The sequence below is a fragment of the Enhydra lutris genome, unplaced genomic scaffold, assembly GCF_002288905.1.
Source record: "Enhydra lutris kenyoni isolate GAN:26980312 unplaced genomic scaffold, ASM228890v2 scaffoldscaffold63, whole genome shotgun sequence".
Classification (NCBI taxonomy): Eukaryota; Metazoa; Chordata; class Mammalia; order Carnivora; family Mustelidae; genus Enhydra; species Enhydra lutris.
In genome coordinates this window covers 4,733,717-4,848,233 of record NW_019154147.1, presented here as the reverse complement: position 1 = coordinate 4,848,233, position 114,517 = coordinate 4,733,717, and the positions used below count along the sequence as shown (strand labels likewise).

Genomic DNA, 114,517 nt, shown 5'->3' with positions numbered 1-114,517 from the left:
TCATGTCTTCTGCCCATTTCTTGATTGGATTATTTGTTCTTTGGGTGTTGAGTTTGCTAAGTTCTTTATAGATCTTGGGCACTAGCCCTTTATCTGATATGTCGTTTGCAAATATCTTCTCCTATTCTGTCAGTTGTCTTTTGGTTTTGTTAACTGTTTCCTTTGCTGTGCAAAAGCTTTTGATCTTGATGAAATCCCAATAGTTCATTTTTGCCCTCACTTCCCTTGCCTTTGGCAATGTTCCTAGGAAGATGTTGCTGCAGCTGAGGTCGAAGAGGTTGCTGCCTGTGTTCTCTTCAAGGATTTTGATGGATTCCTTTCTCACATTGAGGTCCTTCATCCACTTTGAGTCTATTTTCGTGTATGGTGTAAGGAAATGAGACCAGCTTTTTTTGATGACCAAGAATAATCTTTAAATTATGTATGACCACAGAGGGAAGGAAGTCTGCCAGGAGAAACTGTCAGATACTGAAAGGGACGAAAGAGATTATTGGGTGTCCTTGCAGTAGAATGCTAAGCCTTGTCCAGCGGACCCTCCAGGGATTATCTCATCCTCTCGGGATGTGGCCTTTGATTGTCTTTGACCAGGCTTTTTTACAACTCTGTCCAAGTAGACATCAACATGTTGTGAGATGATAGTAATGTATCTTTTCTGTCCATAGCTTTGCAAAGTATTCCTTTTGTTCAGTACAGAATATAAATCAAATCCTCATATGAACTAGTTGTAACATCTTACTAGTCCTCTTGCTAATTAATGAGTTAAATAAAAACTTTGACATGTGTTCATTTTTATAGTTAGGTGAGAGTTATGATTAGATCTTCTTATATAAATTATCCTTTAACAACAGTCAATAAACAGATGTGGAAGATAATTCAGTATATAGAAATAAGGGCAGAATATGTGATGTCTCCAGAAGTCAACACAAGCCAAGCATGATTAGATACTCAATTGTATCTCAGTGACTTGCTGACCTGAAGAATCAAAGTGGCAAAAGGAAAAGATCCTGGGGCTGAGTATACAAAAATCTCTTAGGCCAAGAAGGCATTGAGGGGTCCATTGAAGGCTCTTTGGTGCTCATGTTGTAATATTGGAAAATGTAGTTCTTTCTAGTTTGGAGGACCCTGGACATAACCAAAGAGGGTAAATCCAGATGGCTTCAAATACCCATTTCTCACCTTCTCTCAGTAGTTTAGCAGAGAGCCGGCTCAACAGGTCTGAGTCTAGCTCAATGCAAGGACAGGCTGATGCTAGATGCCCAGCCTTCCTAACAAGGCCACTTCTCACACCAGACAGAACCCTATGGGGTGAGGTCCTGTCTTAGAGCCCTTTCTGCATTTGGGCCTGGCCAATCATACCCAGCCCAAGCACCCTTTGTGGGGGAATCATGAGGGCTCAGAAATATTCAGAAAGTATTGTGCCTTCCCTACTTATAAGTGCTCTTACTAATGTCTTCTCCTCACTAACACCATGTGACTCTACTGCGTAGAGTATCCATGCCATTTTTGCAAGATAAAGATATAGGAGGACTTTGTGAAGATGACATGGGGCCTGAGACAACCATCTGGGGCTAGCATCCAGATTCAGGAAGAGAGAGGAGTTGGAAATCATGATCCAAGAATTACTGAGGACCCAGATTGACTTATTCAAGTATGGTATTTCCAGACCAATTTTAAATACCACTGTTTTTTTACCATATTCTCCTTTTCCTTTATTCAGCATACCAGTTTCCTTTATTTCTAACTTTTACTTCCTCTCTCTCTCTCTCTCTTTTTAGATTTATTTATTTATTTGAGAATGAGAGAGTGCACATGCCAGCAGGGGTAGGGGCAGAGGGAGAGAGAGAAACTCAAGCAGACTCCCTCCTGAGCAAAGAGCCTGATGTGGGGCTCAGTCTCACAACCCTGAGATCATGACCTGAGCTGAAATCAAGAGTCAGATGCTCAACCAAATGAGCCACCCAGGCATCCCTCTAACTTCTTTTTTTTTTTTAATTCCTCACTCATCACGGCCTTCTCTATACCAATGCAGGACCTCCAAGGTAATATTTTTTTTTTTTTTTTTAGTGGAGAAAGGATCAGGTAGTAGTTGAGGCTAGGTTGCTTTCTCCTTGCCATTTCTAGGCTTTTCAAGTGTCCCCTTGCCTCCAGCCCTCAGAACAAGCCCAACATTCACTGACCAAGAAGGTCAACTTCAGACACCACATTCCAGGCTGTTCCAAGACAATGGACCTAGGTCTTCATCAATTGTTTTCAAGTTACTTACTCTAGAGCATCCCTAGCTACATGCACCCCAGTCTTGCTCTAGCTTTGAACTCAGGGCCTAAATGTGGTGGTCTGGCATTGGACTGAAACTTGCCAGGTAGGTAATTAGAGATAAGAGAGCAAAGAAAATGAATTGGATGAAACAATGACTGGAAGAGTCATTTTTCAGTTCCTGATGCAGGTACTTATTTACTCACTGTATTGTTTAACCTGCAATTTAAACTGTTGTATAATTGAGACATTCAAAGACCAACAATAAGATAGAATATTGTTTCTTTCTCCATAACAGTTCAGAGGCAAGCAGTCTGGGTTGATGGGCAAGTCTGATCCACACAATGTTTGTTCCATCCTGTTGCCTCTTCTTAGGCTGCATGGTTCATAGGGTCCTTATATGTGTGGTTAAAGCTGGGCTGCCCAGGTCATGGGGAGAGGCAAAGAGAAGAAATGAAAGGCAAGCAATTTCCTTTTAAGAAAGTGACACAAGAGCTGAACTCATCACTTCTATTCACATTCTCCTGGCAAGAAGTCGACCATTTCCCAACTGTGAGGAGTCTGAGAAGGGCACTTTCTTGATGAGTCACCTTATGCCTAGCTAAAACTCCTTCATTATGTAAAAACAGGAGAATACATTTGGGGGAACGATCAGCAGCCTGACAAACTCAAGTTTTTCTCTCTAACCCAGGAGTCACATAGCAGTGTGACTCCCAACTTTTATTCCCATAAACCCACTTTGTTGGGCTCTTTTTCCCCTTGGCCCCTTCACATCTGGAGATAGGTCAGAGCAACCAACTGAAACAAAGAGGGAACAAAATGTCCATCAGACCGTTAATATCAGGCATACCAAGAAGGCTGTGATTTTTACAGCAGGCACCGATAGCCATCACCCCTGTTCTGCATCTGCAATTTTAGTTTAGTCCAATTCCCTGATCTCTAAGTCTTTTTAAGCCCATGCATAATGTAATGTGTCATTTTCCTGTTGAATTACTAATCCATAAGCCAGCTGGTATTGATGTCACACCAAAACCACTTAAATTACTTAAGTATTTAATATGGTGGTTACAAGAGGCTATTTGGAGATTGCCCACCATCTATTTTACAATTTTTGTGATGGAAGGGATGTCTAGATTAGTAAGAAGCCTCAGTTAGGGACACTTGGGTGGCCCTGTCAGTTGGGCACCTGCCTTCGGCTCGGGTCATGATCCCAGGGTCCTGGGATCAAGTCCATGTCGGGCTTCTTGCTTGGCGGGGAGTCTGCTTCTCCCTCTGCTTCTGCCCTCCCCCTGCTTGTGCTCTCTCTCCGACAAATAAATAAATAAAATATTTTTTTAAAAAAGAAGAAGAAGAAGCCTCAGTTAACTGGATTGAGTTTTCCACAATCTAAGTCTTTGGGTCTGAACAAACCCCAATGGCTCCAGCCACAACTACAGTGCCAAGGGTCAACAGACCGTCAGAATATAACCCTTTGATAGCAGAGTCTGAATTTTATCCACACATATTTTTTCCTCATGAGAATCATCACAAGCTTGGTGCCTGACCCTTGATAGAAATCAATAAATATTTACTGCATGAGTAGATGCCTTTGTCTAGATTCACTTTTTGCTTTTCTTTCTTCTCTCTCTGTGTGTGCATCTGTGTGTCTGTGTGTGCATGTGGATACACAGTTGTTCCAGCACCATTTGTTGAAAAAACTATCCTTTCTCCATCAAATGGCTTTTGCTCCTTTGTTGGAAATCAGACAACTATATTTGTACGGGTCTATTTCTGGTCTCTCTATTCTGTTCCATCAATCTGTGGTCTACTCTTTCACAAATACCGTACTGTCATGATTACTGTAACTGTAAGGTAGATCTTGGAGTTGGGTAGAATCAGTCCTCTAACTTTGTTCTTCTTCAATATTTTAATGGCTAGTCAGGATCTTTTGCCTTTCCATATAAACTTTAGAATCACTTTCCTTCTATGGTTTTCTGAAGCACTTTGAATAAAAGCTAAACTCTGTATCCTGGCTTTGAGACTTCTGCCCATATTCCCAAGTTTATTGGGTTACCTTCTCTCACCTCATCATGCTCCAGACGTCATGTTAGATGTGACAGTTTCCTGCTATGATGTTTTATGTGTCATCTTGGAAAGGCCATACAACCCAGTTATTTAAATCACACATTAATCTAGGTCTTGCTGGGAAGGCATTCTGTAGATGATGTTCACATCTACCTTCAGTTGACTGACTTTAAGTAAAGGAGATTACCTTTGATAATGTGGGTGGACCTTATCCAATCAGTTGAAAGAACTTAAAAGAGTAAACCTGAGTTTTCCAGAAGAAATTCTGCCTTGTAACTACAGTATCATCTCCTGCCTGAGAACTCCAGCTTACCGGCTTGCCCTATAAATTCTGGACTTCCTGCTCCAACAATCACATAAACTGATTCCTTGAAATAAATAAAGTAGGAGATAGATTGTTAGATAAATACAGAAATGTAGAAACAGATCTGTATCCTATAGATTCTGTTTCTCCAGAACCTTGGCTGACACACATGGACACCTCAAACAGCCTCGGGGACTGCCTGGAGCTCTGCTGCCATCTTGGCAGGGCTGGCTGGCTCTTCTCATTCTTTAAATCTTAACTGAACATTGCCTTTTCCAAGAAGGCTCCCAACCACCCTACCTAATTAGATTTTGTGTCCTTCCCTTTCTAGCTACTCTGAACACGATTTCTTTTGCTCATCACTTAGAATCTTGCTGGCTCACAGTAGGTGCTCAGTAAATATTTAGTGAATGAATAATGAACCTATTCAATGCCCAATGCTTTTATTTCCTAAGAAAGAAAGTACATAAATACATTGACAATGTTTTCTAGTTTAATTTTGAAGCCTTCCAAAAAATAAGAAACAATTTCAGATGTTCATTAGGGATACATTTTAGGAAAACATTCAAAAATGTTTGAAATGAAAATTATTTTTGATTAGCATTGATTTAGTTTTTTAAACACGATACCATAATTGTCCCAATTTTCTCACCTTGGAAGTTCATCCAAATCCAAACCATCCTGTGTAGCTCATCTTTTTTAAAGATTTATTTATTTATTTATTTGACAGACAGAGATCACAAGTAGGCAGAGAGGCAGGCAGAGAGAGAGGAGGAAGCAGGCTCCCTGCTGAGCGGAGAGCCTGATGCAGGGCTAGATCCCAGGACCCCGAGATCCTGACCTGAGTAGAAGGCAGAGGCTTTAACCTACTGAGCCACCTAGGTGCCCCTGTAGCTCATCTTTTTTATAAAATAACCTCTCATGACCACAGTAGCTCATCTTGAGCTCTCTTTCTCTGTGTACTGATAGCACTTAACTCTGCACCACAAACTTTAGCATTTCGTTATCTGCTACTTAAAATGGTTGGCTACTTGTCTCACATACACTGTGTTAACCTTCTTTCTCTGAGGACAATATAAAATGTCATCAACTGTATCTTATTCATCTTTTTATCACACCAGCACTCAGCACAAGACTTTGTACACTGTTGGTTGAAAAATTACATTCTTTTTTGATTCTTTATTTCTCAAAATTATGGTAAAATAATAAATGTTTCAGGAATGCTTAGACAAATTATCTTGTGATTCTCTGAACAACAATCCCTCAAACACTAGGCCCAAATTCTTGGGACGTTGGACATTTGGTCTCCCTCCTGTGAGGCAACCCCTACTCCCGGCTTTGGCAAGTTCTTTCCAAAAGGAGCCACAAGTGGGTTTTTTAAATGTGATATTTAGTTTAAATTGATTAGAGGTTATAAACATAAATTAGCAACAAAAGGCAGTAAGAAAAACATATATGTAATCCCCCCACCCTTGAAAAAGAGAATGAAGGCAGCAGTAAACATTCCTTTTGTTTGTTTATTTTAACTACATGGTTTGTTATTTTAGATGACTTGAATTTTTCCCTCCATAAGGTGAGAACTTGAATTTTTCCCTCCATAAGTAATGAGAGGAGGACTTACTATATACACAGTATTTCCAACACAGTAATGGACATCTTGGGTGACTCTGGATATTTTCTGACGTGTTGTACTGTAATCTTTCATTTGGAATAATCCCTCTAAGTTGCAGTTCCATCTAGGACTAACAGTAAATAATAGGTATCTGTAAAGTGCTATGTCCATGGAAAGAATAATATCACAGAAATAATTTGCAACAATTCCTCAACAAGCGACCCATGGAAAACCTATAGACAGTTTAAAATAGAAAGTAGTTGAGGCGCCCCTGGGTGGCTCAGTTGGTTAAGCGTCTGACTCTTGATCTCAGATCAGGTCTTGATCTCAGGGTCCTGAGTTCAAGCCCTGTGAAAAGTGGCAAAAATAGTGGCTCTCAAGAAACAGAGTCTTAACTATAGAGAACAAACTGATCATTATCAGAGGGGAGGTGGGTTGGGGGATGGGTGAAATAAGTGAGGAGGGTTGAAGAGGGCACTTATCGTGCTGAGCACTCAGTAATATATGGAAGTGTTGAGTCGCTATATTGTGCACCTGAAATTGACATAACACTGTATATTAAATACAGTGGCATTCTAAAAAATTTTTTTTAAACTAAAAAAAGAAAGCAGTAATATCTCTCAATACTACTTCAACCCACCCAATGGACTGAAGACCACTGGGTGCCCTTGGGGAAAGCAAATGGAGTCCATCAGTCTATAAAGGTACTGTATCTGCAAAAAATAAAGGCTTGACTCAAGCAGGCTTAAAAAGAAACGTATTATCTCACAATAACAAGAAATCCAGGCTCCAGGGTTGTTTGATTTAGTGGTATCATCTGAAACTCAGGTTCTTTTTTTTTTTTTTAAGATTTTATTTATTTATTTATTTGTCAGAGAGAGAGAGAGCGCGAGAGAGCGAGCACACAAGCAGGGAGAGCTGCAGGCAGAGGTAGAGAGACAAGGAGGCTCCCCACTGAACAAGAAGCCCGATGCAGGACTTGATCCCAGCACCCTGGGCTCATGACAGCAAAAGGCAGTGGCTTAACCGACTAGCCACCCAGGTGTCCCTGAAACTTAGGTTCTTAAAGAACAACAACAACAACTCAGGTTCTTTCCTTCCATCATTCTTCCATGTGTTTCCTATTTCCTTTCCCATGGTTGACTACCGCTGCCAACAGTAACACATTTCCTCATTCACATCCAATGGGAGAGAAAGAGAGAAAACCTCTTCCCAGAGTATGGAAGATAAGCTCTTCCCTTCAGTTTGACTGGGCCAACCAAGTAAGGTCGTAAGTCCACCCCTAGACCATTTACCTTCTTCAGGGGAAAGTGTGATCTGAATGACTGAGACAAATCAGAATCCCCCTCTGCACTGGGAACGGGGTAGACACTTGAACAAAACTGGGGCTGTGATTCAGGAAGGAAGAAAACAGGGTGCCAGCTGGCTTAGCCTCCAGTGGTGCCTGCCACAGGTGGGAAGCCTCGGGATGGAATGTACAACCCATATTGGCCACTATTGCCCAAATGCCCTAGTGGCTCCTGTGATCAATAAAATGCAAACCCATTCTGAAAGTGTTTTGGAAGTGCAGCTGAATTCATAAGGGCCTTTAAAGATTTTATTTATTTATTTAAGAGAGAGAGAGAGTGAGAGAGAGCATGAGAGCAGGATGAGGGGCAGAGAAGAAGCAGACTCCCCACTGAGCAGGGGGCTGGATGCGGAGCTCCATCCCGGGACGCTGAAGGCACACGCTTAACCAACTGAGCCACCCAGGCCCTCATAAGGGTCTTGAGCTATATATTTCCTGTTTGTGATGTAAACCTGTGAATTAACATCGCTGGTCCTGTGGGCACTCAGTGCACGCCTATCTCCCTCTGCTGGACTCATGATCAAATTGCTATGGCAACTTCTTATCATTTCCAAGCCTGTTCTTAACTGAAACAAACCGGCTTCTAGGTTCCGATATAACTTAAACACACAAACTCAAAAAGTCCCCTAGTTCTTGTTGATGGAGTTTGATATGCTCATCCCAGCTCTACAGGAGTCATTGTGGAGAAAGAAGGAAATACTGTGATATCAGTCTATGCCTAAAGCCACAGTGACCTCTCAGAGCCCTTCACGGAATGTGCTGGGATGAAAGAGGGCGGTGTTGATGTGGGGGTCCCCTCAGTGGCACTTTGTGGTCTGAGGGCTGAATGCAAAACACAAGGACCTCTTTCATCTGCCCAAAGCCACCCAGCCGCTGGGTAACTCCAGCTTGCAGCTGAACGGTCCTGTGGCATTTACAAAACATTTTACCTCTGTGGTTCCATTTGGCCCCAAGACCCGGCCCCGGAAGTTGGCACAGCAGATTACTACGTCTACTTCATGGATGAGGAAGCTGAGGTTCCAACACATTCAGTTATTTTCCGCAGGACATGTGGTTAATAAACAGGAAAAACTTGAGCTTCTGATCCCAAAGCCTGTGCTTTTCCATTGACTCTAACTCCTCCCTCTGCCTGAAATGGCTGGTGTGTGTGCGAAAAGATTTGTCACACAGTCTTCTCATCTAACATGTTGTCCAAGGCATTTTGAAGACATCTTAGATATTTTAGTTAATTAGTTCCAGATTATTCCTTGCTAATTAGGGGAAATTATCCATTTAAACGAAAGAAGGCTTTTTGGCCATGGTAAGAATGAATTCTTTGAATGAGAAGCCACATTTGGAGCTCTTCAACTCTTGAAGAAAAGAAAGAATGTAATTTAATCTTATAAAATAGTAGGCTGAATTCAGCAGCAGAAAAGAAGGAAATAATAGTTGTGCAATGTAATGTATGACTATTGGACTTTTTTCAGCATGAGACTGTCTTGACTCACAGATTAACTTTGGTTGCATATAATTCCTTAAAATTAAGCTGACACAAATTCCACTCTCTTTGAATCTGTGGAAAAATCAAAACAAAATAGCCAGCCTCACCGTGTATTCCTTTGTCTCCACTTTTTCCAATGACTTGGTTCCTTGCTTTAAGGAGAGAAAAAACACTGGGGATCCTTAAAAGTCAGTGAAATGAATGTTTTTTGTGGATTTGTGTCCACTTTCTGCCCTCTGACTGTCAGGGTTGGCTTTCTTTAGGGCCTTCTTTTTTTTAATTTTTTAATTTTTTTTTTTTTTTTAAGATTTTGTTTGTCAGAGAGAGAATGCACAAGCAGGGGGAACAGCAGTCTCCCCACTGAGCGAGGAGCCCAATGCAGGGACTCAATCCCAGGACACTGGGATCATGACCTGAGCCAAAGGCAGATGCTTAACCGACTGAGCCACCCAGGTGCCCACTTTAGGGGCTTCTGAAATCACCCTGAATCTTGCTCCACACCCTGCTATCCCACCAAGAGAACATCCAGGACAGCTCCAAGATGAATACAAAGGACAGGTTTGTGGAGTATTGTCGTCCCTAACCGTTGGTGACATCTCCTAGAATCATGACCCTACCAGCTGGAGGAAGTGTTAGTGCTCTCCAAGTTAATTTACTTCATTTAGGAACAGAAAACAGGTCCAGATGGGTAATTTGGTTTGGGTCACTTTTCCCAAGTGGCTACAAAGTTGTAGGAGGTTCTTGCTCTCATTAGCTCCATTTCGGTACACCTGGTAATTTCCTGTTTTAGTCAATGCGGAAGATACAGCCAGCCAATCCCTGGTGATGTGGTTTTAGAACCCATGACTCCTGCTTCTAATTATTCTTTAGAAAATGCTAAAGAAAGCAGCACAGGTGGTTTTCTCAGCAGGTTCTTCTAGAGTTGAATGTTCAGTTTCGGGAGTCACTGAGTTAAGCTTCACCCAACTTTAGAACTTCCACAGCTCACACTCCGAAACCTCAGTGTTTGGGACATGTAATATTTTAGACAACCATGATAATTTTGCTTAAAAACTGAACTTTACCTTCGGGTCCATCTGAAGGTATCAGTTAGTATTAATTAGCAATGTTATTGTATTTTATTTATTTTGTTTTATTTTATTTTTAAAGTTTTTATGTATTCATTCATTTAAGTAATCTCTACACCCAACGTAGAGCTCAAACTCAAGACCCTGAGATCAAGGGATCCATGTTCTTCAGACTGAGTCACCTGGGTGTCCCCCGCTTTTTATTTATTTATTTATTTTATTCTTTTTTTTTTTTAAATATTTTATTTATTTATTTGACAGACAGAGATCACAAGTAGGCAGAGAGGCAGGCAGAGAGAGAGAGGAGGAAGCAGGCTCCCCGCCTAGCAGAGAGCCCGATGTGGGGCTCGATCCTAGGACCCTGGGATCATGACCTGAGCCGAAGGCAGAGGCTTTAACCCACTGAGCCACCCAGGTGCCCCTGTCCCCCGCTTTTTAAAGAGTGGTCCCTGGTAATTTCAAAAGAAAAAAGAAAAAGAAATGCTGTGCTGCCCGCCCACGCACCTCCCCATCCCCACCCAGTCATGCAAGGAGCCTTCCAACTCAGTTATCCACAGCCTCAGACAAAAGAGGGTTTAACCTAAGGTGCAAGAGTGGTCTATGAGAAGCAAGGCCAAATGTCCAGGTGAGGACAGAGACATTCCAGTAAGTGACCAAAGGGCCTTGGACACGGGGATGCTTCCTTCTCAGCATTCAGTGCTACCCCGTGCTTCCCAGCTCAGATGTGTCCTGGGAAAGACGGCCTCAAGTAGGAGCTCCCAGGATCTGTTCTGTCCTGCGGGTGGTTCTGATTATCTCATAAATAGAGTATTTGTTTTTTTGTTGTTGTTGGGTTGTTTTTGTTTTTGTTTTTTTAAAGATTTAATTTATTTATTTGACAGAGAGAGAGACAGAGAGATCACAAGCAGGCAGAGAGGTAGGCAGAGAGAGCGAGAGGGGGAAGCAGGCTCCCTGCCAAGCAGAGAGCCTGATGTGGGGCTCTATCCCAGGACTCTGGGATCATGACCTGAGCCAAAGGCAGAGGCTTAACCCACTGAGCCACCCAGGTGCCCCAAATAGAGTATTTGCTGAGAGCATGGCTGACCCGGCAGTCTCCCTGCAAACCTCCAGGAAGACCAAAATGGGAAATCCCTGAGATTTTAGGCAAGCTTTCAGCTTCCTTCTTGTATCTTATAGAGAGCAGGCCAACAAATCTGAATATAGCAACCCTCCCACAAGGAAATAAAGGCTGTGGATGTAGACAATTACTGTAAAGTGAGCTGTAGGGAGGAGGTATAATGACATCTTTTTAGAAAGGCAGATGGTACAATAGTAACAGCTCAGATTCATGCCAGCTCTACGGATTAAAATCCCACGTATGCCATTTATACCCGTGTGGTCTCCACGCCTCAAGCTCTTCATCTGGAAAATGGGAATGATAGCAATAGTATTTACCTCTTAGGAAGGTAAACGAGTTAATAAATTTAAAAAAAATGCATAACACATGTGAAATACTCCACTGCCATCTTTTGAGGGAAACCTGTGTGATTCTGTCACCAACAACACTAGCACTTTGCACTCACACAAAGCTTTGAGCTGATAGATTCTTTGCATGCATTCTCTCATTTGCTTCTCAAAAAAAACAAAAACAAAAAACTTGTGAGGGAGGAACTAGTGTCTCCATTTTACACATAAGAAAACTAAGGGTCCAAGAAATTTCTCCACTGTAAAATGGAGCCATTAATAGCCCATCAGGAGTGACTCGTCTCTAAATTATAAAACGCATTTTCAAGCCAAGCCTACATTCTTCATTTGATGGCAATTGGTATATAACAACTTTTTTAAAGTGTGTGGATTGGTAATGTTTCGCTTTGTCCCACCATCTTCCGTGATCCCTCACTCAATCCCGAATTTACACGAGGCACAGTTCCGGTTGTGACTTTGCTACCTCTGAGCTTAATGGAGTATCTTTGAGGCACATATTTCTGTGATAAGTCAGGCACATACTCACACATCTCTGTCAGCTCCTTTATTTATAAGTTATACATTTATTATTTATGCACTTAGTTAAATTAGTATAACTATTATAAAAAGCTTTACTTCTCCAAACTGGAAATGACCTAAATGTCTATCAACAGGAGAATGGATCCAGAAATCACGGTTTATTCATACCATGGGATACCCCTCAGCAGCAGATAGGACTGAGCGGTCGATATTTGCCACACCATGAAGGAATCTCCAAAATGGCCGCTGAATGGAAAAAGCCAGACACAAAAGACAACATGCTTTACGATTCCATTTACACGAAGTTTTTGAATTGACAAAACAAATCTAATGGTGACAGATCCCAGAACAGTGGTTGTGAGGTCAGGGAAAGGCAGGCGTGAGGGACTGACTGGAAAGAAGGCACCAGAGAACTCTCTGTGAGGTGTCAGAAATGTCTCCTGACAGGAAGTCAGGTTAGAGGGTATATGCGCTTGTTAAAACTCGCTGAACCCTTCTCACCTTAAGATGGGTGCTTTCATACTGCAGTGACCTCAATAAAAGCTGTGGGCCATAGGTAATTTATACAGTTACCTAATAATAAATACTTTATTAAAAGGTAGCTTTTTTAATTAAAATAAAAATTAAACAAACAAATAAACAATAAATAAATAAATAAAAGGTACCTTTTCCAGAAATACAGATACGACTAGCCATGCCCACCATTTAGCTACCCATATCCCTGTGGACTATTGGTTAACATGAAGGAGACAAAAACAGAAGAGTATTGTAGAAAACAAAAGATGCCTTTGTTTTTGGACATTATGACCTCAAGGTAGGCAGTAACTTGAACCACAGGCACACAAATGGTCCAGGTTACTAAACCATTAACTAACAACACATTGCGAATCACATTATGTTGTTTTTAAATGCAGTCTTGTTTCTTTTATTAAGAAAGAGCCTCCAGGGGCTCCTGGGTGGCTCAGTAGGTTAAGTGTCTACCCAGCAGGCATGATCCCAGGGTCCTGGGAGGAGGACCAGCATCATCGGGCTCCCTGCTCAGCAGGGAGCCTGCTTCTCACTCTCCCTCTCCTTCTGCCTGCTGCTCTGCCTACTTGTGCGCTCTCTCGATCTCTCTGTCAAATAAATAAATTCAATTAAAAAAAGAGCCTCCGGAACAATAAGCCCCAGCTCCTCACCTCACTCTGGCATTATTATTAATACATGTATGTCATATTTGCTTATCGACTCAATGTCTAAAGCTATCCCAACTCAGAAGAAGCTCTCCTCTGTGTCCCCTTTACATCCTTTAGGTCAGAGGGAGATCTCAAAACAATGTCCTACTGTTAACTAAGAGGATGGGGGTGACTCATGGCAAACCCTTCATTATTCCTGGGAAAACAACCCCAGAATGAGAATCACCTCAGAGGCTTTGTTTTGTTTTCTTGCCTCTAGTAATCGAGGCCCCCTTAGAGTGTGGGGAGGGCAGGCCAGCACAGCCTCTGGAGAGAGAAGTCACGTGGTGGGGGGTGGGGGGCGGGAATGAGTGGCAGGAGGAGCTTGAGGCTTTTACGATCCAAGGAGAATTACCTTGAACTTGCTGACCCCGTTTGCTTGTCCCTAAAATTGGCAGTTGGGGTAAAGGAAAACTCCTGCCCTCTTTCAAAATAAATGATGGCAGGGACTCAGTGCCCAGGTCCTATTTCTAGGCATAGAAACATTCTAAGACTCTGAGCTCAGTAGTCACAGAAGCTTCTGGCATTAACACAATTCTTTAGAAAGACCCATGGTATCTCTACCCTGCTTCACACTTGAGATAGGAACAAGAGTTATCTGGGTGAGGGGAGAGGGGTGGAGCCAGGCAATGGCTGAACATTTTGTCCTTACTTATGACCTTCCTAACTCTTCTCAGCTGGGGCTTCATGGAAGCAAGTGCGGGTGTTCTTGGGTGGTATGGCAGGAGCTGCTCTTTCCTACACTTTATGTTTTTCCTTTTCTTCCAGAATTCCCTATTTTTAGCTAAGTATATGCCTATTCAGAGTAAATTTCCCAGCATTCTTTGCAGCTAGATGTGGCCATGGGACCAAGTTCTAGCCAAAGGGAAAGTATGTGACAGCCTCCTGGAACTTTCCTTGAAAGATAGGTTTCATTGAAAGGATGCTCCATTTTTCCTTCTTCCTCCCCTTAAGCGTCCTGCTTCTTCAGTTGCAGAAACGACTGCTAGGATTCCTACCACCATCTTGGACCATGAGGTCAAGGGTCAGAGGGTCTCACTAAAAGCAAATGTATTGATCTGGATAATATTCAACAACATCAAGCAATTTTTTTCAAAGGAGCTTTCCCGAGCCCAGAGCTATGCTCTAGGAAGCTCAGTGAAAAGCATGATTCAGTGAATCATGAGACGTGAGACGTGACCCATCTTATCATTCCAACTTCATAGAAAATACATGAAGTCTGGGCATTCATAGGTGTCCCAATGGGTTGGAAGGCTGAGAGGACAGAATCTCTGGCCAAAAGAAGTCTTAACCCAGGTCATATGCTGTTACAAATTCATGTCATTTGATGAATATTAACTAATTTAAATTCTGTACCTGGAAAAGAGAGTATCTGGGTAAACATTTTTCCTCTAAAAACTATCTGTCTGCCATTATGCAAGCTACTCAACCTCCCTGGGTTTGTTCTTTCCGCGGCAAAATGAAGAACGGGTCCTGCTCTTGGAAAGATGGTACCCAAGAGCGCCAACTGGTCCATGACAAAGTTTTCATCTGTCCTTGTGAGGAAAATGTGTGGGTAAAATGCAAACTGGGTTCTCTTGTGAAGAATTTTATATACTCTGAAATCAGGTCAGTGTTAAAATTTTTGTTGTTTTAGAAATTATTGCAATTACAGATGGAAGGGATAGTTTGGGCTGTAGGGCAATTTTAAATGTTTTCTTCCTTCCTCTCCTTTGCCTTCATCACCTTCCTCCTCCTCATGCCCTCTCCTGTTCCTCTCCTTGTCTATCTCTGGGTTGGGCCCTGGGCTGAGGACTTTGAACACATTAACTTACTCTTCATATCCAACCAAAGAGGCCAGAATTACTGTCTTTTTTTTTTTTCCAGATGGAGAAACTAAAGCTCAGAGAGATCAAGTACATTGTTCAATGTCACTCAGCTCACAAAATGCAGTCACTGAATCTCCAGACTCCTGCCTCCATACTGAGCATGAATAAGACATTTCCGTAGCTGACAGGGGATGACATTGTGCAAGAAAAGCAGCCGGCATGACATCAGGCACATAATGGGTACTTAACAAAGAGTAGTTAGTCATTCATTCCTTCCACCAATATTTGCTGAGCATCGACCATGTGCCAAGCACCGTTAAATGCCCTAAGACACAGCAATTAAGAATACAGATGGAAACCCCTGTCTGTTGGAGCTTAATTCTGGGGCTTATTACATGTGTGATTCTGTCCTCTGCTGCGGCTTTCACCCGCACGCACTCTCTCTGCTCACAGGAGGAATGAAAAAGGGCTGTGGCCATGTTGCGCTTTCTAGCCCTATAATGGCAAAGCGGGCATCAGGGGAGAAAGGGGCTATTGTGCCAGCTGCTGTCAGCTTCCAGAGGTGGAGCAGTGGTGTTCTCTTAGGGAAGAGGACAGGTGATGGGGACAGGGAGAAGAGGGTGAAGGCTGGAAGCCAGAAGACCAGGCACAAAGCTGGGCACTTCTTTGGGGACAAATCTGAAGTCAGTTCAGAAGCCCAAAGTTCTGTGGGCCCTTGGTGCCTGCTTGTCCCTCCCAATCTCTAACCTCTTCCACCTGGGCCACAAGGAAGCCAGGTACCTTCTGGATTGATCTGAGCAGTGCTAATGGGAGAAGAATGAGGCTTCCCTGGGGGCCTTTGTGTCTGGGACCCCACAGCTTTCCTGCAGGGAACCATGAAAACTGAAAGGACTTGGGGTCAGTAGTCCTGATTCAGTCCTGGCCCTGTAACTTGCTATCTTTCCCTCTTATCTCCTCTGTGAACCGTACTTCATGGGGTTTTTGGAAGGATTAAAAGACAGAGCACTTGCTCATAGTGGGTTAAGTATTCTTTGTTGGGCTGGTTGGTTTACTCAAGAGCAGGATGAAAAAGTTGTTGGGAAAAGAGGAAAGGTAAGCTTCTCTTCCTTCCTCACTGTCCCCCCATTCTGGCTGGGTCCATTGCCTTGTTCCAGGGGACCATTGCTTGGCCAAAGCTAGGAAAACATGGATTAAAGAGGATAATCACAATGTAAAGGAAATTTCTTAGTGTTCAAATGCCCACAAAATGCTTTGGGAGCACCAGTAACATAGTAATTGATTCTGCTTTGGGAAGGAAGAAGATGTCAGGAAACCAACAGAGGGGAGGTGACATTTAAGCTCAACTTTAAAGGATGAGCAGAGGTCCCTAGGGTTTTGTCGTTTGAAGCGTGGCCTGCCGACCAGCAAAGTGAACATCTGCAAGGTGCTTATTGGGAATGCACAATCCTGGGTGCCCCTCCCCCAACCATGTACTGAACCACAGTGTGCTTGTTCCTGAGACCCCTGGGTTATTCATATGGACAGCAGAGTTTGAGAGGCCTTAGACTAAATGGACAAGGTGGAGAAGAGCATTGTCACCATAAACCTGGTCAGTTTAGATTAAACAATGGTTTTCTACAGCCAAGGTTTATTTTTCAATTTCTCTTTCAAAATAAATCCCAAACCTAATGTTCTCAGTGGCTGACCCAAATGTCATTTCATAATGACATCGGAAGGTCTGAGGGTGAGGATTGAGTGCTTTATCCAATCTGCTAATGGGGAATGTTTTTATACTGCTGGTGCAGATGCTCACCCGTAGCTCTGGGGCTTGGACAGGCTAGGACATAGGACCCTCCTGGCACGGGATTTAGGTCTCTGTGCAAACAGGCCACCGCATCGGCCCTCAGAGGGGTTGCGCACTCAGCCTTCCTTGTAGGAACAATTTTGACTCATGTCACATTTCCTAGTGGTTGGTGTGGGGGTGGAAATGGGGGTTCTAGCTGCTTCCAGTCCCGTGTAAATCCCACAACCACAGGTGTCTGCTCTTTGGCAATGGGAGGAAAAGGGGAAGAACTCTCCAGGGGTTGTGGTGGGGATATGAATTCTCCTGGTCTGTACCTTTTTTATTTTTTAATATTTTTTTAAAGATTTTATTTAAGAGAGAGAGAGAGAGCATGAGAAGTGGGAGGGTCAGAGGGAGAAGCAGACTCCCTGCCGAGCAGAGAGCCCGATGCGGGACTCGATCCCAGGACTCCAGGATCATGACCTGAGCCGAAGGCAGTCACTCAACCAACTGAGCCACCCAGGCGTCCCTGGTCTGTACCTTTTAAACAGGACACACAATCCCCCCAATATAGCTTACTGACTATTTCAAGATTAAGGAATTTGAGAAGCGGTTTGTGCAGGAAGGACATTCCACCATCCCCTGAAGCAGGTCATATTATGAGACACTGTCCTCTCCACACCCAGAGGAAAGGAGCACTCTTATCTCCAAAGATGAAGGGACACAGAGAGAAATCTGAAGAAACAGGCCTTGCTAAGTCCCCCACACCCCCCAATTTACTACACTTACCTCATACCCTTTGTCCTATGACATCTTCCCACCACTCTTCACTCTTCATCAAATCAAGCACAAAAACACTCAGGTTTAACCATTTCTTTGGGTCTTCATGTCTTTACAAAGGTTCGGTGTCACATAAGACTTGTATTAGATATTAGTGGGGATGTAATAGGGGCAATCCTTCCCATGTCAGCGGGGTTTACATGAAAATCATGTTGGGAACCATATATCCTATCCTCACCATGGTGCCAAGCACAAACAATGCACTCAATACTTGGCCCTTTATACAACGAGGTTGCTTTAACATCTGCTCTATCTTCTGCAATAGAGGCAGTAGCCACACTGTCTCCTGGAGGTGTCCACCCCATGCATGCAGGGACAGAGGATGGTACAAGTCCTCAAGGCTGTTCCTTGTCCACAGACCTGGTGACCAGGTTATAAACACTGTTTTTTCAGACCAGTCCCCTAAATTCCAATAGAATAGTTTAGAGAACCTACAACTGAGACCACAACCCTCAACCAGTCACCATGTTATTTTAAAATCCTCCAAGAAAACAAGTCCAGCATATTCTTTCCATCGTAAGTAGTCATAATCCTTGGAGCATTTCCCATTCTATCTACAAAAATCAGGTAAGAGAAGGTACTTACTTACAGGTAAGAGAAGGGTCCCTCTTCTTTAACATCCAGCTGTATGCTTGATCCCACCGAACCTCTGGCCTCCATCTTGCCTTGTCTGTTCAGTCTTTACCCTTCTCAACTGTTATGGTTAATACTGCCCTCAGCTGAACTCTCCTCCATTTGAACATTTCTTCCATTTTCCATGACACAACAGTCTTCTTGTTCTCCTTCTACTTCTCTGATCAGTCCTTCTCTCCCTGCATAAATATATACTCCTAAGGTTTTGTCTGCAGACATCCTCTCTTCTACTTTGCTCCTGGAGTTTCATCCACTTGGATAGTTTCATATTGGAGGACAGTCCCAAATGCTTACCTCCCTCCAGCCCCAGACTAACATTTATAACTTTCATTCACATCTATCTCTACCTGTCTGCAAGTCCCAAACTCCTCACCCTCCCCATGGAATAGCTATTTTCCCCCGGTTTCCCAGGCTCTGTTATGTCAGCACATGGCCTGTAGCTCTCACACATAACTGAATTATCATTCTTTTTCTGCCTTATTGGTTTCCTTAAACTACGCAGCTTTCCATTTTTTGAATTCCCGGTTCTCCCTTCAACAGATGTTTACAAAGAGATGGAACCAAAATCTAATGTCTTTGAAAAGTTCTAACCTTCCATTTTTTTTTTTTAAGATTTTATTTATTTATTTGCCAGAGAGGGCTCGTGCGCACACACACAAGCAGGGAGAGCTGCTGGCAGAGTAGGCAGAGGAGAAGCAGACTCCCTATTGAACAAAGAGCCCGATGCAGGACTCAATCCCAGGACTCTGGGATCATGACCTGAGCCGAAGGCAGATGCTTGATTGACTGAGCCACCCAGGAGTCCCAAGTTCTAACATTCTAAACTTACACAAAACACAGAACTCTCATCATCTTCAACATGTGTGGCTCAGAATGGACCAGACAAATTTCTTCCCTGGGTTTATTCCTCTTTCCCCCACCTTTTAAAAAAGATTTACTTAAGAGAGAAAGAGAGGGGCAGAGGGACAAGGAGAGAAGCTCAAGCAGACTCCGTGCTAAGCACAGAGCCCAAAGTGGGGCTCAACCTCACAACCCTGAGATCACAACCTGAGCTGAAACTAAGAATTGGATGCTCAACCAACTGCATCACCCAGGCGCCCCAACTTTCCCAGGTTTATTCTAAGTGGAATGAACCTAAAAGGACCATTGATTCCAGGGTCAAGAACTAGGAGGATGAGAACATGAGACTTTTGTACGTTTGGTAGGGTATCTGCCCATTGCCTTCTGAACACACCTCAGCTTTCCTTCTGCCATGTTACCATCCCCTCCCCACCTTTTACACTAGTTGAAATTATATCTATCCATTGTTCAGAATTGACCACAAATAGGATCTATTCTTCAAAGCCTATGATCTCTTCCTCCTTTGAAATACACCCACGGTAAGCTTCTTAATCCCTGAAAGGTGTTTCCTTTTTCTCTTTCTTTCTTTCTTTCTTTCTTTCTTTTTAAAAAAGATTTTATTTATTTATTTGAGAGAGATAGCAGAGGGGAGGAGTAGAGGGAGAGGGAGAAGCGGCTCCCCAGTGAGCAGGGAGCCCGACACAGGGACTCTGAGACCCAGAGATCATGACCTTAGCTGAAGGCAGATGCCTAACTGACTAAGCCACCAAGGTGCCCCTCCCATTTATTTCTTTATCTGCCATCACCCCATCCCTGACCTGGACACAAGACCCCAAAGATAAGAGCCTAGTAACTCTTGGCTCCATGGTGTCAAAGAAGTATGTCCAATCACCAGCTTTTGTATAATGCCTATTTCTTTTATTCTAACATGCATAATCTTTCACAATTTAACATTGGTAAAATCAGGACTCATAATCACTGGCATGCTACAATTTACTTAGTAGCATTTTTTCTTAATAATACATAAAATATGGGTGCATCGCACACCGATGGTACCATAGATTCAGTGAAATAAAGTATCATTCCAGCCTCCCTGATTACAATTATGTTTACTCCTGTCTTCCTGCCTCAAATAATTCCTTGTTCTTAACATTTCCTTAGTTCCTTTTTTTGTACTCCTACTATTGTCTCCTCTTTCCCTCCTTTAATTTTCTCCTTTTCTCAAATACAGTCAGACTCTTTTACACTGCAATAAGGCAGTGCTAAATACAGTGGTTTCACTGCATCATGATCCCCCATGAGAAAATGCTGTTTATGATCATGAATATGTTTCCTATACAATTAACTCCAGTTAATTGTATAAGCTAGTTAAAATATATCTTTATTTTTTTGAAGTGTGAATGGGCCACCATATTATACGAGCCTCAATTTATGAAGACAATGTTGCCAGAAGCAGAGTAGTGTTGGAATTAAAGAAGACAACAATAGTAATAGAATATATTTAACGACAACACAATTATCATTCTTTGAGCTCCATTGTGGCCTAAGAGAGTCTATAGAGAATAAAAACTTCTAAACAAGTCCAGATGCCCTGTACCATCCAATAATCTTTGTTTACATAGTTTCATTCTTCTTCTGTGGACAAGGCTGGGAAATCCAGTGGTTTGGGACCAGACAGCTCCATGGAGGGGAAGCTGTCCTCATTGGCACTGGCATTGGGGAACCTGCCATGATATCTAGTGTTGTGGAAAGGGCTAGTCTTTCACTTCCTCTTCCCATAGCCTAGGATCCAGTCAAAACGGGGATGACTTGTCCCACAAACCCTATACTCTGCAACACCAAACTTTCCTGCCTTTCTCACGTCTTTGCTCAGGCCGAACTTTTCATCTACAATGTCACTATCTAATGACAACTGTCTGTGTTTATGGAAATATTCTATGGGTCTGCACTATCCAATACAACAGCCACTAGCCGCATGTGGCTATCGAACAGAGCACTTGAAACATGGCCAGTGCAGTAGCAAGAACTGCACTTTTAATTCTACTTTAAATTTAAATAGCTACATGGCTAGTGGCTACCATATTGGACAGCACAGATCTAGAATGTATTTTTCTTTTTTCTGTCCTTTTTTTTTTTTTTTTTTTTTAGAGAGGTGGGGAGAGAGAGCAGGGATGGGGGATGAGGGAGTGGGGAGGAGCAGAGGATGAGGGAAAGAAAGAATCTCCAGCAGACTCCCTGCTGAGCACAGAGCCTGATGCAGGGCTCCATCTCACCACCCTGAGATCATGATCTGAGCTGAAATGAAAAGTTGGATAGCATGTACTTTTTCAACATGTATGTCTAGCATGTACATCTTCTAGAAATCTCCAGTCTTCAAGGGGTACCTCAGGGGCCGTTTTCTCCACACGATCCTCTCTTCCCAGTGGAAATCGTTCTTTCCCCAGAACTCCCACTACACTTTGAACCACTACAGTAGCGCTTAACACTTTTTACTTTGTAGGTATTTGTATACCCTGTTCTCTACCAGTCCCCTTTCCCACAGCTGGACTATCTCCTATTCTCGATCCAGACATCTGGTGCTGGGATGCTTTAAGATGTTAGTGCATGGATCTATAGTAGCAGCAAAGCAATCAACATCACCAATAAACAATTGTCAATAAACAACTGCTGTGCAGTGAACAATCAACCTTGACTAAAGAAAAGATTCAGGCCATGGCCTCAGCTTCTGGGAGATCATTTCTAAGCCCTTAGAGGAGGCTCTAATAGGAGGGTCTTTGTTTAGCTGGAAGCCTTGGGCCATACCAGATAGTCTATACAGATGATGTGATTTATGGTGGAGGCCTTAGGCTAAGAGTTGTCAGCTCAGCCTCTGGAAGGGCTGGAAACTAAGGCGAGCCAGGCAAGCAGTTAGATGGACCCACGTCCATACCTTGCTGGACGTGGGTATGTTCCCCGGTTGGCAGTACTTGGTGCATATTGTCACACATCACAGCTGGGAGAAAGCAGCACTGACTGCACAGCTGTACTGGATAAGAGTTGAAGTTTAAGTTCTCTACCTGGTTTCTCCCACACCCTGCCGTAAAGGCTGCTTTCCTTTGCTGATTTTAATCTGCATCCTTTCACCATGTTAAACCATAACCTGAGTTTAATGGCTTTTCTGAGTTCTGAGAGTCCTCCCAGTTAATTATTAAAACCTGAGAGTGGTCTTGGGAACTTCCCAAACTGGCCACTGCTGAGATAACTTGTGCCACACTGTTGCCTAGAGCCCGTCCTCCTGAGAGTTGATCTCCTCAAACCCCTGCCCCAATCACACCAGCTCTGGGCTGGTGGGCTGCAGGCCACAGTTCAGATCAGGGCTGGTAGCCAGAGAGGGGAGTCTGGCCCTCCACATGGGTGATGGAGTGGTGAAGCAAGGAGGTGTCTGGGACCAGGATCGCACAAGGTATGGGGGTGTAGGGGTACTGCTGAGAGCAAAGAGTGGAAAAACTGGGATGCATAGGGCACTGGGTGGCAGTTGTGGTGAGCCGGGAGAGGATCAGGCATCTACGGGCCCCTGTCTTGAAACTTCTGGAGCCTCTGGTACCCACCTGTGCTCTAATCCTCAGGAACTAAAAAATCCCTGCCCCCTGGGAGGCAGGAGCTGTGGAGCAGACTGCATGGGCCAGAGCTCACCTGACCTAAGGCAGGGTTATCCTCTCTTTTGCTGCACCATTCGTACACTCGTGACCGAAGAACCAGACATCCAGACCCTGGGCAGGAAGGTGGAAGGGGCAGTAGGTAAGAGGGAAAGAGCAGAACAACTTCTTTTATTAAGCAAGACCTCTGAGCTGGACACCAGAACAGCCCTCTGATTCCAAGTGTTCCAAGTGCTATAACGCAAACCGAAGGCCCCCTTCTCAAAATCATGTTCTTTATCTTTCCATAAATACTACCAATTGGGGGTTCACTTGAGTTAACTAGCAAACACCTAAATTAGGGTTAAGAGAAATGGTCATTCACGACTTACAGTAGATTCAATTAATCAGATTGCTTCCCTAATCTGAGTTTAGCTACATTAGAGGAAAGTCACTACCTTGTGGAAGGGAGAAACCATTCGAGGGTGTGGGGCATTTCTGGTTAGAGAGTTCTGGGGGTGGGGAGCAGGGCTCGGACACAGGGACCATTAAGGACATCTATCTGCTGGGGGAGAAGCTCAGAAAGAGGTAGGATGGCATACAGAACACATTTCAACAGCAGACCCAGGCTCCTTCCTCCCCAAGACGAAGTTCTGTTATCACCAATTCTCAAATCCCTGGCCCTCTCCCCAGCACTGGACTTGTCTTACGTGGAGATTTCAGGAAAGAAGGAGTAAGCGGGCTTCAAAAGGATCTCCTAAGAGACTGGAGGTGCTTTTCTAGACAGACCTAGGGAGTAAAAGCACCAGCAAACAGAATGGATCTGTGGGATCAGTGGGGGTTGAGGGAGAGAGAAGGGTGGAAGTACCCTCTGCCATACACAGAATGAGTGCAGGCTTAGAGAACTTCTCTAAGAAAAGAGACTTCTATTTGTTCATTTCCACAGGACCTGGCACAGGGTGGGTACTCAATATTTAATGAATGGTTGAATGGATTGAAAAATCACAAGAGTTGCCAGACTCACCCAGGTCTCATTTCCTGTCTGGGACCTGAGCATGTTTTCCTTCCTAGGTAGGCACTTAATCTAGTGGTATGGGTTTACAGTTTTTTAAAATTTCCTCTTTTGAATCCTATTTCTCATCTCCTATCCAGAAAACCTCTAAGTTTGCCCTTTATTCTTCCTTGTCCCTTCACAACTGAATTGTAGGCTTCATTAGGGTCTCAGAATATCTAGGAGGCATTTGAGTCATTTTATAGGGGTGGGGGCTCTTATGAACCTGTTTACACACAAGAACAGAAGAAGTCCCAGAGAGGTATGAATTAGGACACAGAACACAGCATTAATGAGGAGCGAACCCACGAGGTCAGGGGAAGGGCAGCTGGAGGGCCCCTCAGGAAGGGGGCGCTGCCGTGATGCCCCAGGAACTACGGCTCCATCTGCTGAGGGGAGCATGGTCAGCGGGTCCATTGCAGACGGCTGGCCAGGCCCTGTAGATATCTATGTCCTTTTCCAGGCAGGGCCTCGGGGCCTCTAGGAAAACACTGACCAATAAATTAAGTTGAAAAATATGTAGGAGGCAGGAAATATTAGCCTGGAGTATTTGTCAATGGCGTGCGTGTTCTGGAAGATGCGAAGACCCACGTGGCCCTTCAGAAACCCCTTCTTCCTGGAGGAGTTGGATTCATTGCTCAGAGCCAGGTGGACCACTATTTTGTCTTGTCTTTCTTCTTCTGTCAGAATATGGCTTCTCGGGTACCCGGCAAGGCTGTTGGCCTCAGACTCACTGTAGCTTCCATCCAGCATCATGGTTCTTGAGGGAAGCATTCCAGACATGCACGGGAACTGTGGGCAAGAAACACAAGGAAGGTGTCAGTCATGGTTAGGCCTTGTGGAGGGGCTGAGGCAGTGGCCTGGGCCCAGATCGAAGCCCTTTGGCTACTCAGATCCATGGAAAGGCAGAACTAGAAGGATCTCCAGAGATCACTCAGTCCAATGATTCTCTGCATATTAGAATCGCCCGGGAGCTCTTTAAAATGGCCACATTGAGACTTCACTCTCAGCTAATCAATTGGAAGTTCCCCAGGTGATTCTACCATTCAGTTGAGGGCCCAGAATGACTGACTTAGTCTAAATGCCCTCAATTGCAGAAGCAAAAACTAAGACCCAGTGAGGCTATACAATTCTCCTGAGATTACACAGCTGGTGTCAGAGTCGAGAATTTAAACCCATGCCTTCTGGGGCACCTGGATGGATCAGTCAGTTGAGCCTCTAACTTGATTTCGGCTCAGGTCATGATCTCAGGGTCGCTGGATTGAGCCCCACATCAGGGTCCACACTCAGCTCAGAGTCTGCTTGAGATTCTTCCTCTTCCTCTCCCTCGGCTCCTTCCCTGCTTGTTCTCTCTTTCTGTCTCTCAAATAAATAAATAAAATCTTTTAAAAATATATTTTAAAAAAATAAGAAACCCATACATTCTGATTCCAGTTGTGGGTCTCCACGTCTTTGTGCATGAATCAAAAGATGACTAGGGAGGAGAGTGTCCTCATTCTAAAGAGTTACAGTCAAGCATTGAAGTTCCCAGTGCCAGCAATGCATTTCTAAATGGTTCAACTGCACGGACAAAAATACATTTATATGGAGAAAGAACTCACAGAAAAAATGGCAAAACGGTAACAAGTGTTGAGGATAAGTGCAGAGTCTATGGATGTGCCTGCTTCTGCAAGTATGAAAATGTTTCTAAAGGGCACCTGGGTGGCTCAGTGGGTTAAAGCCTCTGCCTTCAGCTCAGGTCATGATCCCAGGGTCCTGGGATCGAGCCCCAAATCGGGCTCTCTACTCTGCAGGGAGCCTGCTTCCCCCCACTCTCTCTCTCTGCCTGCCTCTCTGCCTACTTGTGATCTCTGTCTGTCAAATAAATAAATAAATCTTTAAAAAAATGTTTCTAAGAAATTATGAGTTGGGAGGAAGGAAATGGTTTCCCTTCCCCTCACAATCTGAGTCAGCAAAGAGTGGGCTTCCAGCTGGCACCGGCTTACAATTCATGGGCCCATACTTGTGAGGTGAAGGCTTGCTATTTTTCCAACAGCTCTAGATGGGAAAGTTCATTGGCTTATAAATCAAAATTTGTGTTTAAATATAATCCAAAAGTGCTTGACAATGACCAATGTGCAGATTCTTGAAAATCTGAATGAATATTCAAATGCTAAAGTGAAAAAGGTTTGAATAGAATTTATTAAACAAATTCTTAAACAGTCTAGCCTATTTGGAGACCATGTAGAAATATTTAGAATATATGTAGAATATTTAGAAATATATATAGGTTTACTATAATATATTTAGGTATAATATGGGCATTGAAAGACTGATTTTGGAAAGGTAACACATCCTCTTTTCCAAAAATTTAAAGCTCCCTTGTGTTAAGGAGCTACCAGCCACCTAGATGTGCATAAATGGGGGATTTTCATGTCCCCTGATTTTTATAACTTATAGCTAAACACCCATTTTGATTAGCGCAATGGTGACCAATGATTTGGTAACAAGTTGGCATTTTATTTCTTACTGTGAAGAAGAAGAGTCTGAATATGAATGGAACGGACTTTCCCTCCCTGTATCAAAGGCCCACACGCACTGCCCAAATTCCCCATTTGTATTCTCTCGCATAACTACCATAGGTTAATATAGGATAGTGCAGTATGGTATAGGTAGCATAGTATTTCCAAAGATTCTAAAGGCTAAAATTGTATGTGCCTGAGTTTTCACTGGGTCAGAGTACAGATAAATACAGGGGTTCTTAATTCTAGAACTCTCTCCTTGTCCGGTCATAGGATCTGCAGGTACCTTCCCTAAGCATGTCCAATAGTAATAGTGATACCTTATGTCTGTCCAGAACCCCATAGTTCCAGGACAACTTTTGCATACATTACCTCCTGTGACCCTTACAACAACCCTGGGAGGAAGGTGAGCTGAGAGTTCCTCTCTACTTTTTTTTTTTTTTTTTTTTTTTTTGACAGACAGAGATCAGAAGTAGGCCGAGAGGCAGGCAGAGAGAGAGAAGAGGAAGCAGGCTCCCTGCCAAGCAAAGAGCCCGATGTGGGGCTTAATTCCAGGACCCTGGGATCACGACCTGAGCCGAAGGCAGAGGCTTCAACCCACTGAGCCACCCAGGCGCCCCCCACTGAGCCACCCAAGTGCCCCCCTCTCTACCTTTTTTACAGATGAGGAAACAGAGGCCCAGCGGAAGCAGCAGAGTTGGACCTGAGAACCCAAGTCTTCCTATCCCTAGTCTTGGTCTGAAGACTTTTTGCCTTGTGGGATCCTTAGTGGTAGAAGCTAGAACCTAGTCTAACAGAGATCCTCCCCTATTTTGCACAAACATGCCCTGCTCTACACATCCCCCTCCGCCCCCGCCACTCTCGTGGAACCAGCCTGGGCCCCCGCAGGAGGTGAATGAAGCTTGTCTCGCCTTCTCGCGCAGCTTGCGCTCCTTGCGCTCCTGCACCGTGGTCAGGTAGTTGACGGCTGCGTACTCCAGCACCGACAGGAACACGAACACGAAGCTGACCCACAGGTAGATGTCCACCGCCTTGATGTAGGAGACGCGGGGCATGGAGGCGTTCACGCCCGTGATGATGGTGGACATGGTCAGCACGGTGGTGATACCTGCGAACAGGCTGCGTTAGGTCAGCTGCTGACGAGGGTACACACTGTCCCCCACCATGTGTCACGCAGTCACCATTTTACATCCTCCCTGTCTAAAACCCAGCAAGAAATCCCCCGGGGCATGGAAACATCCAGGCTGCAGATCTGCTCCACTAGGGGCAGGCGGCTCCCCTCCTGGCCTGCTCCGGGCTGCTGGTCTCCTTTGCCTGTCAGCCCCCTCGGGGCCTGGGTGTTGGTGGTGTGGCTGATCGGATGAGCAGTGCTTGGCAAAGGACCCCGTCAGATGTGGAATGCGAAACAGTGACTGAAGGACACCTCTGAAGGAAACTGCCCACACCACAGGGAATGACCTCATTCCCTCTCTGAGCCATATTTATTCAGTCTCTGAAGACTGTGGAAATTCCTGGAGTCCTGTCATGCTAGCTGCTTCATTGTGCCTTGCTCGGTTAAAGCCTCACATTTCTCGGAGCCCAGGCTGGTTTCCTCCAAGTTGACAATGACACGCTGTTACCGTTCCCTCTGGAATTTTGGGTCTGCGAGGACTAAAACCACAACTCCAGGGAGTACAGCCCTCTCCCTCCCCTAAATCCCCTAACCCCGCCCTACCTTTAGACTCTCAGTCTGTCCAACCAAGGCCAACAAACACAATTTTTGTATTTACAAAATAAGGTTTTGCCATTTGCAGAATTATCTTATTTATCGAAGTACTGGGCCCTGAGACTGCTGGTGGGGAAGTCCATCCCCCAAACAGGCTTGATTTTTCTAAAGTCACTGGAGCAAAGCTGACATAGTTTTAGCTCCCTGTGGTTTTCATGAAGGAGTCTAGGAAACGGAGAGCAGCGTGCAAATGGTGAAGGCGGCAGGCAGGAGGAACGTTTGCTCCTTCTGGCTCTGGCAGCCCATCAGTTAAGAACTCTGAATGATGATTTTACCTTTTCTCTTTATAGTGACCAGCTGAAGAAAGAAACCACCCTCCCACACCCCAGCACATGCTTTTACCCAGAGAAACTCTGGCGGGCACAGCTCTGCGGTCGATCCAGAAGGACACCCAGGACAGCATGACCATCAGGGTGGCAGGGAAATAGGTCTGGAGCAAGAAGAAGAAGATGTGGCGTCGCAACGTGAAGTTAATGTACAGACGGTTGTACCAGCCTGGGGGACACAGGAAGAAGCCAGTGAGGTTCAGTTCGAGAGGCAAGAACAAACTGTAACTTAGGAGACCACCCCCACCCCCGCCGCCATTGCTCTGATCTTCAGGAGAAAGTTAATGATCCATTGACTTACTCTACTACATCTCCTCTCTAAAATCTAAGCCCTCTCTCCTATCAATAAGGATCTTGCCACTACCTAATGCGTGTTCTGTTTTATTCAACATTACCTAACCTCTCTTCTCTTCCCCTAACATTTTGGGGGAAGGTAGAGAGAGAGCTAGGGTTAGTTGCTTGTTTCATATTTGTTATTTTCCACCCACAACCGTATTTCCTGAGGAGTCACTACTCAGGAGGCTAAGAAGCGGGACTGGTTCCATTTTGTTGAAGCCAATACCACTGGGGCAGGAGCCGGCAGAGCTGCCGTATGACTGTCCCCTTTGTCATATGTTGGGTCAGCTCAGCCTGTCTCCACATGCGTCACCAGATGGATGGTTGTCAACAAGGACTAAAACAGTAAGGCGTCCAATGAGCCACAGAATCGATACCCAACCACTGGGACCAAAGATGGTGTCAAGGGCAGTACAAATGTCAAAATTAGACTACGGCTGTGTGCACACACCCACCCCTCTCCAGGTCAGCGCAGCCTGGGATAATGACTCGGGCTGCCCCCCACAAAAACGCTGCTGAGGGAACAAAGTCTACCTGACTGTCATGGAAGGTTACTACTGAGTCAGGTGAGGGGAGGGTTGGATCCCTAGTGAAAGGCTGGAACGATAGGCTGGGTCCAGACAAGCTTGACACACGGTTACTCTGTAGGTCCCTCGGTGGTTTGAATGAGGTAGGGGCTTTAAGTGGAGTGGGAAAAGAGACAGTGATCTGCAGATATGACAGAAACTCCTAATCATTCATTCATCCCACCACCTTTGCTCTGTCATCTCAGCATTATTTTCCCTACTTAAATTGGCACCCATGAAGCAAATCATATTGTTCCTTAGGTTTGTACAGGGTCTTTCTGGAAAGGCTGAGAGTTGCCTTCATTCTGTTAAGTACTATTCCACTATCCTTTCCTTGTAAGAAAACCAGGGAGAGTTGCCTTGGAAACAGTAAGAGGGAACCAAGAGCTTTAAAAATGTACACTCTGTGTTCCAAACAGAGCACTCTGTGGTGAGATCGCAGCCCCTGGTGGTTGGGGCAGGGGGCGGGGATGATAAAGCTCCTTGTTGGTACATAGTAAATAATGGGAGAGGAAGATGCATTTTAATCTGGACTCCAGAAAGGAGTGGGGACAAGATAAACAAACAAGCCAGCTTCTCTTTCAATACAGAAAACAACTAAGAGGAGAACACAGAGTGACTAAGGCAGATTGGCCACCTGCTGGCTGTGCGACTTCAATAAGCAACTTAATCCTTCTGAGTCTCAGTTTTCTCACCTATAAATCAGGCATAATAATAACTACATCATAGGTTTGTTGGGTAGAAATTATTAATTCATATAAAGCGCTCAAAACAGTGACACATAGTAAAAAGTTATAGAAGACATTCTTAAGAATGGTTTTAGAAAGAGAGTAGGTTTGAACTTGCCAAGAAGAGATGAGAAAAGAAGATTGCGTGACAATAGGCACCAGCGGAGAAGGGAAGAGAGGGACGAGGACGAGCCCTGTGGGCATAAAGTGAAGCCAGATTTCGTGGTTCGGAGACTCACACCACCTTGACTGAGGCTCGATCTTTTTCAGGGTTTGATGTTGGGGGCACAGGGATGTGCGTGGAGGGCAGGGGACCGGGGAGATAGACGGCAGCCGTGCAGGGGCAAAAAAGCTCTGCATGGAAGGGCCTGGGCTTCTCGGTATGCGGACAAGGGGGAATGAAGTGAGACGTCCTTAGAGTCCTGTAGCTACTGCAGGGTTGTCACGGGGTAAACTGTGTCCCTTAGATGTGTTGAAATCCTAACTCCCACTTTCTGTGAATGTGACCTTATTCAGAAATAAGGTCTTTTCCCATGGAGCCAAGATGAGATGAGGGCATATTGGGTTAGGGTGGGCCATAATCCAATGACTGACTGGTAGCCTTACAGAGGAGGGAAATTCCGTGACACAGACACACAGGAACGGCAGCATGTGAAGACACAGAGAGGGACACAGGGAGAATGCCACGTGACGACAGAGGCAGGCATTAGAGCAACACAGCACCACCAGAACCTAGTGAGAGACAAGGAAGGGTTCCTTCCTACAGCCTAAGCGGGGAGCGTGGTCTGCAGCTTCCTGGCCTCCAGAACTGTGGGCAAATACGTTCCTATTGCTTCAGGCCCCCACTTTGTGTTTATTATGACGGACCTTGGAAACAACGGTGGGACTAGAGAACTGACAAGGGCATCTTCTCAAAACTTCAAACACGGCCCAGGGTCCAAGATGAGTTACACTAAACACTAAAAATAAATCTATAGGGGCTCCTGGGTGGCTCAGTCGGTGAAGCGTCCGACACTTGATTTCAGCTCAAGTCACGATCTCAGGGTCGTGAGATGGAACCCCGCATGGGGCTCTGTGCTCAGCGGGGAGTCTGCTTGGGATGCTCTCTCTCCCTCTCTCTCTGCCTCTCCCCCCACTAAAGTTAAGTAAGCAAGTAAATAAATAAATAAGTTGATAGATCTAAAAATAGGTAAGAGATACATTTCCTCAGAAACCTATCATCCTTGTCATTAAGTCAAACAAATCAGACTACAGAGTAGCAGGTAAAACAGGACCCCACTTCTGTACAATTACATCATTAAAATCAAAGTGTTCACAAGGAAGTGTGCTGAATTGTGAGGAGTGGCTGCCTCTGGCCATGGGATTTCAGAGGAGAGCAACTTTTAAAATTTCTGCTTATCAATGTTTCTGCTTGTGTTTTGCAGAATTACGCATTACTTAGGAATACACATTCATTTTCATTGGCATGGGACAGTTCAAGGCTGGAGGGTTCTTTTTTATTTAAATATTTTATTTATTTATTTGACAGAGAGAGACACAGCAAGAGAGGGAACACAAGCAGGAGTGGGAGAGGGAGAAGCAGGCTCCTCGCTGAACAGGGAACCCGATGCGGGGACCCCAGGATCATGACCTGAGCCGTAGGTAGATGCTTAACAACTGAGCCACCCAGGCGTCCCTAGGCTGGAGGGTTCTAATTTTCTTCCACATTTGGATCAGACCATGGCAAATGTTAGCTACCAGTGCTGCTGTAGAAAGCCAGTCTGGAAGTGGTGTGAAATTTCTGAATCAGAAACTGGGACAGGGAGATCTTCTCATCAGTTTTCAGGGATTCATCCCCATTCTTCCAATACAGCATTAGATCTTCATCTGTATACGCATCTTTGGGGAGAGGAAAATAAGTTAATTCGACTCCTTTGCTTTGGAGGTGGCTGAAGCCACGGGGAAATCCTACACCAGCCTTGGAGTAAACAGCCCTTAACATTGGCAGGCAGTACTCGGTCTCACGGTTACAAAAATGGCACAAAGACTGGAGCGGGAACAAGGCGGAGATTTGTCTTCGGGAACACTGGTACTTACAGCTTTCCAGCTCCAAAGAGCAGGTCTGGGAGTCCAGGGGAAAGTGGCTGAAGTCCATGTTGCACATGGCAGTGACCGTAATCCTAGGCAACCCAAACAAGCATGTTGGCTCCTGCAGTGAGTTCTTGGCTCATATGCCTGCCCAGAGCGAGAAGAACACCGACACAACCAAGAGCGGCTGCCTTCCCACAGCTGCTTCAGAAGCTTGGAAACCCCAGTCTCTGCATGGTAAGACCCTAAGTTTTAGAGTCCCGTCTTCCACGGGATGTGTTATCAGCGCTCTACTGCGTCCCCCAGCCACTGAGGGTGTTGGCTGTCGGGGCACACACCTGTACCTTTTCTGCACGTGGCCCTCAGCCCGTGGGCTGCCTCCCCCAGTGTTGCCTGGGAGGTTATCACCCCCCACCCACCACACCAAGGCTATTAGCATCAGGTTCTGGTGAACCCTACCAGCAGGCCAAGATGTAGAATAAACCTGCATCATCTCGTGTTAGCCTGGAAGCTGGCTGCAACAGCACTCAGTCAACAGCTGCTCTTGTCGCCTTTTTAAATCTTTATTACCAATAAAGTAGAATCATAGACTGTCATGACTGGAAGGTGCTTAGAAGGTCATTGGCTCCCTCAACTCACTCAGGCCTACCTAGTCTCCTAACCCGAGCTTAAGCGCCCCAGTGACAGGAAAGTTGCTTGCTACTAGGGCGACCGTTTCATCCTCAGAGAGTTCTAACCGACATCAGGAGGCTCATACCATACAGACACAGGCCCAACCATGGTGACCGACTCTTCGCGGCCAACCAGGCTGACCATACGTATGAGCATGGTACTGGACCAAGAGCCCAGGGACCATGGTCATTGACTCTTCAAGGCCAACCAGGCCAACCAAACGTATGAGCACAGCGCCAGCCAAGAGCCCGGGGACCATGGTGACCGACACTTCACGACCAACCAGGCTGACATACGTATGAGCATGGCGCTGGACCAAGAGCCCAGAGACCATTACCTCATGCTGTACAGCACATGCCCATCTGGAAACACCCGCAGCATGATGTTGTCGGTGGTGGTGTCGTGGATGAACGACCGTTTGGAGTGAACGAAGAAGACGTCGGGGACCCAGATCTTCTTTACCAGCCGGCCATCGAAGGTCATGCTCTTATTGCTGGTGCTGGGAAAGGCCAGCCTCTCGTCCTTCCAGTAATGCCGCAGGTACAGGGTCATGGTGAAGTCCTGTGGAGCCGGAGGTGACACCAGACAGATGTATTTAGCAAGCTGCCTTTCTTACAACCCATCGTCATCAACCAAAGGAACGCACACCAGAGGCTCAGCCGCCAGATGGTGGCTGCCTGCCTCTGCGGTGCCACTAGGGTGGGCAAGAGAAGGACTCATTGTTGTGCAGGCAGGAGGTGGGGTGGGAGCCCAGTACAGAAAGCAGCCCTCCTCCCTCAGGGGCTACGAGTGAAACCTGCAGCTGTGAACCTGCCATGGGGACCACAGAAAGAGATTGCCCCGGCGTCCTGCTCTCTCTCCCCAGACTTGCGCACACGGGGCTCCTTTCCTATTAGCTAAGCTTTCAGTGTCACGTGAGTGGGCACTGGGAGAAGCCCTCACAGCCCAGTGTCCCGTTTAAGAGAGTTTTGCGTGTTGGTCTCGAAGAATCTTTGAAGGCAGAATTGTGTTCTGCGTGTCATTGAGTCCCCAGGTCCTAACTCGGTGCCTGACAAGGCACACAGTAGGTGCTCAATAAATATTTGCAGGATGGAAAAATAGGGGAGTCAACTGACCCCCCCAAAAAATGGGGGGTCAATGAATGGATGAAGGCTTGGGCAGCTGCGTATCTGCTATAATTTTAGCCTGAAAACTCATTCTGTTAAATGGTGTCTCCTCGCCTGCATCGATGAGACCTTGAACCAAGAAGCTGGCCCCTTGTCACAGCCAGTAGACATGAGTGCTAAGGTGCAAGTGTGAGTAAGTAAGGAAGTGCTCCCAAACACCTTCTTCTGGAGCGGAGGCGTTAGGACGCCTGCTGGTGGTGCTGGTCTCAGAGCCTAGGGCCCACTTCTGCTTTACCAGTGCACCTCTACCCCTCCTGGCTGTCCTGCAGGGTCACAGTGGGCGGGAGCACCCCCACCCGCCCAACCCTCCGCCCCCACCCCTTCCTCACTTTGTGCTACGATGTTTTAGTTTGTGCTTCTAGAACTCCTGTTCCTTCTGCCTCCGGGGCCCTTTCCCTGCTCTCCCTGTGGCCCTCTCCACGCTGTCTCCTTATCTGTCCTTTGCATCTCAACTGAAACAAGGCTTCTTCAAAGCCTTCCCTGACTGCCTGATCTTCGCGGACCCTGGCAAGGACTGCGCAGGGGAGGCATGTTCAAGGCAGGCACTGGGCAGCAGTGAACGGCAGAGTTTCTGTCTGAGAAAGTCCCCTCCTGGGCTCCTCCAAGTGAGGTTCATCTGACTGGTCCCATCACATGAGAGCTGTGTCCAAAATGTAAGGGGCTGGGCCTCACCCCCGGAGACTGATTCAGGAAGTCTCTGGTGGGGCACAGAAATCTGCATTTAACCAACTTCCCAAGTTACTTTGACCCATATCATTGAGAACCCCTGTTCTAGTTTCACAGCACCTGATCCAACTTCCAGTCCCCAAGTCTATCCTCTGCAGCCCTGGCTCTGCCCACCCAGACACAGCCTTCCTGCCCCCCTCCACAGCTGCCCCAGCCACAGGCACTCTCAGAACCTTAACCTCAGAAGCTGCCCTGAGGCTGCCCCGCCAGCCGAGGGCGCTGCGTACCATGTCCACCTCCGAGATGCTGTCCAGGCTCTCCACCTGCACGTCCACGCCCACCGGGATAGCGGGGCCTGCAGAAGAGCAAAGCCAAATGGTGAAGGGCCCATTCTATCTACCACTGGGTCAGCAACCCCAGCCCCCTCCTCCTGGGAAAGAGACTGACTGGGGCAGAGTGAAGCAGTAGTCCAAATTCTATGAGGGTTTTCTTGCTATTTCCTGACATGTTGGGTTCCTGAACTTTCTTCCTGAGGTTGGAGACATCATCTGCCTTATGTGTCTTTCCTGGATCAACGTGAATGTTTAATCCATGTTTGTTGCATGAATCAATGAGCTGGGTTACTACTTCCTACATCCCCACACTATCTCTGTAGGGTAGAGAGAATAATGCTCTAGTGTTTCAGTAGGGAACCTGGCCCACTGTCCTGCCTCCTGTGACATCTATAAAGGACAGATGAGCCCTAAGAGCCTCGGACCTGGGCCTGGAACACCTGCATGCCCGGGGCTGGGTTCATTCGGTCACTCAAACTATACCTCCCGAATACCTAACAGATAACTGGAATCCTGCCTTCTAGAAGCCTTCCGTCTGGTGTGAGAGAAGATCTCTGTGCAGTTGGATCACAGCCAAAGACAATACAAGAATTTTAAATCTTTCAGGACATGTCAGAAGAGGAGTAGGAGAGTACATAGCACAAGAGCTTGACACTCAATTCCGCCTGGCCCATGGCAAAATGTCCAAAACTGTGTTTAGCTGTGGATTTAGCTCTGGCATCCTGTTGTATTTCTTGGGCTGGATGATGGTTACATTCATTTTGTGATAACTTAATGGGCTCTCCACTTACAACTTGTATACTTTCTGTGTGTATGTTATACTTCTATAAATTGTTTTTTAGATTTTTTTTAAAGATTTTATTTATTTGACAGAGAACGCAAGTAGGGAGAGCAGCAGACAGAGGGAGAGAGAGAAGCAGGCTCTCCGCTGAGCAGGGTGCCCGATGTGGGGCTCTATCCCAGGACCCTGGTATCATGACCGAAGCTGAAGGCAGAGGCTTAACCCACTGAGCCACCCTGGACCCCCAGTTTTTTAGATTTTATTTTTTTTTTTTAAAAGCTAGAATGGGGAAAACGAAAAACCTGTGTTTTCGAGCATATTAACACATGCTATTATACTCAGAGACAAAAAACTATATCTGAGAGAGTCAGGTGGCAGCAGCGCTGGGTTCCTGGGGTGAAGGCATTGTCTAGAGGCCTTCTCCACTGCACCTTGACCTCTGAATCCCAGCCAGAGAGTGCGGGACCAGACCATGCTGACCCACTGTGGTCTGAGCAGGGAGAATCTTAGCGTAGCCGAGGGAGTCTGGGTCTTAGGAATGAGAAGGTCTGGAACGCACTGAAACTTTGGTCATGGGCAGGGAAGGAGGATCAGGGACCTTAACATGGAGTAAGAACCAGAAGTCTCAGTCCTCAGTTCCAGCCCACACTGGGGGACCAGGGGTCCTCATGGACGCAGCCCAGGACATTGGTGGGCTCACCGACTCCTCCCAAATCTCCCTGTATACCTGCTAATACTTACAATCACACCATTAAAGATTTGGGTTTTTTACTGAGTCCAACAGAATGGAAGGATTTTATTGATTACCAGAGGGATGTAATGGCTATTTTCTGTGTTCTTAAACATCTAAGGAAATGAGTACAATGCTTTTTTTTGTTTTTCACTTTCCCCCTCTCAAATCAGGGTGTAAGCTGATCTTTTTATTTTCCCATGTTTTTCAACTGATGGCTTAGGTCAGGGCCCATGAGAAGTCCCTGTTCTAACAGCTGTGTTCTCTTCTTATTCTAGGCTGCGGGGTGCTTTGAAGGTGCCAGAAGTGGAATGTTCGGTGTGGAGAGGAGTCCCCCTCCTTAGGGCTGACTAGTCTCCCTTTCTCCCCCAGTGGGGCTTGCAACACGAGGGGGGTCTGCAGGCAGCCTGGTCAGGGTTCTCTCCTGGTACCCAGACCCTGCTCCCCTGTCCTGGGGCCACGTGCTCCCAGCACAGTGCTTGGGGAAGTGGGGCTGGTTAATTTCCTCATCCTGTGGACCCTCTGTTAGCCAGAGATGTTACAATGGCCCAGAGTCCGAACTGCTAACTTTGGTAGCCCTGTATTTCACGGGGGTGTGCTGTGCATGATCCACTCTGTTTTCCCCTCCTTTCCTTTCTCTAAAGTGCCACGTGATCTTCCACATCCAGTTGTCCCAAGAGCCAAAGGGGAAAAAAACAATACAACCATCACCTTCTTTGGACCTACCTCCCAGTGGCCTGGTTTTCAGATAATGGGCACAGTGTTTGAATAGGAGCTGGTTTTGGCAAAGGACGTGTTCAAGATAAACTATATCAGCTTGCTTCAAGTCTGAAACTGTGTCTCTCTGTTCTCAGGGCCTGGCCTGCTCTCCACAGCTCCAACTGCCCTTCTAAGAGAAATTTGATAACACCTGTGAGGGTGGCGTCAGTGCTCTGGAGGTCCTGCCCATGTGGGAGGGCAGGTCAATTTCTCCGGAGACCTGGATTGGTGGAGGTAAGCAATCTGTGTGTTCAGGAGGCTCAAGCTGCCTTCTGGGGGACTCACACCTCAAGTTTGAACAGAACCTATGCCCTGTCCTCCTTGGCTGAGTGCAGCGGGGTTGACCTTTGACCTTGACCTGCCCCACTGCCCAGGCTCTCCGGAACTCTTTATTCTGTGGCCTTTCCTAACCTGATTTTTGGGAGAAATTCTACCAAAGAACTGGTCTTTCTCCTTCTTCCCTGAACAATTTTACGTTTTGAGTAGGACTGGGTCCCCTAGGGTGTTAGAAAGAAAACAGTCTTTAACTAGACTAAGCAGGCATTCACGCCTTGGCCTCTTCACACCGCTGTGGGTTTTTCTGCTGTGAGAGAGAGATCTGGTAAACCAAACAGAAGTCACTGGTGGGATTGCAGGCAGTATAGCCAATGAGGTGACAAATTCAAGGCAGCTTAAGGGAAATACATGTGTAGCCAAGGATTTTCTTGGTTCCTAGCCTTTCTGTCATTATTTCTCCTCACAGGGCCCTAAGAAGCACATATTAGGAATTTATCCATTTTTAAAATCAAGATATATGTCATTTCTTCCCCACTGACTCCAAGAATGAATGTGAAACAGAATTTTCAGACAAACTAAAACAGAGAATAGGCCGACATGTGTCCTGCCCTAAATGAAGATGTTTTTCAAGCTGAAAAACAAAGGGAAAGATGGAAATGCAAGAATGAAAAAAGAAAAACAAAAATGACAAACATATGCATAATTCTAAGTAAACATTGGCTATACAAAACAATATTAATAGTGTATTGTGGGGATGAAAAACCTAAACAGAAATATAAGCAAAAATAACATTTAAATGAGGAGGGATATAAGCGGAGTGCAAATGTTATGAGATCTTTGTGTTGTCTTAGAGAACAGTTAAAGTAGCTAATTAACACGCTAGTATGATAAGCCAAGAGTTCATGTTGTTTTCCGGGGAGCCATGGACAAATAGCAAGAATATGTGTGTTCAGACTAAAATTGGAAAGCCTAAATAGGAAAAACAAAAGTAACCAATCCAAAAGAAAAGATGTAAGGAAAGAAAAAAAGAACGACACCGAATTGGTTGGACAATAAAAAAGACAGAGTAGGATGACAGATTTAAAACCAACATGTAAATTATTCCTAAATATAAATGGACCAAATGTTCCATTTAACAAACAAATATTGTTCAATTTGGTAATTCAGAAATGCTAAAAGTTTGTCAGACTGGATCAAGAAACAAACCAACTTTATGCCATTTGTAGAGATGCACTGAAAATATAAGATACAGGAAAGTTGAACATAAAAGGATGCAAATGATATCACATGCCAATACTAACCAAAAGAAAATGGGTATAGTTGTATTATATCAAATAAAGTAGACAAAGAGAGATAAAGAGGCTCATTTCGTAGTAACAAATGACTGAATTCACCAATAAAATATAAATATAAATTTGTGTGCATTTACTGATATAAACTCAAAAGGCAAAAATCAAAAGTGGACAGAATTGAAGGAGAAACAGGCAAATTTACATTCATAGTGGGAGATTTTAATCCTTCTTTCTCAGAATTTATAAAACAGGCCAAAAAATCCTATTAAGAACATATAAGATGAAAAATCAACAAACTTGACATAACAGACATGTTTAGGACAATGAGTGCAAAAATTATATAATAAAAATTCATTTCAAGCCTTTGTTGAACATCTACAAAAAATTTACCATATACAGTGTTAAAGGGCCTTTTTGACAAACTTTAAAGGACTGGAATTGATATAACTATGAATTCAATAAACATTAGAGATAAGCATCAAAACTAAAACTAGAAAATCTCCGTACATTTGGAAATTCAGCAACGTACTTCTGGAAAAACTCATGGGTCAGTGAAGGCATCATAATGAAAATTAGAAAATTCTAACAAAATGACTTAAAAAATAGTACATATCAAAATTCATGGAATGTAGGCCAAGCATTTCTTCTAGAGAAATTTATAACCTTAACCATCATCTCGGAAAGGAAGAAAAGCTTAAATTCAATTTACAAGGTAGGAAAAGAAAAACAAATTAAAGTAGATGGAAAGAAATAATAGAGATAAGTACAGAAAGCATTGATATAGAAAACAAACGTACAACTGAAAGGATAATTAAAGCCAGATATTGGTTCTTTGAAAAGACTGATAGAACCGATGGAACTCTAACAAGATTGATCTGGCAAAAAGGAAAGCAAAAATAACCACTATCAGGAATGAAAAAGCCATCACTGTATATGCTACAAACATAAAAAAATTAAAAGATGTTATTCTTTTTTTATTATTATTAATACATAATGTATTATTTGCCCCACAGATACAGGTCTGTGAATCATCAGGCTTACACAATTCACAGCACCATAGCACATACCCTCCCCAATGTCCATAACCCAGCCACCCCATCCCTACCTCTCTACCCTCTAGCAACCCTCAGTTTTTTTCATGAAATTAAGAGTCTTTTATGGTTTGTCTCCCTCCCGATCCCATCTTGTTCCATTTTTTCCTTCCCGACTCCCCACAACCCCCTACCCTGTCTCCCAAATTCCTCGTATCAGAGAGATCATATGGTAATTGTTAAAAGATGTTATTCTGAACAACTTTTTGCCAATAACCTTTAAAATTTAGATGTCATGAACAAATTCCCAGAGATATACAACGTATCAGTCAACACTGATAAGAGGAGAAATACAAACACCTGAAAAGTACTATAACTATTTTTTAAATGTTGCTTTTTTATTTTAAAAAATTTAATTTAAAAAATCTTTAACTTAAATTTTCCCACAAAGAAAATGATAGGTCCAGATGTCTTCACCAGCAAATTCTAGCAAAGGTTTAGATGGAAATAGTACCAGTCTTACGTAAATTCTTCTAGAGAATATCAAAAGAATATTTTAAAAAATCAAAATACATGTCAAAAGATACCAAGTTATTTTATGAAGTTAGCCTAAGAACTGCACAAGAAAGCAAAATTACAGGTCAATCTCACTCATGAACATAGAATCAACAATCCTAAACAGAATATTAAGCTGGATCCCATCCAGCAATATGTTTTTTTAAAAAAAGGTAAATCACTTCTAAATCAGGTTTATTCCAGGAATGCAAGGTTGTTTTAACAATTGAAAAATCAATCAAGGACTTTCCCGTTGAGTAATTGCAAGCTAAGGAATTCACAGTAATATTTCTACTGAAAACTACAAAGCTAGACAAAATATAAAAATTTCTTTCTGAAAACTTTGAAGTTAACAAGTTAAACCTGGATTAGGATGTAGGAGAGAAACAGAGGCCCAAGGAGACGGGTTCAAAATTTGGATCTACTTTTCTTGGGAGAATTTGCTAACTCGGGAAGCAAATGAGGAGCTGAAGGAAGCTCTTGATGGTTTCGGGAAGCTTCAGGGCTGGGATTAGAGACCAGGGCCCACCAAACAGGCTAACTCTGTATTAGGAAGCCTAAAAGTACACCCTAGCAATGAAGGTAGATAGGCCCTTGCAGGACGTGCAGCTCAACTTCAAATCACATCAGTCTCTACAAGAGGATTAGTTCTCTGGAGTGCTAGTAGCCTCAGGCAGCCCGGGCTATCAGTGCTATCAGGTACCTGGTAGAAATAAACAGAAATCCTCTCTGGAGGAAGATATCACCATGTGAGTTCTCCAGTTACTTCTATTCAAAATATTGTAAATATAATATATAGCTCATAATAAAGAAATAACCAGGCACACAAGAAAGTAAGACATGATAACCAGCAGAAAAAATAGAGAATAGGAACAAGGGGCTTTAGATATTGAAATAGCATAATATCTTAGTGTACTAAGTGCAAAGAGATAGTGAAATATCTTAGTGTACTAAGTGCAAAGAGATAATAAAAATTAAGATTGAGAATTTCTGCATAAAATTCTAAACCATAAAAATAGAATCAGGCACCTGGGTGGCGCAGTTGGTTAGGCTGCCAACTCTTGGTTTCCGCTCAGGTTGTGATCTCAGGGTCATGAGATCGAAATCCACACAAGGCTCATGCTTAACAGAGTCTGTGTAGGTTTCTCTCTTCCTTTCCTTCGGTCCCTGCCCCCCACACTCTCTCTTTCTCTCAAATAAATAAAAAAAATTAAATAAATAAATAAATCTTAAAAATAGAATCAATATAATTTTCCACATTAACAGAAAAAGCCTTTGCTAAAATCAGCGTCCATTTAGGACACTGAGGAATAGAGGGCTAGAAGGGAGCTTACTGAATTTGAAAAGTGATAGCTACCAAAAAATAGCTACAGTAAATATTATACTTATTTGTTTTTAAAGATTTTATTTATTTATTTGTCAGAGAGAGAGAGAGCACAAGCAGGGGGGCAGCAGGCAGAGGGAGAAGCAGGCTCCTTACTGAGCAGGGACCCTGATGAGGGACTCGATCCCAGGATCCTGGGATCATGACCTGAGCTGAAAGGAGATGCTTAACTGACTGAGCCACCTAGACATCCCTTATTTATTTATTTATTCTAGAGAGAAATAGAGACAGCACGAGCAGGGAGAGGAGGAGGGGGAGAGGGAGAAGCCGACCCTGGGCTGAGTGTGTAGCCCTACACAGGGCTCAATCTCACTACCCTGAGAGCATGACCTCAGCCAAAATTGAGTTAGTCGCCTAACCAACTGAGCGTCGGGCACCCAAGTAAATATCATACTTAAAGGTAAAGTGTTGTAAGATTTCTTTTCATATTGAGAATGCCTGTGAATGCCACTTCTATTCAGTATTATTTCGAAAAGTCTAGATAGTACAATAAGGAAGGAAATGAGAAAAATTATGACAACTGGAAAAAAAGAAACAAAAATAAGATTGGGTATATAATTTTTTAATTAGCAGATCAACTACTAGAAATTAATAAGGGATTTTAATAGGACATTGAATACAAAGTCAATATATAAAAATCAAAGTTAGAAAAGGAAATTTTTGCAAAAATGCTTTTAATCATAACATCAAATATGCCTAGGAATAAGTACCTAATATAAATCTAACAAAATATCCGGATGTCCTCTATGAAGTAAACTATGAAATATTACTGAAAGAAATTAAAGACCTACATAAATGGGAAAATAGATCCTGTTCCTGTATTGGGCGATTCAATCTTGTAAAAATCTGAGTGATCCCATATTGGTCTATAGACTCAGTGCAATTCTAATCAAGATCTCATTATTTTCGTATGGAACTTGACAAAATGATCATTAGGAAATTCAAAGCAGTCCATCCTGAAGAAAAACAGGGTGGGAGGATGTGCTTTATCAGATATCAAAATTCATTATAGAACTACAGTAAACAGGAGGTGAGGGACTGGCATAAAAATGGACAAACTGACAAATGGAACAGAGTAGAGAGTCCAGAAACAGACACACATATTTAAGGACATTGACTTATTATAAAGATGTCACTACAGGTCATTGGAGAAGGAATAGTATTTTTAAAAACTAATGCTGGGACAATTGGCAATATATATGCAAACCACACAATATGCAGAATAACTCCAAGTGGATTATAGATATGAAATGTGAGTTTCACAAAGGTGAAAAGCAAAACAATGAGCTCCAGAAGGTAACAGAGGGGAATATAGTCTTACCTCAGGAGAGCAATATTGGGACACAAAAAGCACTAACCATAAGAAAAGATCAATAGATTTACACTGAAATTAAGATTACCTAGCAAAGCGAATTATTTTGTGTTAGAAGTCAGGATAATGGTTGCCCATGATAGAAGAATAATGACAGGGCGAGGAGACTTCTGGAAATAACTGTTTCTTCATCTACATGCTTAGTAATGAAAGTGTTCACTTTTTGAGATTTTACTAAGCTGTACACTTACGATTTGTGTATTTTTTCTGTATACGTGTTACAATTCTATAAAAAACTTTTCACTGAGGGGCACCTGGGTGGCTCAGTCGGTTAACCATCTGCCTTTGGCTCAGGTCATGATCCCAGGGTCCTGGGATGGAGCCCTGCGTTGGGCTCCCTGCTCAGCAGGGTGTCTGCTTCTCTCTCTCCCTCTGCCACTCCTCCTACTTATGTTCTCTCGTTCTCTCTCTCTCTGTCAAATAAATCAACAAAATCTTAAAAAATTTTTTCCAGTGAAGAAATCAAGAATTCCTATTTACAAAAAATACCACAGGCAAAGAGCTCATATGTGGAATATATATATAATTCCTAAGAGTCCCATTAAGAAAACATCATACAACCCGATACAAAAACAGGCAAGAGATTTGAATAAGCATTTCCAAAAAAAGAGGAAATAAACAATAGACATATAAAAGAGACATAACTTCACTTGAAACACAAGATATTACTAGTCCAATTGACCAGAGTCTCCGCTTAAACCCCACCTTTCTTCTAGGAGGATTTCCCCGACCCCCTAAGTGAGGTTGCTGAAACACAGTGTCCTGTTCTTTTCCTACCAGAACACTCATCTACTTTCCCCATCAACCTGTGGAGAGGAGGGTTGTCTTTCTGCTTTGTCAGCTTGAAAATCTGCACTGGAGAAAGCATCTGAAGCCCCCACCACCGCCCTGCCCCCCCCACACACTTTAGAGGAGGGTGGGGTAGTTAGCATGACAATAGACAAGAAGACCTCAGGATAATGGCAGAGGTTCCTCTGAAAATGTGGAAGCAGAGCAAGAGAGTGGGGTGGGGGGTGGGGGGTGATGTTGCCGGCTTTCTGGTCCCACAGGTGGAGAAGAAAGTGGTCATTTACCAACTTGGGTTAAGGAAGCAGGTCCCTGAGTCCCCACTCCCATCTGCTCCAACCAGTGCATCAGTGGGTTGAGAAACCTCTCCTGTAGGAATGACTAAGGTAAGAATGGGGAAGAGAAGCCCAAGAAAGCCACTTGACCCTCCTAAGGGCCAGAAGACAGACCAGGCTCCGGAGCCGGATAGAGGGCCATTTCTCTGTCCCTCTGGTCCCCCACCTGGCCTTGTGTTCCCTCTTTTGCCCTCCCTAGGTATCCTTCATTCCAGCTCCCAGCTGCCCTGGCCTGCTTTGCTCATGTCTGTGCTTTGTTGCTCCCCATTGATGTCATCGGGTGGAGATCATCTGTACAAGGCAGGCAGGGGTAGTTATCCTGAGCTCCATGGGACCTCCAAGGATTCTGCGAACCTCCTGGCGTCACATATAAAAGTGTGTGTGTGTGCACGTGTGTGTTTGTGTGTGTGTGTGTGACAGAGAGATTATCACTATTCTGGCAAAAAAACAGATTTTCAAAGGACTCTGTGATTCCAAAATGTCAAAAATTAAGTCCGTTGTGGTAGATCACCAGGAGCTGAGTTTTGGCTCTATCATTTACTAGCAGTGTCACCTTGGGCATACATAAGTTCTCTGTGCCTCAGTTTCCTTACCTGTAAAATAGGTATAATATATTCCAACCTCATATTGTTGTCATGAGGACTGACTGTGTTAATCTGCGCAAAGCCCCTGTGAGGTTTGGCATATAAGATATTCTATAAAGAGTTATATTATCACTGTCATTATTACAGGGGCTTATCTTACCTAGAAGGTGGAGCCTGAAAGTTACTGGTGGCTATTTCCCTCAGCATTCACAGAACAGAGAGCCTGGCCTGAAGGAGGCTTAATACACATGGGGACAGAAATGACCGCCACGCTCCTAGCACGGGTGTTGTCACTGAGGGGCCATGCCGCAGATCCAGCTCCCCAGGGAAATTACAGGTGCCCTGGGTCCTCCGCCCGCCACACCAGCATAACCACGCACTGTTCCAGGACCCCCGGCGGCCGGACTCGCCTCCTGGACTGTCACCCAGCCTGAGCTACAGGAGAAGCACAGCCTCACTCACCACCAGCAGTGTGAGCGGAAGGTGCCACAGAGTGAAACGGGGAAGCCGGCAACAGAAAAATCTCTGCGGGCCGCACTTGAAGAAGGGCTGGCAATGATTAGCTGTGCGTGCTCCCCGTTCCTAAGGAGTTACGACTTGCCATGCTAAAGGGAGAGAAGAACACCTCAACGTTTGTCCAAAGAGATGTTGTGATCAGTAGTGGATTAATGAGACTTGTCTGGCAGTATCTTTTCAAAAAATTAATTTTAAAATTATGTCCAATATAGTGTTCTATTACTTTCAGGTGTCCAATATAGTCTTTCCACACTTCCGTATGTTACTCAGTGCTCATCATGATAGTGCACTCTGTACCCCTGGTCACCTATTTCACCCACTCCCCCACCCATCGCCCCCATGGTAACCATCCCTTTGTTCTCTAGAGTTAAGAGTGTCTTTTTAAAATTTTTCTCTTTTTTTCCCTTTGTTCATTTGTTTTTTTTTTTAATTTCACATATCAGTAAAGTAATATGGTATTTGTCTTTCTCTGATTTATTTCGCCAAGCATGATATTCTCTAGATCCATCCATGTTGTTGCGAATGGCCAGATTTCATTCTTTTTTATGGCTCAGTAATATTCCATTCCGGCTTCATCCATTCCTCTATCAGTGGACATTTGGGCCGCTTCCATTTTTTGGCTATTGTAAACCAGGCTGCAATAACATAGGGGTGCATATAGCTTTTTGAATTAGTGTTTTCAATTTTGTTAGGTAAATACCCAGTACTGGAATTACTGGATCACATAATAATTCTATTTTTAATTTTTTGAAGAACCTTCATAGTATTTTCCAAAGTTTGCATTCCTACCAACAGTACACAAGGGTCCCTTTTTACCCACATCCTCACCAACACTTGCTTCTTGTGTTGTTGATTTTAGCTGTTCTGACTGGTGTGAGGTAACACTCATAGTGTGATTTGCATTCCCCTGGTGACGAGTGATATTGAGCATCTTTTCGTGTATCTGTTGGCCATCTGTACGTCTTCTTTGTAGAAATATCTGTTCATGTCTTCTGTCATCTGGCAGTATCTTTTCAAAGATACTGTCTTTCCAAAGCCCCTTTTTATAACAAAATTTTCTCAAACTTGTAGTAAAATGAATTGAAACAAAAAACAAGACCTTAATAATGATTCTTCATTATTCTTCTTACTTCGATGTTTCGGGTGTCACAATCTTCCACAGATCCATTGCAGCTTACTCTCAACAAGACCTTCCATGTATGTGAGCTTTCTAAAGTCTCCACACCTTCACCGACTGCCTGTTCATCCTTTCAAACCTGCATTGCCCATTGCACGTCCTTTAGACCGTGCCCTGGGGGGTGCAGTTGGGAGTACGGAGACCAAGAAGACAAAGTGGCTTTCTCCAGGTGACTAAAATCCGCTAAGGGGACAACGTGCTCTGTTTCAGGACACATCACAAAAGTGATATAATAGAAGCATCTGGGAGATACTACAGGAGGAAAGCTCTATTAATTCTAACCAAAGGCACTGTAGAGAATTTTACAGAAGAGACAACTTCTGATTAATTCTGACAGGGGGCACTGGAGAAAGTGTCACCATAGAGACTGTGTTTGGGCTGGGCTTTAAAGCAGTGGTTACTTCTAACAAGTAGCGAAGGGAAGAAGGGCATTTCCGGTTGTATGAACAGTGTCAGGAGGTGTGAGGGGGAGCGAGGTAGATAATTAACCCACCACTTCTCAGATGTGAAAAAAAAAAAAAGGCAGCTTCTCTGATCTTTCTTACAAAAGCTTATGCTTCAAAGTCTGAAAAATTTTCAATTACCAACTAACAGCAGCTGAGTCTAGTCTGATTTTTAAGGTGTTTCTGATTTCCTCTCACCTTGGGTGACCTTGCAGCCTGGAGGAGAAAAGGGCCCTCGCGTCCATGCTGGCTGGCCTCTGCCATGAAGTATGTGGCCTGGACCGACCCGCGGACTGGCGTCTGCTGAGATGGAACAGACTTCACGGGTCTTTTGACAAATCCACAGTCCTGGCTTTTGTCTCCATAGCAAAATCCTCCCACCCGGTGGCCCCTGTGGGCAGACCTGAAGCCTGTGCTGGTCTGCTGGTCACTTCAGCATTCTGAATCAACTCACTAAGACCGCAAACACACACACACACACACACACACACACACACGCATGCACGCATGCACCCTCTCTCATGTTATCCCAGGGCAGTGAGCCATCAGCCTCCCTCCCCTACCACATCCAACATAGTTCTTGGGTTCCCTCAGAAAGACAGACTGGCACTCAGATGATGAAAAAACTCCATGCTGTACAGTTCCAAAGAGGGACCAGGTTATTTCACAGCGTGTCATATGCTGTTGGATTCCATTTATAGGGCACTCAGGAATGAGCAAAACTAATTCATGTGACAGAGGGCAGCATAACAGTTATCCTTGGGAGACACCATCTGGAAGGGGGTATGAGGGAGCCATTTGAGGAGCTGAAAATGTTCTATATCTTGATCTAGGTCATGTTTTTAAGGATAAATATTCACATATGTAAAAATTCTAGCTATATATGAGATTTACGCACTTCACCTTACATACGTTTGGGGTAGGCAGAATAATGCCTCCCCCGGAGATGTTTCTATCCTAACCCACAGAACCTGTGAATTTGTTAGGCACCACATGGCAAAGGGGAATGAAGGCAGCAAATAGAACTTAGGATGCCAATCAGCTGTCCTTAAAACAGGAAAAGCAGCCTTGATTATCCAGGCCGACCCAATGGAATCACAAGTGTCCTTAAATGTGGAAATAAGAGACAGAAGGGATCAGAGTGATGCAATATTTGAGGAACTCCCCCCACTGCTGCTGGCTTTAAAGACAGGGAAAAAGCCAGCAGCCAAGGAATCTGGGCAGCCTCTAGAAGCCAGAAAGGGAGAGAAAACAGATTCTTTCCGGAATTCCAGAAAGGAGCACAGCCCCGCTGACACTGTGAGTTTACCCCAGTAAACAGTTTACCCATTTCGGACTTCTGACCAATAGAACTATAGATAATAGATCTGTGCGGGCTTAAATCTCTAAATGTGTGGTAATCTGTTCAAGACCTACAGAGCACGAACGCAGTGCTCACTTCAAGAAAATATTTTTTTAGCGGCAAAGAGAGAGTGTCCTAGGTGGACAGGGGAGAGTGCAGCTGTCCCTGCGTAAATGGTGAAGAACGTGCCCGTGGGCTACCTCAGTACGTACAAGGTACTTTCCACCGCTGACTCACCGAGGAAACAGCCTCGACCCCCTGTCCTTTGTGGAAATGTTTGCCTGTGAGCAGTCTTGTCCTTTTCCCCAGACTCTCTGCTTAACTGTCTTGGGGAAACTCCTCAGATAATCATCACTGAGAAAGGTCAGAAGGGCCTGTGCAGATGCTGGGTGGGCAGAGACCCCAAGGAAGGAGGTGCTTGCTGTGGACTGAGTGTCTCCTCCCCCACCCCCCGAATTCATATGGTGAAGCCTAGTTAGTTCCCATGTGATGGTGTTAGGAGGTTGGGGCCTTCAGGAGGTGAGTAGGACAACATGCGGTTGTGGAGCCTCCACAAATAGGACTTGTAAGAAGAGACAAGAGAGCTTGCTTCTCTCTCACTTAACCCTGTGAGGATGCAGCGAGGCGGTGGCCATCTGCAAACCAGGAAGAGAACTCTCCCCAGGAACCGCATCGATGGCACCCTGATCTCAGACCTCCAGCCTCCAGGACAGTGAGAAATAATCTTCTGTTGTTTAAGCTGCCCTGTCTATGGTATTTTGTGAAAGCAGGATTTTTGGTGTTAGGACTTTAGGATCTAGGCTGGACTGGGTCAGGACCCTACTACCTCGGCTAGCAGCAACAGCCTCACCAGGCAGATGTTTGCAATACGATTCTAGAGTCCTACCCCGGGGCTCCTGAGCCAGGGGCTCTGGGTTGGGGCCCAGGAGTTTGGGTTTTCATAAGCACTGTGGTAATGCTGACCCACACTCAAGGGTGAGAACCTCCGGATGGCTGACCTGTAAGGAGACTTCCAAAGTGAGATTTTACTATTTCCCATGCCCTAATGGCCACTTTCTTCTTGTTGGCTACCCGTCTCCACCAGCTGTCTCCACCTCCTCCCTGTCCTCCCCTCCTGACCTTGCTGAGTCACTGAGTCTAGGAGTCTTCCTTGGGCCCAGGCCTTCTTGTTGACACCCGTCCCTCTGTAGTCTCTGCCACAAAGCTCCTCCCTGCAGATGCGAGATCTTTCCCTCAACCAACTGTCCCCTGAAACCCCACACCAACTCTCATTGTCCCCCTGAGTCCCATCTCCGACCCAAACTCAAGAGCCTGATTGTTGTCAAAGATTAAAAGAGCCACCAGAGGGTGCCTGGTGGCTCAGTGGGTTAAGCCTCTGCCTTTGGCTTAGGTCATGATCTCAGGGTCCTGGGATCGAGTCCTGCATCGGGCTCTCTGCTCAGCAAGGAGCCTGCTTCCTCCTCTCTCTCTCTGCCTGCCTCTCTGCCTACTAGTGATTTCTGACTGCCAAATAAATAAATAAATAAATTTTTTAAATAAAAAAATAAATAATAAATAAATAAAAGAGCCATCAGAAAGGATGAATATCCAACATGTCTATCAACATGGACGAGACTGGGGGAGATTAAGCTGAGTGAAATAAGTCAAGCAGAGAAAGTCAATTATCATATGGTTTCACTTACTTGTGGAGCATAAGGAATTGCATGGAGGACATTAAGAGAAGGAAGGGAAAAATGAAAGGGGGAAAATCGGAGTGGGAGACAAAAATCATGAAAGTCTGTGGATTCTGAGAAACAAACTGAGGGTTTTAAAGGGAAGGGGAGTTGGGGGATGGGTTGGCCCGATGATGGGTATTAAGGAGGGCACAGATTGCATGGAACACCGAGTGTTATACGCAAACAATGAATCTTGGAACACTACGTCAAAACTAATGATGTACTGTATGGCGACTAACATAACATAACAACAACAACAAAAAAAGATTAAAAGAGGTCTCCACTAGATATCTAACAATTTCTTAAATTTAACATCCCCAGACAGACTCGTTAATGGGGCCCAGCATCCTGTCCTTTTAGAGCTCAGTGACCTTGTTGTTTACCTGGTCTCTCAGGTGGGGTCAAGGGAGGGAAGGAGTGAGATTGGCCCAAGGGGGATTGCAGGGGAGGGGCTCTTTGGGGGAGAGACCAGAAAGGAAAGATTAATTTCAGAGGAAGGAGTGAGTAGGAGCACAGCATGGGTGGCAAGTTAGGGTTTATGCTCCAGAAGGGAAGGGCCAAGAGCACTAAGGAGGGATCAGAGGGGTCTCCTCCAAGGACAATAGCTCCTGGGGAAAAAGCTGCAGGAGCCCCAGGAGCCAGCTTTCTCCCTAGCTTCAGCTCCCCAACCTCAAATGTAACTGTGAAGTGCTAGACCACCCCATGTGGGAAAAGGAGGAGGAAGAGCTTGGGAGATCCAAGAACCACTCAACAGGAGGCCACAGCTTCAAAGAGAGCCAGGACTTTGCCTTACGTTGGCTCCATGGACCTCAGCAGGGTCAGGTGAGTAGCAGTTGAGGCCTTGGTGGCCAGACTCCTGGAGCTTAGAAGTCCAGGGTTGAATCCCTGCTAGAGAGGAGGCCACAGAGCACGTGGAGAGCCCTGGGGCACTCGCAGGTCTGGGCACCCCAAACACAGAGGATGTCTTATATGGGAGTGGTTCTAAAGTATCATCCCAGGTGAAAAGCATCAGAATTACCTTAGAAACTTCCTTGGGGGGTGCCTGGGTGGCTCAGCTGGTTAAGCATCTCTCTTTGGCTAGGGTCATGATGGGATTGAGTCCCATATCAGGCTCCCTGCTCAGCAGGAAGCCTGCTTCTCCCTCTCCTCCCGGCTCATGTTCTCTGTCACTATCTCTGTCTCTCTCAAATAACTAAATTAAAAAAAAAAATCTTAAAAGAAAAGAAAAGAAACTTCCTTAGGAAGGCATCACATTAGAGACTGTCCAACCTGAGAAGTAACCAGGCAGTAACATTGCAAAGTGATGCGGCAATTTTGATATCAAGATATGACAAGAAATACAGATTTGGTCTTCTTCCCCAGTTCCTGGCACAGAACTTTAAAAACCTTTGTAAGTTCCTGAGCGATAGGGGTGAGAAGAGTATCTTTTTTATTCATAACAGACTTCCAGCAAACATTTCTGAGTTTAGGCTAGTGAGGAGATAGCTCAGGATGGGGGCTGCTTATCAGGGGAAGCAACGATGTGATCAGAGGGTTGGAACTTCCAGCTGCTGCCCCATGCCCCAACCTCTGGGGAGAGGGGGGACTGGAGGTTGAGGTGACCACCAATAGCCAAGGATTTCATCAAGTATGCATGTGTAAAGGAACCTCTATAAAATCCTAACGACAGGGTTTGGTGAGCTTCCAGGCTGGCCAACACATCCACGTGCAGGGAAGGTGGGAGACTCCGGCTCCACGAGACAGAGCACCTGTGCTCAGCACGCTTCAGTTCTCGCCCTGCGGACCTCCTCATCTGGCTGCTCACCTGTCTCTTTCATAATACGCTGTATAATAAATCAGTAACAGCAAGCAAGTATTTCCCTGAGTTCTATGCGCCATTATAGCCGATTACTGAACCTGCAGAGGGGGGTGGTGGAAACCCCTGATTTTGTAACCAAGTCAGACTTGCACAGTGACTCGGGAACCCACTACTTGCTTTTGGTGTCTGAAGTGGAGGGGCAGTCTGGCGAGTGAAAGAAGGAATCTGCGATTCTTTCAAAGCAGAAAGAGCTAGCGTTCAAAATAGCTGAGAGATGGCACGTGTTAGAAGAAAGGAATTAAACAGGGTTCTAGATGTGGACAGGCTGTTGATGAAGCAGGACAGCATGGAGCAGGGGCGACGTGGACAGATAGACGCTCACAGGTGGGAACAGGATGTGTCGGGACTGAGAGCCTTCTAGGAGGGAAGAGTCGTGGTTAGGGGTAGGGGGAGACGGGAATGAGCTGGGCTGGACTGTGGAGTCCTCTGGAGCTAACAGGGAGAAGCAGGGGCTGCATTTCCTCTTGAAGAGTATGGGAAGCCTGCCCCTTGTGAGGAACAGCACAGGGAAGAAAGGTTTCCAGAAGGTGAACCTGGCCATGGGGATGGAGAGGGGGTGGGGGAGGCGGCATGAGGTGATGAGTCAGGATTGCACTAGGCAGTGCTTCTAAACTTCTTATCTTTATTGCCCCTAAAGAGAAAATTCTAATGGAATTTAAGGTTATCAGAATTTAAATTTAAATTTAAATGAAATACTAAGAGAAAAGACTTTGTCGGGGAGGACTGAGCTTGGAGGGCCACAAACCACTGTAAGCTGTGTCTTTTTCACCCTCCAAGAGCATGTTGAGAATGTGTGGTGTAAGGGGGTGAGGCCTGGGAAAGTGGGAGCAGATCTGACTGACCATTTGATGGATGAATTGATTCAAGCTGGTTGACTGGGAAGGGGAGGAGAGCAAACTCAGGAAGGGCTCCTGACCTTCCAGCCCAAATCGCCTGAGAAAGAGCTGACAGAAAATAGGCAGGTTCACGAAGTGAAGGCTGGAAGCATTGGGGTTTGCCATTATCACATGAGCCCACGCCGCCTGCCTTCCTTCCCGAATTCAGTCCTTTGCTGTGTGAGATTAGCACTGGAAGGTGTTCTCCTGTGTTCTAGAAGCTGATGTGGGAAAGGTGCTATTGGCCTAGACAGTGCCCCAACCTGCCCTGTCACAGGCTGGGTTCAGTCCCTCAGTCTCTCTGTGTCACTCAATCTCAACCCACCCAACGCTGACCTGTGGGTTTGCCCCTCCAGGCCCACTCTCCTCCCTGCCTGGTGCTGGGGAGCTGACATCTGTGGACAGCAACAGCACTCGCAGGCCCACCTACAGGCAAGAGTACAACCAGAGACCCAGACGCCATATTGCTTGAATATCTGAAGGTTGTAAATCAAGCTAAAGTATGGCACCATGACATAGAGCCTATCCTACCTCGTTGACAAATACACCTTCCCAACAAACCCAAAGGCCAAGTCCAACTTCAGAACTCTTATACTCCTCAGAGTTCCAGGCTTGCACATGGCAGAGCAGGGAGAGGGGGCCTGAGCCTCTGAGCTTTCTTTCCCTCCCCCCTCAGCAGCACCCTGCATGCAGAAGAGCCTCTTTTTTTTTTTTTTCTTTTTTAAATATTTTATTTATTTGACAGGGAGAGAGACAGTTAGAGAGGGAACACAAGCAAGGAGTGCGAGAGGGAGAAGCAAGCTTCTCACTGAGCAGAGAGCCCTATGCAGGGCTCGATCCTAGGACCCTGAGATCATGACATGAGCCTAAGGTAGATGCTTAACAACCGAGCCACCCAGGAGCCCCCAGAAGAGCCTCTCACGCATGCATGTGGACCCCCCACCCACGTGTACTGAGCTCCATCCCACCCCCTTCCAACACGGCTCTGCCACCTCTCAGAAGGGGTTGCACACATGGGTGATGCAGTCCCCTTCAGGGCTTGTTTAGGGAAGAGGCCGACGCAGCTCCTGAAAACAAGGTCAAGGTAGTGTGGACAGGTGAGTCCAAGCTCCTGTGCTCAGATGTGGCCGGGAGGGAGACCCCACGTGAGCACAGCCTCTTGGCCCTACAGCCTGGGGAGGGGTTTGGCCAGAGCAGGGCCCGTTGCCTGGGCCTAAGGCCGCTGCTGACAACAACGGGTCAACTCCTGCCTCCTCTTACCCTTCAGGCCTCAGCCCGGTAATGGCTCCACTCCCAGCACATTACCCTCTCTCCCCTCCCCACTCTGAGCCACCCATCTCTTCCTGGCGGTTACTCTGTCTTCTCCCAATGGCTTTTCCCTGATGCCGCATCTCAGTGAATGGCCTCCCCCCTGGCAGATGCTTAGGTGTCCCTGGTTCCCTGATGGCCTCGGAGACTGGCTCCCTTCTCAGCATCTCTCAGACCCCTCCATTCTCTCCAGGGCCTTAGCTTAATCTCTCATGGGCTCTGTTCTGGACTGGAAGTGGCCCGTCAGTGGACAGTATCCATTTTAACTGTTCCAGCATCCTCCCACAAGCCCTCAGTGAGCCTCCTAAAACACACGTCCTCCCAGAGCTGCCCCTGCCCAGCCAGGCTGATCTCTCTGTGTTCCACCTCTCTCTCTCTCAATCTCTCTCTCTCTCTCTCTCTCTCTCTCACACACACACACACACACACACACACACATACACATGATAGAGTCCAGCCATGAGGAGCTGCTCATATTCCCTGACACACTTCATCTTTACCCAAGAGCACCTTTCTCCCTGGCTTGTCCTTTGTCCTCTTTTTCCCGCCGACTGGGCTCACCCACTAAGCATCTTCCCAGGTTCATGGCAAGCATCGCCACCTGAGGGAAGTCATCTCCAGTCCTCTTTCTCACCGTTCCCTCAGTCCCCCTACTCCATCGGAAGAGACGTCCTACATTGCTCCATCATTTCTCTGTTCCCCAGTAGACTGTTAGCTTCTTGAGAACAATCTATCTTGTCAGGCAAAGTCACAGAATGTAAAGGACTCCAAGAGCGCATGCTTCCCAGGCAAGGGTGGCTCCTTGGTGTTCCTCCTCCCCGGCTCCTCAGGGCAGCAGTTGCCTGGTGCGTGTACCCAGCAGACGCTGCTGTGTGTACCCTGTGGCTCCCGTACTTTCCTTCCCGGCACAACTTGACATCCTGATCAACCCTGGTCTTCCTCACTAGAGCATAAAAACTCTAAGGACTGTGGCTATCTTGCTCACTCTTGGGTCTCCAGATAACACAGACCCCACTGACACATAGTAACAGCTCAAAAAGTACAGGGCTTCTTTTTTTAAATAGGCTCCACACCCAGCATGAGGCTTAAACTCATGACCCTGAGTTCAAGAGTTGCATGGTCTACCGACTGAGCCAGTCAGGGGCCCTGCAGCTCAAGAAGTATGTATATGTCTTATGAACTGAAGTATTTTGGTTGGGGAACCTAAGCTACTTTGTTGCCACCATTCTTCTTGACCAGCCTGACAAAGTCCTTGGAGATAATTCAAGAGTTCCGTGATGACCCTCCCTCCCTCCTGGCCATCCCTGTGTACAGTGTGAATTAAAAATCAGCTTTGTGCAGGTGGGAATGTGAAATGCACAGTTGCCATAGAAGAGAACGTGGAGGGTCCTCAAAAAACTACAGAATTACAGAATGACCCAACGATTCCACTTTGGAATATAGCCCCTAAGAATTAAAAGCAGGGTCCCCGACAGCTATCCGCACACCTGTGTTCATGGCAGCATTATCACAACAGCAGAAAGGTGGAAACAACCCAGTATCTGCTAACAGATGGATGGATAAACAAAAGGGGATCTATACACCCAGTGGAATATTACTTGGCTTTAAAAAGGAAGGACAGGGGCGCCTGGGTGGCTCAGTGGGTTAAAGCCTCTGCCTTCGGCTTGGGTCATGATCCCAGGGTCCTGGGATGGAGCCCCGCGTCAGACTCTGCTCAGCAGGGATCCTGCTTCCCCACCCCCCGCCTACCTCTCTGCCTACTTGTGATCTCTATCTGTCAAATAAGTAAATTTTTTAAAATATTAAAAATAAATAAAATAAAATAAAATAATAAAAAGGAAGTACATTCTGATAACATGGGTGAGCCTTGAGGACATTATGCTAAACGAAATAAGCCAGTCACAAAATTCAGTCGAAAACTGTCTGATTCCACTCACACAAGGTACCTAGAGTAGTCAAATTCATAAAGACAGAAAGTAGAATGGTGGTTGCCAGGGGCTGGGAAAACAGGAAGGAATAGGAATTAAGTGTTTAATGGGTACAGAGTTTCAGTTTGGGAGGATGAAAAAATTCTGGAGATGGGAGGTGGTGGTGGTTGAGGAAAAGGGCCACTGACCTGTACCCTTAGAAATGGTTAAAATGGTAAGAATTTATGTTCTATATATATTACCACAATTAAAAAAAAAAACAAAACAAAACTACAACTAAATTTAAAAAACAAAACTCACACACACAAAAAAACCCCACCAGCATTGCAACCCATCTCCTAACACACAGAGGAGACACCCCCACCCCCCCAGGTCTCTGGAGCTTCCTCTAACCAGGACACATACTGCATCTGCCAGCTGGCAGCTTAGGCAAGGTATTTTCATTTCAACTGATCCCTGGGATTATTAGGAAGCTGCTAGATTTTTAATCTTTTCTCCTTCCGGACTAAAAAGGTCACCCATGGGGTATCTAACCTTAGATAAATTCTTCTCTACTTCAACTACTTTTAAACATCAATCCACAAGGAAGCCCCTCTTAAGGAAATAAACTAGAAAGAGAAGACAGGAGTTAGACATCCCCCACAAAGAGCAACAGACATCTTTGTTCACATGACCCGCTTAGGGTGCGCAGGTGCTAAGGGGAGATGGGGGTCAGGATGGGCCCAGGCTCCGCTTCTCCCCGGGGGCCTGGCACAAGGAAGGAGTGCCTTCTTCACTTGCCCAGAGTCACCTAGGTGCTGTCCGCCAGCCTCCTTCCTTGGAGACCTGCCTGACACGCAGGCAGTGTCCCCCTCCGAAGGATGAGGTGCTGGTGGGCTGGGACCCTCAGGAGCACCCACAGGGAAGGCTTCCTGGCTCTAAACCATCTCCAGATCCTCCACACTCCCGTGATGACCACATCCCACCTGCTTGGCCTGGATTGAAGTCACTGGCCCTCTTATCTGTGGTTGGGTGAGAGTATGCAGCCTTGCCACCTCGCTATGTTCCCCCTGTCCCCCACTCCAGCCAGGTGATATCTGGATACCCAGAAAAGCCCTGCACAGGATAAAAGGTGTCCAGAGGACCAAATGCCCTGGGGAAGGGGATTGGAAAGAGGGGGAAACAGACCCCACCCTGTGCTTTGGGAACTGAGATCTGATGGGTAGGAGCCTCAGGTCAGGGCCTTCCCAGCCTCAGAGGCTAGCTCGGGCAGGGGCAGGGGACCGTCCTGACCCTGCACCCTGCACGGCCCCTTTGGTGGGCCCAGTGGTGGCAGGGATCGGGGCACAGGAAGTCCGACTTGCTACTCAGATGTGGCTGAAGGAAGGGGCACCAGGACTGGGGCTGCAGCCTGCTGGAAGATTCTGCTCTGAGCCAGGTTTTCTGGGAACATGGCACCACCTCACCCTGCCGTTCCTGAGAGCCAGCTCCTGGCTTCCTGTCTTTCTCCTGGAGGAGGGGCCGTTTTTATGAGGCTCTCAGTTCTGCGGCTTATATCGCAGATGAAACCAAAGTTCTGTTCTGGCTGCTCTGTAGCCACCTCCTAAGCCCCCAGGGCCTCAGGCTCTTCTTTTTTACCCCAGGTAATCTGAGGGTTTGGACCAGGTGCCTACCCAGGCTCCTGCCAGCGGCCAACAGCCTCCAGTGGAAAGTTACTGCAAGTGCTTCGGGATAGTACCTGCCCCATACACACACACCTGCCCCACAAAGCCGTGCACAACCCCGAGGCAGGCCACGGCATGACTTTGGGGAACCCTGGGCACTTTTGCTTCATGGGCTCCTTCCTCCATAAAAAAGGTTAAAAAGCATATTTTATTTTTTTTAAAAAGCATATTTTATAACTCTATTGGTATGAGGTGAACATGTAATTACATAATATATAAGATATAGATCCTAAAATATTTTCTCCTACCTAACATTGTATTTTTTCTTCTTCTGATTTTAAAATATATTAAAATATTTCCAGAGGCTTCTAAGAGTATCACTGTGAGCATTTGACACTATGCCTACTTGCCTGCTGGATAGGTCAGCCCTGCGTTGAGGGATGTACAGCCTAACCTCAGCAGGAGTGTGACTGGAGCCAGTCCCTTCACCTCTTGGGCCTCAGTTTCCCCATCTGGGGAAAATAATAATATCTACCTCACGGAGCTGTTGTGAGGACTAAAATAAGATCCTGCATGTTCATTCCTTGACTAGAATGGTGCCTGCCACAGAAAATCACTATAAATGTGTTAGCTGTCATGAATACTGTTGTGTGTTATTGTTCTCACTGCTTAGCCAACCCTCTGTATCTTAACTGAGGCTCTACGAGAAAGGCAACAGGGACCTTCCCGCTGACAGACCTCCTGGAGCAGATATAGCAATTTCTGAGCCGCTCATTCAGGAGAAATTTGTTTTCCTAAAATTCCCTGTCAGCATGACTATGGTGAGCCCCAGGGGTGGGGGGAGGACCAGCAACTGCGAAGGCAGGGCAGAGAGAGGGCAGCCTCCTGACCTGAGCCCGGGGTGAGCAGCACTGGGGCAGGAAGAAGAGGCACTGGGCCGTCATCTGCCTGCTCCTTTCATCCTCCTGCTCAGTAGGTGTGAGAGCTCAGGGATGGAGGGAGAGGCTTTGAGGCCTTTTAAAATGCAAAGGCCTCTGGGATAAACGAATAATCCCTTAATAGGCCCACAGAGGAAGGCCTGACAGCTGGGTTTTTCTAAGGGGACCGTGAACCCTTATGTGTCAAGGGCTTTACATACATTATCTCCTTTAATCCTGACAACCCCCCCCCACACACCCATGACAACGATGATATAGGGATTACTATCCCCATTTTATAAACCAGCAAACAGAGGCTCAGAGAAGGTCTTTGACTTGCCCACCGATCACCCCTATAGCCCCAGGGACTTAAGAGAAGATCTGGAGGGGCGCCTGGATGGCTCAGTAGGTTAAAGCCTCTGCCTTCGGCTCAGGTCATGATCTCAGGGTCCTGGGATGGAGCCCTGCATCGGGCTCTCTCTGCTCAGCGGGGAGCCTGCTTCCCCTCCACCTCTGCCTGCCTCTCTGCCTACTTGTGATCTCTGTCAAATAAATAAAATCTTTTAAAAAATAAAAAAGAGAAGATCTGGAAAGGGAGATAAAGGGAGTGGGAAGCCAAATGACCCAGGCCTGCTTTGGCTGGGGCCCAGTGGCTGAAATGCTCTGGGCCTCAGTTTCCCGAATCCACAAGGTGGGGGCATTGGTCCTCCCAGCTCATGCATTCTGCTCTTCTCAGCCCACTCCCTGCCTGGTCAGAACAGATGGCTTTCCTGTCCTGCCTATGGCATTTCTCCAGTTCCTGGAAGGGACAGCCACCAGCCTCACACGACGCCTCCCTGACTCCAAAGTAGCAACACCCCCCCTTGAGAGCGAGTCTAGGAGAGGACTTGTCATGGGTTAAATTGTTGTTGCTGCAATTCCCAGCTAATCACAGGGAGGCTGAGCAGGGGAGCCATTCTGTGTCCAGACTCTCCAGGCTGGCTTGTAATTGAGGAAAATAGAGTTGACAGCTTAGTGGTCAGCAACACTTCCGTCGGCACCCCTCTCACTCACTTCCTTCCAACTCTCCCCTCCTTGGGAAAATGAGGGACTCTGGAAGCCCAGTTGGGCTTATCTGACTGTGAGTGGGGATCCAGGGGAGGGCTGTGCCTGAGAGAATGGGACAGAGCAGCAGCGGGCAGCCCTAGGGACCAGGCCCCTCGCCGGCCAAGGGAAGCGCTCGGTCCTACCTCCAAAGGCGGGCCTCATGGAGAAATCATGATCCTCCACTCTGAGAAGCGGCTGAGGTTTTCCTTTGTGGATTTTGGTCACGTCAAGGTTCTTCTTATATAGGTGACTGCAAAAACAGGCAAGAGACATTTTTCAACGGCCCACAATGTAGGATTTACTTGTTAGGAAACTTTTCTCCATCGGCTGAAGGCTAGACACACACACACACACACACACACACACACACACCCCTTCCCACCCACCCTGTCCCCCTCAGGTCCTCACAAGCAGGTCCTGAGGACCAGACCCTTCCAGAACCTACCTAAGGTAAGTTACGATTGCATGACAGCCGTTGGGTTGAATGGTGGAGAATTAGAAATTTTTTGCTTTTTAAATGTTTCTCTTATGTTACTATAATATTGGTTTCATAATCAATAAAATTCTGACACAAATATAATGGAAGTTTTAAAATGCTGGTTTTAGCCTCACCAGACCTGACGCTCCTTGTCTCAGTCCAGCTGGCAGCTGGCAGCAGAACCCACGCTCGAGCAGAGCCTCAACCCCAGGGGGAACAGACAAGGCACACTCAGTGGGGATCAAGGCCCCGGTTGGGGACAGAGTTGTTCCAGCCACTCAGCCGGGTGGTGGACACTGGAGCCAGCCAGGACTGCAGACACGGGTTCACTCTCTTTCTTCAACCCAGATGGCAAAGTAGTCATTTTTTAGTCTCTCTCACCCACACTCACTCCTTCCAGATCTTCTTTATTTTTTTTCCCTTCACCACAACCACACATAATCCAAAAACAATAAAATCCAAAATATTCTAAAGCAATATTCTACTGACACGATCATCACTAAACAAAAAACAAGGAAGAGAGGAGGGAGAAGAGTAAGGAGAGAGGGAGGAAGGATGGATTTGTGTCTGACAAGATATGAGATCTAATTCTTTTTTATTTTATTTTATTTTATTTATTTGAGAGAGAAAGAATGAGAGAGAGAGAGAGCATGAGAGGGAGGAGGGTCAGAGGGAGAAACAGACTCCCTGCCGAACAGGGAGCCCAACGCTGGACTCAATCCCAGGACCTGGAGATCATGACCTGACTGAACGTAGACGCTTAACCAACTGAGCCACCCACACACCGGTGAGATCTAATTCTTGACAGAAGAAACAAAACAGCTGAATCAGAAGTCAGTGTTACCGTAAATTTTGTTCTGTACAGGATGTTTAAGGACTCTAGTAAATGAAGAGATTTGGGGTTGAATGTTTGTTGCTCATTTATATATACATCCTTATTTTACTCTCAATGTTCTTATCATGCTTTCATTTTTCTTTTTTTTTTAAAGAAACAGGCATATTTCCTGTTTAAACTCTGTAAGAGGGAAGTAACATGTTTCCTCTCTCAAGGTCCTGTTCTTTGAGACATCTTCCTATGAAGTCTTTCTTAACTTTTATTCTCTGTAAGCTCTGCCCAGGTGGTATAATTTGTTGGGAGGGCTAAAGCCGTGCTGATCAATAAAGTAGCCACTAGCTCCGTGTGGCTGTTGAAGTCAATTTAAATTAAATTAAATTAAATTGAAATTTAATTAATAAAATAAAGTCAATAATAAAATAATATTAATGTTATTTAATTACACTAGCCATACTTATATGCTTAATAGCCACATGAGGCTGGTGGCTACTATGTTGGATAGTGCAGATCTGTAACATTTCCACAGTCTTCAAAAGTTTTATTTACACAGTGCTGGTCTAAAAGTTGGTCTGCCCACCTCCCTTCCCACCAAGAAGCAGAATCCCCTATAAGCTGGGCTTCCCACCTTATAGCCCTACTCTCAGAACCACCTGGAGCTCCAGACCTCCCAACCACTCTCCCTCTTCCTGCGATGGCTTTGGCCCCACCACTTCTCTTCTTATCCATCAACCTTGGGATGTCAGCATCCATAGGGACAGCCATCCTACACTCTGGTTGCACAATTCCTCAATTCCTAGACTCAAATCCACTTGGTAACCACATATCTATGGAGAACTGACTCTGTCCAGATGCGGTACTAGTCATGGGGAGGACATATACTCACTGCCCTCACTGGGCTGATAACCCGGTCGGGGAGACAGACAATAAGCAAGTGGACAGATAAGTAATGTAACTTCAGAAAGTGCTAAGTGCCATAAAAATGTAATCAATCAGGATAAGAAATAAGAGGGAGATGGATTGGGGTGGAAGTGATCAGGGAAACCACCTGAGACCCAGATGGGATGAGGGACAGAGCAAGTCATGAGAAGATGTGAAGAAAGTGTACTCTGAGAGAACAGCAAGTGCAAATGTCCTGAAGTGAGTCTGGCTTGTGTGAGGAGAGCAAGGAGAAACAAAGCAGTAAGAAAGAAGGTGGGAGATAAGGCCAGGGACAAGATCATGAGACCCTCATGAGTATAATACTGACAGGGAAACCCATGAAATTCTGAACAGGAGAGTCACAAGGACTGTTTAGGACCTGAGACAATCTCCTGACCACTGTGTAGAGAAGACCGAAGAGGGCACAGTAGACACAGGAGACCATTAGGAAACTTGCTGAGAACATGGTGCCTGGATCAGGGCTGTAGGGAAGGGAGGTGCAGAGAAGTGATCAGATCTAAGGAAGACAGAAAGGTCTAGCTGATGGATTATATATAGGGTGTGAGGGAAAGACAGGGGCAAGGATGACTCTGGTTTATGACTTGAGCACCTGGGTGAATGGTGGGGGCATTCCCTGAGATGGCAAATGGCACATTTGTGGTGAAGAGGTTGCATTTCATTCTTAGCCATCTTGATTTTGAGGTACCTGTAAGATATCCAGGGAGAAGGTGAAAACAGGGTGGGGGCACGGGCAGTAGGGGTATTTTCACTTCTGTCAACCTTGCAGGTTCTTATTTTCACTGGGGGCTTGGCAGAGGTGCCTGGTTCCCCTCCCAGAGCCCTTGACCTCTGCCCTCAAACATCCTCACTCCAGCTTCATCAGCATCTCCCTTTCCCACAGCTCCTTCTCATCAGCCTTCAAACTGGATTCAAGTCTCTTCTCCCTTGAACCCAAACTAAGCAGAAGGTCTGTCTAGACCACACATCTTCTTCACATAAAATTTATTGAAAAGTGGTAGCATTACAGGTATGGTAGATATATTTGTCTTTAAACTTTCTCTTTAAAAAAAAAAGTCTCCCCCCCTCCTCACAAATCCATAACCCTCCCAGAGACCTGTGCGCCACAAGCTACAGCCGCCTCCTCACCCCCAAGCACTTCCTGCGTCCCTTGTGCGGGCCCCGAGGCCCTGCTGAGTGCTGGCTTCTCTGCCACCTGGAGGACCATGCCTCTCCTGGAAATCTGGTCTTTCAGGACCAAGGACTGGGCTGTCCTCCCAACACCCGAGAGCTCGTTCTCAATTTCCATTGCCGCCTCCCTGCCCTCAGCTCACCCCTTCAACGCTAATATCCCCAGGGTCCTGTCCCACCACCTCCTCTTCTCCTTTTACACCCTCTTTGGCAGGCGAGCCTATGTCTGTGGCTTCAGTTGTCATTAGCCTGTGGATGATTCCGGCTTCTGTACCCCCGGCTCTAGATCTTTTATCCAACTGCCGACCTGATGATCCCCTGGTGGATATCCTATAGCATTTAAACTCAACGCACCTCTAGTTTGAGGTGGTCTAGGCTGTAGGTTGAGAAGGGATTCAATAAAAGGGGAAGGGGAGGAAGAGGTTGCGGGGTACGCGGGGACCGGGCCAGGCAGAGCCTTGAAGACCATGTTGAGACTTCTGTCTTTATCCAAAGGCAATGGGAAAATACTGAAGGTGTTAAGCAAGTTGGAGGAAGAAGTTGGAGTTGCTTTTAGACAAGCCCATTGGAGGGAAGTCTAATGTAACGTCTTCCTCCCAGTGAGCTGGAATATGGAACCCAAGTCTGGGTCCCTTGAAGCGTGGTGGTCACTGTCAGGGTACCTCCACCAAGCTTCCACTGTCATGGTCTCCACCCCAAGCCTGGCTCCAGAAGTCAGGAGGGACCAGGCCCAGTTCCCTGAACAGCAATTGCATGACAGGCCATATTGGACACCCAGCAATGGCACCGTTGAAAGGCGGAGGAAGAGCTCAGCCTAAGGGCTTAGCACATCACAGACATTAAATTGTGAGCGCAGCCAGCGCCCTACCCCTCTGCCTCATGGGGAGCAAATCCCGGCTGGCCAGCAGTGTTCCTCTCCATTTAGAGGGGAGGATTTGGTTGCGGAAGTTGCAGAATTCCAGCCCCACTGCAGGAGAGAAGAGATTGAAATGCCTGTGCCATTCCTGAGGGCCCAGAACTGGGTTTTGTTGTTGTTTTTAAAGGAACCAGTTATTTGATAATTCAGGCCACTAATATCTCCAGCCTTGGGCTTTTTGTGTGAGCCAGATGCCCTCAGTTCGTCCTTCCAGTGCCCGGATGCCTTGGCCCAAAGACCCTAGACTCCAGGGGCCATACTCTGAGTCCCAGCCCAATGCAGGGGAGCCAGAACCTCAACAGCCTTGGGTGGAGAGGGAGGAAAAATTTGCTCATGACTCCTTCGAGAGGCAGGGCTGGTGCCACCATGCTGAGGTTCATTTGGTAGGCATAATAGCGGGCATGACGACCATGCCTGTACGTATCACCCTCCCTCCATGCAGGCCCTGAGCTGTAGTTAACCCTTCATCCCAGGAGAAAAGGTCTCATGAGCACTCTTTTCAGTTGGAGAAACGAGGTTCAGAGAGATTAGGAAACACGGCCATGGCCAGGGAGCCACAGAACCAGGGTCCAAACCTGGTTTCTCTGACTTCCTGGCCCCACCTCCTTCCCCAGGCCACTGGGGAGGGTGAGGATCACTGGGCATCAGGAAAGCAAAGCTGCTCCTGGGCCTGGCACTACGTAAACCACGAGGCAGACCACGAGAAGGCTGGCCACGGGGGCTGCAAATGGGAGAGGAAATCTGGAAGGGGCCCCCAGGCTCTGGGACCAGGAGGAACCAGAGAGTGTTATCTGGTGAGAGCCTGGACCCCCAGAGCCCAGAGCTAGGTTCATTTTCAGATCTCCAGGGAGAAGAGCCTCTCTTGCCAGGTGGGGAGCAATCACGGGGTCCAGAAGCCAACTCACGTAGCGGGCAGGGAGGGACTGGAATAAAGCTGGAGAAAGAAAGGCGGGGAGAAGAGAAGAGAGCAAATCGAATAGTCGGGAGAAAACAGGTTCAGGTGGCAGCAGTTCCATAAAGGGGGACACGAGGGGTGGGAAAACCGGAAGCAGGTCTGGAAAAAGCACCTTCTGAGCAGAATAATTGTTTTGTGAGAGTGCCTTGGGAAGATGATACGGAAAGTACGTAGGTTACAAAAGATCCTAACAGTGTGTGTGTGTGTGTGTGTGTGTGTGTGTGTGTGTGTGCGTGCACGTGCGTGTGCGCGCGTGTGTGTTTGTGTGTGTGTGTGAGTGACTGGGTGAAATCCTGTGTACGGTGTATGGTATGTGTGTTTAAGACGGTATGATGTGGAAGGTGGGGACAGACTTCCAAGGAAAGAAGCTACCTTACAGAGATGAAGTGGTCTAAAAGTCATGTCATTTTGTTCCTCTTTATTCGTACAGCTTAACTCTTGTGTGTCAATGAGGAAAGTAATATTTTAGTCTGACACTTGGCTGAAATTTTTCACAGACAGACAGAGCCTTATGATGGTCTGAGCCTGCACGTGCCCTGGTGGATTTAGAAAGGCCTAGAATCATGTTCCCTAAGGTGACATTTTCTCTATCCTCTCTCCTAGCCTCCCTTCAATAATTATTTTTTACTTCTTGAATGTGTGGGTTCATCTTTTCTTCCACTTTAACACCCCCTGGGATGGATTTCAAGAGACTCTCCTCACGCACAAGGGTCAGAATCAGTCTGTCCCCAGGCTCAAGCCAGCGCCTGGGAATGACTGTAGTCTTCTGAGGAGTGACACAGGTATGACAGCCCAGGCTGCCGAGCAGGATCCCTGAGGACCCCTGAGGGGTTCCTGTTGAACCCCAGAAGTGTTCTCAGGGAATAGATAAGTCCATACAACGCTTTTCCTCCAGGCTGAGAAAATCAAGGAACCTACGTTCTAGCCCAGTGGGGTCACTAAGTAGCTGTATGAATTACTCCTGCCTTCCAACAGACTTCTCAGCATCCATAAAATTGAAACCATGTTTCCCAATATGTGCTCTGTAAAATATGAATCCCACAAGATAGTCCCAAAAAAGCAGGGGGTTTTTTTTGAGAAACTGTATAATTTATTTTCCTCTTCAAGATTCAGAATGTCTATTTGCATAATAAAGGTTCGAGAAGCTGTGCTGTAAAGACAGCTGTTCAAAATGATCTAACCAGAGTTTCCCAAATTTCTTTGAGCCCGAGACCCCCTTTTCACCCAACACCTGTTCACCTTTCACAGTCTTAGGGCTCAGAGGAATTACAGGATCACATGACCCCTGAGTCTCCTTCCAATTCAACAGCCTCGAATTCTGGCAACATCCCCAGGAGGAGACTTGCAGTGAGTGCCTCCTTCCTGTCCTCCTGGACAAGTTTTATCTGTTGCTTTCTGCGTGACTAGGATTAGGTCCTGCAGAGCTTGGACCTCCTGGAGAGCGGCAGTCTCTGAAGCCAGCATATTCCTGGGAGCTTAAGATGGTCTACTGGGATGCAGAAAGTAGAGAATGTAACTCTCACTGATAGTTTTTATCTAAAAATAACGAAGCAATCGAGTTTTACTTTAATATACATATGTGTAATAGTCTATGTATATAACTTATAGGTAGATCTGTTGGAAGTACAATTTCAAAAAATTGTCACCAAGAGCGATGCCTGATTAAAAATAAAAGCCAGTGACTTAGAAAATGTGCCTCCATATATTAGTTTATATTCACAATCTCTAGTTCTCGCAATGCTTAGTAGAATGCGGAACAGATGTGTGACATCTTACACACACCCTCTACCTCTCAGCTGCTTGCTCTTTTCTTCATGCCAAACAGTCGTTGTTTCCATCAGGCCTGTGGTATCAGGCTTTGTCCATCGGTTCAAGCAAACTTACTAAGAAACTTCGATTTGTAATATGATTTTCAATGCACATTCCAGGCCGAACCAGTATCTTGGAAATGTTTCTGTTACATCGTGCAATGGCAGTTGCCTACACCTGTTGCCCACACATGTATTTTGGATAACCTAGCAAATTTCAAATATCTTTTTAAGATTGAAACAGTGAAATGATACCCGATACAGTTAGAAAGCTGTTCCCAGTCCAATAATTTAAAGAGGACAACTCTCAGTTACATTTTTTCTCAATAGTTCAAACTAAATTCCTATCTACCGGGGTCCACCTGCCCCTCCCCGCCCCTCCCCGCTCCTCCAAAATTCTCGAGTGCAATTACTCAGCAGGTCCCTCTGGTCCCTACAGGATGTCATCCTGAGGAACAAAGCAGCACAAGATCAGAAGCATGAGATGTTTTTACCCACGAAATCTTCAACCACCTGCCTGAAATCGAAATGCCTAGACAGAACACTGATGCCAGAACAAACTCCTCAGCCTGGTCTGGCTTTGCTCTCTCACAGCTTGTGACCCTAGAGAATATCTGTGCTCTGAGAGAGGCTGTTTTCAGTGAGGTGGTGGCCCCATCAACCTCTGGCTGGAAAATAGATTCCAGCGGGTCAGTGTAAGCCCCGGCCCTCCTGGGAGCTGGCGCGCTGAGCGCCCCTGCAGGTGACCTTCCTCTCCTCCCACCCAAGCCTTTACCTGGGCTTGGTCATTTCCAGCTGCCCAGTCGATCTCCTCCTCTTGGGCTTTCTGCTCTCCACAAGAGCCGTCAGGCAAAACAAGAACAAAATGAGTCTTGTGAAATCAGGCATTCTGGGAACGTCTACGATGCCACAGACTGCTCTCCAGGAACCTGCAGCGGGGCAGGACCCCGCAGGCTGCACCGTACATTCAGTCTGTCATCTTGTGGCGGTGCTTCTCGAAGGGTCTGCGAGAGCACGACTGGCCGGACTGGTTTTTCCGATTAAATATTTGATAGTGGTGCTCGTCCCACCCCACCTCCCACCACACCCCCACCCCCACGCCCCCAAGGCGTGACACAAACACCAAGGCTTGGCCCTCCCTGCCGCGTAGTGATTGGCCATTAGTCAACAAGTTTGTCCTCCTGTGAAATTCTGCTTCCGCTGAGTCCCAGAGCAGCTTTGGCTAAAACTGTTACATAAAAAAAAAATAAATTAAAAAATTTAAACCTCTTGAACATGCCAGCTTTTTTTTTTTTTTTTTTTTTTTTTTGCATTTGAACATGCCAGCTCTTTGCTGAGATCATTAATCCTTCCCTCTGGCTGCATAAAACCCGTCTGTCACATCCACTAGGGAGACAGCTTGGGTTCTGAGTGGATTTGCAGGGAAGACCTGATGGGCAAGAGGAGTGCATGAACGTGCTCAGGAAATGCTGAGTAAACACACGAATGACCTGTTTTCCCCGGGTTGCTTTATTTCTCCATCTAAGAAAGCATATTTTGCCCATGGCCAAAGATGCTTGCTTTCCCCCCAAATACACGTTTTCTCAATGAAAAGACATCTTATCAAAGCATAAAATCCATTTTGATTTTGAAGGGATGTATAAACCAAAGGAGAATTCATGCTTATGTAAGCTCTTCTTCCTACCATGAGCATTAGATTAATTTGGGTCTTTAATCCTAAAATGTATAATATCACCATAAATTAGGCTTGATTCCTATCCTGGAACGTGGACTTGCGAACATTTGAAGTGTAAAGATACATGTGTTTATTTTAGTCTACTGAACAGAATAAAATGTTTAAAGACTACTTATTTCTTGCCGGCTGTGTCTGAGATGGAGAGGAGTTTGGTGTGGTAAAGACATAGGGAGATGCGGCGGGAGGTCAAGAGAAGTGATAAACAGAAGTGAACAGAATTGGGGTTTTATTATGTAAGAAAGAAAGCAAAGTGGGATGACACGATCCACTTTTTTTTTTAAAGGAATTCCTGAGATCAGTTGGATCAGAGAAGTTATAATAACAAAGGAGGATGAGTTCCTACCCTAAAAGAAGGGCAGACGGAAGGTGAATAGGAGGGAAGACAGAAGAATGAGGTCAAGTTCTTTCTGAAGTAGAATACACTTGCTGACTGAATAGGGTGGGAGGTAAGAAGAGGCAACAGTGATATCTACGATTCCAGTTTGGAGGTGGGACTGGTGGGTAACTGATATCCATTAGAGGTGGACAGGTTTGGTGGGGAGATAACATAGATTTTGACTCATGGAATTTGAGGTATCATGGGACTTCCGGATGCACAATAGGCAACTAGAGTATAGATAAGCCTGAAGCTCAGGAGAAAGGTCTGGACTGGAGAATTAAGTCTGGAGCCGTCAATGTATGGTGGTAGTTTAACCACAGGAAAGGGTGAGATCTTCCAGGAAAACAGAAGTCCCAGTGTAAGCATAGCATCCTCAGGAACCTATACTTTCTTTTTTTAAAGATTTTATTTTTAAGTAATCTCTATACCCCATGTGGGGCTCGATCCTACAACCCTGAGATCAAGAGTTGCATGCTCTACTAATCAAGCCAGCCAAGTGTGCTGAAACCTATACTTCTAATGGATGGATGGGAAGCCTGAACAAAAGTATAGAACTAGCAAAGATGTTGACTATGAAAACCAAAGGAGTCTCTGGGAGGGAGTAGTCAACAGTCAATGTTGTGAAGAAGTGACGGCAGGAAACAGGTTAACTAGCTCTGGCAACCAGTACACTGTTCCTAACTTCAGTTAACTGTAGTTTCAGTTGAAAGATGTGGCAGAAAGCCAAAATACAGGAGTTAAATAGGAATTTGGGAGTGGGAATAATTCTGTATGGGGACTAACTCACTGGTTCCCCAATCTGGCCACTTCTCAGAATTATCCAGATAATTTGCTTAAAAGTCCCACTGCTCCTGAAGATTTAGTAGGGAAGGAAAGATACCCATGAAAGTTCTTTTCCATAGATTTTGTTCAAAAGATGGTGCTTCTGACTAGAACCCTAGAACTATTCATGGATATTGTTGGTTTTCGAGAAATATTTGTTTTGGGGCTCCTGGATGGTTCAGTTGGCTAAGTGTCACACTCTTGGTTTCGGCTCAGGTCATGATCTCAGGGTCATGAGATGGAGCCCCGCATCAGGCTCCATACTCAGCAGGAGTCTGCTTGAAATGCCCTCCCTCTCCCCCAGCTCTCCCCCACCTTCTCTTCCTTTCTCTCTCTCTTTTTCTCTCCCTCAAATAAATAAATACATCTTTTAAAAAAAAAGAGAGAGAGAGAGAGAGAGAGAAGTATTTATTTTGTTGCATTCTGGACATTTTAGGTCCTATCAATTTTTTTTCTTTTTTTTTTTTTAAAGATTTTATTTATTTATTTATTTGTCAGATAGAGAGAGAGAGAGAGCATGCACAAGCGGGCAGAGTGGCAGTCAGAGGCAGAGAGAGAAGCAGGCTCCCTGCCAAGCACGGAGCCCGATGCGGGACTTGATCCCAGGACCCCAGGATCACAACCTGAGCGGAAGGCAGCAGCTTAACTGACTGAGCCACCCAGGCTGTCCCTATCAGTTTTTTCTTTAAATCTTTCTTATTTTCGGTAGTTGAATTATTGTGATTATGGTATGGAGAAAAACTCAGTTGGAGATAAGTGTAATGTTTTAAGTAATGTCTTTTTTGAAGTATCATTCACATACCATAAATTTACCCCTTTTTTAAAAAATTTTTTAAGATTTTATTTATTTAAGAGGAGAGAGAGAGAGAGAGCTTGAGTGGGGGCCCGGGGAGAGGGAAAGGGAGAAGCAGACTGCCCACCAAGCTGGGAACCCGACATGGGGCTCAATCCCAGGACCCTGAGATCATGATATGAGCCAAAGGCAGACACTTGACTGACTGAGCCAACCAGGTGCCCCAAATTTACCCCTTTAAAGTGTGGTTTTTGTATAGAGTGTGCAACCATCCCCAGTATCTAATTTTAGATCATTTTCATTTCCCGCCAAAGAAGCCTATACCCATTAGCAGTCGCTGCCCCTTCCTTTCAGTTCCCTTCAGTCCCTAGCAATCACCAACCTACTTTCTGTCTCTACGGATTTGCCTAAGGCGGGTATTTCATATACACAGAATCATACCCTATGTAGCCTTCCGTGTCTGACTTCACTGGACTTGATCTCCCCCCCCACCCTGGCATGATGTTTTCAAGATTCATTCATGTTGTCCTATGTATTAGAACTTCATTCCTCTTCATGGCCAGATACCATTCCATCATATAGACAGAGCACACCTTGTTTATCTTAGTCGATGGGATGAGTTTCCAGTTTGGGGCTATGAATAATAATGCTGCTATGAATACTTCTGTATAAGTTTGTGCAAATGTGCTTGCATCTCTCTTGATAATATACCTGGGAGTGGAATGGCTGGGTCATACGGTAACTCTTCACTTAACTTTTTGAGGAACTACCAGTTTTTCAAAGTGGTTGCCCCATTTTACATCCCCACCAACAATGGATGAGAATTCCAACTTCTCCACATCCTCACCAACACCTGTTTTATTCTAGCCGCCATAGTGGATGTGAAGTAGCTTACTGTACTTTTGATGTGCGTTTTCCTAATGACTAATGATGTTCGGGCATCTTTCCATGTTTATTGGTCATTTGTGCATCTTCTTTGTACAAGTATCTATTCAAACCCTTTGCTGTTTTTAAGTCAGGTTAGCTTTTTCATTATTGTTATGAGTTCTCTAGATATTCTAGATACAAGCTTCTTATAAGATATTTTATCTGCAAATATTTTCTCCCACCCGGGATTGTCTTTTCACTTTTCACTTTATTAATGATGTTCTTTGAAACACGAAGGGTTTGTTTGATAAAATACTTGTGCATCTAAGAAACCACTGCCTCACTCATGGTCACAAAGATTTACTATGCTTTCTTCTAACAGTTTTATGGTTTTTGCTCTTAACATTAAGGTCTTGGGTCCATTTTGAGTTGAGTTTTGTATATGGTGCAAGGCAGTGGATATATAACTAACATTTGCTTATTTCTCTCAGAACAGAGGATTGGCCCCAGTGGCTCAAACTCAACGCTGTGGAAGCCCCAGGAGGCATCTGCTGTCAAATTAGGCCAGAGAGCTCAGTGGGAGTCTCGCTACACACAGCCTTATTACCTGCATTAAGGATGCGAGCCTATTTTAGGAGACAGAATCAGACCTGCACACTGGAGAAGACTCTGGCGGAGGGGTGAGGAACGGGGCAAGACTGGAGATTTGTTAGAGGTTACTACACTAATTCAGAGGAGATGAAGGCTCAATAGGGTTAATGGCAATGAACACAGAGAGAAGTGGTAAGACATGAGAGAATATTTAAGGAGGTAGAATGGACAGAAGACCGAATAACATAAAGAATACAACCTGTGGTCAGAATACGGTATGAATAAAGTCACTGGTTTTATTGAGCAGCTCAAACTAGGTCTGAAGGCAACTGTTCAAGAGGTGTTCCAAACAGCTTCTGAGCAATGTACAGCCTCCCACAAGGCTTAAACAGCACCCATGTTAATGCACACATTAGTCTTTAAGAGTCAGGTTCACTAAATGCATTCACTTATCATATACTTACTTGCAAATAATGCAACAGTACAGGCTTTTCAGTACTTCAGCTTAGAATTCTGCTCAAGTAAGTCCAAATGTGTGAGGTTTGCCTGTTTACAGATTGTGGTCTATAAAAATGGGAGGTCTCAAGATACCAGGTTTATTCATAGCCAAAAATAACAAGAAGATTTCTTATTCTCCTGAAATAGGAAATATTATATTGCTATAGTCAAAATGATAAACAATTTTAAAGGCTTTTTAAAAAATTCATTGAGAATTTTGATGAAATTCATTTATTTCAGTAGAATAAAACAATAAGCAGCATGAAAATGTAAAGTGCTACATAAAAGCCCCACAATACATAAAATTTGAAAGCTTTCATTGGCTGAAACAGTTACAGGTGAAAGAGACATTATGTTTTTTTCAAGCATGCTATTTTAACTACCTTGATATGTACTCATATGCTTTGTTGGTCAAAGAAAAAGCCATGAATTAACTTAAATCTGAGGACTGGGGGAAGGAGTCCTAAGCCTTTACTAACCAGATCACACACCTGGTTTTGTCCTTACACTCTAATTAAAGGGATAAACCGGGGCTTTAAAAATAAGTTTTCTGAAGTCTCTTCAGGTGGCATTCCAGTAAGAATAGCGCCCAAGATTGATTTTGCTCATCGGCTCCACGATGGGGATCCGACTGACAACTTAAGGATTTTTAGGTAGCCTCTGTGAGCCGAAAGGGAAAGAACAAAGAATATGCCACTTTCAGATATGTATTATCAGGCGCTTAAAAAATGCCAACACAAACAAGAAGGTGGCCTGTCAGTTGACAGGGGAGGGAAGAGAAGTAAATCAGATAGAGAAGGACCTGCACAGTGCAAAATCTTCTTGGATTAATCAATCTTTAAGTATTGGTACACCCCATGGAAACATGTAACAAGATCACACAGATCCAGAGGCCGGCTCAGGTTTGACTGGGAGGAAGTGGAGGGAAGATTGTTCCTAGCACACGATTAATCTCAGCATAGGCTGAGAGCAGGGAGACTTGCTTCTTCTCTGGTGGTAACATTATCTGGTCTTCCCAGGTGGGTCAGTGACCTCTTGCTAGGAGACCACTGAACCAGTATCTATAATATTTTGTGTTCCAAACCAAGACTTCAGAATGTGCTTTCTCATGGCAATAAAGTTATAAAATGGTCACCTATAATGTTCCTGACAGAGGAGGTCCTCATAAAGTCCTTGAGCTTTTTAAGACTTTACCAACTTTGGCTATAGATATAACAGAAACAATCTGTAAACACTTTTAAAATGCTAATTTATTCAAGTTTAAGACAATTCTGTATTATATAATAGTATACAGTATGTTCTCACTTTAGATGTGGCTATTAGATGAAAATAGAAATTGTGTCTGATAATTAACAGAACAAAAGTCCATCGCAGCAGTAAAAATTAAATTTGCCTTTAATACCATTTTACAAATTGTTTCTATCTTGTCTATAATTTCAGTTAGTTAAAACTACATTAAGGACTTTATGAACACCATCCCCCAAAGTATTCAAGATACATTATGGACTTTTTGGACTTGTCTAGAACCTGAACGCCATTTACAACACTGAGTTGTAAACAAAACAAAATAAATAACTCACAAATGCACTTTTAGAATATAACCTATTTGAAAGCAGGGGATTGCCTGTATTTAAAAATTAAATCTTCATTAACAAATAACTCTCAAGAGGGCCCTCAATGCTATACTGAATGTGCTGAAGGGAATGTTTTTCTGTGATTATATGTTCTCACCAGGCATTATGATGATAAAATTATCTGCCAGAATCCGTGGAGCTAGCTAGCACTAACTTATATACTGATTTTGCACTGAAAATTATTTCTTGGGCTCTGATTAGGTGGACAATTCTAAGGAAAGGTTTTTCTAATTTCTATCACTTTTACTTGGGCCCTGAGCTTTTCTATTAAAATGGTACATGAAATATTTCAACATTATACATATTCCTAGAATAATTAAATTTATAGTGATTACAAAGCTAGGCATATAATGCCTCCAAAAGAGATACAGTTCAAAGCAGAGCAAACATTAAAATCTGTAGATCCTTCCACTTGACTTCTGGAAGGAAACCAAGTGATTTCCTGGCTTGGACCCTTCTTTCCTTAAAAAAAGATCTATGGAGGACCGTTTCCTTTCTTTCTTTGTAAATCTTGTGTGCATTTGGGAGAGAAGGGGATAACAGCATATCAAAGTGGTTACAAAGCATTATTCCTTCCAAATAACATCCAATAACAAAGATCTCATTTTCTCATAAATGTTTGACTGAAATAGTTACTTTCACTGAACGACATTTAGGACACAAAGTCACAGAATGGGCATCCCAGTATATCTCCTATGAATGACATTCTCACCAAGCTATTTGAAGAGCCCTACTTTCCCTTTCCAACTCTTATCCCTATATCATTCTACATAAGTAGAAACAGAGTACTCAATAAATGGTATTGAGTAACCAGTAATACTCACTGAAACTTAAAACACTTTCTTTAATCCAAAAATTTCAAAAAGAGTCATACAGAAAAGTATCACAAATTTACATAAAAAGAAGCTGAGGCATGAGAAACAACAATAAGTTATTTCTCTGTAAAGCAGGTCATATGGTGAGACAAAGGACTTTGACTTCCAGTCCCTTAAACTAAGCAGACACAGTCTGAAAGTCTAACTATATCTATACTGAATTTATAAGGATCAAAAAAGGAATGAAGGGTAAATACAAAATAATCTTTTTGTAAACAATTCTTAGATTATACCCAATGCAGAATGTTTAATGAAGCAGTTGAGTCACAGCTCTTAAGACACAAAACAATATTATAACTCAAAGTCAAATATGTACTCATTGGCCAGATATATTCGTCGGAATATAAGAGCTGCCAATGCCAAAGTCAAGATGACAATCAGAACCGTGGATCCGCCGTGATCGGTGTGGTTGTCTCTTGGCTGCTGGCCCTGGATCACATCTGGGGAAGTAGACGACCTTCTTTGACTCTGCTGCTGGGCTCGGCGTTGTCGAGGGCTCATGGAGGTATTCTTAACTACAGGCTGAGCAGGTTGCTGAAGAGATGCTGCTGAGGTGTTCTGGGCTCCATACTATGAAATTTTAGGAAACTTTGTTTGAAACTGGCAAAGAAAACTTGTATATATACCTGTTATCTATTCAAGAGTACAAAGAATCTCAGAGCACTAGAATATGACTAAAGGCAAAACTACCCAGAATGATCTGAATGCTATAACTACTCATTCTCCCAAATAAGCCAACAACACAACTTATTCTGAGAACGCATCAGGCAGAGGAGGACTTTATCAGGAACAAACAAGATGAGGACCGAGTTCAGCCATCTGCTCTAGAGATGGCTTTCTACTCTCCCTTCAGGTGTAACTCCAGCAGTATCTGTTAAACATCCAGGCACCTCACTTCTTGCAGGAGAGCCAAGGAAAGAAGCAATCTGATTTCTTTTCAGCTTGAAAGTTTGCCAAACTAAATGGCAAAGAGTTTCACTCTCAACAGTGAGTGTTGACCTCTCATGAACCAGGTCTCTTCCAACATTATCTAACTGCATCAACATGCGGCCACCAACAATCATACAGCATAGGGAAGAATTTCAAACCATACGTTCTCCACAGCAGTACAGTTATAAAAATTAGATGTGGTTTCCAAGACACGATTATCTTTTCTTTTAACTCCTGCCATATGAATTAAGCACAAGTCTAGAAGAACCTTTTACTGTCTATTTGAATTGTGTTACTTTATGTATGTAAAGCATACTTTGGCACACTAGTTGGCCCCACAAAGCACAAGATACCAACTGCTTTCTATTCTTACAATGACTGCTTGGTCAAGGATAACCACAATGTGGTACCACGTGATTCAAAATCTTAAATACGGTTTATAGATAAGAAAGCGCTACAAAAATACAAATTCCATTTTATTTATATAGACCCCTTAACTCTACCTCTAATAACCTGATGGCCTTTAATTCTTTTACTGAAAACACCTTGAGCTGGTTATATTAGCGCCAATACCCTTTCAAATAAAAAATAAGAATGCATGTTTTCGTCAGAATAACTTTAAAAAGTGAGTAAATATAAAACATTTAAACTACTTTCCATTAGAGAAAATTTCACTATCTAGAAGGGGAAAAAATCAAATAATGTAATTCAAATAATTTTTTAAAAAGATTTTATTATTAATTTGAGAGAGAGAGAGTACAAGCAGGCGGGGAGAGGGAGAAGGAGAAGCAGATTCTCCACTGAGCAGGAAGCCTAACACAGAGCCTCAATACCAGGACCCTGAGATCTGACCTGAGCTGAAGATAGAGCCTTAACCAACTGAGCCACCCAGGCTCCCCTCAAAGTTTAAAAAAAGGAAGAGGATGGGCTTTGTCCTGGCAACAACTATAAACATTAGGGAAGAAACTGCTGATCTAAGTTACCTACAAAAGAAATTACACTTTAAATCTGATATTCATTTCAGCATTAAAAGGTGTGAATAATCTGAGTTTCTTAAAACTGTCCTTTGGAAATACTCAAATGTAGTGACCCATAACACAGAGATAAAAAAAGGAACTACTGACTTTAAATAAAAGTCAATGCCGATACTGAATTAGAGCTGCATGAACTTGGGACTTCAAACTCCAAGACTCCCAGCAACAAGGAGCTCTGAAGGGAGCAGCATTTTTAGAGGTCTCACACTGTCACAGACATTATACAGGATCTTAATAAGCACTCATTGGGAAGAGCTGAATTATATAGCAGCTGATATAGCAACATTCCATTTGAAATCTCCCATTCTTCTAACTGCTTTGCCAAGAAACCAGAAGTGTCTGATTCAGCAAAAGTGCTAAAGGCTTACAGGGAAGGCTCTTAAGGAAAAACATGAAGGTGCTATAAGTCCAGAAACCAGCACAAGAGATTGATTCTATTTTAGATTTTATTTTATATGTGTTATTTTTTTCCATTAGTTTGAGGGGAGAATACAATGCCCATATACTTGACTAAAACGGGGAGCCTTAGCATTATTCGGCTGGCTCTATCACTTTGGAGATGCAGGACCTTAAGCAAATTATTCAGCCTGAGAGTCAGCTCCTTCATCATATGGTAAGGATAATACTCAATTCTGTAGTGTAAGGATTAAAAGGAGTAACGATATAAAGTGCTTAGGGCACGCAACTGTTGATTAAATGCTAGTTATTATTAATACTGTTACTGTTAATATGCCCCTTTGGAGACACTACATTTAGGTTTTATTATTTTTTTTTTTAAAGATTGTATTTATTTATTTGAGAGAGTGAGAGAGAGCATGAGAGGGAGAAGGTCAGAGGGAGAAGCAGACTCCCCATGGAGCTGGGAGCCTGATGTGGGACTCGATCCTGGGGACTCCGGGATCATGACCTGAGCTGAAGGCAGTCGCTCAACCAACTGAGCCACCCAGGTGACCCTGGTTGTTATTGTCTTTTTAAGATTTATTTATTTATTTGAGAGAGAGAGTGCATGCAGATGCAGGGTGGAGGGGCAGAGGGAGAGAATCCCAAGCAGACTCTGGCTGAGCTCTGGGGGCCCATTCTTACGACCCTGAGGTCAGGACCTGAGCAGAAACCCGGAGTCCACTGCTTAACCCACTGTGCCACCCAGGCACCCCACAGATTAAGATTTTTAAAAAGTCATTACTTAGGAGAGTTCTGCAGACCCCTGTTGGTATGATTAATACATTTTAGGGGCACCTGGGTGGCTCAGGCAGTTGAGGGGCTGACTCTTGGTTGCAGTTTAGGTCATAATCTCAGGGCCTGAGATCCACCCACCCAAGGGGCTCTGACCTTGGGGAGGAGTCTGCTTCAGATTCTTTGCCTTTCCCTCTCTCTATCCCTCCCCCACCCTTCCCCTCATGCATACCCACTCCCTCTCTCTAAAATAAATGAAATCTTTCAAAAAAAAATTTAGAACAATTTATTAAAACATTGACTTTAGATGATATTTTAGTACATGCACTTAATGGAAATATTTTATAGACATACTGCTTTAATTAGATTCCCATATTTCAGGATCCTTCTGGCTATATTACTATTACTGACTAGCGCTGAGACACCATAAAATTCTAAAATTTTTCCCATTTAAAACAATCCCCCAAAAAACCAATCCCATCAAGGGAAAATGATAGCACCTGAAGGTTACAGACCCAGAGGAAGCTAGATTGCTTGGACTTTAAGGACTAATTGGACAAAATTTTGGCAGTTCACATGAAATTGGCTTTAGCATTTTCAAAACGCTGTGTACAATTGGTGGTAGAACTTCTAAATGTTTGCTGTTAACCTAAACTTGTCCAAATATACCTGTCACTGAATAAAGACTTAAGTCATACCAGTTTCTGTTTCCTTAGTTAAGATGAAGCGACCATTTGGGGGAAGGTAGAAGTATATGACGTGTATTTAACTGAATTAATTTAAAAAACCATCAATCACAAATAATTCCCTTGTAATACATAAATTTTTCTATAATGATCTAGAATAACCAGCATCTGTGGAGGAGTTTTGTGTTTGCTTTTTAATACAAAATGGAATGGCTTATTCAGAACTTCAATACCTAGGAAGAGGGAAAAAAATCTGACAGACTGGAATAACATAAAACTACCATCAGTAATTTCCTCATTTCTACACAGCTAAAAAAATCTGCATCAAGAAGCAACAGATGGCCTGATATTATCTGCTGTATTTAGACTTTGGGCAATCTCTCACCCCCTCAAGGCTAAAAAAACATAGCTTATCTGGGATTTGATGTATAACATTTTAGTGAATTTATATTACACTTGCATGTAAAGCAGCCACCCCTAGCCAAAACCAAGTTTCAATTACGTCCATGGTGATCAAATTATATAATTATACTCTGAGATAATCTGTATGTGAATGTAACTAAAAGCTTAACGTGCAACTATAGCAATTGATTACTTCTCAGTGTTTTAACCAGAACTGGTATCAGTAACCTGTATCTATGAAAAAGAATTCTAAGTTTTATGTACTTTAATATCAAAATGCACACCTGAAACTAGTGTAACACTGTACATCAACTATACTGCAATAATAAACACTAAAACAAAAATCAAATCAAACCAAATCAAAATGGAAAATATCACTGTAGGGGCGCCTGGGTGGCTCAGTGGGTTAAGCCGCTGCCTTCGGCTCAGGTCATGATCCCAGGTCCTGGGTTCAAGCCCCACATCGGGCTTTCTGCTCAGCAGGGAGCCTGCTTCCTCCTCTCTCTCTGCCTGCCTCTCTGCCTACTTGTGATTTCTGTCAAATAAATAAATAAAATCTTTAAAAAAAAAAAAGAAAATATCACTGTAATAATATTGGTTGTGCAATGTAATTTACTTAAACTTCTTAATTTTTTTGCCTGTATTTCTAGTATTTTTTTAAAAGTGCCAATCCTAAGATTCATTTATTCAATCAACAAATACGTATTGACCCACCAATTATACACAAGGCACAAGGCCAGGCACTGGGATACAGTGCAGTAAAAAGAGAGCTCTGAGCCTCAAGAAACTAACATTCTGGGAAGACAGACAATAAATAATTAATAATAAAATAAATTACAAGTAGAATAAGTATAACTGCAGTATACGAAATACAATATAACTTGACACAGATATAAGAGACTGAAGACAGATTTAAACACACCATAAATACCAGGACACTGTCCTTTTAGATGAGAAAAGATAGCCACCCTTCCCTCTCTGAAATGAGATGGTTCCATTTTTAACTAAAAACTAAAAGTAGGAGCGCCTGGGGGGCTCAGTGGGTTAAGCCTCTGCCTTCGGCTCAGGTCATGATCTCAGGGTCCTGGGATGGAGCCCCGCATCGGGCTCTCTGCTCAGCGGGGAGCCTGCTCCCCCACCCCCGCCTGCCTCTCTGCCTACTTGTGATCTCTCTCTCTGTCAAATAAATAAATACAATCTTAAAAAAAAAAAAAAACTAAACTAAAAGTAATCTCAATTTTTTAATACTTCAAAATTAATTTATAATATCCCTCTGCAATTAATAATTACATGGGGATCATGTAAAAATGATTTAACTCTCAGCATCCGCTTTTTCCTCATACCCCCTCATCTCCAGTCCTCCAAGTACTTCCTCCCGTGCACCTCTCCCCTTCTCTCTCCAACCTACTTCTCTCTGCCCATCTCACTCTCTGAAAAGGAGAGAACAGCCACTCAGGACCATTCAGTCCCACATTATACTAACTTATTCCTGAGGAAAAGGCAAATCTGTATTTGCCAGCTTCTATTTCAATTTTCCTGACCCTTTAAAATACTCTCTAAAACTGTAGAGGGGAAAAAAAGATGTAGCTACTCAACCAAACAATGTTACCAAAAAAGTATTTCTTTTAATATATGTAAAGAAAATCAATATTTTTCCCCCATAATCCTACTTATTTAGCAACTATCCAGTCAAATTTTCTTAATCAATCTCTGATGACCTATACCCACCAATATCTGGATAATAGGTCAGGGCAGAACTAACAAGACACATAGTATTCATTTAACCTTTCATTCAACAATTATTTATTGGGCACTTAACTACGTGCAAGGCAGCACTGTCCAACAGAACTTTCTGAGATGATAATGTCTGATACCTATGCTGTCCAATATGGCAGCCAGCCACAGGTGGCTACTGATTACTTGAAATGTGTCACTGTGACTGAGGAACTGAATTTTAAATTAATTCTGAATAATTTAAATATAAATTTAAATAGCTACATGTGGCTAGTAGCTACAGTACTGGGCAGAGCAGGTCTGAGGCAAATCTTTGGCTCTAGTCCTTTATAAACTGAGAGTTAATGCAGCTTAACAAACCTGCTAAAGAAACAGTGCCTATTTAGAAAGTGGCTAATGGGGTGCCTGGGTGGCTCAGTGGGTTAAAGCCTCTGCCTTCACTTCGGGTCATGATCCCAGGGATCCTGGGATCAAGCCCCGCACCGGGCTCTCTGCTCGGCGGGGAGCCTGCTTCCTCCTCTCTCTCTGCCTGCTTCTCTGCCTACTTGTGATCTCTGTCTGTCAAATGAATAAATAAAATCTTAAAAAAAAAAAAGTGGCTAATGTATGTATATTTTGTTTTATTCAAAGTGTAGTGCTATACTGTGACTAACTTTTCAGAGAAATCACAGAATTCCAGAGAGATGACAGGACCTAAAAATTATTTAGCCCAACCTCATTTAATAAGAAAAAAGACCCCAAAAGTATGAATAATTTGCTTAAGATAATCTGACTCATTAGAGGGAGAGGTGGTCAGGAGAATCAAAATATTCAGGTATTTCATCTAGAAGTCTCCTCCTATTGCAAATAATGATAATGATACAGACATAGGTATATGTAAAAGAGAAGAGCCATACCGAGGTACTGGCCGTAGCACCCTGGAATGTTGTAGGTATATCATCCTGTAAATCATTTAGTGAAAAAGAGTGGTTTAAGTCCGGGTCAGCAATAGTCTTTCCAGATGAATTGACTTCTGCCTATAAAAAAGGTACACCCAAGAGCAGTGTTAGAACAGGAAACATACAGAATAAGCCACACCTACTAATCCTCTGTTGGACTTATTTTAATTGCTAATTTAATATCAACTATCAATTAGTTAAACCTCAAGCACTCCTGTGTCTGAGACTGAGCTAGGTATTTCAGGAAGAAGCACAGACAAAACCTGTTCTCAAAGGAGCTGTTACTTGGTGAAAGACAAAACTAACACCCCTGGTTCATAATCCACAATTCCAAATTAAGTTGTTTGTAACCTCCAGGTGAAGTGTGACATGTGAAGTTATTTTTATCCCACATTACTGTAGACATTCCCAGGTTTGCTGAGGGAATGTTAATAGATTTGATTATGGGGTACTGCCCCAGATCCCACTGCAGGTACTAAAATATGATGTACGTTTGGTATTTTCTAAAATCCGAAATTCTGATGTACAAAATATATCTGGCTCTACGATTTTCAGAAAAGCAATTTAAGTACAGAAGGAATCCTCAGAAGGAAGAAAATAACCAACACTTATTAAGCACCTCCTCTTCTAGCCAACACAATGAACAACAGAAGGAAAAATTTCTTTCAAGAACCGGATATGAAAGGACAGACGGGATGTAAGATAGGTGAATAGGGAGGAAGCAGCATGCTACCTGATGCAGGTTGACATTTTTTAATAGGGCTAATTAAAATCCAGAAGCAATTCTATGTTTGAGTAAAACATATGTAGAAAAAAAGGACATAAGGGAGATATACCAAAATATTCACAGCAGTTATTTCTTGGGGATGGGATTATATATAATTGTTATTTTCTTCTAAATTACTCTATCTTCTAAATAATAGTTAAAATTTATTAAGTATCAGGGCCAGTACTAAATACAATACACTTATGTGAGTACTATATTAAGTGAGTATTATATCCCTTAATCCTATAAAAATCCTACAAGATAAGTAGTATCATTATTTACAGATAAGAAAAAGGTACAGAGTGGCCAAGTAACATGTCTGATATCCAATACCAATAAAGAGCAAATCTAGGATCCAAACCCCAGCACTGTGGACCAGAGTCCAAGCCCTTAACCACTGTGCTGGACTCCTTTGTGAATGTATATTATTAGTTTTGGAATAAGAAAAACTTATTTGTAAAACATTATTGCAACAGAACTATATTGCTTTACTTTCTATCCAGAATTTGGCAGTAAATAAAAGGGTCACATAGTTAGAATTTATTCACAAATTTAGAGTACCTTAAAACTGATTTGTCTAGCTAATTCCTTGGCTTCTTGGTCAGCTTGGCTTGAATCACTTCCAGATTTTAAAGGCAACAGGACATCCTTCATGGCACAGCCACATCCCTCACAACAGAAATCTTGTGATCTGGTAGGAAATAATTTTTTTGATGGGTATAAATCAAATACCTGAATGTCAATTCAAGATACTCAAATAGTGAATAATTCAATTTAAAATAAAAGAACGCTGAATAATTCCATATCATATTCATCTACATACATACATCTATAGTTATGGCACTATTACAGTTCTGAGACAAATACACAAGTTAGGTTGGTGTTAAAAAAAAAAATTTTAAAAACTCATGTTGGGGCGCCTGGCTGGCTCAGTCAGAAAAGCATGCAACTCTTGATTTCAGGGTCATGAGTTCAAGCCTCATGGTGGGTGTGGAGATTACTTAAATAAATAAAACTTTCAAAAAAAAAACAAAATCAAACAACAAAAACTCATGTCAGTAATATCTCAATTTTTAAAAATCTAAAGTTAAAAAAATAAAATCCAGGGCTTAGCTTCCACTTTTTTTCCAACATACTATCTAAAGTAAACTAAGCTTTAGAGCTATACAACAAAATATATACGATGTCTAACTACACTGTCCTCACGATCACACATAACAAAACTATGTTAAGCCTGTGGAAAAAAGTCCATTATAAAATTTGAATTATATTTTAGCTGAAACATACATAAAACAGTAAAGAAGCCACCAAAAATAGAATTTACAGATATTTCTAGGGAAAAAATTCACAAACCCTATTCAACTAAATAGCAGTATAACTTATGCTAAGTGAAATAGGTCAGAGAAAGACAAATACCATATGATTCTACCCATATGTAGAATGTAAGAAACAAAACAAACAAGTGGGGATGGGGGAAGAGAGAGAAGCGAACCACAAAACACACTCTTAACTATGGAGAACAAACTGAGGGTTACCAGAGGGGAGGCAAGGTGTGTGTGGTGGAGGGAGAGCCGGTGGAAGGTCAGGGGTGCAGTTAAACAGGTGATGGGGATCAAGGAGGGCACTTGTGATGAGCCCTGGGTGTTGGACACAAGTGATAAATCACTAAATTCTACACCTGAAACTAATATTGCACTGTATGTTAAGTAGCTGGAATTTAAACAAAAACTTGGAAAAACACAAAAATAAAAAAATAGCAGTATAACTTGAAAGACAGACAACTCGTATAAAATCCAAAGACTCTGAAATGTATCACTCATTATATTAAGTAGACTCAAGATAAATCTGTTAATTAGACTACTTCCCAAGATTAATTTGTTTTTCTATGTTTTCATTTTCCCCTTTGTATTTCAGAGATAGCCAAAAGTGCCCTAAAGTCCATAAGAGTGCTAAGGATTTATATGACTGGAAGTAAATATGTATAATATACAGAAGTATATATGGTTACATTGCTGAACTTTTTATAAAACCGCTTAATTGGATTCCCATTTCAACATAGTAGAAGCCTTTGGTCTTTAACAGCATGTTTAAATTTATTAAACAACTTCATGTGAACAAAATATATGTAAAAGTATTGTTAACTTAGTACTTGTTGCTGAATATCTGTGTTTCATCAGAAGCAGCACAGCTGTCCATATGCTTTTAAGAGTCAGCTGTATCCAAATTATTTGCATTAAAGTGTGTCCACTCTTAACTGAGAAGCCAGATGAAACTTAAAGGGGAAGGTTAATTTTTAATATATTAGTTTATCCACAAGGACAATATGCTACCATGGACTAATGCAAAACCATGTTTTTAAAAAGCCTCTATCATAGATTAAGAACCTAGAGTATATACACTGGGAAGTCTAGAACAAAAAAACAAAAGTTCTTTTTTTCCTTATACATGAAATGAACTGAATAAAAGTATCAAGACAGAAAGCCAACCAAGAAAATCAAATAGAAACAAATGCTATATATTCAAGTACATATAATTTGTGAATAACAGCTGCTGTAAGGTATATCCCCAGAAACTAGAAATAAGGTTTAAAAAGAAAAGCTGTTGATAAAATCCAAGAGTCTATCAAACCTTTCAGACACTAAAATCTGGTTGATTTAACAAATATCTACATAGGACATATTCTGGGCAGTGGAAGGGTAAGATATACTACAATTTAATTAACATAATACGTCTGAGAAGTGGTAGACAGCAGAGTCCAAAGCAGGAAAATGATCAAGATCAAGAATTACAGAAGTAAGTGACTTTAAATACTCTTCCTCCTCACCTCACTGCAATTTTGGAATCTTTAACATTTGTTGAGGGTTGGGTCTAGTATTCTAGGATTAGAAAGTACCTTGGTAGGATTTCTTATAAGGTCTCTTCACTATGCACACTGATTAAAAAATAAACTGGGTTAGAAGTTGTTCTTTAAAAAAAAAAAGAGAGAGACAGAAAGAATTAGTTTGGGGGCGCCTGGGTGGCTCAGTGGGTTAAAGCCTCTGTCTTCGGCTCAGGTCATGATCCCAGGGTCCTGGGATCAAGCCCTACATCGGGCTCTCTGCTCAGCGGAGATCCTGCTTCCTCCTCTCTCTCTCTGCCTGCCTCTCTGCCTACTTGTGATCTCTCTCTCTCTGTCAAATAAATAATTAAAATCTAAAAAAAAAAGAAAGAAAGAATTAGTTTTTGCACTACTCAAAGGAGAGGCTACTCTGAATCTGATGACTAATCTGGGTTATACAGATAGAACGCATCTGAAAAAAATGAGAAGGAAAGACCACTAGGAAGCCATAATTTAATAAAGAAAATCTCCTTTACTTTATTCAGGATTATTTATTGAGCATTTGCTTTGAGCCTAATACTGTAGATGCCAAGATAAAAGTGGACTCCCTCCCTACCTTCAAGAAGTTTTTAATCTTATGGAAAGCTACATATAAACAACTACGTTGGTTTTTTTGTTTGTTTGTTTTTCTTCCCATCTGTAATTCTGCCCAAGTAGAGACAAATGATCAGAACTGTTTTCTAGGAAAAGGTATCTCCCACTGCAGGCTGATATTACCAACTACTTTCTAAAACTAGACAGCATGAAATCAATTCTTTAGACTCTGGTCACCCCTGAGTAGTAAACTGCTACAAATGAAATCCTAAAACAGCAAAACTAGACTAGACCCTGAAACCAAGGTAACTCACAAAGTAAGAAACTGAGCGTATCCCCTATCAGCCATTACCCAGAATAATATTTAAATCTTAACAAAGAATGAAATGCAAAACTTACTTTTTGGCAAGTGCTCTTCTTTCCTCTGGTGTATAATCTAGAGAACCTATGGCTCCCTCTCCTTTTGTTGGCATAAACCCAATGATGGCTAGTAATGCTGTTCTTACTGGAATAAAAAGTAAACATCAATCTAAGTTGTTTTGTAAAAGGAACTGGGCTTACTCTGGAAAGAGAAAAAAGACACACAGGCTTTCACTGAAGAGGTACAGGTTAGGGTGGTTGTATTAAAATGATGGCAAAAATAAGACAAGGAAAGAATTTTTATTCTTTATTCAGTAACAGCAAATTATCCAAAACAGCTTTCAGTCTCAAAAGGGTGTTATACTTTATACTTATGAATTGATTAGAGTTGTAGATTTATATTCACTTTAAATTAATACTTACTACTCCATGAAGGCTGCCAAGTTTCAGGATGATGTCCTGAGATGCTCAAACAGATTTTCTTGCCTACTTCAAATCGTCCATTAGCCTTTGGAATAAACAAGACATTTTAAAAACTATGTATGTATTTAATGTTTTATACTTTGTAAGCACAAATATATTTATATTATAAATAAATAATTTTAAAAGAAAACTTGAAAAGAATATAATCTTCAATGGGGTACAGATTTTTGTCCTCTTATAGACACTCTACAAATACTTGTAAAACAATAAAAGCTGTTTTTAGAAGTTGTAGCACCTTTCTGAAATCTAAGTAATTGATGTATCATGATGTCCTGATGTCCTCCTCTGAGTATAGTACTGAGCTAGGCTCTGTGAGGGGTCTAAAAGAGAAGACAGGCAGAGGCTAGGAAAACCTAAGGACCTGGTGTCACCTAACTAGACAGTGGTGCAGGCGGCTCTGAGACAGCAGTGATTTTCATGAGGATGATGCAATTTCATAAAACAGGAATACAAAACAGCTTAAAGAGGTAGGAGAGATACAGAAAGACTTTTGTGTTTTGTTTTGTTTTGCTTTTTTCATGGTTAGAGGATAATTAGACCTACCTGCAAATTAAAGGAAAGGAGGGAAGGAGAGCTTAATAAGAGAGGAATTTACTCCGAATGAACAACACTCCAGGAAAAATTAGAGAAAATTGGACCAACAGTTTTCCTTCACAAGGAGCTGAAATATGTGAAGACAGAAATTCTAAGATATAAATGGTAATAATAAACTAACATTTATTGAGGACCTTGTGACAGTTCTTATTTTCAGAGCTGTACGTAAAAATGAGAAAACTGAAGAAAAGAGTATAAGAAAGATGAGAAGTTGAAGGTGATGATGTGATTAAGACATATAATAACAGGGGCACCTGGGTGGCTCAGTGGGTTAAAGCCTCTGCCTTCAGCTCAGGTCATGATCCCAGGGTCCTGGGATGGAGCCCCACATCGGGCTTTCTGCTCAGCGGGGAGCCTGCTTCTCCCTCTCTCTCTCTGCCTGCCTCTCTGCCTACTTGTGATCTCTCTCTCTCTCTCTCTCTGTCAAATAAATAAATAAAATCTTTAAAAAAAAAAAAAAAGACATATAATAACATTAACTACCCTTTCCTGAGTACTTACCAAGTGCCAGACACTGCCTAGCACTTTGTATCCCCTAATTCATTGAATCCTATCAACCACACTATGATAACTGTACATTCATTAGCATCAATAATTCCTCAGAATTATTTTTTGGGGGAAAAGAACTGTACTATCAAGTTCTGGTCCCCAAAGACAAAATTATAACAATGTTCTGCTTTACTTCTTAATGAAAATAAGTCTGCTAACCATGCTTTGCTGTCACCATGAAGAGGTAAATCACAAGCATTCCAAAAAGCCAAGAATTCTTACCGTTAAAAGAATAATGCTTGGTGGTTTCATGGGATATTCTGGGGGCAGTACTATTCGTCCATGATAAACTCCTCCATCAAAATCAGAATCTGGGGGTCCTCTAACTGTGAAGTGCCATTCAAAAAGGTTATCCTGAATAAAAACAATAACCAGCAGGAATCATTAACATTAAAACATTTAATCATCTTTATTAGTGAGTACCAGAAACATTCCTGGGTGAGAAAAATTAAATGTTTCACATTATTATTAGAACAGTTTCTAATGCACAAAACATCTCAAGTATAAAAGTTATAAATCAAAGCTATTTAATCTAGCATTCATGTCCCACGAGAGCTAAATCTTTTTTTAATATTTTTTAAACAAATGCATTTAAAAACAGCTGAGCAATGTTATATATTCATAAATTAGATTACAGATTTAATTAAACTAAATGAATCCTTTAATAATCAAATAATTGCTATAAATGTGGATTATTTTAACAAACTTTAAAAAATTATCCCTCATAGATGCTTAAGAGCATATTTATTTATAAATAGTAATGTTTTGTTTTGTTTTGTTTTTTTTAAGATTTTATTTATTTATTTGACAGACAGAGATCACAAGTAGACAGAGAAGCAGGCAGAGAGAGAGAGGGAAGCAAGCTCCCCGCTGAGCAGAGAGCCCGAAGCGGGACTCGATCCCAGGACCCTGAGATCATGACCTGAGCCGAAGGCAGCGGCTTAACCCACTGAGCCACCCAGGCGCCCCTATAAATAGTAATGTTAATAAATATGCTATCATCATCTTAGGGTCCCTGAGTACTTTATAGTTTACAGTGTGTAAAATATTTGCACATATTTTATTATATTTTATTTTCACTATTATCATGGAAGCCAGACTGAGCACATTTAAATACCCTCCTTCTACAAATGAGAAGACTGAAAGGAGATAGAGATGTTTGTGCAAGAAGCCCAGACTAGCTGCAAGGGTCCCTTCAAACCATAAAGGGGTCTTCCAAACCATAAAGAGTTTGGGTTTCTTTTCATTACCCTCTCCCTCCCCCACACTCAAAACCTAAAACCAATTTAGCATCTGAGATCATTTTATAGAGACTAGAAATTTGCTCCTACTATGTCGGATTCTGAATGGCTAATGAAATAAATACTAAGAAAATGCAGGGAGTAAAACATACCAATAAACCACACCAAACACATCTGTAATGACTCAAAGCAATGAAAAAAAAATCTTAAGGAATTCATTTAAAATATTAAAGTATTAAAATCCATATGTAAAAGATGGAAACTAACCTCTAATGGCTGTGCATGGTAATGATCTGTTGGATCTTTCAATTCTGCCGCTTCTTTCATTAAACGCTTAACAGCTAAAATAAATTCACAAGATAGAGACATTTAAAATATACTTTTCCAAGAGATTAGCACAGATTAACAAACCTAATGAAAAAGTTCCTATTTCAGTAAAAAAAATGTGTAGAGGACTAGCTCAACTGAGTATGGTAAAAGTTTAATTATGAGATAACAGTATTAATTAGAAAAGGGAAGGACATGGTAGCTAGGCATTAGAAGAATTATATATTAAATTAAATATTTAGGGCAGTATTATTTTTATTTAATAAATACTTACATATGCTTCATATATGCTAGCACTCAAACATTAACTCATATAATCTTCAAAACAATGCTATGAGATAGGTACCATTTTTATTCCCATCTTCCAGACAAAGAAACTGAAAACATGGAGAGATTATGTAACTTGTTCAAGGTCACACAACTAGTAAATGACAGCTGGGATTCTAATACAGGTAATCCAAGTCTTATTTTGTTAAAATGCCTATATTAACAAAAATGTGCCTTCTGGAATTCATGCTCATGAACAGTAGACACCGCCCCCACCACCACATCTTCTACCTCTTGGGAATTTCCACCCACTTTCGTGCATTAATATAAATGGGTGTCCCCAGAGGTCACTGAATCTCCCTAGTTCTAACTGATTTTTTTTTTTTTTTTGGTAGGTCCCATGCCCAGTGTGGGGCTTGAGCTCACAACCCTGAGATCAAGAGTCTCAAGCTTTACTGACTGACCCAACCAGGTGCCCCTTGAATTCCTTTTTGAAATGACTCTTCAGCTTAATTAAAACTGCCAATCCACAGACCCCATAATTTTCTATGTCCACTTACATCTATAGTCACTTCCCTCTTCATCCACACATATGGCTCTTAGGAGTTTTTTCATAATCCCCTAATAAAATGCAATTCTAGCTGACCCAACCCAATGATGTTCTTATTTGGTATCTATACCCAAACAGCTGAGCGTTACTGAAAGGAGGGGTGGGGAGCAGAAGTCACAGAGGCAGGCACATTGATGCCATTATAGAGTTATTATCAACAACCTCCAGTGGGACACATGCTACCTAATGTCTTGAATTTCTCTGGTAAGCCCACCAGCCCACTCCAACTAGCACCCCAAGACTATTTCACACCTGTTTACTCATCTTATTCCTCTTCCACCTCTTGGAGTTAATGGCACAGCCTTTTACTTCCACAATAAATGACTGTTGGCAGCCCATCACAACCTACAATCCCATCTGTATCTGTACACTCTTTCCTTCCCGGCTATCAAAGGTCAATCCTTTGATCCCAGCCCCTCTCACCTCAAGTTTTAGGTGCTAAAAAAAAGTCAGGATACTGGTGTAGGAGAGCAAAGCCAGGGAAAAACAGGGTAGCCCAAGCTCCCCAAAACTCTGCTTAAAAACCAACTGATGTAGTTCAATATGTGCTTTAAGAAAAGTATGTACCAGGTAGGCACCTAACCTGAGAGCAGACAAAAGAGAAAAGGGGTCACATACAGATCTGAAAGAAAGACAGTAGGAATTATGCATGGGTATGAAAAGGCAGAGGAAACAATAAAAGTAAAATATATGGAAGTACACATTGGAATGTTATGGGGAAAGAGGTTAACTGAGAACACCTACCACACACATACAACCAAACAGTTCAGTATGTATCAGGACTTCTGCATAAAATTTCATATTTTTTTTGAAAGATTTTATTTCTTTGATAGAGAGAGAGAGCACAAGCAGGGGGAGTGGCAGGCAGAGGGCAAAGGAAAAGCAGGGTCCCCACAGAGTAGCGGGAGCCCGACGTAGGACTCGATCCCAGGACCACAGGATCATGACCCGAGCTGAAGGCAGTTGCTTAACCAACTAAACCACCCAGGCGCTCCCAAAATTTCATATTAATCAAGAGTTCCTAAGTGGGGGAAAAGTTAAGTCACTATCCTATTCCATAATTACTAATTCTTTTCCATCTCCTGCACTGAACTAGGTCCATATAAGCACAGACTTTTTTCACTTGATCAAAGTATTTGAACATCAAATATTTACTTATTTATTGAGTATATACTAGATGTTACACTACGACCAAAATAAAATATAGTTTTGGTTACCAAGGAGCTTGTAGTCGTGGGACAGGTGGTGGGGGAAATCAAAGAAATGAACAAAAGCCTTGTATCTAGAACATGATAGGGGGGATGTCTCAATATGTACCCATATGTTTCTTTTTAATTTATTTATTCATCTGAGAGAGAGAGCACGAGAACATGAGCAGGGGGGAGGGCCAGAGGGAGGAGGAGAAGCAGACTTGCACCAAGCAGGGAGCCCAATGCAGGGCTCAATCCCAGGAATCCAGGATCATGACCTGAGCCGAAGGCAGATACTTAACTAACTGAGCCACCCAGGCACCCCTACCTAAATGTTTCTTATCAAGCAATTGTCATGCTCCTCAGCTTGCAATGCTGTTCCCAGTCCCAATCCCTGTCTCACTTAGATGGGCTTTAAGGAACTTCCTCAGGAAGGTCTCCCTGACACCTTCCCTTGTGCATGCTGAGGAATGACTAGAGATTCCCACCTGGACAGATAAAAATTTCTAAGGCATCCTGGAGGGGAGTGGAGACCAGAAATACTCTCCAAGTTATTCTAATGGTCAGTCGGGTTTGGAAGCCACTACCCTAGAAACTAGATTGAGTCCCCTAAAGTTCTTCTCACTTGTAATTACTTAACACCAGTCTTTCCTGCTAAACAATTTACTCACTGCAGGCTCCTCGGGGCTTAGCACTCAAATATTAGCTTACCTGAATTTTCCTATTATCCCTCCAAAAATCTCTTTCCAAACATCTGATTAAAGGCAATGGTTTTCAAACTTATTTGACAATAAGATAAAATCCTTCGTTCGAAAAAAAGTTTAATGAGAACCTCTATATGTTCCATGGGACCCTACGATAGACTAGGTTGAAGGAAATAAACAGCTTGAAGGTCCTTCCATGCTGGCTTCTTCAACCAGAACAGCTCCCTTAGAACAAAGATGGAAAAACCCCGATGTAAAGCCACACAAAAATATCATTCTTTCAAATCAGTATTATTAGATATAAATAAAATCATGGAAGCTGTTATGAAGGTAATTTGGCTGCTGTCAGCAATCAAAGATGCCATAGAGATTTTTTTTCCTTTTATTCCTCATCAGCTGGCTGAATAATTAAGCTGAAGAACAGATTTTATGTCATTCCATCCCCTTACCACATTTTCTCTGCCTCTTTCCCACTCAGCTCAGTTCAATAGGAGAGAAGAAAATAAACACCCAACAGTACCTAGATATTACGAGAGATGTAAGAAAGGGTCAGAATTGACTTAAGAATGTATTTAAGGGGGGGAAAAAAGAATGTATTTAAAGGAACATACCATGTGAGAGCTAAAGCCATGTAGCTAAACAGAGGTAATATTAGTCTAGTGTTCTCATGATCTTTTTTTTCTGAAATTACATATATTATAAACGCCTTAGTGCAAAAGAATATGGACTCTGATTAGGCTGCATTAAACTTCTGGCTCTGACATTTTGTAGCTCTAAATCCTTAAATAAATCACTTAATTTTATTCTTCTTCAATGTTTGTACCTTTCAAATGGGAGTCAATAATTTCTTCATATAATTCTCCTTTCCTTCCTCCCCTCCCCTCCCCCCCGTCACAGGTTATTAAGGTCAGAAATAGATTGGGATATAAGGTTCTTCTTTGGTTCAAAAACCAGGCCGTAAACATATGGCATGGCTCTCTGGTTCCCAAGCAGAAATATTAATTCCATGGAATAGCCAAGTTTCAAAATACTGCCTGGCAACTGGGGCTAGTGCATAGTCTGCCACTCCTGATACTCTCCATCCCTAGCTATCACATTGTCAGGAAGCTTTTTCTGATCAGCTCCTCTCTTATCGCTTTGCTCGGTTATTCAAGGAATTCTTCTACCATGGTGAGATAAGATGTGCCAGGGCAGGGAAAGAAGTGGGGAGCACCTGCATGCCTGCTCTTCCTCTTTCTTATGGAGGCCATATGATCTCTCTAGATCCAGGCTCTAGGCTCTAATGGGCCCAGGCATTAGCAATCTTCCCATGCCCAGGCTCTACCTCACTAGGCTTATGTTGGGCTTTGGAGACAAAGCTCTAGCTAAAGAGATCTTTTACAGGTCACTGTCTCTCATGTGTCTACTTTCTCTTGGAAAACAAGTATCTTAATATAATCAACCTCCAAAGCATACATAAAATGCAGGAGGCAGGTATACTGAGGATATGAACGCAGTGTCTGCTCCCCAAGTGCCTCTTCCTGCTCCCACAGTGAAAGCACTTAAGTAAATGTTTAAGGACTAGTGTTTCTGCCCAGAAAGACCCTACAAAGGTACCCATTCAACAAACATCTAAAGAATGTCTCAGTGATGGAGACAGAAGAATAACCAAGACCTGCTTCTTGCCTTCAAAAAACTCATAGTGAGAAAGACATGAAAACAATTCCAATACAAACACTGACTAAGGGGGCGCCGGGGTGGCTCAGTGGGTTAAAGCCTTTGCCTTTGGCTCAGGTCATGATCCCAGGGTCCTGGGATGGAGCCCCACATCGGGCTTCTCTGCTCAACAGGGAGCCTGCTTCTCCCTCTCTCTCTCTGCCTGCCTCTCTGCCTACTTGTGATCGCTGTCTGTCAAGTGAATGAATAAAATCTTAAAAAAAAAAAAAAACATTAAGTGTGTAAAAATTCAGGGACTACCTTATAGTCTACCTAATAGTCTGCCCAGGGTAGCTGAATAAGGCTGAACCTTAAAGAAACATGAAGAATGGGAATTTCCAATAGATTAAAGGGAAGCCTTTGCAAGCAGAGGTTCCAACAGGGATCAAGGCATACAGGTGAGAAGAGTGGCTCCATATGGACAATCACTTGTGGCAAGATGGATACATGGCAAAAATACAAAGGAGATGGGGCGCCTGGGTGGCTCAGTGGGTTAAAGCCTCTGCCTTCGGCTCAGGTCATGATCCCAGGGTCCTGGGATCGAGCCCCACATCGGGCTCTCTGTTAGGCGGGGAGCCTGCTTCCTCCTCTCTCTCTGCCTGCCTCTCTGCCTACTTGTGATTTCTGTCTGTCAAATAAATAAACAAATCTTTAAAAAAAAAAAATGCAAAGGAGATGGGGGTGGGGGAGCAAAGGAGCACAGTTGTGGAAAACTAGGTTGGTGAGAAAGGCAAACAAAGATCCAATCATGAGCAGCCCTGTAGGCCAAGCTAAACACTTTACTCTGAACTTTACCTACAGCTATTAGAAAGCTACTGAAAATCTTTCAATTTGAGGAGTGATCAAATCAGTTTTGTTTTATTTTATTTTATTTTACTGGATCTGGAGACAACAGTGGCCGAATAAATAAATACTTGTCTGCATGGACTGGTGCCTGTGTGTGTGCATGTGTGCGCACATGTGTGTGTTTGTTCCAGGCAAGGGGGTGGAGTAAAGACACAGACCAAGAGAGCAAAGATGGTTACCACAAGTGCCTAGTTGCTGTCAATCCCTGGAATAAGGGATGAGGTGCAAGTTTGGGGTACGGGAGTAAATTGATGAGTTTGGGTTTTTTATTACCTCATAGTGGTTTTTTTCAGTCTGTGCAAAATCTGGGTGAAGATGTTAAATCACCAGTAATTCACATTAAGGGCATGGATAGGTCATGCCCAAGTTTCTGGTGGAGATAGTGGATGCCTTTGCACCAATCTCATATGCACCAATCACCTGCTAAACACACCCACAGGCCTGTGTGAAGAAAGCTCCCACAGAACGTTCTTTATACCTAGATCTCCCTACTTTGTACTAAGAGACCCTACTACCTTGGCCAGAGCAGACCCAAAAAGGGATCGGGGAGCTTGATGCATAGCAACTATTGACAGGCTAAGTCAGAGGCTTAGGAGGTGGCTCCATACAGAGCTCTGCCCATAACCACAAGTCCATTCCAGAAAAATTACAAAGAAATAAGTTTTCCTAATTACAAAGTGAACAAATTACTATCCACATGCTAGAGCACTGGCCCTGAACCAGTTATGTGTATTCTCTTAATTGTACGATCCATACCTCTAAGACAACTGCACATTACAGAGAAAAGGTTCTGTACCTTCCATTGTGCAGTGCTTTTAAACACTTTTTTTCACATAGGCATTACTCTAAAAATATCACAGGACTGAGAATAAAACAAAGGAAGGAAGCTTCACCATGCCTCCTAGCATTTCTAGTAAGTGCCATATATCATCTAATTCACCTTCACCATGAACTCCAAGTGATCCACACAGTAACAACAACAAAAGATCTTAAAAAATAATTTAGTGTAGAACAGCAATACCACCTTTGAGGAAATGATACCAAAAAGAGGAAGCAATTTATAATACAGAGGCATGTCAACCAAAGCTCAGCCAGCTGACAGATCATATACTTTGGAAGTGTACAAAATTCTGGAGAATTTTGAAAGCTTTTCATAACCTCAGGTATGAGAACCTATCAAACCTGAGCAATGTGCTCTAACAACAATGTTGTCTTGGGACCCACCAAGTCGCCATTCTAAACTGCACTATTACTTATATTTCCATTATTCTCGGGATATTCCACTAAGGTCCTCAGCTGTCCTACGGAACTCGGTACCATGTGACCAAGGAGTCACCATACATTTTTAGCCACGTAGTTTTATTTAAATCTATGACAATCTAAACAGTTTAAGCATTCTACCATCTAACCTTAAAACTAAGGTTTTCTTTCCCTTTCTCTTTTAAATTCCTTTCTTCCCCAGGTGTTCAGAAGAGATGGGAGGGGTGTGGGTTGGAGGGGGGGTCCTTAACCCACTGAAATTGAATTGTATAAATGAATTTCTTGGAAAGCCCACAGCCTTCACCAGATTTTTAAAAGGAGTCTATGGACCCCCGCAAATGTTATGACCCATTCTACACAATTCTTCATCTAAGATGTGTTCTTCACCTAAGAACACATCTCAGCCCGACCGCACTCAAGCTCACAATGCTCTGTTCAATCAATATCCTCAGACTTTTCTGGAGTTTCTACATATTAAGTATTTTCTTAATAAAAAATTCACAATGTCAGCTCTTTTCATAAGGATGCTAATCTTGCTGATTCCTACTGAAAGGATGCTTTCTTGGAAGGAAAAAATAAGCAGCAGCAATATTTGGTCAAACCATCACGAATATTCTAGGATTATCATTTAGAGCTGAACTGTGGAGTTTCTCCCTCCTGACAAATTTATCAAGGTACAGATAGAATAGAATAAATACCACTTACGGACCCTAGTGATTCATTTCCAGCCTGCCTTAATATGGGAGAGCTGCTGACTTTTCTTGCATCTTTATACAGCACCAGAAAAGAACTTGAAGCTAGGACTGTTCGGGCTATTCTGTGAATGAAGCAGGGGCACGAAATACAGGAAGTCTCTATGACTGAACATAGACATATACCATGTCAGCCGTCACGGCAAAAATCATGGTTTCCTCTAAAGTACACGGCCCATCTAACTAGTTTTCTTAGCTCTTTGGTTCGTTGGTTTAGTACAGAATCTTTCCACTAGGTCTGTAGTTCCATTCGCCCCAAATGTTGCAAATGGGATATTTAAACAACCAAATCCTCACATGCAAGTGAGTCAAACAGCTAATAAAAGTCCGGTGGCAGCGACGAAGGGATAACGACGGTCTGGGCTTAGGTACCGCAAGAGACTGTTAACTATTACCCACCGACATCACCTTTACACCTGTTCTCAGGGATGAGTTCAGGACCCAGCACTACGCGCCCAACATGAGGAAAGGGAAAGTCCGGGTGCTGCGGGGAACTGGCGGGTACCCACGACTGGCGGCGGGTGCCCGCCCGGCCGCCCTGCGGCCTGCACCATCCCGGCAGGCGGCGGTCTCGCGTAGAACGCGAAACCCCGAAGCGGAGCCGCGAGTGGCGGCGGACGCGAGGAAACCGCAGCGCCGGGCCCGGGAGCCCAGGGTCAGTCCGCCCTCCCCGGCCCACCCGGCGCCGCCGCCCGCCGCCTCTGGCCCCGCTCACCTGGACTCTTGAGGTTGTAGCGGGTCTCCATGGCGATTCGCTGTCCCGGCTATGGCCTCCCGGCCCGCCGCCTCTACCTTTCCGCGCCGCTGCTGCCCGGGTGTCAGCGCGGCTCGGGCCGATTGGGCCAGGCCGACTGAGCCTCCGCAGACGCCGCCCAGCCCCGGCCCCGACTGCAGGCGGGAGGTGTGTGGGGGTGTGAGCGTGCGGGCGGGGCGCGGGCTTCGCGATGGCACCGCCTCCTCCGCGGCTCCCCCCGCCTCCCTGAGGGCCCGGCGGGTCCCGGCGCCGGCGGGGGCGTAGCTGAACCGGGCGCCGGGCCTGGAGGTCAGCCTCCTCGTCTGGCCACGGGCCCAACCCCGCCGCGGTCGCCGGGTGTGCGTCACCCGCCCTCGCCCGGGTTTTGTGAAGTTGCCCTGACGTGGCGGTCGCTTCGTGGCAGTCGGTCGGCCCTGGCGCCGGTCACTGCGCGATCGCCGCTAGGCCCGCTCAGGTCGCTCCGGGGTCTGCAAACGCGGGCGGCGTCGCGGTCTTCCTCTCGGCTTGGGCCTGCGGAGGCCGACCTTTCGCCGGGCCCCTCCGGGGTTCTCCGGAGCTCGCGGGTATAAGCGAGGAACTGCGCGGCCGGAAGCGGCCCGGCCCTACCCGCTGCCGGCGGGCTCCGGGACCCCCGGGCTGTGAGTCCAGAGGGGCCTGGGGCCTGCCTGCTCCGTGCTGCTCCGCGGGGTCGTGGGCCGCTTTGTTTGGGAGCCAGGAGCTGATAGGGGTAAAGAAGAGCAATCCAGTGATAAGGAAATTAAGTAGGATTTTTATAACTTTTTTAGTAATGTGATTGGGTGCAAGACACTTTTAAGCATTGTGGGAGTTGAAAAAAAGAATTATAACTAGTCAAATAAAACTGAGGGAAATACGTTGAATTTGGGGGAAAGCAAACAACCTTAAAGGACGCAGTACATGCTTCGTTATAGAAAAAATGGGATTCGGAGGAAGAAGCCTATGGGTTCTTGAAGGCTTAAGAGAGGGGTGAGAACTGAGGAAAAGAGGGAGATGGGGAGGATGAAAAGGGAAGGAAGGAATTCTAGGTGAGATGAAGCAGGGTTAATCTAGTTGGGCCAGTTATATTTCATCATATAAAGAATTGTACCAGCAAGCTTTTGTCAAGAATGAAATTGAGATGGAAGGGAAGAAATGGAGGATATCTAACATAAAATTGGAGGCTATCTTTCAAGCCATTCCATGATGTTTTCTGAGAAGCAAACGGATAATCCGAGTGGCTGAGATACGCAAACAAAGCCAATGTGCTGCTTCATTCATTTATTCATTCTTTGTGTTAAATATTCAAATTGTTTAACACTTGACAGTTCTGCAAAAGCCTGTGGCTGGTGCAATAGACCTTACAGTAAAGAGGCTTCTGAAATAGGTACCATCGTTCCCATCTGAGAGCTAAGGAAACAGTTCTGGAAGCCTAGGAACCGCTTGGTTACTCAGCCTCCAAGTCAGTCAAACACTGGATACTGTAGTCCTCTGGGGCTCTCCTCTCCTTTTCTTCCTCTGCATGGAGACTGTGACGTTTTTCTTTTCTTCCTTTTTAGAAGACACCACCACCTCGTCTTTTCCTTGGCATTGAAGGGTTTCAGGACAGCACCCCACCCCCACGCCCAATGTGCCACTTGGCATATGGATTATTCTGAGCTGAAGGCACTTGAGATCCTGAGAGTGCAAAAGAAACTTTTGTCCCTTCTTCAACCACATACAAGAATCTAAATTGAGAGTCTTTCCAGAAAAAGGATTATTAGCAGAGATAAATCTTATCTGAGTGACCCACCTGTATTGCAGGGCAGACATCTAATTACCAAACATCTGTTCTCCTGTCCATGAAGTGTTTTCCTTTCCAGTGAAGTTCCAGGTCCCTAACCCCTTCTTAGTTCGGGATGACGTATAGATCTCATTTTGCCTGTCTTTGGAGTTTCCATGTCTGTATGGATTCCCTATACCTACACTATTAAATTTATACTATTTATCTATCTCATGTCAATTTGATTCTTAGTCCAGCCAGAAGGACCCTTAAGGGGACAGTTCTTGCTCCCGGAGAAGGGACAAAGAATTCTTGCTCCTCAACAGGGAGGGCTCTTTTCCCCACAAGATGGGCTCCAGAGTAATTATAATCTCTCCTTCCTTGGTTAAAAACAAAATTTATTCTGAGAATTTAGTTAATGGGTACATGTTAAAGTTTATCAAACTTGTTGCAAGAGCAAAGACCTCTAGCAAGTCAATTAAAAGATTTCTCTCAGCAGAGACATTTATAGTTAAGAGAATTTATTTAGAACCACAATCAGGTACCTGGGTGACTTAGTTAAGCATCTAACTCTTGATCTCAAATCAGGTCTTGATCTCAGGATCGGGGTTGTGAATTCAAGCCCCAGTTGGCCTCCATGCCTACTTAAAAACAGACAAACAAACCCATAATCATTGACCTATATAGTTCCTCTTTTCCTTAGATAGAACAGAGGCCCTTTGAAGTGCAGTTTCCCCACCCATCTTCATTTGCATTCAGGGAGCAAGGCCAAGACTGTACTTTTTGAGCATCTGCTGTGTAGGGGACCCAGTGTTGGGCACTTGACATACATCAACTCATTTATTCTTCACAATAATACTGACAACAGCACAGGTTGTTTAGATTCATCTTTCTAGTGAGGACAGTTGAGGTCTCAGAGAAATGAGCAATTTACTTAATTTTTTTTTTTTTTTTTTTTTTTTTTTTTTAAGATTTATTGGTGGGGGCGGTTTGCCTGGGTGGCTCAGTTGGTTAAGTGTCTGACTCCTGATCTCAGATCAGGTCATGATCTGAGGGTCATGAGATTGAGCCCAGCTCTGCACTCAGCCCAGAGTGAGCTTAGGATTCTCTCCCTCTCCCTCTCCACCTCCCCTGCTCACTCACTCTCTCTGTGTGTCTCTCTCTCTAATAAAATCTTTTAAAAATTTTGTTTCAATCTCTATATCTAATGTGGGGCTCTAACTCATGACCCTGAGATCATGAGGCTTATGCTCCAACAGGCACTCCAAAGCAATTTACTTTAATTCTCAGTTTCTTCCACTATAAGTTCTTTTTTTTAAATTTTTATTTATTTATTTATTTATTTTAAAGATTTTATTTTATTTGACAGAGATTACAAGTAGGCAGAGAGGCAGGCAGAGAGAGAGAGGAGGAAGCAGGCTCCCCACCGAACAGAGAGCCCGATGCGGGGCTCAATCCCAGGGCCCCAGGATCACAACCTGAGCCGAAGGCAGAGGCCTCAACCCACTGAGCCACCCAGGCGCCCCCCATTATAAGTTCTTATACTTTTGATATATTATTGTTTTATCATATTGATTAAAAACAAGTTTTTCTAGATTTTTTTTTATTTCTTGATTTGATTTGAATACTTTGAAATCTTAAAGTTTCATTGTCTTATCCAAGGCTGCTTTTCTAGAAAGTGGAAGAACCTGATTCAACTCCAGGTATTTTGACTCTGGAACCTGGATTGCTTTTGCTACACTAAAAAACTATCAGTCTATTTTGTGTCATGCAAGGCCTTTCCCCACCATTTGAAAATGGATAGGCTTCTTAGAACCTCAGTGTTATTCTTGGACAACACACTTTAAGATATTTATTCTTCAGCACTTAAAACTTTTCTTATATATATATATATTTTTTTTTTATTTGAGAGAGGGAGAACACACACAAGTGTGACACTAACACTTGAAGCATATATGTGTGTGTGTGCATGTGTGGGCACGTGCATGTGTGTTCCATGCCCATCAAAAGCCTGATCTCAGGACTCTGAGATCATGACCTGAGCCTAAATCAAGAGTCGGATGCTTAACTGATTGAGCCATTCAGGTGCCCCAGACTTTTCTTATTTTTTAAAATGATTTCTCTTCTTGATCATAAAAGTAATACATGATTATTGTTCGGTATTTGGAATATGAACAAAATAAAAATCTTCCATAATCCTACTGCCCAGAAATGGCCTTTATTTATAAAGTGTAGGTAGTTTAACAGGAGTTGAACTTCCATTGTGTATGTCTTTTTATACTAAAAATATCTACCATCAGCTAACTGGATTACTTGTTTGTTTTTTTAAAGATTTTATTTATTTATTTGACAGAGAGAGAGATCACAAGTAGGCAGAGAGGCAAGCAGAGTGAGAGGGGGGAAGCAGGCTCGCCACTGAGCAGAGAGCCCGACGTGGGGCTCGATCCGAGGACCCTGGGATCACAACCTGAGCAGAAGGCAGAGGCTTTAATCCACTGAGCCACCCAGGCGCCCCTGAATTACTTGTTTTGCAAGTAGCAGTGCTATTATCACTTACATTGATAGGACAAATTGACTAATTTTACACTAATTCTTTCCTAGAGTATAGTTAAAAATGAAAAACAACCTCAGAAAACCATATATGGACCTTATTTTAAGCATTTTATTAATTACTTCGAATATTTTATAATAGACACTTTCTTTTTCCATTGAAAAAAATACCCACTGGGGCACCTGGGTGGCTCAGTTAATTGGGTGTCTGCCTTCAGCTCAGGTCATGATCTGGGGGTCCTGGGATCCAGTCCCTCCTGGGTCTCCCTGCTTGGTGGGGACTCTGCCTCTCCCTCTGCCCCTCCTCCCTGCTTGTGTGGGTGGATGTGCATGTGTACTCTCTCTCAAAAAAAAAAAAAATGAAATCTTTAAAAATTAAAAAAAATTAAAACAACCCACCTGGGGTGCCTAGGGTGGCTCAGTCAGTTAAGCATCTGTCTGCCTTTGGCTCGGATCATGATCCCAGGGTCCTGGGATCAAGCCCTGTGTGGGGCTCCCTGCTCATCAGGAAGTCTGTTTCTCCCTCTTCCTCTGCCCTTTCCCCTAGCTTGTACTCTCCCTCAAATAAAATAAAATCTTAAAAAACAAAAACAAACAAAAAAAAACACCTGCCGCAGTTTTCCTATTGTTTCACCCCCCCAGGATTTCCCCTTTAGAAGTTAACAAGAAAAATGGGACTAATTATCCCATGGGGATGTAGCTGATATTCACGTAAGGAGATGCTGGCCATTATTTAAGCTCTGCTTGCCTGAACAAAAATGTCAGACAGCAAGCCATGTGTTTTCTGTGTGCTCAGCCTTATTGCACTGAAGGACCAGCATCTACCTACCATCAGGTGGCAGGTTGAGACATCCAGGAACAAAATGACCCCTTCATTTTATCCTTCTCAGTTTCTGATTTGTTCAAGACATACCTTAGCTGCTCATTCTATTCTAACACTCTTCTAATACTATATTCTGGAAGAAAGTATTACGGACAGATCTCACGTGGGTATATTTGAAACCCAGTGGAGCACTTAACAAAAATAGTTTAATAGGTCCTTCCACCAGAGGACTTGTACTCCACTGGCAGAAGTACCTCATTTTAAAAGGTTTTCCCCATTATCAAGCAAAGAAGCATTTTCTATATACAGTAGTAAACAGTTGTTTGCAATCATTTTTACTGTGGCTTTCTTAAAAATTACATCTTCTTTCAGTGATCCAATTTGTTGTCATAGTTTTGAATTACCTGACACCTCCCCCAAAATTACAACTCTCAATATTAGAAATGAGGAAAAAGAGGGGCACCCAGGTGGCTTGGTTGGTTAAATGTCTGAGACTCTTGGTTTCGCCTCAGGTCATGATTTCAGGGTGGTGGGATGAAGCCCCACCTGGGCCTCCGCACTCAGGGAGGAGTCCACTTGATATTTTCTCTCCCTTGCCCTCAGCCCCTCCCTCGGCTCATGTGCTGTCTCTAATATAAATAAATAAAATCTTTTAAAAAAAAGAAATGAAAAAGAAACCTGGTTAGTATTGTGTTTTGCTTTATTTGCATGGATTGCATTAATTTTTGTTCTTGTTTTTCATAATAAAGTGCCATTTTTTAAAATTATTTAGCTAATCTCTACCCAACATGGGGCTTGAACTCATGACCCTAAGATCAAGAGTCACATGCTCTTCTGACCAAGCCAGCCAGGTGCCCCTCATAATAAAGGTGCTTTAAAAATTTAGAAAAAAAAGAAAAATTGTAGTACTCATATTCCTTACTCCTTAGTTCTGATGGACTGATGAATTTGACAAGAGATATTTCATTTTCTAATCTTAGCTCTAAGGAAACACCTGACAATAAGATAAAATTAGTTGTTCATGGTTGAAAGAACAGATAACCTCTCGATGTGCCAACAGCTATGTCTTCTCCCTTCCTTCCTTCCTCCGCCTGGGTCCTTTCCTAATTGCTCTTCCGGGCACTGTCCCTCTGCCTCTCTGTCTACGCCCTTCTTCTTTTTTCTTTTAAGATTTTATTTATTTATTTTGGGGTGGGGGGGACAGAGAGGGAGACTGAGAGAGAGAAGCAGACTCCCCATTGAGCAGAGACCCAACGTGGAGCTCGATCCCAGGGCTGGATCCTGGGGCTCTGGGATCATGACCTGAGCCGAAGGCAGACACTCAACTGACTGAGCCACCCAGGCACCCTCTATGCCTATCTTCTTGTGGCCCCCTATCCTGCAATGCCAATCTGTCATTCTCTGAGTCTTTTTAGCCACTTGCTGGTGTAAGATACTTGATCATTTACAAACTAGCCCGAAAAGCCTAGAACCCTGGTCTACCTTCTTGAGAGCAGTTTCAGTTTCTATTCATTGGGGAAATGCAAAATGGCAAAAAGTTACTTTGAGTTCAATACTTCTAAAGACATTTGTATTTTCTTCATCATTATAGCATCCACAATTATAAAAAAAAAATCATAGTTCATAAAGACATGAAACCTTCCTTAGTCTACAGACAATGCTCAGTACACACACAAATAGACCTTCTTAGAAAATCTCACAGCCGCAAGGCATTTCAGTAATACTATTAATGTCTTCAGAACAAACAACCCTAGGGCGCCTGGGTGGCTCTGCGTTAAAGCCTCTGCCTTCGGCTCAGGTCATGATCCCAGGGTCCTGGGATCGAGCCCCGCATCAGGCTCTCTGCTCAGCAGGGAGCCTGCCTCCCCCCCTCTCTCTGCCTGCTTCTCTGCCTACTTGTGATCTCTGTCTGTCAGATAAATAAATAAAAATCTTAAAAAAAAAAACAAAAAACCCTAGGCTGCTTTCCATTAAAATCCAGTTTACAAACTTTGAATGAGAACCAAGTCATCAGCTTCTAAAAAGCAGTCCGGGACTTCCCTGTAGTTTATGCCTTTAGCACAAAATAACCAAAAGATACAGGTATGCTGTATTCTTTCTGCCTTCTAGCATCTTGTGAGAAGAAGCTGGTCCAGTGTGACTTCCTTGCAAGCTGAAGTTGGGTTTAGCTGCAATTGCACTACTACTTATCCCAAAGATACAGATGTAGTGTAAAGAAGGGCCATCTGTACCCCAATGTTCATAGCAGCAACATCCACAATTGCCAAACTGTGGAAAGAGCCGAGATGCCCTTCAGCAGACGAATGGATTAAGAAGATGTGGTCAATAAATACAATGGAATATTATGCAGTCATCAGAAAGGATGAATACCCAACTTTTGTATAAATATGGATGGGACTGGAGGAGATTATGCTGAGTGAAATAAATTGAGCAGAGAAAGTCAATTATCATATGGTTTCACTTACTTGTGGAGCATAAGGAATAACATGAAGGACATGGGGAGAAGGAAAGGAAAAGTGAATTGGGGGAAATCGGAGGGGAAGATGAACCATGAGAGACTGTGGACTCTGAAAAACAAAATGAGGGTTTTGGAAGGGAGGGCTAGGGGGTTGAGTGAGTCTGGTGGTGGGTATTAAGGAGGGCATGTATTGCATGGAGCACTGGGTGTGGTGTATAAACAATCTTGGAACATTGAAAAAAATAAAATAAAATAAAAATAAATAAATAAAATATGAAGTTGGGTTTAGGTGCAGATGTTCTTAAATGGAAATATATACCATATATGCCAGAATAGAAAACAAAATTTTTCCCAAATACCGTTTTTCAGAAAAGAGAGTGTTTTTTTGTCTTTACTTTGTTCAAGAAGGACAAAATTATTCAGGAAGACAGTATGTCTTGAAAGGGCCTCGAGCAACAACAGTTTTCTAATAAGGACCACCTAAAAAATTAGGGGGAAAGATCAAAGACATTCCTGAGGGTATGACCTTGGAGGACAAGCATGGCAGATCCTTATTAGTAGGCTTTTTAAGTCACTGAAAAGGGAAGAAGTACGTATTTGTTGAGTGAATACAGAGGGGAAAAACAAAAACCTGCCCTAATGTTTAACAACTAGTTTCCTGAGACTCAATAAAATTTCCACTGGCAACAGCCTCTTCAATTTAAAACATGTTCTTTCTTAAAATGCCTAAGAGGGAACTGTCAGATGAGCCAAAATGTTCCCATGATGATGAAGACCCTGATGTAGAAGATGGTTGTAAAGAATTAAATAAAATGTCTTAAAGGGGAAAAAAATAATTTTTTAAAATTAATGATGTTCTTCATAATTTGTGATTTTAACATGAACAAATATTTAAATATCTAAAGTAACAAGTGGTTTAAATAGACTTTTTCATTATTTAACTTATGTCTATAAAAGTTTACATTTGAATTGCAGATTAAATAATGTCAATATTAAAAGCTATGTAATCCAGTTGGAAAAAGACATTAACACTTGAAGCATATATGTGTGTGCGTGTGTGGGCATGTGCATGTATGTGTGTGTTTATGGAGGAGTGGAAGAGTGAAGAAAGCTCCCCTATGTAATTCTAACCCCAGTCTTCCATCATGTCCCTTCCCCATCCCTATTAACGGCTGTAAGGCCAAACAATGTCTCCCAATTTATAAGACTTGCCTAGGATATTTACCTAAAATACAAATTCTCAGACCTCTCCTCAAAGATTCTGATTCAAGACTGGGGTAGAGATGGAAATTTACATTTTTAAACACCCTAGATGATTCTTAAGATCAGATAACTTTGGAAAGCACTGGCCTTTAGCATTAAATGAAATGGCAGGACATGCATGTGGTGTTGATTTCTCTCACACCTCACTAACCTGAGTTCTTTCCTTGCCCACTGAGATGGAAAGATAAACAGGACTGGTCCCTCCCAGTCAGCCCCGTTATTGCCTGCTTCCCATGGAAGGGAGGTGAAAGCGGGATGACCAAGGTCGCTTGCAGAGGTCTGGGAGGAGGCTGGAGTTTGTTCCTGCTTAGTGACTGTTGATGAAGGCAGGGCACTCCAGCCCAAGGTCCTTCTAGCTGGACTACGAATCAAATTGACAGGAGACAGATAAACAGGAGAAAATCAAATTTAATAGCATACGTACAGGGAATCCATACAGACATGGAAATTCCAAAGACAGGCAAAATGAGGTCTATATGTGACCCTGAACTAAGGAGAGGGGGTAGGGATCTGGGACTTCAGAGGAAAGGAATGTGCTGCCCAGGGCGATAAGAAATAAAGCACATATTTGGTAATTAGATGTTTGCCCTACCATACAGATAGGTCACTCAGATAAAATTTATCTCTGCTAATAATACTTATTCTGGGACATACCCCCAATTTGGATTCTCCTGTGTGGTTAAGGGAGGGGCAGAAGTTTCTCTTGAGCCCACAGGGTCTACATTGCCTTCAGCTCAGTCATCACACCAGAATGGCCCATCTTGGAGTGGCCTGCATTAGCATGGAAAAAATTGGAAGAAATAGGTCTTAGTTGCTCTACTGTAGTTGGGCATTCAGTGGGAGGGTCTTGGTTGTTTTTTGTTGTTGTTATTGTTTTTTAAGATTTTATTTATTTATTTGAGAGAGAAAGAGAGCAGGACCAGGAGGGAAGAGCAGAGGGAGAAGGAGAAGCAGATTCCCTGCTGCTCAGGGAGCCTGACATGGGGCTCGATCCCAGGACCCTGAGATCATGACCTGAGCCAAAGGCAGACGCTTAAATGACTGAGCCACCCAGGCACCCCAGGCCTTAGTTTTTTTACGCAGTTTTGGGAGACCAGAAAGATCCTCCTTGCCCCAGAAGCTTTTTAGTACAGATTGAGGAAGCACGGTGGTCAAGATCTCAGGCAGCTGGTTAATGCTCTCCTCCACACACACTAAGTGTAGTGGCTTAATCAACTCCCTTTCGTGGGGAAGGGCCTTGTCCACTTGCTTCTTGGGAGTGTCAAAACAACACAAAAAGTCAAAACTTGTGGATTCTTGATACTGGTTAAGACTAATGTTGTGTGAATGAACAAAGGATCCATAAAAGTTAGATATAAATTTATGAGTCCCTAGACTTCCAGTGAAGTTAATTACTGGGGCGCCTGAGTGGCTCAGTCAGTTAAGTGTCGGCCTCCTGATTTTGGCACAGGTCATGACTGCGAGGTTGTGAGATTGAGCCCCATGTGGGGCTCTGTGCTCAGCACAAAGTCTGCTTGAGATGCCCTCTCTCCTTCCCACTCTGCCCCTACCCACCCCACATATGTGCATGCCCTCTCACTAAATAAATAAATAAAATCTTTGAAAAAATAAAGTTAATTATTTATTATAGTTGAGGATAGAGTCTATAGTAAAAGAAGATCCTGCCAGGATGGATCCCCCACAACCCACCGACAAATACCTCCAAGGAATGGCAATGGAAATTAGAAGTGCTATGAGGAACACAGCAGAAAGCCCTGATCAAGTAAAAGAGAAATTCAAGAACCTTCTCAGAATGTTCCCTATGTTTGTTAAGACTGTACAATTAACAGAGGGAGAGGTACCTGGGTGGCTCAGTGAGTTGTGCCACCTGTGTGTGATTTTGGCTCAGGTCATGAACTCAGGTAGCCCCACATCAATCAGGCTTTGCACTCAATGGGGAGTCTGCTTGAGATTCTCTCCCACTGCCCCTCCCCATACTTTCTCTCTCTCTCTCTCTCACAATCTCTCTCTTAAATAAATAAATAAATCTCTCTCTTTTTTTTTTAATGAACATACAGGGAGGGGTGCCTGGGTGACTCAGTTGGTTAGGGGTCTGACTCTTGATTTTGGCTCAGATCATGATCTCAGGGTCAGGAGGTTGAGCCCCACATAGGACTCTCTGTGCTCAGGGGGAGTCTGCCTGAGGTTCTCTACTCCCTCTTCCTCTGTCCCTTCCCCCCCATACATGTGCGCACACGTTCTCTCTCTCTAAAATAAATAAATCTTTTAAAAAAGAGAAGCTAGGGGCGCCTGGGTGGCTCAGTTGGTTAAGCAACTGCCTTTGGCTCACGTCATGATCCCAGAGTCCCGGGATCAAGTCCCACATCTGGCTCCCAGCTCCCCGGGGAGTCTGCTTCTCCCTCTGACCTTCTCCCCTCTCATGCTCTCTGTCTCTCTCTCTCTCTCTCTCTCAAATAAATAAAATCTTTTTTAAAAAAATTTTTAAAAAAGAAAAAGAAAAACTAATGGTGATTTATAAACAAATAAATAAAATTAACAGAGAGGGAAGGAAAATATTTTAGGCTAAAAAGAAAATCTTCAGATATCTCTGATCTGGCCAATGGATTCATTCACTCCAGCAATGCCTCATAAATTACAGGTCATGACCCACTAGTGGATTATGAAATCTTTTTTTAAAAAGAAATAAAGAAAAAAAAAATACTAGAACACATTGTATGTAGGAAGGATACTACTTTGAGTTTTGTTTTGTTTTGTTTTTAAGTAATATTTGTGGGGCACCGGGCTGGGCCAGTCAGTGGCACATGTGACTCTTGGTCTCAGGGTCATGAGTTCAAGCCCCACATTGGGCACAGAGCTCACGTAAAAGAAATAAAAATAAAAATAAAAAATAAAAGTAATATTTATAAGGGGTGCCTGGCTCTGGCTCAGTTGGTGGAGCGTGTGACTCTTGATCTTAGGGTTATGAGTTCACACCCCACGCTGGATGCAGAGGTTACTTAAAAATAAAATCTTTTAAAATAATTTTAAAAATTTTAAAAATAAACTCTTTAAAAAGTAATATTTAGGGGCTCTGGGTAGCTCAATGGGTTAAACCTCTGCCTTCGGCTAAGGTCATTATCTCAGGGTCCTGGGATCGAGCCCCGCATTGGGCTCTCTGCTCAGCAGCCTGCTCCCCCCACCAACCTTGCCTGCCACTCTGCCTACTTGTGATTTCTCTGTCAAATAAGTAAATAAAATCTTTTTTTTAAAAAAAGGTATTATTTATAGGTGTAAGTATGTGATAGTTTGCAGTGTGGATTGTATTTATTGCAGCTCACAACAACAAAGAATTTATAATGGATTCCATGAAGGGTTAACTCCTACACTTCTATAAAGTGCTTTATTTTCATTACTAAAATCCTTGCATCTCTAAAATCTGCCTTTTTATTAAGCACAATATCTCACACATAATAGGTGTCCTATCAGTCACTGATGAAGAAAAAAAATGATCATTTCCCTCAGAAAATGACCAAAAAGAAAGGAATCAAGAATCATGGTTCCTCTGATTTACCACACACCATACAGTCATGCTGGTTCACCTCTGTTGGGGGAGGATGAGCCATGGCTGGGGAGGGAGGTAAGAACTGGAGAGGCAGGTTCTTGCAAACGTTCTTGTGGAGTTTGACTGATATCTGTAATGGAGAGCTATGACCCATGTTAAGCAAGAGACTGATGTGGTCAGAATGGTGGGGGTTTAGGAAGGTCACTCTGGGTCTTGTGTGGAGAATGGAATGAAAGGATGGATGGATGAGGTGGAGAGATGTTAGTTGAGAGGCTATTAAGATCCAGACAAGAGGAGATGGTGCCCTAAACCAGGATAGTGGCAAAAGAGATGGAGAGAATAGATTGAATAGATGTTTCTAAGACTGAGCTGAAGGAACTGGGTGGTTGATTGGATGGAATGAGCAGGAAGGGAGAGTCAAGGAGGCCCACGTTTCTGGCAGGGACTGCAGGGAGCATAGTCACACCACCATAAAAGGAGGAGAAGATTTAGCAAGAAGGAAGTGAGTTTAATTTAGGGCATATTAGATTGGAGGGTCCTCTTATGGAAGATTCCAGCAAAAATATGCTACTGGCAATTTTAAAGGTAGGTCTGCAGCTCAAGAAAATGTTGGGATTGAAATGTATCTTTTTGAATTTTAATCCAATTTTTTGTTTTCTGTAATTTTGTTTTCTATACATATGGTTACACATATTGAAGTAAAAGGTTGAATACAGCTAAGATCAAAGGCTTATTATTCTCTCTTGATTTTCTCAGAATTTGATATACTTTTGCTTCTCAGAAAACCAAATGTTTGGAAAAGGTATTTGAATTCTCTTCTGATATTTAAATACTCTCTTAATATTATTTTCCGTGTTGGACTGCGAAGAAGGCCACTTAATCTTGAGTGAAGTACCTCTAGAAGGCTGCTTTTACTCATTCTCCTGTGAGAAAAGGTATTTCTTTTTAAATTTCCCAGCATTTTAGCCTTCATAACCCCATGCGGCAGTAAATCCTAAACTTCAAGTTCCCATCTTCATATTTGTGAAGGCAGGGCATGTAAAGGGACATGTGGTACAGTTGCTCAAAACAGTATTGAGAGGGTGAACTCTCCAACCAGACTCCCAGCCTTGTGTCTTAGTAGTTATGTGATCCTGACCACGTTATTTCAACTCTCTACACTCAGTTGCCTGATCTCTAAAATAGGAATGATGATAGTACCCACCTCTCGGGGTTATGAAGATAACTTCTGTAAAAGCATTTGAGAACCTGAAATATTATGTTCATTCAATCATTGTATATTACCAGGAAGTAATTCTGTCAAAGACATTTTTTTCCTCCTAAACTCAACATCACTACTGATTAAAAATCGTAGAGAAATATTATTTTAGATCAGGTTTTCCAATCAGACACAGAGTTTTGTATATAAGATATAATATCTAAAGCTGGTCTTCTCTGGGAACTCTTAGGGATCCGTAGAAGTCAGTAAGAGTGGAACCCTATGAAGCAAGTCCGAATCGATAAGGTGGCCTGTTTGGAAAAGAATTTCCAGACGGTTAGGGATTAGGACAAGAGCAGCAAGAATTAGTGTCCGAAGTTTACTGAAAAAAAAAAAAAACAACAGTTCTATATTCCAAACAGCCATGTTCCCATGAAAAATATGGAGATATAAAAGGGAGGATTTAAAAATAAAATAAATATAAAAGTGCAAATAGAGTGATTTATCTTCATTTCCACAAGATGAAAGCTGGTCTATCAGGACAAACATTTTACTAAAGAGACCCAACAGGGCCAGTGAAGCAATGATATTCATATACAGGTAACAATCTCAGAAACAGGACGGGCCACTTTACCAAAGAAAATATTCTGCTCCCAGAATGCTTAGTTATGAGTATGTCTGAAATAAAACGAGAGCCTTACCAAATCATGAGCGTGACACATGCTTTTAAATTGGCAGTTAACATTCTTGAAAGCAATATTTTAGCAATAATTATGAATGATGTCCTGCTTAAAGTAAAACATAATACTATGCTTGATTAAAAATTACGAACAGTCTATAGAAGTTAAATGCATACCATACTTTAATAATCAAGACAGTTCAGCCATTTTTCTGGAGTATGTCTCAAACAGAGTTAGCATATAACCCGTATAGTAACAATATTGCTGTTTCTAGTCATTTTATATTTGAGGGCCCAAAATATATTATGCTCACAAAATAACACTGTCCGTGAATGCCAACCAGTTTTTTTTTAATTTATACTCCTTCAAAAACACTCTACCCTGGTCACACACACTCATTTATATCACTAAAAATAACCCAAGAGGGTAATTCACAGTCTCACCTCCACATAGAAGTTCTGATTGCCCTAGAAACCTGTAGGTCAAGTTCTCAACCTTTGAAAATGAGCAAACATGCTCCAGAGAAGTCACTGTAGCCATGTGTTTGGACTTTGTATCTATAGCATTAGATCTGAGACCTAAACATGGCCATACACATCGCAGTAAGCTATGTTCCATATCAAAAATAAAATGCGGAAGGAATAGATTTTGTAATTCCAATAGCACAGACTTAAAAAGCTGAACACTTAGACATAACTCCTACATCTGTCTTTAACTAAGAGGTCATTGCCATTCTTACAGGTTTGAGGCAGGAATCTATGTATTAGTGTGTGATCAACCAAAGAGTGCACTTACTACCATGAACTTAGGTCCTATGCCATATGACTGTTTTTGCTTTTCCCCCAAAGAATCATTTGCTCCTGAAGTTATAGACTTTTAAGGCACATTTTAACAAAAACTCATCATATATCCAGCTTAAAAATGGAAGCTCCTCCTGGTTACAGTAATATATACCTAAGTAATGTGTCATTTACCAGGTAGGCAAGTGTCTCTACCTTGAGGATAAAGTCACATTAGAAAAGTGATTCCTTATTTGCTTAATCAAAAAGAAACATTGTGTAAAAAATATTAGAACATTAAGTTTATAAGAAGAACCCATATGTAACAAGCCTGTTGTCAAAGACCCAAAGATCCAACAGGATATAGGTCTAGAAATTAAGGAAAAGTCTCCTTTGGAACCCTGGGTTCCTACCCACCCAGGTTTCTGAGCAGGAATCACGAAGGAGTTGGGCGCCTTAATGATTTTTAGAAATTTCCTTCCAAAATGCACAGACCCTTGGGAGGACTCAAACCTTACACTTCAATCAGCTACCATCTTGCATTGCAGTTAGCAGCCTCAAAGGAATAGGACTTGGGGAGGGAAAGAAGGAGGATGGAAGGAGGCCGCAGATAGAGATGGGATAGTTTCAAGGGCAAGTTGCTTTAGGAACTTGGTACATTTTGCTAGGACCAGCTTTGACTTCCTTATGAGTCTTTGCTTAAAAATAAATAAGTATATAATATTATTTTCCAATACTCACAAGCAGGGTTTAGGGCATTGACCCTTGGGACAGATATAGAATTACCTAACGGACAGAGAATTATCTACTAGGAATGGTTTGGGGTGAGGGGAGATTTAGGAGTCCCTTAACATCCTGAAAGTGTAAAGTAAACGTAAGTGGGAGAATTTCACAGAAACGAACACACAGCTAACTGTGATGTCTCCTCCGGCCATCCTCGTCCCACTGATTGTTAGAGGTTTGCAGGATATCTTTTCAGCTGTGCAGAGTGTGCTGCTGGCTGGCTGAGTTCTAGTTCAACCCTAAGGTGGGAATGGGCAGAGTCCACAAGGCACACTGTCATGGTTGAGCAGGAGACTAATAGGTGACAAACGTGCTCACCAGGGCTATGCTCTGTGTAGAGATCTGAGACATTCCCTGTGGTCATGATCCTCAATAAACATTTTAAATGTTGCACAAGAGGCCCACTTCACAGGGGCCAAACATACAAACTGTAGATCCATTTTTAAATCTCTGAATACCCATCACCTACATTTGGGAAACCATGTGACCTCTGATGTAACTTCAGCCCCAGGGGCAGGTACAGAAAAGCCTCCAGAAACCCTGAAATTCAGCAACATTCCTCTTTCTCTCCAGTGATTGGCACCATTTTGGAAATCTGGTCCCGAAGGTTCTAAAGAACAGTAATGCAGCAAGAAGGAACAACCTCTCTGTATAAAATGATTATAGAGATGTGTGTTGAGGTAAAGAGCTTTGTAAAAACTGTTAAGTAGGGAAGTCTGGGCACAGCTAGTGACATTTTTAGGTAAATTTGGTGCTAAGATTATTCTACAAAACTCCCGTTTACAATAGTTATAAACAGGAGACAGTTCTTATTGCTCCTGGAGCTTGCTGCCCCAATCTGTTCCAGCTCCACTGAAAAATGGTTTTTCTCAACAATTAGTAGCAAAGATTCCCAAATTTATAAAAAAAAAAAAAAAAAATTGCCAGTTCATTGCTTTTTGATTTCTGAAAGCCATAGAGATCTGAACAACACTACAGTATGCATGTCCTTGACAC

The 114,517-nt window shown here is 43.5% G+C and overlaps 2 protein-coding genes across 2 annotated transcripts; both read right to left on the bottom strand.

Annotated features, from left to right (window-relative positions):
- Window positions 1–24,240: 24,240 nt before the first annotated feature.
- On the bottom strand, window positions 24,241–67,692 carry LOC111158815 (gamma-aminobutyric acid type A receptor rho2 subunit). Its single transcript, XM_022521086.1, has 9 exons — window positions 67,565–67,692; window positions 59,835–59,941; window positions 34,954–35,021; window positions 33,172–33,395; window positions 32,172–32,254; window positions 31,833–31,973; window positions 28,482–28,634; window positions 27,286–27,482; window positions 24,241–24,665 (listed from the first exon to the last, which is right to left on the bottom strand). The coding sequence occupies exons 1-9, from the start codon at window positions 67,675–67,677 to the stop codon at window positions 24,354–24,356; spliced, it is 1,398 nt and encodes a 465-aa protein (XP_022376794.1). The 5' UTR covers window positions 67,678–67,692; the 3' UTR covers window positions 24,241–24,353.
- Window positions 67,693–72,678: 4,986 nt separating this feature from the next.
- LOC111158826 (ubiquitin conjugating enzyme E2 J1) lies at window positions 72,679–97,917 on the bottom strand. The gene is made up of 8 exons (XM_022521107.1): window positions 97,652–97,917; window positions 89,553–89,626; window positions 88,267–88,398; window positions 86,842–86,926; window positions 86,458–86,563; window positions 83,208–83,337; window positions 81,839–81,958; window positions 72,679–75,553 (listed from the first exon to the last, which is right to left on the bottom strand). The coding sequence occupies exons 1-8, from the start codon at window positions 97,680–97,682 to the stop codon at window positions 75,275–75,277; spliced, it is 957 nt and encodes a 318-aa protein (XP_022376815.1). The 5' UTR covers window positions 97,683–97,917; the 3' UTR covers window positions 72,679–75,274.
- Window positions 97,918–114,517: the final 16,600 nt, after the last annotated feature.

Coding starts and splice junctions, on each gene's coding strand:
- LOC111158815 (XM_022521086.1), bottom strand. CDS start 67,677: ATGCCTGATTTCACAAGACTCATTTTGTTCTTGTTTTGCCTGACGGCT. Junction 35,022..59,834: donor CATGAGGCCCGCCTTTGGAG/GTAGGACCGAGC, acceptor GCTCTTCTGCAG/GCCCCGCTATCCCGGTGGGC. Junction 24,666..27,285: donor AGCGCAAGCTGCGCGAGAAG/GCGAGACAAGCT, acceptor TCTTGCCCACAG/TTCCCGTGCATGTCTGGAAT.
- LOC111158826 (XM_022521107.1), bottom strand. CDS start 97,682: ATGGAGACCCGCTACAACCTCAAGAGTCCAG. Junction 86,927..88,266: donor CAAGCATTATTCTTTTAACG/GTAAGAATTCTT, acceptor TTTATTCCAAAG/GCTAATGGACGATTTGAAGT. Junction 81,959..83,207: donor CTAGACAAATCAGTTTTAAG/GTACTCTAAATT, acceptor CCTTTTTTATAG/GCAGAAGTCAATTCATCTGG.